At 43.1% G+C, this 144,179-nt stretch overlaps 3 protein-coding genes across 7 annotated transcripts in view; 1 reads left to right on the forward strand and 2 right to left on the reverse strand.

Moving 5' to 3' along the window:
- Window positions 1-3,913: 3,913 nt before the first annotated feature.
- On the reverse strand, window positions 3,914-12,313 carry INHBB (inhibin subunit beta B). The gene is made up of 2 exons (XM_032795830.2): window positions 11,914-12,313; window positions 3,914-5,921 (listed from the first exon to the last, which is right to left on the reverse strand). The coding sequence occupies exons 1-2, from the start codon at window positions 12,311-12,313 to the stop codon at window positions 5,146-5,148; spliced, it is 1,176 nt and encodes a 391-aa protein (XP_032651721.1). The 3' UTR covers window positions 3,914-5,145.
- Window positions 12,314-38,538: 26,225 nt separating this feature from the next.
- Window positions 38,539-118,755, reverse strand: RALB (RAS like proto-oncogene B). Of its 3 annotated transcripts, XM_075070315.1 has the most exons (6): window positions 88,156-88,230; window positions 53,446-53,606; window positions 51,675-51,883; window positions 42,523-42,700; window positions 39,724-39,747; window positions 39,417-39,500 (listed from the first exon to the last, which is right to left on the reverse strand). In XM_075070315.1, the coding sequence occupies exons 2-5, from the start codon at window positions 53,557-53,559 to the stop codon at window positions 39,736-39,738; spliced, it is 513 nt and encodes a 170-aa protein (XP_074926416.1). In that variant the 5' UTR covers window positions 53,560-53,606; window positions 88,156-88,230; the 3' UTR covers window positions 39,417-39,500; window positions 39,724-39,735. The 3 variants fall into 3 exon arrangements, with proteins under 3 accessions (XP_032651732.1, XP_074926415.1, XP_074926416.1); XM_032795841.2 differs by lacking the exons at window positions 39,724-39,747; window positions 88,156-88,230 and adding an exon at window positions 118,598-118,755 and having other exon boundaries at window positions 38,539-39,500; XM_075070314.1 differs by lacking the exon at window positions 39,724-39,747 and having other exon boundaries at window positions 38,539-39,500; window positions 88,156-88,315.
- Window positions 118,756-141,564: 22,809 nt separating this feature from the next.
- Window positions 141,565-144,179, forward strand: part of LOC116834025 (kelch domain-containing protein 3-like) — a 29,190-nt gene continuing 26,575 nt past the window's right edge. Inside the window, exon 1 of one of the 3 annotated variants that reach the window (XM_075070313.1) lies at window positions 141,565-141,763. The gene's annotated coding sequence lies outside the window, so the exon portion shown is untranslated. The remainder of the gene's footprint in view (window positions 141,764-144,179) is intronic. The other 2 variants (XM_032795837.2, XM_032795838.2) reach the window with 2 other exon arrangements.

Consider the following 144,179-nt stretch of genomic DNA (forward strand, 5'->3'; position numbering starts at 1 on the left):
CGTTTCCCTTTCTACCTGTTGTCTGTGTTTATGTATTTAGACTGTAAAGATTTCAGGGCAGTGATGGTCTCTTACCATGTGTATGTGCAGTGCCTAGCACAATGGGGCCCTGATCTCCGTTGGACCTTGTTGGCACTACCATGATACAAATACTTCATAAAAACAGCAGTGCCCTAATCCTGCATGGATAGACCCCTGTACCCCTACTGAGCTCATTCCAGGAGTCAACCCTACAACGACAAAGCACACACGCCTACCACCAGTCATTAGGGCCCAGACCATGAAAAGTATTTAGTTGCCTAACTCCCATTGTACAGCCCACACTGGGGCCCGTGGCACTGCATCTTTACTGTTATATTTAGCTGTGCCAGCTAGATTAAAGCTAGCACAGCTATGCTTACTAGAGCTGCTATTGCAACTCCAATTCCAGTGGAGATTTAGCTATGGTCTATGAATTGGATCAATGTTTTGCCTTTAGATTTTGGGTGGTGGAGGAAATGTAGACAACAAAACACAGGATTTTGATGGCACCACAGAGTTCTCAGCCACTGCTGCTTGTGTTTGCCATAACACCGTAGAACTTGAGCTCATCACTTTGCAAAGGAAAGCTCAGTGACAACTGGGTACATTCAAAGAGGGTCCTTGCTGGATAGAAGTGGCGAAACCAGAATAAAATAAGAAATATGTAAGACTGCATCTGACGAAGTGGGTATTCACCCATGAAAGCTCATGCTCCAAAACGTCTGTTAGTCTATAAGGTGCCACAGGATTCTCTGCTGCTTTTATGTAAGACTGAGCCTGCAAGCCCTCTGCGCACACACCTTCTACTGAAGACAACAGGAGTTCTGTGCATGTGATCAGGCTTTAGATTTGATACTGAAAAAAAACCAGGCTACAGCTCATGTTTCACAAAGATTTTAAAATATGGCATGTTACACAGAGTGGTTATGTGAGTCCAAGTAATCACACCAATAATGTAAATTGATATAATCGTGGTAATTATTGACATACACAACAGTTTACTAAAAGTTATTCCAAAAGCTACACCAGAAGACCATGATAGAGCCTAATTCGGTTTTCACCTATGCTGGCACAACTCAGGAATAACTCCACTGAAATCAATGGAGTTACACTGATGTAAAAGTGGTTGCTACAATTGTGAGAGACCAGGGAAATCCATCATTTGAATAGAGATCTTGACCACTCAAGATAATTAAAGATCCTGTGGTACTTTGCACAAGAGGCGGGTGCTATTTCCTCGCCAAACACCATGGCATGTAAGTAAATTGCTCCTGTATAATCAACCTTCACTTCTTAGTTCTAAACTGATGTGTAATGTTGTTGTACTCTGTTAAGAAGTTACTGATTCCAATCCGAAAGGTGGATGCATTTTAATGATGGACAGAGTATATATAGAGAGAGAGAATGAGAATCTGTGCTTACTTGCACTAGAGTGGAGTTCTAGATGTTCAACTTGAGAGTGGATTTACTCCAAGCTGACATCAACATTATTGAGACCAGTAACAGGTCTCAGAGAAAAATCTTTTGCTCTGTGAAAGAATCTTGAAATGTTTTGTAAAGTGCTTCACAATCTTTTGAGCAGAAAGTCATTGTCCAAATGTAAGTTATTGTTAAGAATAATAAATTCATCAAGCATAAAGGCTAGGAGTTTCAAAGGACCATAGGGGAGTTGGGCACCTTACTCGCTTTGGCATTTTTGCAAAATCCAAGCCTAAATTCTCAGTACTTAGGCACAACTACGCATTTTTTTTACTAATATTATAGATCTGTAGCCAGTTGTGGCAAAATATATGAAGTTTAACTCTTGCTTTTCATGATCTGTCTGTACTGATTTTCATCTTCATGTTATTGCTGTGTGAACAGACCATGCAGCAAATACATTGTTAATTTCCATTGCTGACTTCTCCTGTCTCACAAGCGACAAAGGGAAGAGCCTTGGATGATTTCTGAGCAGTTATCTATTACCAGTGGACATACACAGTGTGCAAAGTCGATGCACTGTGTGTACTGATGCACCATACAGTGACGTGCCTTTCACAGAATGTTCATTAACACCCGTGGGACTTCCATGTAGGGAACTTAGTTTATACTTCTGTTAGAATATTTTCAATGATGACGAAGCATGGCTTTCCAGCTCCAGAACCTCACTGCAACAGTAGGACTGAATACTACTACTTAGCATTTACTGGGCCTAAGCCAAAGCCCACTGAAGTCAATGTGAAAGGCTCCCATGGATTTCAGTGGGCTTTGGATCTGGCCCACTGTGCACTTTTGCAAACATTAACTAATTTTCACAACCCCTGCTGTGACCTGCGACCTTTGCAACACCTGCAGGTAAGTGCTATTCCCATGTTATAGCGAGGGCAATCTGAAGCAAAAAGGTGAAGACCAACATTTCCAAAAGTGGCCTCTCATTTTGGGTACCTCTTTTTCTGGGTGGTCAACTTGAGACACCTGGGGCCTGCTGTTGAGCGGCACTGAGCCCCTACAACTCCAGCACCTCTGAAAATTAAGCCCATAGTGCCTCCAATTGGCACTCGAAATCAGAGCCCACTTTTGAAAATGTGGATCTAAGTGATCCTTGTGCTGGGTCATTGTCAGAGACAGGATTAGATCTCTGATTTATTAGGCCCCAGCTTTGTGCTAAGACCAATAACTCATTCCACACCTAAGAGCAAAAGAAAGACATTGAGTAAAATGTTAAAAAGTGCTTACTTACATGACTTGGGAACCCAAATCTTATTTTCAAAAGTGACCTAGGCCGAGATCCTTTAAGGTACAGAGGTGCTTAACTCCCACTGATTTCAATTTAGATGCCTAAATAGCTTTGAGGATCTGGGCCCAAGTCATTTTTGTATGCCTTAATTTGTAGAACCTGCTTGCTTAACAACTGACTTTTGAGCCTCCCTTAAATGGTGCTTGAAGACAGATTTCATGGCATTCAATTAAACACATGAACTGAAAATACTTCTCTGACAACTGGTCAGGTGCCTGTAAAGCTGGAAAAGCATAATATATGATTTTCAGGCCAGGATTGGGGCCTGACACCATACTTTGCTGCGGTGAGCAATGTTAATACAGTCTAGGGTTGCCAAACCTCCAGGATTGTCCTGGAGTCTCCAGGAATTAAAGGTTAACCTTTAATTCAAGATTATGTCATATGAGGAAACCTCCAGGAATACGTCCAACCAAAATTGGCAGCCCTTATACTAGTCTCATGCTCCATTTTACCCACCCTCCTCACCCTTAATCCTGAGTTGTAAACTATATGTAACCAAGCTCCCCAGGAGGTGACATGCATAAAACCTCATCCAGTTTTCAATCTTTTTATTTACTTAATCTGTACACAAATGCAAAATACTTCAACAGCAAACCTAAGTGAAACTTGTTTGGTTTTAAATTACTATGGAACAGAACCTAAAAGGAACTTTATTAAATAAACATAAAAAATGGATTTGAAGGATGTACATATTGTAATGTATTCTACAACAGTTGTTTTTCACTATACGTTCCATGTGCGTATGGTATAGAAAAGACATTGACTAGAACAAACAGAATCCATTTTGTACCCTGAAAGAATCGGTAGGCCGTGTGAGGGATTGCTCAGTACAACTACATGATATATGATGGCTTTGCCATCTCATAAAAATTATAACTAATATGTTGGCCTCTTTGGTTCCAAAATTTATGTATAATACATTTAAATGTATTCATTTTTGCTGCTATAAAAATAACTTTGTTTTTCAAATGGCAGGTTTGTTTGTTTTTTTTTAACTAATCATGCAACTAAATCAGTGCAAACATTCAAAGCAATCATTCGCTTTAAAAAAGAAGCAAAAGATTTAATTTCAAGTATAAAAAATATAAAAAAAGTCATATCATAAGTCCAGTTTTGTCTAGTATGGGTCAACACTTTAAATTGCATAGCTCATGCGGCACCTGTTTACCTAGATAGTGAGCAAAGATAAGTGCACTATCAAGTACCACTTTTCAAGGCATTGAAATCTGCAAGTGCTATAATATGTGCATTCAAGCAGTTTGCAAGTGCTATGCTGTATCTTTATTTCTGGTCTTTATGGCCATCCTTGACACTTCCTGGTAAAGAAATTGAAGAACATTTTAACAAGTCTTAGAAAGGAGGAGAGTGCTTCCACCTGTTATTAAATGCACAGCATTTTTCAGAATGTCTCCACCACGTTACTGTAATTCCTTTTAGGGTTCATTGGTTTCGTTGTGGTAGCATTTGTTTTTGTTTGTTTTTCTCCCACATTACATGTCCTGGCTGAGTCTTCTGCTGAAACAGATTGCAACTTTGATTTTTTGTTCTTAGAACAGTGAGATGCTAATGGTCAGCACAATCCAGATATGACAGAAAAGCCCCTTTTCAATGGCACAACAGATATAGCCGTCCATGGATTTCTAGCAGTCAGTTAAAGCATCAAATAATGCCAACCAAACATGTGATTTAGAAGAACACAGAAACAGTCTCAGAATTACAGTAGCTGCTTATGTGTCTCTCTCTCATGTTATCATATGATATTCCTTACTGGAAGTGCTGTTGGAAGATAAGGATATGTGTGGTGCTTATATTAGGAGATTTTTAAATTAAGAGGAAGTGATCACCTGCACAGACAGGTAGACTGCGGCTTCCCTTTGGACCTAAGAGGTGATGGTAATTTTTAAGTTTGGTGATTTTGACACCTGCGTGCAAGAATATATTATGTTCTCTCTTTTTTGTGTTCTTTTGTATGAGCACATAGAGCTCATTTCAGTCTGACTTCCCAGGCAGGTGGGGAAACAGCTGCTTAGCCATTCACTTGTACTGGCAGGCATTTTAGTTATGTTGTCACTGGTGACTGACTTCCTGTTACTTGTATCGTGTGTGTGTGTGTGTGTTTGTGTGTGTGTGTGTAAAGTATTTCATAGCATTAGTTTATAAGTGGTAGAATATTTAAATGTCCAAGATCCACAAATTGTCACTGTCCTGACACCGATGTGAAACTTTTTTTTGGCCAGACTTTTCCACAGTGACTTAACACCGATGCCTGGATACACAGTGAAACTTCCTCCAATACCATCTAGTACGGGAATGTTCTCTTTCTCCCCCCGGAAACACACCTTAAATCAAGCACAACCACATTCTTCCACAATCATATTGGGAACGTCCCTTTTCACAATGTTGTATTCATCATCAAAGTACAGCATTGACATTGTGCTAAGTTTGGTTGGAATGCAACAGGAGTTCACGGTGCCTGGGTTCAGCCCTCGCATGCGGTACTGATTCACTACCGCAGTGTGAAAAGAGGAAGCTGATCCTGGGACTCCAGCCAAGTAGGCTGGGCAGCTCCCTTCACAGTAATTCCCATAGTAACCTGATGGCGCTATGATCCAGTCATTCCACCCAATGAGTCTAAAGTCAATGTAAAACTGTTGCCTGCAACATAGGTTGGTCCTGCCATCACACTCCAGGCCTCTTTTCCGGATCCTGTGTTTGTTATCAGCTAATCGGGCTTGCACCACTAAAAAAGGCCGGTGCGATTCCTCCCCAGGGTCTACATAAATTGGCAGCACTGAATACTCTTCACAGCCCTCACATTGAACATCCAGGTTCAGTCTCCTTTCTCCTTTCTCAAACAGAGCCTGGATCGCCTCTGTCATGGGAAAAGTGTGCCAACCACTTCTTTTGAGATCAACTTTCTTTTCAACCACATTCCACTTGTTGCTAGTGTCCAAGTCTTGGAAATAGACTTTGACTCTTACTTTTCGCCTGCTGCCTTTCTCTAAGACATACGGAAGCAGCTTCAAATAAAGCCACAGGCTGGCTTGAACGACAAACAAGTTCTGGTTCCCTTCATTTGAGATGAAGAAATAGAGGCGGACTCTAGATGAGGCCAGATCATCTGCAAGAGAAGGATAGATCAGCAACATTAAGTCAAGAAGAAAATGCACTAGCTGAACAATTCTAGATTCAGAAACAACGCTAGAACATAACTGATCAAAACTGCTGGGAGAATTTATTAGCCAGGAATAATGCACTGAATTAAAGGTCCAGAATTTGTACGAGAAATACATTAAAAAGTGACTTCCCAGAGCAAACCTGGCTATAGCTGAATATGTCAGATCCGCAGAAAGTAGAACAAATTCTTTAGAGCCAGAGAGATTCAAGCAGGGTATCAGAGTACCCTGAAAAGTACAGCATTTGTACCTTAATATTTACTAAATTAGTTTAGGGAAAGGTTCAGCTTTCAGATACCTTTTGGTTTTTACAGGAAAGGCTTTCTAGCAACCAGTGAAGCTTCAGTGACTAATGAAAAATTTTGTTACAATTTTCCCATATGCTAATCTTACTTAACAGATAGCATCCAAAACACCAGGGAAAGTGTTCTCAAAAGCATGTCCACTTGTACAAAGGGTTAAACTAATCTGTATCTACTCTTCTTAAGTAGAAGGGTATCGCCCATCAGATTTTGATCTCTGCCTTCCCCCCACATAAATTCTAAAAAGAGGTCAAAACGAAGCCGCCGTGGTCACTGCAATATCCTTCTGGTCTTCATGTATTTCTTAATGTCAGAATTAAATGAGTGAAACTAACACTGATATTCCACCCAATGTCTAGCTGTAATACATTATTTGCAACCATAAGAATTAACTGCATGAAAGGTACCAGAACTACTTGTATCTGCTGGAATTATGTGTTACAAGCATCACACAGCTCTGCTTTAGGTGATAAATGTCCAGCCTAGACTTTTTAGCATGCCTTTAACTCACATGTTCTAATTACATTCTTCTGATTGCTATTTAAAATTATAGGATTAACAGGTATTTCTAATCTGTTACAATCTGATTTCTTTCTGCATATTGCCAAACACAGATTTTTATCTCTTTCGGTTGCCCAGGAACCTTTGTTCCTTTTGTCCACTCATATATCTTTCGAGGGTTTTGTATAGTCAGAGTCTTAGTGTGTCACCCCAGATCCCTTCAAAATACGTCTGGTAGGCCCAGGCAGCGCATATAATGTTTCTGGTACTTTATCATGTTTGCTGTGTCTATATATGTTTTATATAAAACAGATTTGGAAGATGTTGCAAAAATAAGTGATTGTCAATTGAGTACTGAATAGAACTGCAACCCCAGTAGTGATGTCATAGCATTAGACTTTTAAGAAAACGGTAAAAAGAACAAAAGGCAATAAAAATCAATGCTAAAAAAATCCTATTACATGTCAACACACAACTTTTCTATAAACTGTGATCACAGTGAAAGGAAAATCAACAGCATAGTGTATTACATCAGTACACATGGCATAAGAGCACCTAAGAGATACATATTCATAAGTAATATATAGACCTATAAATATTTATGTGAATATAAACAGACAAGCACATATCTATCTCATTTATACACAACAGATACTGTAAATGTATATGCTTTTGATAGTTAGTTGGGTAGATGAAGTAAATGGATGGGCAGTATACATACGAATAGATTTTGTAGATGGGTGGGTAGTCAGATACCCCAGACAGATAGAAATAAATTTAGTGATACAGCAGATTGTTGGAGGGATTGAGGGATACAGCAGGAAGACAGGCTTGTACCTATGGTAGATTGACAGTATAGATGGATATGCAAAGGACATAGATCTAGTGGATGAATGGAAGGATGGATGGATGGATACTGCAGGTTAGATAGACAGATACAGCGAATGGATCAGATGGATGAACAGGTGCAATGGCTGGATATGGTTGATGGACAGGTACTGTGGGTGGGTGGTTGGATGGATACAGTGCACATGTGGATGGATGGATGAACAGACGGACAGCCAGAGCAGATGGACAAAACGTACATAAAAAGATGGACAGATTAAGTGGAAAGATCAGTAAAGTGTGTGGATGGATGAATACACTAGGTGGCTGGCTGAATAGGGAACATGGGTGCAGGTGAAGTATGGATAGATGGAGTGGGTAGGCAGATGGATGGGTGCAGTAAATGTGTACAGTGGATCAATGGGTACACTGAAAGGATGCAATACAGGAGGCTGAAGGACATACAGAGACGGGATGGTGGAACAGACAGGGCTGTAAGGCATGTGAATGGTGGATGGATGGAGCAGAGGACATATGGATTTTGCAGTGGGGCTGGAGAATGTGAGTGAATGAATAAGTATAGCAAAGGGGAATGGAGGATATGATGGTTAGATGGGTAAAGTGGATGTGGTGACTGGATGGGTTGGTGTAGCAGAGGAATTAGAGGGTATATAGAGACGGATAGAGTGGATAAGTGAGGGTGGCAGAAATTGTTGAAGGACAAGTGGAAACGGATGGGTGGATGGCTGAATCTGTGCATCAGGCAGAGGTGATGGATGGGTGACTGGGTATAGCAGAGGGGGTTGGATGGCATGAGTAGAAGAATGGCTGTAAAAGAGGAGGTGGGGAAATGGAGGTAGCAGAGGGGATTGAATGGCATGTAAGTAGAGGAAAAGAGAATAGATAGATAGATAGATGTATAGATGGATGGAATTATTTGGCAGGGGGTGGATGCAATGGTGTGGCAGAGGGGTGGATAGCATAGGGCAGACAAATGTGATGACGTAGCAGAGAGGTGGATAGCATAGGGTGGGCAGATGGAATATTGTAACAGATGGGTGGATGGCAAGGGATGGGCAGATGGTGTGGTGTAGCAGAAGGTGGATGGCAGGGGGCAGGTGGATGGCATAGGGTGGGTGAGTAGAATGATGTAGCAGAGGAATGGATGGCATGGGGTGGGCAGATAGATGGATGAAGAGGGATGGGTGGACAGATGGATGTATGGATGGACCAATGGTTGAAACAGAGGGGTGGCTGTCATGGGATGAATGAATCGGTGAAGAAGAACAGTGGCAGGCATGGGATGGATGGAAGGATAGGTGAAGCAAAGGTGTGGATGGATGCATGCATGCATGCATGGATGGACAGGCGTGGGGTGGGAGTGAAGCAGATGAGTGGCTGCCTTGGGGTGGATAAATGGATGGATCTGGGAAGCAGAGAGGTGGATGGACAAACGGATGGATGTGGGAAGCAGAGAGGTGTCTGCCATGGGATGGATGGATGGATGAAGCAGAGGAGTGTCTGGCATGAGGGAAATGGATGGATGAACAGATGAGTGAAACAGAGGGGTGGCTGGGATGGGATGGACAAATGGATGGGTGAAGCAGACAAGAGGATGCATGGATGGCCAAAGCTTAGGGTGGCTGGCCTTGGATGGGTGGATAGACGGACAGATGGGTGAAGCACAGGAGTGGCTGTCATGGGATGGAGAGATGAAGCAGAGAGGTGGATGGACAGATGGGTGAAATAAAGGACTGGCTGGCCTGTGGTGGATGGACGGATGAAGCGGAGGGGTGACTAGAATGGATGGAGAGATGGATGGGTGAGGCAGAAGGCTGGCTGGCATGGTGTGGATGGACAGATCAGTGAGGAAGAGGAGTGACTGGGTGTGGGTGGACAGATGGGTGGGTGAAGCAGGGGTGGGTGACCTGGGGTGGATGGACGGATGGTTGGGTGAAGTGGCGGGGTGACTGGCATGGAGTGGATGGATCGTTGGACAAGTGTTGGAAGCAGAGGCATGTCTGGAATGGACAGATGGACAAACAGAAGGGTGGGCAGCTAGGTGAAGCAGAAGGGTGGTTGAGTAGCTGACATAGAGGGGTGGCTGGCATGGAGTGGACAGATGGATGGGTGAAGCAGAAGGGTGGCTGAGATAGGGTGACTGGCATGGGGTGGATGGATGATTGGATGGGTGAGTGAAGTGAATGGCGGGGCTGGCATGGGATGGATAGATGAGTAAGGCAGAGGGGTGCCTGGGTGGAATGGATGATAGGTGACACTGAATGGTGACTGGCATGTGGTGAATGGACAGATTGGTGGGTGACGCAGAGGGGTGGCTGGTGTGAGATGGTTGTTGGAGGGCCAGATCGGTGGGTGGGATGGACAAACAGGTGGATAACACAGAGGGGTGGCTGGGATGTATAGACAGGTGGGTGGGTGAAGCAGAGGGGTGGCAGGCATGGGGTGGATGGATAGGTAGATGAACTGGAGGGGTGGCTGGGACAAATGGATGGATGAACAGATGGGTGAAGCAGAGGGGTGGCTGGGAGGGATGGGTGAAGCAGGGGGTGACTGGGAGGGATGTATAGATGGACAGATGGTTGACGCAGAGTGGTGGCTGGCATGGGGTGGATGGACAGAAGGGGGTGATACTGAGAGATGGCTGAGATGGATGCCGAGGGGTATGGTGTGGCTGGGTGGACTGACGGATGGATGGTTGATGCAAAGGGGTGGTTGGCATTCTGAGGACAAATGGAAGGGGGATGACATGGTGGTAGGGCTGAGACAGATGGCTGGGGGATGGACTGACAGACAAGTGGGTGACACAGCATGAATGGATGGAAGGGGTGACACAGAGGGGTGGCTGAGATGGAGAATATGGATGGAAGGGAGTGAAGCAGAGGGGTGACTGGCATGGGGAAGATGGATGGAAGAGGAGAGGGAGGGGGTGACTGGGACAAGATGGACAGATGGAAGGGGGTTGATGCAGAGGGGTGGCTGGGATGGATGGCCTGAGGGCAGGGAGAGATGGGATGTCTGGGATGGACTGACAGACACCTGGGTGACACAGAGAGGTGGGTGGGACAGATGATCAGGTGATTGGATAGGGTGGCTGAGATGGCCCGTGGACAAATGGAAGGGGGTTGACATGGAGGGGTGGTTGGCACAGGGAGGTTGGATGGAAGAGGGTAACGTGGAGGGGTAGCTGGGACGGATGGTCAGCGGGGTGGGATGGAGTGGTTGACATGGGGTGGAGAGGTGGCTGGGACAGATGGCCAGGGGTCGGATGAGGAGGCTCGCATGGAGAGAACAGGTGGAAGGGGGTAATGTGGAGGGGTGGCTAGGACGAATGGCCAGCAGGGTGGGATGGGGTGGTTGACACGAGGCGGATGGCTGGAAGGGGGTAACGCAGACGGGTGGCTGAAACAGATGGCCAGGGGGACGGGGTGGCTGGCACAGGGTGGACAGTGGGAAGACGGTGATGCAGAGGGGCTAGCACGGATGGCTGGGATAGGGCAGATGGGTGGCAGGGGGTAATGCGGAAGGGTGGCTGGGACGGATGGCCTGGGGGGACGGGGTGACTGGGCATAAGGGGGTAACGCAGGGGGTGGCTGAGATGCATGGCCAGGGGCATGGGGTGGCTGGGACGATGGCCGGGGGACGGAGTGGCTGGCACAGGGCAGATGGGTGGAAGTGGGTAACTCAGGGCCACAGGGTGCCAAGGACGGACCAGCGGCTGAGTGGGTGAGGCAGAGGGGTCAGGGGAATGTGGCAGGGTGGCTGGGACGGATGGCCAGGGGCATGGAGTGGCTGGCACAGGGCAGACAGGTGGAAGTGGGTAACTCAGGGCCACGGGGTGCCTGGGACGGACCGACAGCCAGTGGGTGAGGCGGAGGGGTCGGGGGAACGCAGCGGGGTGGCTGGGACGGATGGCCGGGGGCATGGGGTGGCTGGCACAGGGCAGACAGGTGGAAGTGGGTAACTCAGGGCCACGGGGTGCCTGGGACGGACTGACAGCCAGTGGGTGAGGCGGAGGGGTCAGGGGGACGCGGCGGGGTGGCTGGCACAGGGCAGACAGGTGGAAGTGGGTAACTCGGAGCCACGGGGTGCCTGGGACGGACCAACAGCCAGTGGGTGAGGCGGAGGGGTCGGGGGAACGCGGCAGGGTGGCTGGGATGGATGGCCAGGGGCATGGGGTGGCTGGCACAGGGCAGACAGGTGGAAGTGGGTAACTCAGGGCCACGGGGTGCCTGGAACGGACCGACAGCCAGTGAGTGAGGCAGAGGGATCGGGGGAACGCGGTGCCCACCTGTCTCCGCGAAGCTGATGATCTCGGACACTTGCTCGTGTAGCGGGGGCCCGCCGCTCGCCTGCCCGTCCAAGCTGGGGATCTCCACCCGGCCGTCCTCCCGCACCCTGCCGGCGTGCAGCTTGCGCAGCGCCGTGACCATGGCCGCCTTGGGCACGGCGTGGGTGATGTTGGGCCGGTCCCGCAGCTGAAGCCGGCTCAGGATGTGCCGCTTCACCGCCTCCAGGAAATCCCCGTCCACCTTGCCCGGCTCCTCTGGCCGCCGGAAGCCGCAGGACGTGCAGGTATCCGGGGGGGCGCCCCCCGTGGGGGATGGCGGCGTCGGGGAGCCCCCGGCGCCCACCGCCAACCAGCAAACCACCAACGCGGCCAGGACCCTGCTCCAAGCCGCCCCGTCCATGGCGAGCAGCGGGGGCAGAGCTGGGGGCCGTCCCGATCCGCTGCAGGGAGCCCGGCTCAGTCCCGGCCGCTGGCAGCTCCGCTCAGGTCGCTCCCCGGCAGCAGCGCCCGGGGCAGGGGGGCGGGGGCAGCGCAAGCTGGAGGGGGTGGGGGAAATAGCAGGCGCCGGGTGGGTGGGGGGGGCGGGAGCCAAAGTGGGGGGCAGCGGAGCTAGAGGCGGGGCGCCAAGGTCTAAATAGGGGCAGCAGGCTGGGGAGAGGAGGAGCAGGGAGACCCCGGTCTGGGGGGAGGAGGAGCCAGGGGAGCCCAGCTGGGGACAGGAGGTGCCAGAGGAGCCCGGTTAGGGGGCAGCAGGCTGGGGGGGAGGCGGTGCCGGGGAGCCCAGTTAGAGGGCAGCAGGCTGGGGTGGGGGAAGAGATGTCGGGGGAGGTCGGTTAGGGGGCAGCAGGCTGGGGAGGAGGAGGTGTCAGGGGAAGTCGGTTAGGGGGCAGCAGGCTGGGGAGGAGGAGGTGCCGGGGAGCCCGGTTAGGGGGAGTAGGCTGGGGGGGAGAAGGTGCCGGGGGAGGTCGGTTAGGGGGCAGCAGGCTGGGAGGGAGGAGGAGTCGTGGGAGATCGGTTAGGGGGCAGCAGGCAGGTTGCAGGGGGCACCGGGCGAGGAGGGAGGGAGGCAGGCTGTAGGGGACAGCAGCCGCACCCGTGGGGCGGGGAAGCAGACGGAGCTCCACGCACAGGGCAGGCGGAGCGAGTCCCCCGGCCGGATCACTCCGTAGGGGACATCCCCAGGGCGAGCTGAGCCGTGCGGCGGTCTGTCCTGTCCCTTCGCGCAGGCTCTCAGTTCTTCAGGTCCCGCCGAGCCGGGGACAAGCTCTCAGTCTGGCGTCAGCGGGGCTGAGCTGGGAGAGGGGCCCGGCCGGGTTACGTGCAATCCGGCTGATACCCGGTGGGAAGGAAACCAGGCTGGTGCCCAACACCCCGCCCGGCAAAGCCACGCCAGGGGTGCTGGGTGCAGGGCGGCTCCGCTCGGTCCTCTCGCTGGGCAGCTCCCCTGCAGCCAGCTCACGGGAGCGGGGCACCAGATCCGCACATGCAACCCCTTCCCCCCTGCTGTCGGCCCGGCTGGGTTCTAGCGTCCTGCCAGGCTGCGCTTCCCTCGGGGAACAAAACCAGAGCGGAGCAAACCCCGGGCTCAGAGCAGCGCCTCTGCTCGCTTGTCCGGCCGCCTCTCCCGCGTCCTCATGGTCAGCGCGGCTCCCCGCAGCGGGTCACGCTCTGGCTCCGGCTGGCGCTCTGCCTGGGCTGGAGGGCTTTTAACGCGCCTGTCGGTCCGGCTCCGAGCCGCAGCCTGCGGGGGGTGGGGGAAAGGCTTGCTGGGGGGAAGCGGTTAGCGCCTTACTTATCCGCCGCGGGTCTCCGCCTGCTCACCACCACCCCCCCCCTCAAAATCACGACATTGGGCCACTTTCTACTGAAACTTTTATACGGGAGTGAAAACCACGTGGGGACTTCAGCGTACACCAGGGACGCCATAGGCTCTTCGCTCGTGAGCAGATTAAGGCTCCGGCCCCCTAGGCTAGTGCAGCCACTTCCTGATGCGGAAATATTCGCTATGCCGGTTCTTTACTCCCCCCCCCCCACTTTCATATGCCTTTAAACCAATGCCCCCCCGGCCAGTTTGCTGCAATTCACCCCCCCACACACACACACACACACCCAGGAGCTAGGTGGGTCTGAGCCTGAGGCTCTTCTCCCTTTAAAACACGGACGGAGTTGCGGGAAGTTTGCGGGCGGGGGTAAAGGCGAAGCTCTGCGCTCTTGGCCCACGAACGGGCGGAGAAGAGCCGGACGCGCTGTGACCCCGCAGCACTGCGGGTGGTGTCACACAGGCAGCGCTCCAGGGGCCGGCGGCCGGCGATAAGGGGGACCCCGGGCGGGCAGGTGTCAGGCAGGTAGCGCTGCTGAGGCTCCAGCGGGAGCTCGGGGGAATAACGGCAGTCTGGCCCCCTAACCCTGCTCAGCTCTGCGCCGCTAGCTCCAGCCGCCCGCTTCCCCTCGCCCTCCCCCTGCTAGGGCTGCGCTCTAGGGACGCGCTCGGGGAACCCTCTGGCTTAGGTCTCCGCCCGGTCCCCTGGGGAGCAGGACCGGACCGCTCTCGCTGCAATGAACAGAGACTCCCCGCTAACTCTCAGCACCTGACACAAACCCAGGTCCCACTAGCTGGGGGTGACGGGGGTACACAGAGCGGCTGGGAGGAGACTAGAAGCAGAGGGTCTCTCCTCTGGCTCAGCAAAGGGGACCCACCAAGCAGCATATCACACAACAACAGGCGCTCCACGGGACCGGCACCAAGCCGAGCGCACGCACACGACTATTAACCACCTGCCGCGTCCACACAGCGAAACAAACCCAGCCCTCGCTCGCCAGCCCAAAGCCCGTGCGAATAACACACCGCACACGCTGCCCACCACCCTCACCTACATAAGCTCCCCCGGCATGTACAGAGGCCGACACACACACACACACGGTACACAACCCCACAGGAAAAACACAACATACACCCTGAGTACACACCGCCAGCAGGGACACCAGAGCTACTCTCCCACCCAGCTCCACTCCTGGGTAATACACCACCCAGCAGTCACACCCCGCACCCGCGCGCGCCACGCCACCCCGCTGACCTTGGGCAGTGCGATCCTAGCGCATCCGCCAAGGGCTCACCTGTGGTGGATAAGGCAGGTGCTTCCACCCCGCTGGCTGCTGCCCGGAGGGTTTCACGCCGTGCCAGGGCGGGGTGAAGGTTGGTGGAGCAGGTAAAAGCAGCGCTGCTGGGCACAGGCACCTCCAGAGTGTAGGGTAGGCTGCAGCCTCCGGCGTGGGAAGGCTGGGGAAAGGGCGCCGCCTGTCGCTCGCGGCTGGAAACGGGCCAGCTGGCCCAAGGCAGCTTTCTGCTTAGCAGCTTTGTGACGGTGTCTCAGGTTGCATCAAGGGGACAGAGGGTGATGACGATGATGATGATAAATAATAGCACCCAGTAAGTGTTACATTTCAATTAATTAGGGTCTTGCTTGTAGCTCATCCTTCATTCGGCCAATTAGCGCTGTTGATCTAAAGGGCTCCAAACAATTATTTTTCTAGATGAAGAAACTGAAATACAGAGGAGGGGAGGCAAGGCTCCCCCGCCCCCCATGTCCAGACGTGCTCTCTCAATGTGGGTGATCAATTTGAGACACGTGGGGCCTATACAGGGGGGAGCCTCTTGCAAGCCTGCCCCATGGTGGGAAAGAATCCATCTAACACTCAAAGGCTGGGGAGTAGCAGCACACCCCAGAGCAGAATTTTTTCTTCACCAAAGGAGCTTTGTTGTCATTTTGCCAGCGATACAAGAAATGCCAGGTATGTGTCATGAGGTAATTGGGTCAAGTGTAGTTGCCCTCCCTGTTACAATCTGGGCTAATCTCTGCCCAGCACTGAGTTTACTCAGTTGACACAAACATATTAGATCACATCTGAACACCATATTCATTGCCAGGGGATGGATGTTGGGGATCTCAGAGTGCTGTTACATATTACTGCATGGACAGCTAACTCCTGCAGCAAGTTCTAATCTAGTTAATGACCGCAAACCATTTGTTTTAATTCTATAGTCTGTTTCTGGGGGATTTGAGAATATTTTGCTCAACATGTTCTTAAATAGTAACAAAATTAATAACTTGATAATCTCCTTTGCCATTCATATTACAAATACAAATGTTAATGGTTTAGTCCACATTTTTTTTAATGCTTGGACTGGCACAATACTGACCTATTAGAGACTATTAATGCTTTAAACTATAAGGAGGAAGGGTAGTCTTGTCATTAAAGAAAGAGCTCATCAGGAATTTTTCAAGTCAACTTTTTTTCACAATGCCATTTAATCAAAACTGACATTTTTCAGGGAAATGTATCCATTCTGACAACATTTTTAGTCAGCATGTCTTTCATGTCTACAGTGGAATTTCTGGTCAGAGAGACTCATCCCATCTGTGGTTTTGGCACTCACCTGAATTGTGGGAGATCTAGATTCAAGTCCCTGCTCCCTGATTGATTCAGAGCACTTAGGTCTCCCACATTCCAGGCAAATGCCCTAACCATTCGGTCTGAGTCTCTCTCGATCTCTCCTGTTGGAATTGTTCAGCTTTGAATAAATAATTATATATCAAGTAGGCCAGAGAGAGTCCCAGATTTGGAGCAGGGATTTGAACCCAGGTCTCTCACATGAATGCCTTAACCATGGGGCTACTGCCTAGTCTAGATTCTTGCTTTGTTTGAAAAACATTTGGAAATGTCTGTAGTTCCAATACAGAACAAAAACAAATGTCAAAACTGCAACATTTTTCACAAAGTGGAATTCTTGTTTGTCTGTCAGCCAGCCCTAGATTCAAGCACAGCACTCGGACACAGGAGAGCTGAGTTCATGACTCTGCCATAGGTTTCTTGTGTGACCTTGGGCAAGTCACTTAAACTCTTTTTGCCTCAGTTTCCTATTTGTAAAAGGAGAATAACAAAACTTCCTGTGTATATCTTGAGTATTCTGGGCAGGAACTACTTACTATGTACAATACACAATAGTGCCATAACTGGGACTGGTTGGTGGGGTCATATGCTACTGTACTACAATAACAATTTTTTAGAATTTAGGGGATATTTTTGTTGTAACACATGCTTTCTGCTTGTTGTTCTATACCATAAATTAAGAGAGACTTGATTCTATAATTCAGATTCATATTGCAACTCTGACCAATTTGTTCATCGTGTATTTAATGTTAATATAGTCTGATTTCACTCAGAGGATTGAAAACTAGGAGTAAATTCATCAACAGAACTGGAATTACACCAGTGTAAAACTGGTGCGAGATCCAAATCAGGTGTCTCCTCCCCACCCCATCAGTTTTTAATGGAAAACCTAGAATATAAAAAAAGAAATAATGTTAAAAATCCAATCACTTTAACGTCCTGTAAGCTAATAAGAGAACATGAATGCAATAAGCTTAATCCTTCTCCTGTCAAATTAATTACAGTGGAGCTAAGAAGAAAACAACAGACCCAGCAGTAATGGCTGGTTCACAGAAATCATTTTCAAATATAAAATGTGTAAACATTTTTAGAAAGCTCCATTTCATATTTGCAATAGTTGAAGGTTGCAATCACAATCCCTCACAGTTTGAAAACTTACTATTGTCATTGGCCTAAGTGGAAATGAAATGCAAAAAAGGAAAACTGTATCTTCAGTGGAAATAATAACATTCAAAGGTATGATTTTTACCCCAGTAATCTCTGTCACCTTGGTGGTGTGTGATGGTGTTTGTTGTTTGCTTGTATTATCAGTTGAGAATATTTTGCTTATTTTAATATTGAAAAGGTCCATGTTATATGGGAATTACATTATATGTTAATAATATAATTTAAAATATGAATAATCTTGAATACAGGGCCTTGAACAAGCAACATCCTCTGGGTTTCCTTCTAGATAAGAATGTAATGAATCATGGATGCAGTCAGTCACATGATTGAAGAAAACCCTGCAGGGGAAGCAATTGGGGTTATAGAAAGAAAAGTGTCATTAGACTCCTAATCCCGCTCAGAGAGCAATGCCTGCTGATTGATTTATAAAGCTCTGTTAATTTCAAGTCTGCTCAATTTTCAGCACTTTCCCTTGGGCATAAACTTGTTGCATATGCACAGAAGCTGAACTATCAGCAGGATGGTTTCTTCACACTGCTGAGTTTTCTCTCTCTCTCTCTTTATATGCTGTTTGTTCTGAGCTAATCTGAACAAGGATGAATTTTCACACACACCTTCCCTAACTGGCTAGTATCCAGCTCATTCAGAGTCATGCTTTCCCATACATTAAATGCAAATTGAAATGCAAGAAAACATTAACTGAAAAGGAAGAAGATTAGATTTGTGTCTGATGGGGAAATTTGTATCTAATGAGGGAAAACTATCTTGAGAGGGCAAAATGCATTATCCTATGAAAGGACACTTAGTGGGGCTTTCACAGCTGGATCTTAGTTCCTATATATTGCTGATTATTACGGACTGGCTCCTCAGTGGGTATAAATCAATACTGATGTCAATGGAGCCATGTTGATTTACATCCGCTGAAGATCTGTCTCCATGACACTAAGCTGCTATTGATGTATTTTGATAGCCTGCATATGAATCAGTTTATGGACATTTTCCTCAGGTGGTGGCAAACATTTAAATCACATTTATAAAGGTTGATTAAGTGCCCAGGTATCAATAATTTCTGGTATGAGATGGGTCAAAGGACCAATTTGATACTGCATGCAAATCTGGAGCCCTCTCCCGTAAATTTCATTTCTAGTTATATTCTTGATAACTGGAAGTTACTTGGTGGTAAGGCAGCATGGTTCCAATGTGCAACTTTAGTCACTAAAAAATGAATCCTATAAAAATGGAAAAGTCAATGCCCACCAAATGCTGATGCCTGGCTCAGAGCTATGGTTGACCTTGCAGCTAGTGAACACCTGGCATCCCACAGAAGGGGAATGCCTAAACAACTGAAAGCAATTTGGGCTGACTTTTTAGAGGGTCCATGATTAATGTAGCTCCTGAAGAGAGAGATGTTGCTTCACCTTCCCACACTTTATCCTAGCCTTTACTTACTTTGTGTATTATTATGAATCTGGTATTTTGGTCTATTCATTGTATTTGGAAAAAATAAAAAAGATATAAAAGCCAGACTGAGGGCAATTTTTCACCTTTCTGAATCAGTAGGAGTTTCAGAGGACAGATACCATCACAGGGGAGATCCTCAGGCTGTGTGAAATTGTCATAGCTAAAATTGTGGAGCTGTAACAATTTACAGCAAGTGAGAATCTGCTCCATGTAGTCTTAGCGTACCTTTCATGCAAAGGCTCTCAAAGCACTAATATTCATGAATTGACTCTCCTAACTCCCTTTTGAAGTAGGTGTTTAACTCATTGTACAAATGGGTAAACTGAGGCACAGAGGTTAAGACTGGATAATGCTTCATACTATTGCAGGCCTTGTTTACTCTGGGAAAGATTTTACATAGATATACCCTGGCAAAAAAAAAAAGCGTTCTTGCAGGGTTTTTTTTTTCCTGAATGAAATAAACTATGTTGACAAAAGCACCTTTTTGCTGGTATAACTGCATCTATGTTAGGGATTTTAGAAGTATAGAAATGTCACAAAAAAAAAGTTATGGTCTTAACTGACATTATTATACTAGCAAAAACTTCTAGTGTAGAGTGGTGCTTAAAGCATATAACCAAAATGCTTATGATGATCTTGCTGTACAGTTTGAGAAACTTGAGATGGCAGAGGGGTTGGTGGTGTTACCTGGTAGCTAGGACAGGAGGGCAACTTGATTCCTGCCTTCCTCTCTCCTCATATTAAATTGTATACTTAACCATCAGCCTTCTGATCCCCAATTACACACAGCCCTTCTAAAAAGCAACAGTGGTGGGATTTTCTAAGGTAAAGCATCTGAATGATTTAGGAGCATGAGCCACATTGAAAATCTTTGAAGCACTTCAGAAAATTCCATCCTCAGTGACCTGGGCAGTTTCTGATCTCTCAGAGAGAGAGAGAACGAACTGAATGTCAAACAGATAATAAAAGCTCTTGTGCCTAAACAGGCACCTCCTCAGTGTGAGAGTGCAGCTCTCAGGGGACTCCTGACAGAACACCGGACAGCATTCATACAGACATTCCTTCCTTCCAAAAGGAGGCATCAAATCCCGAACATCTTACTTCAAAGATGAGCAACAGAAAGTGTAACAGAAACCCAAGAGATAAAAAGGAGAATGTCCTTCCTGCAGCTAAGAACAAGCAGGTGTAATGAGACTGGCTGATGTGGAAGAAAGGCCACGTGGAAACACTTAATTCTGGGCATTACTGAGTTTTGAGAGGGTAAAAATACCATCACTTTACTTTGGCAAGTGCTCCCAATTAGGCTTGAATCACAGCTCCCTGGGTTTGCTATAGACAGCTTGATCCTGCTGTTCTTGCTCAGAAAAAAACCTTTCAGTGAAGTCAATAGGGGTCTGGACTAAATAAGCAGGGCAGCAGTGAGCCCTACGTTCTGGCTTGACAGGGAGATTGGACTCATTGATCTGCTGGACCCCTAAATGACTGGGATTGTTACCCTTGTGGATGCCTCTGGACAGCTGCCATTTATGACACTCAAAAAAGCAGCCATTCCCACACCCTTGCCTGGTTTTGTGGATGGGCCACATATCAAATTTGGAATATGGGCCAAAGACACAACCAGTTTTCAATCTGATTTTCTTTTTTTTTTTTTTTCCCCTCCCGAAACTGCAGCACCAGGCCTCAAGTAGGCCAAGGAGGGGAAATGACTCAGATGGCGTGAGAAGCTGTGCATGCTGTGTGTTAGAAGAACAGCTTGCTTGTGCTGGACTTTCTAAATACACTGTCAAAGAACATGGCGGTTGTATTAATTCAGGTTCAGGGGAAATGCTTCCAGGGGAAATGAAGAGGGATAATCCTGCATTTAAGAGCTAAGCATACAAGTTAAACTTGCCCTTGTGTAATTTAAACACTATTTGCTGAGGGGGGTTATTAAAAATGCAACCCCACAATATTTTAGCCATACTGAGGCTATGACACAGCTAACATGTCAGGAAATTTAACAGTAGGGCTGATGGTTCATTGTTAACACTAATTGTCCTGAACAGAATGGATGATTCTGGGAAGTGGGAGCAGGATATGGCACTTCTGTCCTTTAATTTTGAAGCCAGCCGACCTCAGAAGAAACTAACAATTGCTACCATCTCTGCAAAGGTTTATGAAATGGGTTAAGTCCTGATGGACAACTGTCAAAACCTGGCACCTAGTCTTGGCAGATACTAGAGTTTTGTGGGACTAGTTGATTTGCCAGTTCATTGGCTGTTCTACAAAATTGGGGTGTGGGGAGGAATGTCATTTTAGGTCAACCCACAACAAAAGTTTTTTTCCAAATTTTTCATTGCACCAAAAAAAAATTTCTTTTGGTTCAGACAACATATGTAGCTGAATCTGAAACAAGATGTTTTGTTTCAGTTTTGAATTTTTTACAATACATTTTAAATTTTATTTTTTAAATAAAAATGAAGTACATTTTGAAGTACAAAGTCTTTTTGAAGAGAGAAATCAAAATGTTTCATTTCAAAAGCATTTAATTTGTTTTCCAGGTTTTTCTTGACTGAAACAATTGGTCAAATTTGTGAAATTTTTGATCAACCCACATTTTTATTTTTTGATGAAAAAAGTTTCCACTAAAAAATTTCACCGAGCTTTAAATAATGTTGACAGCCTTGGTAAAGCATTTTGAAATCTACAGATGAAATGCACTACGTAAGAGCTAAATAGTCTTAATTATTCTTCACACACACATTTTACTCTCTTCTTCCCCAACTAACTAATGTAATGTCATGCATCCCTAATGTAGTCCATGCTCTCTTTCACCTTTAAATTTCCCTATTTTGTTTATTTGTTTTACATCAGGTCAAAACTATTCTACGCATCAGGTACTTGAACACCATTTTTTGGCAAAGGCTTTTCAGTACCATAAGGCAACATATGTAACACAATATATTTTAGTAATGTGTTCATTATTGGAGACAGGAGTATATGTAGAGAGAGCCTGCCAGATGGCCTTTGGTTAGTTTGGGTTATTTGAATACAGTAGTGCCCAAATCAGTCACTTTAAATGGGTACAATTTACAGAGCTACAGGAGCCATATCCTCTGCTAGTGCAAAGCAACATAGCTCTATTGCAATTAATGCAGTTATGCCAATTTATACTAGCTAAAGATCTGGTAACATATGATTTAATAGACATTTGTCTGACCTTGTTTTGTCATCTTAAATTTCTAGCAAGTATGTTTAACCTGCCTCACCCTTCCTATTTTCTACATCCAGATTAGCTACAAGCAAATTTTTCTACTGCCACCCATCACTAACCTTCCCATACCACTAAATCATGTCAAATGGTTTATTAATAGTGTTTTGAAATGCCTTTTGCCCTGTACTACCTATATGATTTATACATAAGAACTATTTGCCCCCCTTTGCTCCAGCTTTATGAGGGATTAACTAGAATACACAGTGGGATTAAAGACCAAGTTGCAGACTGTATATGATGAGTGCTGAAATCTGCCATGTGTTCCTTAGTACCAAAAAGTTAGTACCTAAGTTATCGTACACGCTCCACCCTTGGCTGTCCCTTTAACTGAAAAGGTCCTCAAAGACATATTATAAAAATTGTATGAATTTTGCAGTCTCCAAGTGACAGCTGGTTCTTCTTGTTCTGTTATTTACCTGGCTCTTATCTACTCAGTACTGGATTGGTTAATTAATCTAGGAAGAACCCCAAAACTCCTTGCAATATTTCAGAGTAATAGTCAATCTTAAAATAGCGTTCTTGCAATGGTTTAGATCATTATATAGTATTTTAAAGGGTAAACTGTAGTATTTAGGACCATTAGTATGAAATGCTATAGCACTATACTGTTGTATATGAAAACAAACCAACCCTGATTGGCCAACACTTACATACATGGCTAACGTTATGCTCGTGCACAGTCTTGTTAGGGAGTCATGTACTTAAGTACTGGCAGGATCAGGGCCACAAAAACATGCATTGCAGTAGTTTGGTTGTCTCTAGGATGAAGATGAGTGTGATTTGCCTTTGTGGGGGGGCGACATGAGAACTATAAAGGCAAGTTTGACATTTTGGGGTTACTTCAGATGGGTTTTGCTCACTTCAAAGGGCTGGAAGACTTTAAATGATTAAAGTAGCCAAGCCATGAGAAAATCATGCTTAAACATACTAGACCTCAGTGTTTGGTTAGGAGGCGACTGGGCAGCTGGCTGGCTTCCAAGTAAGTTACATTTACTACTGTCAGTTATATTGTTTGCCCAAAAAGAAAATCAACACAACACCCTTTTTTGTTATGTTTCTTTTCTTTTCCACAGAAAAGAACATTCTGCAACAATGGTCAAAAACATTAATGTATATTCTTAAAAAAGCTACAGTGCATCTACTCACATGAGTGAAAAAGTGACCGGGGCAGATCCTATGTTTACATCAGGCAGTGGAGGATGGGACTGTTTTTAGTTTACAAGCTAGCAATTTTTTTTTTTAAATATCCTTATTATTCCTCTGGCTTTCTCAGTTGGATAGGTATGTTTTTCTTTTCTTAAATCATAGCAATTCTTTTTCAATAACCATCAGGGAGGGAAGGGTGTGTGGACAAGCAGATAAAGATGATTAAAACATACAAGGACTGTGGAGTGGGTCCATGAAGTGATACAATCCTTGACTCCTCTCTGCCTCAATGTGTTAATGCATCAACTTTAGTACAGTGATACTTTCAGCCCTAGGTGGAAATTCACACGTGAGAAAGAAGTGGTGGAGGATTTCCAGCTGGTCAGAGCTCAGGAGGGAGGAAGGGGGGGGCGGGGCGGGAATTGCTGGAGGGAAAGTGGACCTGGTCATGTCAGTAATTTCCAGCTGAAAATGAAAATGGCATATAAAAAATGATCCCATACTGTAACCAGGTGCATTCAAGCTTTTGGACATTATGTATGACAAATCCTCACCATTTCTGGTTAAGAGATCCCAGGGATATAATGATTTGTTTATTTGTAGCAATAAAGGTGTGAGCTTTGTTTTCTTGGCCAGATTCCGACATGGGTATCCCACCTCAGATCCAATTAGTTACATGATTCCTCACTTCCCCTCTTTCCAATAAACTAGTGCAAGTACCCATTCTGCAGCGAGTGCTACACATATTGCACCCCAGCAGAGGCTGGATTTGGGTGCTATGTGAAATAATGCATTCTGCAAAATGCACTGTCCCTCTGGCAGCAGCAAAAGCATTGAGGTGGAGTAAATGCAGGATTGTGGCCACTGGTTCCCCATAATACCATTAGCCAGGCTCGTATTTCCCCTGTAGGGGAACACAAGGCCAGCAGCTGTTATTACACAGCTGGGCTTCTCCAAATAGGCCTCATTTATGGCAGCCTTGTGCAGCGAACTGGGATAGAGTCCATGGTCTAGAGTTCATGGAGGTCTGGTCCTTCAGGATGAGAGGTGCTATGGCTGTGTAAAGAATTATTCTTAGATGGCACTTTGCACAGCTATAGCACATTCCAGCTGTGACTGTCAGAGGAGCTTTAAAATCATCAATGATGACTTCAGCATCCCAGCACTGTTTCCCAGCGAGGCATAGGTGTATTATCCTCCCCGCATTACACATGAAGAAACTAAGGCAACCAGACGTGCCCACTCTCAGAGCACAAAGCTGTAGCAGAGTCCAAGAGCAGACCAAGTCCTGGGCTTTAACCATGAGACCATGCTGCTTCTCCCTGCTAACTCAGGAGTGATGAGATGCTCTGACAAAACCTTCACCAATGCAGACCCTAATCCTAATCATATGGACTCACCCATTGACATCAACAGTGTGACTAAGGCAAGCACAAGTTGGTTCATGCTGTATTTCTAAAGGGTTCCTCTGCATTTAAATTACTTCTCAGCATAGCGCATTTCCCATGGTACTACTGATGTCACCCTGATATGGACACTGAAGAGTGCAAGTGGTGAGGCAGACATAGGAGAATATATTGTTCAATAGCTTCTGAAGAAGTGGTGCAATACATGTATTACCTTCATCTTCAGGAAGGTGAGATGCTCCATAGCAGATGGGTGTGACTTGAAGTCTCACCTCTCTCCAGACTAGCCTGGTGGAAGTCTAGGTGATTATGTACTGTACTCACTGTCAAATGTGTGTCAGTGTGGATCCCCCTGTCTCTCTCACTTTCCAGGATAAACTCTCTTATGGGTACTGATCAGGAATGAACTTGGGGTAATGAGTCTCTTTCTTCCCCTTCAAAACTATTTGCACATCTTAAGTTCCAAATTGTGAGAATTACTGTTTCTAGTTGATGCTGAATGCCCACATGCCAAGAATTAAATATGCTTTTAAACAAATCTCTAGTGCTGAAGACTAAGGCTCTTTTTCTGGTTTCAAAACAAGTTACCTAACAAACTACAGCCACAGTTATTTTGCATAACAGCAGACAGAACTCCTCTGATGTCTAAATAGCTCTGCATTAAATGTAATCATACCACCATCAGCATTAATTTGTACCTGCCTCTGGCTGCTCAGGTGGCAAGTATGTGCCAGGGCTGAATAGGTCAAAACTCCCACTAAGAAGTGATAGGGAGCTGGAGACACTTGGCACCTTGCAGGATTGAACCTTGGGGTAAAACTCAGCCGATGTAACTCCCCTATCTACAGTGTATGCACCAGGGCTGAATTTGTTCCTCACATTCAGTGGCTGTTAAAGGGCAAAAGAAGGGCAAACATGATTAAATGTATGGTGTATTTACACATGGCCTGCAATCACAAATTAGAGTTACTGAGCCTGGAAAGGAAACCAGAGTTAGAGGGGCTCTGATGGAGCATTTCCCACAATGGAGGAAGAAAAATATTAGAGGGGGGGGGGAAAAAGCAGGATAATTTCAACCGCTAACAATGACTGTAGCTATATATAATGTAGAATAATGATAAGGAGTAATCCAATTGCATGCTTCAGAGCATTAATTAATTGCCGGCACTGGTGAGGCTGGATTTCTGCCCTTTGCATCAAGAAAAGACCATTCCTGTACCTAATCCAGCAGCGCAGATGATTCTGTTCTCACTATGAACTTTTAACTTCCAGAAACTATAAGTAAAAGGGATCCTGGCTCAACCTATTCTGCCCTACATTGTCTATAGCTGGGGATATTAATGGCACCAGGGCAACCCCCACTTTGGGATTGCCTTGCCTAGGTAAGTTATGGTCAAGATTTTCAAGAGTGACTACTGATTTTCAGTGCCTAACTTGAGACAGTTAGAAAGGTCTTTAATTCCGAGAAGGGCAAGGGGTCTCAAACTGGGCACCCAAAATCTCCTCCTCCTCCCCCCCCCAAAAGTGATATCACCAATAGTGCAGTAGGCCCTTTACAGGCAAGCATAAACATCAAGATCTCTGCCAAAGAGAGCTTGTGATCTAAATAGAAAACAAAGAGTCTAGAGATGAAATAAGTGAGTGAGTGTCCAGCATGCCTCTTATTAGTTCTACTTTTACTTTGGTTATCAGCACTTTGTGCAACGGGGAAGGGCTATAGGAAGGTATGTGGTTGGAAGTGGGCCTACACAGGTGAGAGCCTTCCCTCATTAGTTTTACAAGGGTGAGGAGAGGGCTCCAAGCCCACTCTGATTTTGATATCAAGGCAGGTGGACTGGTTCCACAGAGATTCTTGCTATAAAGTCATGCTACGTGTTCAAAGAAAGTATTTCCCCCAGTACTGCTTATTTACTGGCAGTTGGAACACTTCAAACCTAATTTAATACACTTGGCTTTACTATATTTCGGCCTGATAAAAGCTATTTCCTCTCTCTGCCCCAAAAAAGTCACCATGACAAAGTTTTAACTGGTGTTGCATCAACATTCACTCCACCCAGCACAGTGTAACCAACCAGACTTTGAAAGCTCATGTAAAAACACATGAAAGTAATTTTTACTCAGCTCTTGTTCTGCATAACCCAGAGACAAAGAACAACAAGGCAAGACACCTCTCGGCTACAAGTGTGAACTTGATCTCGAAGACACAGCCTTTTCTGTTCCTGCTCAGAGGCGGGTTGGCAGCATGATGAGTACCAAGGTAGGTTACAGGTGACAAGATGAACATAAAAAAACCTATTAAACCAGATGCAAAGTCTTTTGAAAGCTCATCACAACAGCGGAATTCAGCTCTGGACATTAAACCCACTTCCAGCGATCACTTGGAAGTTAACATATATTAATTTTAGAACAGGGGTTGGCAACCTTTCAGAAGTGGTGTGCTGAGTCTTCATGTGTTCACTCTAATTAAAGGTTTCATGTACCAGTACAATATTTTAATATTTTTAGAAGGTCTCTTTCTATAATATAATTAAACTAGTGTTGTATGTAAAATAAATAAGGTTTTTAAAATGTTTAAAAAGCTTCATTTAAAATTAAATAAAAATACAGAGCTCCCCGGATGGTGGCCAGGACCCGGGCAGTGTGAGTGCCATTGAAAATCAGCTCACGTGCTGCCTTTGGCATGGCATAGGCCTACCCCTGCTTTAGACTATCCATTTAACTAAAAGGTAGAGAAGAGTCAACAGCATCTATCCCCACCTTCACCTCCCAGACAACAGCCAGAATTAGGCCCTATATCATTGACTTGTTACAGGTTTTCACTTTGTAAGGAGAAGCCAAGACTGATTTAATCAGAGGCCAACACAAGGTGCAGCTGAAGGGCTAAACACAATCCCCTGCTACCCTCTTGCTGTAACCACTGGGGGAGAGGAGCACTGATGAACTGCAGCATGCAAAAGCTGGTGCACTCAAGCACTGAGCTACTTCTATTTGCTGCTCATGGGAACGATGGGTGCAAATATCAGTGAGGTGCATTTGATTAAAAATGTGCAAATCTGTTGAGAAATAAAGTGCACTTCTTGGGTTCCTGGCAAATGCTAAGGCAGCCCTCAGGACTGCCACTGCAGGACCCCAGTTCCATGGTTTTAACCCTCAGGACTCCAAGGGCACCTACCCAGAGAAAAGGGGGCCAGAGCATTCTGAGTACCCTGGATTTCCTCCCCCTTCCCCTCCCCCATCTCTCCAAATGCAATATTACCAACTCCTGTGATAGTTGGTGGCTTTATTTATAAATAAATGTGATGCTGGAATAAAGGGACTGCATGAGAATCTTCACTTTAAAAAGTTTCTAGTCCTCATGGTTGCAGACAGAAGTTTAGAAACATGAAGCAGATGTATCCCAAAAGCTTAGAAATCAGAAGGAAAAGCACAAGAACTCCAACATGTTCATGTTTTTAAGCCAATCGCTCTTAGGAAGTTGACTCATGCTTTTGAAGTCTTGATGTTGGCAATAGTGCAAATGTGACCTGTATTTCTCACCAGTAGTCCCATCCATGAGTCCTCTCATGCTTTCTTGATCTTTCCTGCTTGAAGAAGTCACACCACAACTTCAGTAGGCAGCCTACCTCACCACCTGCTCGCTGAAGACATCCTCCTCTGTATGATCCAGCCATGGGGAAGATAGAGCCTAGTAGAAAGATGCAGCTCTCCCCAAGTCACTAGTAAGACATGGATGCATAACTTCCTTCCAGCAGTCTGATCAAGTATTCAGCTTTCACTCTCATGCAGCCCAGATGGCTAGAGTTGAGGGTACCAGCTACATCTTGACAAGTGAATGGTATCCTCTTTGTCTTTCTAAGTGATTTTGTCCCTACTGTCCTACAGTCTGATTAGACATTGGCTGTCCAAGTCACAAATCTGGCAGACGTGCCAAAGTTACAAAGGACAGAAGAGCTAAGTCCTAACAAAGCTATTTGAAACTAAGCAGAATGTGAGAGTATAGCTAGAGTTGCAGAACTAAGGCAACATATTACACTATGGCTTAAATGAAATCTGGGATGCAATGGATTTAGAGGGTTCTGAACCCCTGTAGTTATCCTTCACACATCACCTGCGAGGGCCTTCAAGCAGTTCACTACCACTCCACAAAAATGCTTGCAACAAACAACTAATATTTTAAATACAAATGTAAGCTGTCCTTCTTGTTCCTTAAGATGCAAATATTATCCCTCCACAAGGATCAGCCAGAAGTCCCTTTCAAGTGTGGAAACTGTTTACAGTATAAGCCTGTCCCTCCATTTCTAGTCTCGGGACCAAACATGCCTTCCTTACTCACTAGAGTAGTCCCACTGATTCCAGTGGCATGCAACTCATGTGGAGTAAGGAAAGCAGGAATCTTCATCCTCAGCTGCTTCTTTGGGACAAAGCACCAAATTCCCAAAGTGCTTTTGCAACTGCTGACACCAAAGACGCCCAGAGCGGAAAGAATGAGTTGCTTCAGCCGAAGCGGCAGGCTTTGTAGGAAGGGCCATACCCTAATATCCTCTATGGATGGAGCACTAATGGAAACAACAGTGAGCAGTGACGTACACACTTCCCCTGGACAGAGGAAGCTCATCCCAAATGTTTGAGGTCCACAGCAGTTTGGATCGTTTCTCTAGACAGCTGCTCTTACCAGAAAGAGAAGTCAAATTGAGATTTAATATTTTACACCCCATCCCCACCTCTTTGGCCTCAGCATTCTACAAGGTGGCATGTTGTATTGATTAATGAATAGAGCCTCACCGCTTGAGGACCTTCCATGCATTGAAGTGAGGGAAACTTCCCCTTCAATCTGTGTAAGAAATAAAAATAAGGAAAAGTCTAACTTTTGGTTTGGATACCAAAAAGCTCTGAACCACATTCCAGGAACTGAACTAGCATCACCTTTAATTATCCATGAGTTGTGTTACTAAGGCAAAGACCATCAGGGTCATTTTGTGTGTGGGTAAATAAATCTGGGTCCTATCCAAAGAGATCTAGCCTATCTCACCATCTTCCACTGTGTTGAGGGTACATGCAAATACATGCAAGTTTCTGTGCATCCAGAATTTATAGGCCAACAGCCACCAGTATTTATGCTGATTTGTTAAATAAACAGCCTTCAGTAGTGAGTGCTTTTATGAGCTATTAAAGCAACCCATGAAAGAAAATTGCCTATACAAAAACTGAACCCTCAACCCCCAAAGAACAGTCCATTCACCGAAGGAGCTATATAGTGGATTCTTGAAGCCAAACTGCCTTTAGCAGAACAAAAGCAAATCACAAAGCAGATGGCCCCAATTTCACCCCAACATTCTGCCTCCAGTCCTCTAGAGTTAAAAGTCTCAGGGTCATTAGCTGCCATTTCCTTGCTGTTCTTCGGTACAAGAATGGTACATGATAGTTTTTAAATGGAAGATATCATTATCCCCACCATTTAGGTTTTTATATGGTGAATTAAAATCAGCACCTTGAATTACCCCTAAAGAAACGAATGTTTGTGAAATATTGCAGAGTCCTGTTGAACAGACTTCCCTTTTCACTGACCTGCAAATCCAACGGTGCTCGGTAAGCAGCAGCAGTCTCCACTTTGCCCCACAAACTAGTTTAGTGTCATAGAAATCTTAGCCTCATGAGAATCTGGAGATTCTGTTGCACACTGAAATACTTCAGCAGGAATTCAGTTGAGTGTTTGTATGAAAAAGGAAACTTTTAAATTAGAACAAGGACTTTTACTGCATGAGTCACCATAAAGCAGAACAACCAGAATAAAAAGAATCCCATGTGTATGGCTCTTTATGGATGATTCAGGTAACAGATTATATACACCCCTCTTATGCTCACAAGAGCAATTTCAAATAGTCTCTCTCTCCATGGTATTTTCACATCCAAGTTCACCTTTGAGGCCACAAGGTGGAGCCAGCTCTTTTCAGGAACTGTAGACTAGAGCAGGAGTTGGCAACCTTTCAGAAGTGGTGTGCTGAATCTTCATTCATTCACTATAATTTAAGGTTTCGTGTGCCAGTAATATATTTTAACGTGTTGAGAAGGTCTCTTTCTATAAGTCTATAATATATAACTAAACTATTATGTATGTAAAGTAAATAAGGTTTTAAAAATGTTTAAGATGCTTCATTTAAAATTAAATTAAAATGCAGAGCCGCAGCATGAGTGCCACTGAAAATCAGCTCGCGTGCCGAAGGAGGCACACATGCTATAGGTTGCCTACTCCTGGACTAGAGTTTTTCCTACAGTACCACAGAAATAGACAGCACTTTGCATGCAGGAAAAATAATCACACAACAGAATATGATATTAAAGCTGGGAGAGAATACAGTACTAATAGGAAGGCTGGGGCTAGGATAAAACATGCACAATCTGCTGTACAGTATAGTAGAGATTTCTGCTATCTACTTTGTGTAGATTAGAACTTTAAATGACTCAAACCCACATATCATATACACAGCTGGTCTAAGTAGCTGGGTGTTCCGGTTTCTACTGTCCATCCTCCTTCATTCCCTCGAATTGTTTGACACTCACTTAATCAGAGCTGGAAGGGACCTTGAGAAGTCATCAAGTTCATCCCCCTGTGCTGTGGCAGGACCAAGAAAACCTAGAGCATCCCTCAGGTGTTTGTCTGACTTATTCTTAAAAACTTTCAATGACAGGGATTCCACAACCTCCATTAGAAGCCTATTCCAGAGCTCAACTGTCCTTACAGTTACAAAGTTTGTCTTAACATCTAACACAAGTCTTCCTTGCTGCAGATTCTGCATATTACTTCTTGTTCTACCTTCAGTGGACATAGAGAACAATTGATCACCATCCCCTTTATAATAGCCCTTAGCATATCTGAAGACTCAGTCTTTTTATCAAGACTAAACATACCCAGTTTCTTTTAATCTTTTATCATCTGTCAGGTTTTCTAAACCTTTTGTCATTTTTGCTGTTGTCCTCTGGACTGTTCAATTTGTCCATATCTTTCCTAACATGTGCATCTAAAATTGGACACAGTCATGTCTTGTCTTAGCTTGTAAACTCTTGAATTACACCACATGTCTGGACAGTACCTAGGGCAACAGGGCCTTGACCCTGACTGAGGCTCTGGAAACCACTGCAATACTAATAGCAGGTTCCCCTCTCACTCGCTCCTGAAGGCCTCTCATATTCTGATTGTCACATCTATATTGCTAGGTCAATAAATATTTTTCTTCGATTAAAGAAGGGGTTTGTTTAATCCACTAGGAAAAAAGCCACTTTGCAGACCAGACGGGACTCTGAGAAAAGCTCAATTAAATAGGCTGTGCGCTAGTGAAATCCACAGGGGCTAGAATCCAGCTGCAGCGGGGCAGTTACCTCACTCCTGAGAGAAAAGGCTAGGCTGATTGGGGAAGCAGCCGCCACAGCTTGGGCCATGCCCCAACCAGGCCACTGCTGGCCCTATGAAAGGGCTGTGAGCCAGGAGCTAAGCCAGTTTCTCTCTAGCAGTGGAGAGAGAAGGACCTAGCTGCCTGGGAACAAGGTACAGAGGTAGAGAAGTGCTGGGGAAAGGACAGAGGAGCTCCAGCTTGGCAACTCCCCAAGCTGCAGGCCCTGTTCAAGGCCTAGAGAGGTACTCGGCTGCAGGGAAAGCAGCAGGTCCACACCCCACCCCTTGCCAATGATGAGTGGTTTACAGACTGCAATCTTCCCTAATGAGCAGGGACTGGAGGAGGACAGGCAGTAGCCACTGAGGCAAGGTAGGATTAGAGGGTTGGGGTTCCCCTGGGAGAATAGACCCAGAGTGTGGGGACTGCCAGGGGGCAGAACCCCAGAGTAGGAGACACCGGGGTCCAGGAGGGACACGGGGCAAGCAGCAGGCGAGACACTGGCCTGCAGAGGGTGCTCTGAAGAGCTAATTCCTAGGATGACCAGCAGGAGGCGCTGTGCCAGTAAGTCTCACCTCAGTACACCAACCCCTGAAGAAAGCAGAGCTGCTCTATGGCCACTACTGCAGTGTCACAACTATGGTAGCCTCTGTGGTTAGTGTGCCGCCCTGCCTCTCCCCAGGGACTCTGCAATTCAACCCTACCTTCAGGGACCCCTCCAGCACCCTGCTCTAGTATCTAGGAAGTTCTCATCCCCAGCATTAAAAAGAGCCCAAAACAGGAGACTAACTTAAATTTCTCTGTAATGGGAGGAGTTCGGAATGAATCCTGATCACGTCCTGACTCTCCCACCCATGCCCTTTGTCGTCTTCATGTGACAGAAAAATCAACTGCTTTTTAAACTGTTCAGATTGTCTTTGCAGTACTTTGGCCCAAGACCCCCATTACAGCCCTTCTATCAACAAATGGCACCCAGTTTTTGAGGCCCTGTGCTTTAGGATAGGCTCAAGAGGATTCTTGCACGTCTGGAAGACCAGAAAGGAATGTCTCCATAAATTCCTATTGTGCCACTAGTTTACTTAATCAACAGTTGCTTTTAGCCAAGTTACTACTGGGGTGGCGGGGGGGAGGGAAATGGTCTTGAAAGACTCTTGCCTAGGGCAAGCAACCAGATTGGTAACTGGGGGAGAAGTGTTTGCCAAGATAACAGTAAACACAGTTACATAGTTCTGTGACCTTATGGGCCAATAAGGATGAGTGAAGGTGCTACTCCAGGGGTCAGCAACCTTTCAGAAGTGGTGTGCCAAGTCTTCATTTATTCACTCTGATTTAAGCATTCGTGCACCAGTAATACATTTTAACATTTTTAGATCTCTTTCTATACGTTTATAATATATAACTAAACTATTGTTGTATGCAAAGCAAATAAGGTTTTTAAAATGTTTAAGAAGCTTCATTTAAAATTAAATTAAAATGCAGAGCCCCCCGGACCAGTGGCCAGGACCTGGGCAGTGTGAGTGCCACTGAAAAATCAGCTTGCGTGTCGCCTTTGGCATGCGTGCCATAGGTTGCCTACCTCTGCGCTACACTAATACAAATAACTATCAAAACAAGCACAAGATACAGAGTATTGTACCTATTTCTTTTTTTTATTAACAATAGTAATACAAATCATTTGGATTAGCATGATAATGAATACAAAATGACAAATATATTTTTATGAACATTTAAAGAAATGTTTGTAAAACATCTGAGAGCAAAGCTTTTCTTGATCTACAGAAGAAAAGTAGAACTTACACTGTAGCACAACATACATAATTTAAAAAGGCAATTTCTTTTTAATCCTTCCTGTTGTTAGTATCACTTCATTATGGTAAAAATATCTCTTGGGGCTCCAATAAAAAGGATAAGCTTTCCTTTTTCACCCCAAAATTAACTCCCACTATTTCTGTGCAGTCTGAAGTTTGCAGTGGAAGTGCTATTAGAATGGACCATAGGGCTGAACCTTGATTTAAAAGCCCAACAAACTATGTAACAGAATCAAGTCCCATAAATCAATTGCTGTTATAAAAAAAAAACAAACTCACTCACTCACTTTCCTCACTGCTTTAATGTGTGGGATAATTTTGTAATTTTAATACCCAAGGTTATTTTAATTTGATTCTATTCTAAAATGCATAGCAAACAGCTTTACAAGCTAGAATTGGAACTTTAATTGGCTACCATTGAAGTCATTCCAACGTATAATGCCCAGTAAATATGTAGGTGTGCTTCTTCCCACAGACTCAAACAAACCCCATGTGAATTTATCCAGGGCTCTCTCATATGTTGGATTAACATATCTGATATGCATCCAACCACAGAACATGTAATGGATAACAACAGTGAAAGCTTCTCTCCATACTGTCTTATCAATGTATCTCAACCTGACCTGGAGAGATTCCTTCCAAGGATGAGAAGTCAGGTCAGTTTCCATACACATTTAATTCTTGGCACCTTTCAGAGACAGGATCCAAGGGTGCTGGTGGGTTGCCTCGTGGATAATCATCTACACGGGCTAGAAATGAAACTTCTGACATGTAGACAGCCTTCAGAGTGTAACCACGTTCTCTAATGAAGTGGACTGTATTGGGACCAGCAGCAAAGGAAAGAGATTGTGTATCCCCATTCCCATGCCATCCAGATACCCCCCAATTTCAATATTTAAATCACATTTTCCAATAGCAATATACTCAAGGTCTTCTGCCATTCTAGTCCTGCATGACTACCAGGCTCCCATCGATTTCAGAAATACTTGTTCTATGCATCCATATTTTAAGGAGAGCAGATAATCAGTGGAAAGCTCTGTCATTCTAATCTGATGGGAAAGTTTTTTCTGTGATCCCAATCCTGCTAAAACCTAACCTTCAAAACCTGCAGGTGTACAGCCTTCAATTGCTTTAATTTACATAGATAGGAGGATACACTTGTTTGCTTCCCTACCAAGTTCTCCTCACTTTCCACACTTGAATTATGAATGCCCATCTAGACTAGGAAGAGTTCAGAAATTGAAGTTTCCTTCAGCTCCACGCCATGACAAGAAGCCATATTTCTTTCCTCCATTACTACTGCAGTCTCAACAATCCTCTGTTGAGCCAATGTACCTCCAGCCAAGCAGAAAAGGAAAATCACTGGAGGCCACTCTCGTACTCCCTCTGCTTGCAGAGAACAGTTGCAGTGTAAGGCACTTCCCAAGACAAGAGGTTGAATGCATCACCTCCATGCAACTTCCAGGCCAGGGGTACAGTTTGCCTGGCTGGTATATTAAAATCAGACTAGTAATTCTTCACACAAGTATTTCTGAAGAGAAATGTTGCTCACTTACAAAATTTTGTTGAGTCAAGGTAGCTACCTTGTTCACAGCCACTGAACTGAGAAGAGACTTCAACGGAAGTTCTCTTTTCTGCATTTATCATAACAAAGGTAAAACTGAAAAGCTGCCATATCAAGTTCAAGTTACTTTTTGATTTTGGAAAAGAGAGAACACATTGAAAGCTCTAACAGAATGTGTTCTCAAGCCTTCTGCCCCAATGATGCAAATGCTGTGATGTTTAGAAAAAAGTGTTAATGAGTAGTGAGTAAAGAACATAAAACTGCTAAGCATCTTCCTCACAAGCAAGTCTAACTCAAAAAGGACAAAATCATTTCTTACTACTGTTTAAAGTCACCTGGAGTGCCCTGTCCTCATTCTACATTAAGAATAAGTGCTACTTTCCCCGAGTGAGTCTGATAGGGGATTACAACACACACAAGTATCCCTTGTGCAACAACAATTCATCTGTTTTGTTTTTAAAAGTCTCTCCTATCCAATCCTGCAAAATTTCTAAAAAAAGATTAATGGGATCTTTGGGTATTAGCTCAACATACATACTCATTTCTACATCAGTTCTAAGTGAGCTGCCTGTTTGAGACCCTTGCCGAGTGCACTCTGATTTGTGAACAACTTAAATCACGTTTTAGTTAAATTTTACACTCCAGTAAACCTTGATTAGGCATATTTTATGCACTTGTTTTCCTCTCAATGCTATTCAAGAAAACCAGAGGTCAGCATGATACATTCTTACAAGTTTAAGTGCAGCTAAGATTTTAAAGTGAGGTTAGGAAGAGAGATTTGGACCAAAAATACATAGGTTAGTGAAACAGCTTACCAATACCAGTGTTTGCATCAATCTTTCTAAAACTCCAGTGAGAACAGTTTATTCCAAGAATGAAGATTTACCTGCTATATTTTCAGTACAAACACAGAAACACTGTGCTTACCCATGAGAATTTCAAAGGGACTTGTATAGAGAGACTATAAACAGAAGTAAAACTGACTTTCCTATATCTATTTTTTCAGATCAAGAAATGCAAAGAGTGGACAGTCAATGAAAAAGTCAGACTATTAAAAATATGAGAAGTTTAAGCATTAACACACTGAGTGACACTATAAAGAAATGTGTTATAAACATCTCACCCAACTGCATCCCTTTAGTTATGTAACATCTAACTGCACCCAGTGCTCTTGCACAGGGTTTAGATAAACACACCACCTTGTTTACAGATATTTTAAGAGCCAAATGGCTCCTACATTTTCATGTTTCTATGCTCTATAATCAAGCTAGCTTTGTAATGCCATTCTGACCCTTACTGTCCAGTTCTAAAGGCTAACATTTTCAAACTTTTATGGCTAGAAAAAATGGTCAGCCTAAAAATATATATGAATTTAACCTGACAATAAAATGGATTACAACAACCTTGATTTAATACATGATTCTCCCACTCCGATATGTCGCTTGACAAGAAGTAAAATCAAGATGTGGAAGACAATGAATTAATGGGATAGGAAACTCAGAAGTCCATGCAGGACCTCAGCCTCCTAAGATCCACTGCATATTGAACTTTATTTTCCTTTTCAAATCTCTAAGTGAAATGCACTAGAGCAGCAATCTAGCACATTTGATAAGAATATGTTTTGGTAATCCTAGATATTAGTTATGTTCAGGCTTGGAAGAATTAGATTTTTATTGGTAAATGTCGATGTCACGACACATGCACAAACAAATGAAAAAATATTTCCACTGATGAACATCAAAATTTACAGAGAAGCAGCCAAAGAAAAATGCTACTTGAGAACTTATTAGAATGTGACATAAGGATATTTAATTTGTAAATTTTAACATGTGATGTTGATAATTTGTATCGTCTGGTTAAAAAACTAACTTTTTAAAATCTTGGTGTCACTAAACTAGTGCCTGACCCCATCCCCATAAATTCCAGCAACTGTGAAAATTTAAAATCAATAAAAATAAAAAACAATGCTTATGAATAATTGATGTGTCAAAATTTAAAAAAAGTTCTTCCAAGCCTAGATACTTGTTTAAATTTTGAATTAAGCCCTTCCTACCTCTGCACTGCTCCCACCCATTTAATGATTGAGCTAACAATACTAGTTTGTTTAAACACCCTTCACTATACTGCTCCTTTCTACATCTTATTCCTTTCTCATAGTAACTGTATTTGAAGGCACAAAACAGATGACAAGTTGAAAAATGATTAGTTTTCAGATAATATATTAGTCTACTTTTTAAAAATTCAAAAATGAGTTTTTCTAGGATTCATTGGGAAACTGTACAAAATGTATTCCAGAAGCAGGGTAATTATAAAGGTTGACAATTTCTGCTACAGCAACAAGATGGAAATACATATTTTTGGCAACGATACTTGATTGACACCATTAAGTTGAAAAAGGTATTTAAGTGAAATATATCTGACACAGAGACAAGAACTGCTAAATACTGATGTTTCTCATATATTTCCCCCATTTCTATTCGACTGTAGCTGATCGTTCAGGACTAACTTCAACTGCAGCTTTGACAGCAAAACTCAGCACAAATGTCTCCATATTTTAGATAAATGTGCAGAAGAATAGTACAGTAAAAATTAACAAGAAATAACCATGACAGTTGCCCAACTTCATTTCAGCTTTGTTTCCGACATTTAGCAACTTACTTACTAGCCAAGTAGCTGTGTCAAGTTGCAAGGTAGCACAAAAGCCTCTCACTGGTTCCACTTGAATAGTTTTGTGATCAGTGGCCTATGTCCTTTCTCAAAAAGAAAAAAAGTTTATCTTAAACAAAATGGAAAGCAGAGATGCAGTGGTTTTCACATTTCCATGACATGAATACATGTATTACAATATAACAAAATAGACAATCTGCACTTTAAACAGTTAATGATTTTGAGGAAGGGGAGTAAAGAGCAGATGAAACAGAAGCAACTGTATTAGTCGAGCCTCAATACAGAATACTACAAATTTTTTGGGGGGGGGGGGGGAGGGTTAAATCAGTGCTAATTTGTTTCCTTTTTTAAAAAAATAAACGGTATAGTTTTAGGTCACTTCCCCACCCAAAAAATAATTGTATTGTTTTGTTTTTAAAATACATGAGAGGAAACAAGCCAATTGGGAATACAACTAACCAGTATTTAAATACTAAATACTGCATTACCAAACAAAGTCTGATTTCAGTCGGTAGGCTTGATTCACGAATGCTAAGTTGACTAATAATCAGACACAGTTAATTTGCTTTTGAGTGACAACTCCCAAATCTTCAAAATGTTGGCATTCAAGTAGACTTCTAACAGTGAGAAAATATCAACTGTCACTTAAAGACTGTGAGAACTTCAAAAAGTCTTGCCAGATATTGGTTTGTCTATAATTATTATTAATACAAAAATGACAAAGTCAGTGAGTACACAGAGACTGAAAAATGTGGTTGACCTTAAAAGACAACCAGAAATGTTTGGTGAGGCCAAAACAGGTGTTTTTTGGGGGATGGAGGGGGAGATCAGATTTGAAAAAGACATCAAGAAGCTACTACTTTGAAACTGACATGGGATTATTTCCTGCAATCAGACAGAAATAAAATGCTCAAAGAACCGTATTTGCTGGTAAAATTCTAGCTTTGAAAGTTGCTGGCAAGGTGAGTCCATTTCAGTGTACATGGGCTCACATTTCTGTTGACTAATGGTTCACAAATTAGATTTTTTCATTTTGAAAAGGCAAAGTGAATACAAATATCATAAGGGAGTCAATACAAACTTCCTTTCATGACTCCAGCCCTATATCCTTAGTAGTAAGTCTTACTCATTCCATCTGTAGATATTTACAGGTCCTAAGGATCACAGTAAACAACATCTTTCTTTAAAACTTTTCTTGTTCTTGCCACTTTTCTTCCCATTCTTGTCTTTGTTTTCTGACATTTTCTTTGCTCTGATTTCCCTCATTAGATCAAAGAATACCTGGAAAGTTAAACATATGGGAGATTAAAACAACAGTTCTGCCAGCAGAAAATAAACTGGTATATTGATGCATAAACTAGAGTATTTGGCAAACATAAATGTAACACAAGAACAAAGCACCTAATAAAATAAAAATGAGTCATCTAAACATAGATCCCAATGCTACAAATTCAACACCTGTGCTTATGCAGTACACGAATCAGGGGAAGGGAGAAGGACTTACCTAGCTACTAAGTCATTCGGCAGCCTGTTTCAAAATGATAAAAGCCTTTTTTAATGAGTATCACTATTAATTGTAGCAAAGCAATATGCAGTGGCATGCAGGGTTTTTATAGGGATCTATGAGATTTATACTAATCATAGGAGAACGTTTACAATTAACTCATGAAAAATGAAACCAGGAGACAATAAAAGCCTTGGTGTAGCACCTTCAACACATTAATGAATTAATACAACTTCACCAGGAAATATTAACCTTATTTTATGGAAGGAAGAACTTAAGTGCAGAGAATTTAAGTGAATTAACAAAGGTCACATGTCAAGTAGAATCCACTTCTCCCAACTCCTAAGCCTAAGCCCATACGGGATCTGGAAAAAAACATCCTTCCTCAACTAAAATCAGAGCACAGAAGGGGAAAAAAACCCAACATTTTAAAGGATTGCCAGGATCAAACTTGGTTTTTTTTCCTCCACTGTGTACTAAAAATTCTAGATACACAAGAATATGCTTTTTAACAAAGTGTAATTTTACTCAATTTCAATGTTTACATGGACAATAAAAATACCAGCTGAACTGTTAGACTAGTCATAGGCCAGCTTTTATCGCTTATAGCTAGGAAAATGGAATTCTCAGGATTATAGAAGTCTATTGAAATAATCGTTAAGAGTTAAGATGTTTGTGACATGTAGCTCTTGTACTTCCAAGAAGTAGATATTTTATTGGATTTAATAGACAAGGAAGAAAGTAATTGAGACATAGCAAAAACAAGGCCTTCAGATACTGCATCTGGAAAGCACAAGTATAAGATCTTCTCTAAAAGAAGAAGAAAATGCTTCACACTGCTCCGGACGAGGAGAGGTAAATAAGCCCTAGCGATTCCTAACCTGCACATGTTGCCACTGACACATTTCAAAGATGTTCTTTACGTGGCAAATATAAAACTTTAGATTTAAGCCACTGCTGGTGCAGGAGTGCCCCTAAATTGAATGGATCTGGGAGAGAAAAGATTTGGGTTGTCTGCACAGAGGTCATTTTCCATCTAGATAGAGTGTAGTAACAAGTAACATGGCCAACACATGCCTATTTTCAGATGATACAGATGCCAAAAGATACCAATAGCGTGTGTGGAGAAAGTTAAGACTTAAAAATTAAGATCCAGGGTGAATTTACAGGGCAAGTACAGTGTGCTAGGCACTTTCCAAACACAGACGAGTCTCTGACACAAACCGCTTAAAATCTGCAATATTAACTCTCTCATTTGACAGATTAGACAACTGGAACACACCAGGTCATGCTGCAAGTCAGAGCTGGTCTTAGAATCCAGATTTCTTGGCTTGCCTTCCCATGCTCTAACTGTGTTGCCGCCTTGATAACTAGACCATTGTTAAACCAAACTAGGAAGATATGGATTATTTTAGCTTGCGCATCAAGAAATCTGAAAACATTACCTAGTGAATGCAGGCCGCCGGGGGTGGGGAGAGAATGGGGCAATTTGCCCCAGGTCCTGCAGGGGCCCTCATGAGTATATAATATTCTATAGTTTTGGAATTTTATGGAAGGGGCCCCCCGAAATTGCTTTGCCCCAGGCCCCCTGAATTCTCTGGGCAGCCCTGAGCAAGTGTATATGTATTTGGATGGGAATGTTCATTTAGTCTAAAAAGCTATAGTACAGATGCTGCTAAAGTGAATATGCCTCATGATTTATATGGACTTTCTAACAGACTGAACAGGAAGCAGCTTACTGAACATAAACGTCAAAACCAGCCCTCAGATACAATTAAGCTTCAAAACGTTCACCTCTAGAAGAAGAGCCGTAGAAGATTTGTTTTCAGACTGTATTGTAAGCAATTCAACTAAAATTCAAACACTATGGATCCACTAACTGTCCTTTATTATATTTGTTCGAACTTCTCCCAACATCGCAAGTCATCTTCTGTGGATGCGTAAGGGGGTGCACATTTTCATATTCTCCCCAGAAAAAGGAGGAGAAGCCCAATATCCAAGAAACTTCAGGAAGCACATATGTATGTTAACTTGCTACAAGGGTTATCAGAATCCATCTGTTCAGAAATTGAAAAGCAATTTCAATCCAAAAACACTACAAGTGACATCAAGCTGGAGAATACTGAGTCTTCGGAAAGGCAGGTATAGAGGTTGGGGGGAATCACATTACAGGATAGGTATGCAGTAAAAAATGCATATCCGTTTTTCAGAAACAGAAGATAATCTCAATGATCGGAAAGCAAAGAACTGAGAGTTTGTCAGAGTTTGGGCAGATATTTAACAAAAAATATCAGCTGCACCACATGTGAACCGAGGAGACAAAAGAGGGAAGAACCAAAATTCAGAAGTGCTGAAATTATCCTCATTTTAATTGTTTTATGATGGGTTGAACTACAGTTAGTATATATATATCACTACTAAGCATTTCAAAGTATAATTTAAATCAAACCCTGCACTTCAGTGAATTCTCAGAGCTAATACATCTACTATACTTCAAACCATCACCTGAAAACTTGCCATTGTACAAGGACTCACACTTGTATCTACAATAACGTAAATTAATGGGATTTTCTTGACATGTTACATAGACGGCAACAAAAACCAATTGTTTGCTTTAATTTGCAAGATATTCATTAACTGAAACATTCAAACCTTACAAGTGTGGACTATTGTAAGAGGAACAAAAACCCAACCATGAATTGTGCCTGTTCCAGAAAGTAGTAACTATTAGTCAGTCAGTCATTCTCAGTACTGAATGACAGATTCTACTGCAGTAAAAATTTAAGCTAGTTGCCTTACCTTATCTACATTTGCTCTAGTTTTGGCAGAAGTTTCTACATACTGCACACCCCATTCCTCTGCTTTACTTCTGGCTTCCTCTACAGGCACCTGCCTCCGCTCTTCCAGGTCAGATTTATTTCCCACCACAAGCAAAGGGATTTTGTCCTCTTCAGCCTTCACACGCAGAATCTGTTCCCTAATTCATCAGATATTAAAAACAGAACAGCTGAGTTAGCTTCCTGAGAGCATCAAAAATAAAACACTTGACACCAGGAATAAGCAAGCAGCCTTCACACTGTGCCAAGGAGTATCGTATTGTACTTCTAAAAAGCCATTTCAGGATGGCCTCATGCCCTCAGTAATGGGTAAAGGATTCCAAATTTAGAGCGGTAACATTGCAAGCTCAGAGCCAATACGGCCCAATGAATATAGGAATGCAAATTGTAAGTTACAGGAAATGGAGGTTACTTACTTGTAATTGGAATTTCTTTCAGATGTGTGATCCCAATGTGTATTCCATATGCAAGATATGCATGTGCACTACATGACTGAGACTGGAAATTCTTGCAAGTATTGTCTGTTTGCCTGGGCCTGTGCCCTGGATCTCCTTGTGCTCAGTACCAAGGATGTAAGGGGAGATGCAGACTGACTGCATCTCTACTTCCTTCTCCGCCGCAAATCCAGTCATGAGGCAAACCAGAGGGGAAGGTGGTCGGGTAGTAGAATTCAGATACAGACCACACATCTCAAAGAATCTCCAGTTACAGCTAAGCAGCCTCCATTAGTACTTTGAGTTCTACTCCCGGTGTGCATTCCGCATATGGGTGAATGTCAAGTAGTGATCAGATGGGGGTTGCGGATGGATGCAGGTGGTATAGATCTCTAACACTGGAATTCCAAAGACTGTGCTGACAGAAGAGACTTGGACTAATGCATAGTGCTTCATGAAAGTACAGATAGTGCTCCAGGTTGCCATCTTACAAGTGTCCAGCATAGGCACTTCCTGAAGAGATGCTAATGATGTTGCCAGTGCTCTAGCAGAATGGGCCCTCACCCCATCTTGGGGAGGGAAATACACTAACGGATAGCAAAGGAGGATTAAGCCAGAGAGCCCGAGCACATATCGTTTGTCCTCATGTTTGCTTTAGTATAGTGACAAATAGTCTTTGCAGGTAGAATGGCAATGCTCATCTGACACTGACAGAGTGAAGTTTCCTCTTCTTGCTGGAGACAGGAGGCTCTGGAAGAAACCTGGAGTGAATAAGTGCACAGTAAGTGAATTGGTCGGCTTATGTGGAACTTGGAAGATACCTTTGCGACGAATTTTGGGTGGAGTGAAGGGATACCTTCTCTTTATGAAACGTAGTGTATGATGAGTCTGCCACAAAGGCTTTTCCTTCACTCACCTTCCTGGCCAATGTAACAACCACCAGGAAGATGGCCTTCATGGACAAATGAAACATTGAGCACATGAAGAATGGTTCAAAAGGTGGCCCTGTAATGTTGAAAGTATGAGGATTAAGGTCTCACTGTGGCATTGGCTTTGCTACTAGTGGGAAGGTCCTAGTCAGACCACTTACAAAACTGGTTGTTACTGGGTGAACAGCAACAGAATAGCCATCCCTGAAAAGGTGAACACACTGATTGCTGCTAGGTGGACCTGTAAAGAACTACTAGAAAGACCCGATGTTTTGAGAGTGAGGAGGTAAATCTAAGGCAGCAGGAATACTTGCTGGTCCTGATAACTGAGGTGCCCTGGTAGAGAAATGCTTCAGTTTGACTAGATAACATTTTCTGGTAGAATCTTTCCTGTTGTGATTAAAAATAGTTTGAATGGTCTCTGAACATGAACGCTCTAGGTCTGACACCCATCCTAATACCAAGGCATGAGGTGAAGTGAGTCCAGGCTGAGATGTTACATCCTGCCAGTCTCCTGAATTAGCAGTTCTGGGAAGGACTGAATGCTGACAGGTGGGTGGGCTGAAATTTGTAGGAGAATCCTGAAACCAGAATTGTCTGGGCTAACTGGGTCAGATGAGAATGATTTGTGTTTTCTTGTGACAAATCTTCTATAAAATCTAGGGTAATAATGATATTGGAAGGAAGGCATATCTCATGTGGCCTGTCCAGAACAGGAGAACGGCATCGTGTCTGGAGTCCAGACCTTGAACTGCTCTGGTACAACATACATTGAGCTTCTTGTTTTTCTGTGAGGCGAATAGCTCCCAAGATGGTGTTCCCCACAGAGGGGAAAATGCTGCCTGGCACTGAATTATGTAAATCCCATTCACGATTGGTGGTAGGTACGTTACAGTTATTTTGGATACAGCAATTCCATAAGTTGACCATCTCTAAGCACAGTGGGAGGAGACTTGCCCCACCTTGATTATTTATATAGAAGACAGTCATGTTATCTACATTATATGAACATTAGAGAGAGAAGGTGGGTGAGATATCCTCCTCCATCCAGTAGTATCCTCTTCTGGGGTTAGAACGTTCCTCAGAAGAACTGGGTCTGAAAGTAAAGGAGATTGTGGGTCTGGGAAGATGATATCATCCCCTTGGATGTCTCAGCCTGTCCCAGATTATTAGAGGTCCTGGTTACGCCAGATTCTGTGCCACAATAACTTAGTTGTTGGCAGATCCTTGCAGATCCTTATGGGGCCGGGCCAGTAGCATTAGAGAGAGTCTTTCCTGGAGCTTTAGGCTGTCAATGGTGGATGCTAATCCTTTGCCTTGGTAGAAATCCCGGTTGGCACTGGTGTCAGTATGGGGGCCGGAACTGTTGGAGCTTTGCTCCCACATGCTCTCTGCTTTCTTTTTGTGGTTGAGAGGCTTAGGTAGACCTAAGTCCTTGGGGCTTGTATATGAAGACTCATCCAACTTGGACGGTGTCAGAGAGGGAAACCTTTTCTTGGAAGCAGACTTAAAAGGGAATCAGTTTGTGTGTCTGAGAGCGTTCCTTACTCTCAAGAGAAGCCAGAGGTAACGGGTCTTTGTCTCCTCTGGCCTCTGCTCCAGAGCTTGTGCTCACAGACACACTGCTAGAGGTTTGCGGCCAGTATACAGAAGGGACTCCCAGCTTTCTCCATGAGGTATTTTCTCAGTCAGAACTTTCATCCCTCTTGGGTCTGGGGTGAGAAGGAGTGACAAATACTGCACTTGGCAGGGATATGCACCTCCCCAAGGCAGTAAATGCAGCACTGGTGTCACTGCTGACTGAGAAGGAGTGAGGACAGGAGATGCAGTGTTTAAATCCTGGGTTTCTAGGAAAAGTCCTTCTCCTGAAAGCGGGGACAGAGATGATCCCTGGGGAGGAGAAACTAAGCTAACTCTGTAGATGCTATAAAAACACTATGAAAAACAAAAACTATAAAATTATATTTACAGAGATGAAGACAATGCAGGGATAACTCCAGACACAGAGGATTCCAACTCAGCACATGCGGTGGCAAGAAGGAATTGAAGAGGCAGTCAGCCCGCACCTCATTATATACGCTTGGTAGAGAGCCCAAGCAGATCAGGAGCGGACCAATGGACACTATCTGCAAGAATTTCCAGGCTCAGTTGCATGGTGCACGTGTGCACTCCAACATGTGGAATATGCATAGGAAGCAGCACTTGGAAAAGGTTACATTTTGCTGTGTGTAACTGAACACCATATCTATCACTTCATCTGACTCCAATAAATGAGAGCTTTTATAGTGGAGTACAAATGGCTTTTGAAACAAAAAAGTCTTGTACAATATACTTATACTCATTTCATTGATAAATCGAAGGGCTCGTCCACACAGCAACTCAGCGCACAGCAGACTAGAGCGCTGTAGATTTACACCCCAGCTTACTGTGGACTGTCTCTGTATAGACAAGTGCTAAACAGAAAAGTTGTGATAGTTATTTATCCATACTACACAAATAGAATAAATTAAACTTTTTTTTAAAAAAAAACATTGTACATTTCTATAGCACCTTCCACTGCAGGATCTCAGAAGGCTTTATAAATAGGTAAGTCTCCCTCTAAATTGGGTAGTATCCCCATTTTACAGAAGGGAACACAGATTGGGGGAAGTTCAAGGATTTGTGGAAGTTACATTGTGACAAAGCAAAACCCAGCTCCCTGGCTCCAGGACCTGTGACCTAACCACAGAGCTATCCCTTCCTTCGCAAGAAAGTATCTTTGCTTCTACTAAAAGACTGACTAGAGCACTTTAAGGCCCAATGAAATATGTTTGGAAGGTTACAGTTTGATATCTGAAGGCATCTTTTACCACCACTTCAAGGTGATTTACTTTAAGAAAAACATAACCTTTTTTAATTAATAAAAAGAAGAGAGTTTAAGACAATAGCAAGCAGCATAATTTTCAAAAGTATGTGTAAACATCCAGGAAACTAGTTAGTTACTCAACTTGCAGTCTCTTTATTCTTCTAAGAAATGAAGTATATACTTTTTTAGCTCATTTTTCATATCATTTCCTTATGTGATGAAACAATATATAAACACCCGCAAACGTGTTTTTTCATGCAATCAAATTAATACAATATCCAATCTATCAAGATTAGGCAGAGAAACTAGTACAAGTAGCTGCTTGCAGTTTATTTCCCATTAATAGCCGATTGTATTTAACAGATGCTCCAATTAGGGTCACTTCAAGTGCACAATGTTATACAAAACTGAAAAATTATGCACTTGAACACAACCAGCTATTAGAATCACAAGATACTAATGGTTCGCTTTTGTGAGTCACACAGGCAGGTAAAATGACAAAACAGCAAATATACATATTAACTATCAAAATCTGAATATCAGCAGGATTTCTAGCCTGACTTAAAATAGGTATGATAAACAATCGGATTACAGAAAATCTAATAATTGTTTACATGAATTTTGTCATGTCAGTGTTTTTCTATACAATTTGCAAAAACTCAAAAGATTAAAGAAGTCAAGCGGTTGTCAGCCTAAGATTTAAATTAGTGTTTTGTCCAATGAGGTGGGTAGGTAACCCTTCTTTCCAATGGTGAAAGGGGAAAACGCCCATATTTTCAGATTGAGGGAGTTACTAGAATCTTTCAATTACCAGCCCAATTAAAAACTACCATTAGCTAAGTTCATAATTTGCCTGATCCAACTCCTATTGAAGTCAATGGATCTCCTGATAACATCTGATAGAACATGTCTCTGGGTCTTGGGTCATCTCCAGCCCTGTTTTTTACCCTTAATCCTATCCCCAAGCCTCCACAATAAAAACAGCCGTTTCTCTGGCTAAGGGGAAGACTGGATACACCTCCTCCAAAAGTGCAGTCTTCAGTCAGATGGGGAAGTCTCTCTCTGTTGCACCTAAGCAGCTTGTCAAAATTTTACCTTTTCCCTAAGACAAGAAATGCACTGCCTGAATAATGTTCCCAAATAATGTTCCCAGTGTTGGGTCATGGAGCAAGTACGAGAAACAATTGGAAAGAAATGCAACAGAAAAAACGGACCAATAGTCCTTCCTGACTCAGAGCTCATTAAAGAAAGGACCATAAGCAAATCTGAATGACAGCAACTCCGCTTGGAGACTTCCCTGTAGCGGAATTCCAACAATGCTGAATGCTGTCTGGATAGATGAACCCTGTAAGTTCCTTCAAGGTATCCATCTCATTGCTGGGCACCTTCCTTCTAACTTGAAAAGCAGAAGGGTACAGGGGTTGTAGGTTCTCTTGATTATGGATTAATTCCAAGTTTAAAATCCATTTCTCTTTCCCCAGGAAGCACAGGGAGAAGAACAGATTAAACAATAAACAAACAAACAAATAAACCCAAGAGCCCCACTTTTATCATAGGTTGATGAGGCAGTCAAATTTCCTTATTTGTCATCAGAATGCACTAGAGTTTTACTATTAGCTAGATTCAGGGCTAGTGTTTTGGTTTATTTCTTTGTACTGGAATGTTCATGTAACAAGTGCACACACAAAAAAAATTACAGTAGGGTGGCAAGGTTTGTGAGGGGCTATGTTTGAGTTTTTATTCAGATAAGCTCTCCTGTTGACATAGTGCTTTCTACACCAGGGGTTAGGTCAGAGTACTTATGTCACTCAGGGGTGTGGATTTTTGTTTACCCCTTGAGCAATGCAGTTACACCAGTATAAGTTTGTAGTATAGACCTGACCTCAGAAAGCAGAACCAGTATTTTTGTAGTTCTCAAGTATTTTTGTTAAGAATCAAAGGGTCCTGTATCTTATTCCAAGTTATTGGTACTTTGCTTATTGCATATATGTACACAATTCCCATTATAGATTGTTAACATTGTTATACACAAGGCTTTTTCATTGTACACAATATAAGTATTGGGTTTCAGCTGTCTTATTTGCTGCAGAAATACCACTTTGACCTGTAAGCAGTTAGTTTTAAGCAACTATTTGAGAGAACCAAAAAATAAGATTCTATTCTCTTTCCTGACTCAGCAATCAGAGATATTGACATTTCAAAATATCTGGTGTTAAGACTATAAATTGAAGATGTTCCATAAAAGTGAAAGAAGCTCTCGGGGTGATGTTCCAATAGAAGACAAAAGTCAGATCAATATCAAAATATACCACTGGCATTTTAAAAATGAGGTAAATACACGAACACCTGAAGCATTTAAAAATTAATTTTTACCAATAAGAAAAAAAATGAGTCGACCAACTCTCTAGCAAAAAGTTACTTAGGAGCACTCTCAAGGTTTCAGACCAAGACGCCTAAATTACTAGCTCCAAACTAGAAAACAGATTTTTTTGTTTTCCTTCTCAGTTGGGAATATCCAAGTGTCACTCCAACCTCTGCAATGCTCAGAAGAAATAATGGGTCCACACACCTTAAAGAAATGCTGACATCAGCGTTTCTTATGCACAGACTAAAAGGTTTTGCCATACGGTATGTTGCTATACAGGACAAAAGTATCTATGTTAAATAGGAATATTTTGGGATATGCAGTTACTCTCAGATGATCTACACCAGTGCAGATGCTTGTGTTTCAGATAGAGATTGCTCATCTTAGTCGTCCATCTGCTCATTGAGAGGAAGACTTGGTGGGCCACTTTTGTTCATGAACATTAGCCAGCAACTTAGACCCAAATATTCCATTCCTTCTTTCCACTCGAACCCAACCCACAATTAATCCACTTGGTCAAACATGCTTTACGTTTTTCTAGTGCTTCTTCGGCCTCAAATCAATTCTTTATCCTATTTGGAATCTGCTAGGGTTTTTCTTGGTCCTTAGCATATGAGGAACAGTCTCTAACAGCCAAGCTTTGCCATTCTTTTTAGGTGAGCTCCTAGTGCCATGTACGCACCCAAGCAACTAGGTATATGCTCCTTTGCAGTTTCTGGGGACTGGACAGAAAGTGGGCAGGGCAACTTTCCATTCTACAATGAAACACAGATATCATCCTTGGGGTGATTTCTGGAAAGGTTCTTAAGAACAAACTTCATCCTTATGAAAATCATATAAAGCTCTCTCTAAGACTACCTTTAGCTCTTCAAGCCTTCAGATCAATCATTTTGTGATTAAACACAAATTCTATAATAAAAAAATGTAACAATCCTTTTCCTAGGCTCAGCTGAACTGGAAGGGTGCAGCTCCAGCAGCAGGAGCTCTCAGCCATGCAGCGAGAGAGGGAAACACTTGGAGGGTAGGGGGGACGTGCAAGGGGCAGAGGAAGAGCGAGGAGCAGCTGGGGAGAAGAATGGCTCTTCTCGCCAAAAAGCAGCAGCGGGGGGTGGGGGGGAAGGCACATTCCATTTTTTTCCCCCCTCCCCTTTGGCAGCGCTTCAGCCTTTTTCTCCCCCTCTCTTTTTTGCACTTCCACAGCGCTCCGGCCACTTTTTTATGATTATTATTATTTGCACGCTTGGGGCTACCGGAGCCACCTTATGATCGCGTTATATCCGAATTCGTGTTACTGCAGGGCACGTTATATCGGGGTTTCCCTGTACTTAATAAACTTCACACACAATTCAACAGGAATTAATGTTCAACAGATCAAGACTTTTTAAATACTACCTCTCAAGGCATACATTGTTCAAAACATATCATAATCATATTACAGTGGTGAATATATTTTGAGGTACAGAGTATCAATGTGTACGTACATTTTACAGGTCCATGGATAAGAGGAACTTGCTTGAATTCACTGTTTGTTAATGGACTTGCAAGCAAGCAAAGGCAAGATGCAAATAGACTAAGAGGGATGCATAGGATGTCAGTGACTTGAACACTGAAGGGTAAGAGTAGCTGATTGTTCAAAAAGGGAGAGCCAGGTACCAAAAACCAGCGACGGAGGATAGGAAGGAGTTAGGAGGGCTATCATGGGTGCATGGGGGTGAGAGAGTTAGAATTTGAAGGAGTGTTGTTCAAAGGAGGAATGGAAAGAAATGCTTGAAAGTGGCATGAGGAGTCCTTCCTGGGAATGATACTATGGCTGATCTCTTGCCTTGAATGGACAACTCAAGAGAAGCCCCTTCTTCAGAGTCTACAGCACTACAGTTTGTGGAAAAAAAGTGTCAGGCCCCAGTGCATCTGAATGAGTCTACCCCAGCATGAGACCCAGCTCTGAATCTCTTGACAAGGCCACTGGCACTTCATGCATCCACAGATATGTGCAAAGACTACTAGGCCTGTTTTGCTTTCTTTTGGGCAGCATGCCTTCGGGATACACCTGACATCAGAGATAGCTGTACCTCTTTTGTAGTGTATGTATGTGGGGAATGGGGAAAGAGAGTGGCAAACAGAGACGAAACAATAACTTATCTGCTGGCTGTGAAAAACTAGCCCAAGTAACTGAACTAGTACAGAAGACTAAAGAAAAACATTTTCAAGCTACTTGGCAGGGGAAAATAGAGAATTACACAAACCAAAATTAAAGAATTGTGAAGAATTGCTTACTGTCCTAATATATAAACTGAACTTAAATAGGGAAAATGGGTTGGCTCAGATACAAGATTTCTGATGTCTTCCACTCAATATTCTGTTTCTTTATGCAAATCAGGAGCAGCAAGTTTACCTTTTCATCCATTACCCATTACTGAGCTTCAAACAAACATTCCATATTCATGTTATCAAACCTACTCAGATCTATGTAAATACATGCAAAATATCAAAAAGCAGCTTGAGTAATCTTTCCCTCCCCCCCCATCCAACTACTGAGCTTACCTTAACTCTGCTGTTGCTGTAAAGGATTCGTATTCTGTTATTGAGAAGACAAGCAGAAACCCCTCCCCACTGCGGAAGTAGTTGTCTCGAATAGCTGCATAATCTTCCTGTCCCGCTGTATCCAAAATGTCTATCTGGAATTCATCCCCATCCAGAACTACTTTCTTCCTATAACTGTCAGCCTTCGTAGGTTCATAGTCTTCTACAAACTGAGGAACATAAGAAGAGGGAAGGGGGGAGAATAAAATCAACAGTACCCCTGACTTTTTCAGATGTGGCACTCCTCCCTTTGGATATTTGCTTCTGCGCATTCCTCTCCACTTTTAATGGCCGTTGTAAGCTGTATATATACTCCCGAAGGGCCTTTTTATTTTAATCATTGTCAACTATTTAATGCCACTTTTATGGCTTTAGTATTTTTAACTATGAAAGCGCATGAGAGGACTTGTAATTGTATATCATTGAGCCAATTCAAAGACTGCATGCCAACAGAATGTAGCCAACAGAAGAAGCCATTGCTACATGGTAGCTGGTAAACTATGAGTTTACTCCAGAATAAGCTCAAGGCTAGATGCTCAGCCAGTGTAAACTGATACAGCTCAAGAAGGTCTGACCTTCTCTCAGATGTAGACATTGGCATGGTTATAGTCTTTGTCATCTCACAGTTAGAATGCTGAAGTGCCCTCTGCATGGAGATACAACTTAAATCAATTCAGAAGCTGAAGCGGGTGCAGAACACAGCAGCTCAACTATTAAGTGATGCATATTGTTTTGAGTACGTACATCAGTGCTCTGTAATCTGCACTAAATGGCAAATGAATTCTAGGTGGGGTTTACGGTACTGGTTCCGACCTACACAAACATAAGCGACTCAGATACGCAGTGCCAGGCAACCATACTGTTCCAGGCACATCTTTGTACCAACTGTGGTCTGAGGTGCTCCAGCTGGGGTCCCTACATATAAAGAAAGAGTTGCCACCGGAATGTTTACTATGAGAGCAGCTTGATTGTGGAACTTACTCCCCTAATTTGGTACAAAATAGTCCACATCTGTTGATCTTTAGGACAGACTCCCAAGACCATCCATTGATACACCCCACTAAAAACCCCCAAGAGGTATATTTTAGTGTGCGTTTTTTTCTTGTAATGACTGTATTCACAAAGAGTTTCAGAGTGCCTAGAGTAGGGCATATGCTATTTAAAACAGAACTACAGATTGCATTTTTCACATATTCACTGGAGTTGTGATCCTGCCTTTTAACAGATGCACATGACTTCCCCAAGTACACCTTGCAAAATTAGCTACAGAACTTAAACTGATTTACAAGACACCCATCTGCAAACTGAAAGCAGGCTTGAGCTCAGTATATTAGTACTAAAGAACTAGCATAAAGGGAGCCTGCAATCTTTTGTATTGTTTCTTCATCAACATCTGCCTCAAAAACAGGTAAGAAGAAGAATGCTTACTTCTACTTGAATCCTAACTTGTCTCAAAAAACCTCATAGTTTAACTGCACCAACAACACTCGAGACAGTGTGGTGGACTGAAATGGCTGCTTAAATATCCTGCATTCCCTATTCAAAGCACTCTTTGCACTTTGTCTTTAAAACTTACGGAAACTGCATTTAATCCCTGGATAGACAGCGTCAGACTTTCCTCATGTGCCAAACATCTTTAGAAGAATTTTACTCATTGCACAAGGAAAATCCAGCAGAATGACTGTCAATTATTCATGGAGCTTAACAAGAAATTTGTGCTAACTCTTCTTACCTCATCATACATGAACTGAAGTGTAAGTGCTGATTTGCCCACACCTCCACTGCCAACCATGATTACTTTGTGCAGGGCCATAGAACTCTGGTTCTTGTTCTTGTTGGCAGCCATCGTCTTGGTTATCTACAGTTGTCAAGTGCCAACAGCTAATTTAAGAGCTGCAGGAAAAAAAGATAGAAGTAGTCACATAAATGAAGTATGCAATCTTTTGTAAGTCTGTACATAGAATATAACAGCATCTTTGGTGTTACAGAGACAAAAACACTGCTAAACACCTCTAGCAATCAAAAAAAAAAGAATTTATCACATTGGAAGCATCTGCACATGGTATGGCTGAACCAGTTTGCATATTTTCTTACTACACTACATTTAATTTAGGATAACCCATTGCCATTTATTATAAGCATACGTTTTAACTGTTTGTGTTGTCAGAAATAGGAACCAGTATTATAGGCCTGTTGATAATAAACAGACTCAAAGTCTGAAAAGAACAACTTTCAAGTGGTGATAAAGTCTCAATTCAAAAGAGTTTAATAAAAAAACACCTTATCTTCTGGACAGGGACTACACATGAGAAATTTTCTGTGAGAAGATGACTTCTGCCTCTCCCTTGTCACCTAAAAGGTAAGAAAGAATGGTCAAGATCAATGCTTATAAAAAAATCTAAAATAAAAAGATACTGTGCACACTATTTGAAGCACCTCCAAAGTATTTCTCTCAATGCGTGTTGCTCTTTAACAACCTATAATCTGACAGTAGTGCTATGCACTTAGAACTCCTTAAACAATAATGGATTAACTATTTGCTGTTATTATCTACAGACAAATTTAAAACGCAGCCGAAGATCAATAGCTGAAATCTTGGCAGACAGAGAACAGTAAAAAATACAATTGAACAGAAACCTCAGTATGTTATGACATGAACCATTAGTTTATGTAGTTCTGCTCCTTCGCTTTTTGAAATCTCTTTGCTGTTTGATGTGCAAAGTCAGTTCTTCATTCCCAGTCTCTCTGTAAATCACAACAAGGAGGAAGAAGCTAATCATCAAATTTTGTTCCTTTTCTCAAAGTGGCTGCAACCAATAAACCAGACAAACCTCCATACTTTGAACATGGAAAAATTACCCAGACACAAAACTACGAACAAAGCAGGTACATCGTTTGTAGTGGAAACTGGATGTTTAAGACCTATCCTTGCACAGAAATTTCATTCAATTAATCCTATTCTCACAGACTAGCCGAGGAAGGGAAGAATCAGCCCCACTATCTCCGGACCAGATGTTCCACCAGAAGGTTACCATGGGGCAAAGGTGGTGGTGGGTTGGGGGAGGGGGGAGGGAGTAAGGGAGGAAGAGAGATAAGGTTTAGTGGCTCCATTTTCTTAAACAGGATGTAACCAACATCATCAGCTTCATGAAAATGCAGGGATCTGATGGTAGGCCCAATGATAGTGTACAGATACAGCTCAGAGAAAATCCTAGATATTTCTGGCATTGGCTGTCGGCCTGTGGAAGTAAGCATCTCGTAAGTCTGCTGACAAAAGCACAGTTCTGATAGACTCCACTTTGAACCATTTGGGAGACAGGAACGTGCTGATTCAGAGTCCAGGATGTATAAGTTGCTCCCAAACTAGGAACCATCAGGTTAATGGAATAAATATTTATATGGTCCAAAAGACATACAATGCAATACAGATATACACGGACAACAGTGTCCTTAACATAAGGACTTTAAAATTAAGGGCTTGATCCTTGAAGTCAATGAAATCACTCGAGTAGTGCTGCAAGACCAAGCCCTAAGTGAAAAGGCATAAGCAATGGCATACGATGGAAGGAGGGAAGGAGAAAAAGAATATTAACAGAGAAGGGAGATTTCAATGGAAAATAGCTCCACCAAAATGAGGCTGGTGTAGCCAACTTCATTCCAAGAAGTTTGGAAACACCACTTTTGCAAGAAGTAGGACAAATCTCTAACCAGATAAAAGTCACTAACCAAACAATTTCAGACTGTATTATAATGAGTTCCAAGAAGACCAGCATGTAGCAAAATAGCATGTAAAGGGACAGACTATCAAACTTTATGTTTATGCAATAAGAAACTGGGATTAATTGTTATATTTCAAGGCATTTTCATTGTTATAAAACACTCAGGGATGTTCTGCTATGTGATCAAATTACTGGACAGACTGAAGAATTCTAACCTTAGAAGGAGTAAGTTATTCCACGCTATGAAGCCAACTGTCCTTATGTTGTTTAAGAAACTGAAGTCTTGTTTTTAAACAGACAATTAGTTTGTATATCAGTTCCCTTATAAAACTGTACAACAACATGTAGTGTCTTGAAGATACTTCTAGATTCACTTTTAGAATGGGACAGCTGGTAGTGACTCCATACAGTGTATTCCACTAACACCCTATTCATTGTACTGTTATGGTTTTGTTTGGTAGAAGAGATATGAAGTCACTGGAAGAGAAGCCTATTCCAGGAGAAACATCTCAGCTTCCATTCACCAGCACAAGACACCCTGCAACATCACCATTTTCCTTTCATAGTCTTTCACAGCAATATGTTCAAAACAAAACAGTATATCTTCACAAACAGCCAGTCCCCTGAACTTGTGGAAGGCCCAGGACTCAGCAAAGGCAGGACACAGGGGGAGAGAAAGTGTAGGCGAGCTAATGAAGGCACACTCACTGTCCCATCATGTTCTTATGGTCTCTCTCATACCCTATACCCAGGGCATTTTGGGACACTGTTAGTGAATTTACAGCTATTTGGAACCACCCACCACTGACTAACAGAAGAATCTGATGGAGGACACAGTATCTAACAGTGGCTCTGCATGACAATGTTGACGTTTCTTCAGGGTGCTGAGGACTTAGTCATGTTTTTACCCCCTTGCCTCCAATGAAAGGTAGATCTGCTTGTGTTCCACTTGACGTTAACTCTCTCACACCACCAGTCTGTTTGCTACCCAAACAATCTCCCTCTGTGCTCTGCCAGCTCTTACCTTGCCTTGCATGACAACAATAGGTGCACCCCAATCCCCGAGCTGCCTTGAAGCATTTCCCTGCAGTGTCAAGCCCTTAACCATCGATCACTCCCAGAAATTACAAGGTAAGCTGTCCCCAAAGAAACTGTGCATACACCAGCTTATTGGAGTCAACTGAAGCTTAGTGCCAATATAACATCACAGCACTGAGATAATCTACAGTGAATATAATCATAAAATTATAATCAAAAGCTAAGATTTGAGAGATCATGAATAAGGATAATGATAGGAACAAATTCTTACATATAAAACAAAGAAGTATAAAGTGCTAGAATCTCAACTTTAACATGCTAAAACCTTTGTGTAAAGTAGTTTCTCACCTAAAGCAGTCACCCAGAGTCTCCAACAAACAAAGCTGGGATTCCTCTTACTGCATTCATGAAAGTGCTGTCCTTTTTGCTTCCTCGGTGAAGCACAGAGAAGTGTTCTTTTCCCTCACTGTATCCCCAGAGTTAGTTATTTTGTCCCTAGGGTCAAGGGGAAGGGATAGCTCAGTGGTTGAGCATTGGCCGGCTAAACCCAGGGTTGTGAGTTCAATCCTTGAGGGGGCCATTTAGGGATCTGGGGCAAAAATCTGCCTGGAGATGGGTCCTGCTTTGAGTAGGGGTTGGATCAGATGACCTCCTGAAGTTCCTTCCAAACCTGATATTCTATAAGATGACTCCTGTGGTTTATTCCCCGGGGGGCTGACCAGTGTTCTCTCAAATTTCCCCACCACACATGTAATGAATTTTGTGTGCACCAATATGGAGGTCATGTGTGAGGGCTGGGGTGCAGGGGGTGAGAGCTCTAGCTGGGGGTGCGGGCTCAGGGCTGGGGCAGAGGTTTGGGGTGGGGCTCAGAGCTGCAGCTGGGGATGCAGGCTCTGGGGTGAGGTCAGGGATGAAAGGTTTGGGGTGCCGGAGGGTGCTCCTGTGGGGAGAAAGGACTCCCCCCAGCTCTCTCTCCCTGCAGCAGCACCTGGGGGGCGAGGAGAGAAAGAGGAGCCTCTCCCCACTGCAGCAGCTCTGGGACTGGGGCCCCAGGAGAGGCACCCCTTCCCCTGGCCAGTCTAGGCTGGGGGACGGGCACCCTAGCTGCAGCAGGTCCAGGCTGTGGCTGGGTTCAGGCTGCTCCTTCCCTGGCAGGTTCTGGCCAGACAGGTTCCCTGCGTGTCTGCGTGGCGCTAAATAAGCTGCTGCATGGCCACACAGCTTACAGGGAACTTAGGTGCTGATTTCATGCTGCCTTCATATGCTCACACTGACATCATATGCAAATAGGCTTACAATCCTTATTTTACATGTGAACCAAGGCAGACGGGTGAATGTGCATCCTTTATCCGGTCAAACTTCCATGTCAACTCTGCTTTGATTCAGACTTTAAAACATACTTTCCTATATATATTACATACACACACACCCCTCCTTAAATGTTATCCATACATACATCTCACAATGATTATGAGGATCAGTATGACAAGTATCAGAGGGGTAGCCGTGTTAGTCTGGATCTGTAAAAGCAGCAGAGAATCCTGTGGCACCTTATAGACTAACAGACGTTTTGGAGCATGAGCTTTCGTGGATGAATACCCACTTCGTCAGATGCAAGACGACTTGGGTATTCACCCACGAAAGCTCATGCTCCAAAACGTCTGTTAGTCTATAAGGTGCCACAGGATTCTCTGAAGTTTTTATTAGAGCTCTCACTTGACCCTCTTTGGATAAATGCTATGAAAGAAATGTATTGGGTGTAGCAAGTTTGTCACCTGTCAGGAGTCACTGTTACCAAACAGTGAACCCTTTGTCAGCTGGCACTGAGGAATCTCTTGCACACCATATTTGTATGGCTTGTGTAGGGGAAAGAATTTATATTATGCAGTATACAGTGGTTTGTTTAGATGTTTTTACATATGCCTACATTAGATATGAGGAAGAAAGAAGCTAGCTGTACAATATGTGTGAGAAAACAGGAAAGAATGGGCAGTAAACAATGGCCCTTATTTGAAAGTGTTCCAACAGAAGAAGTCTTAAAGAATTTCCTTTTGCCTAATTACAGGAGTTAATTAGGCTTTCCATAAATACTGGATACTAGAAAGGAAGACGGCTTTTATAAAAAATCCTTATTTTTAATCAGAGTTTAACATATAGTCATGAATGAGAGAGACTGCTAAATGCCAGTGCACCTGTGCTATTTCTGCAGTAAAGTACCACACATTACATCCTTATAGGAGATACAAATTTTTTAAAGTTGCTCAGCACTACAGAAGAGTCCTCCTCTGCACAAAACTAAAAATACAACCATGCGTAAGCATTAAATGACATTTTAATACTTAATGACTAAGAGAAGGGTTCATTAAAATGTTTGCTCAATTAACATGGCAATTTATGCTAAGAAAAGTGTCAAATAAGGTTTTGGATTTCATATATTCTCTCAACATACCTGAGGCACGGTCCAAAATCCAGTACATGCAGCTCTAAGTCAGGGCAGCGTGAGCCAAGACGACGCATCATATTAAAGCTTCACAGAGATGTACAACTAAATCCCTCCTATTCCTGCCTGCCCATCTCAAGCAAGTCACGCAGGCTTTTAAGAACTGTATTCCTATGCTGTGCATGTAAACTGGGTGATTACAAGTGGCCAGTAAGATGAGTAACTGGTTATTTACAATCAATCAACATATTTATTGCCACAGATATTTGCACACTGCATACATCTGCCCACACAATTATGTGCATGTTACTTACGAAAGCCAATTATTAGGAACCAGTGTATGTATGGCTCTTTATACCCAAACATGAATACTGGGTCCTTGCCCACAGGGCTTAGATCACCAAAAAGATATACAAAAGTGGGAATAATGCTCTTTCTGCAGAAAACTGTACTCCCAAAGGCGGCAGCAAATGTCATTTGCTTTGTAGTTTCCTCTTTTTTAATGTGATACATCATTTTGTTCCACCCTCAATAACTCTCCATCCCAAACAGCTGAAAGGCTTAGCAGAATTCAAAATGCACATGTGTAGAGTCAGTTAAGACAAGACTGCATAACACTGCAAGTTGTGCAACAGGGAGCTATCCTTTAGTGGACAGGAGACGGAATGGTTTTCTCCTTACCCCTCTTTAATTTGTCTGGGGCAATTTGTTTTGTTTCAAAATCCCTACCCACTTTATCATTTGGTTGAAGTGTTGGGGAACGTCAGCAGACTCCCTCATGAGAAACATTTGTACTTACAGACAAGATCTTTGGATTGTTGTCTTAAAAACTTGTTTGACTCTAGGTTAAGGCCATAAGAATTAGAAAAAGCAGATTTTGAACTCCTTTCCAAAAGAAAATTAGAATTCCAATTCTCTGTTTTAATAAAACATTTGCTATGGAATTAGGTTCAATAATCTTGTTTGTGTAGCACCTAGAGTAGACAGCTTAAGAGACCTTTGCCTGAAGCAGTTTAATACATCGTCCACCCTGCATGGTTATCAAAGTCTAGCATTAACGTCTTGTGCTATTAGTGTAATTTCTCCCCAATATTGTTAAGTTTCTAATCTAAGAACACAAACAGGTTTTGCTTTGTTAAAGAGTAAAAACAAACATACTAAGAGCATTTATTACAGTAACAGGGTTTCTGAGTTGCTTACACTCCAAGATGACAACACTTTAGAAAAAAAGATAAATGAAGTCATAGGAACCAAATCAGATACAGGGTACAAATGCAAGAGCCATTTCACGAAACAATATACACATGAGTGAAAAGCAGTGTTCTCTAAAGCACATTCTGAAAAGCAATTAAATCAACCTCCCCTGGAAGAGAGGGAAATCAACAGCATCCTCAGGAAGCATTTGCTTTGGCCCAGAACCTTGCAGTTCAGGTCATCTGCCAAGAAATCTGTCTTGCTAAGAGGGTGAAGAATGGTATTAAGGGCCCTGCTCTGAATGAATATTCCCACAAACCATCTCCAAGTGAGAACAAATCCTGTCACCCCTTGCTGGGCTGGATATTACCTACCAGCCATGTTTTCCCATAAGCAAATGATGGTTTTCTCAGTGTAGGGTTTCTCAAACAGGGGTCGCAGCTTGTGTAGGGAAAGCCCCTGGTGGGCCGAGCCGATGTGTTTACCTGCCCCGTTCGCAGGTCTGGCTGATCGCGGCTCTCACTGGCTGTGGATCGCTGCTCTGGGCCAATGGGAGCTGCTGGAAGCAGTGCCTGTTTGAGAAACCCTGCTTTAGCGACAGGTGAGTAGAGGACTACTCTTATGGGTGTATCTGTCCTTTGATTTGGGGACAGCTAACTAAGTATATTGTGAAGTATGAACCACTAAATTAGCGAGTCTCTGATAGACCCAAAAGGTACTTAAGAGAAACTTAAGTTCACTGCAAATACATTTCAGGTTGATCTCAGTTTACCTTTAACCCAATGCTCTGAAACACAGCAAATGACATGTAGAGCTTAAATTGCACACAAAGAGGAAACCTCTTTGAATAACCAATTGTTAGGTAGAGAAAGACTAACCATCTATGAGCAGAAGTAAATAGGTAAAAAAAAATTGCGATGATTTGAAGCTTTTCATTTGAAAACTCTGATTAAATTACAGTAGGTGGCACACAAGATTTTGCCCAGGAAAAGGACCCTAAGGGACCTCTCCCACTTGCTTCCCTGCTCTGAAAATAAAAGAGCTGTTCAAACAAAAGACCATCAAAGGGAGTGCTGGTCCATAAGGGACATTATAGTCTCACATGAAACTTCTGGCTTGTCTATACATCTGGCTAAACTGGCACTGCTGCGATGAATACAGCGGTGTCGATTTAGCGAGTCTGGTGAAGACAAGCTAAGTCGATGGCAGAACACTCTCCTGTCAAAATCTGTAGTCCACCTCCCTGAGAGGTGGAAGGTAAATTGGCAGGAAAGCATCTTCTGTTGACATAGCTCAGTGTAGACACCACTGTAAATCGACCTAAGTTATGTTGACCTCAGATATGTAATTTTCGCAACTGAACTGACATAACTTAGGTCAACTTACAGCTTTAGGCCTGGTCTACACTGGGGGAGTGTCGATGTAAGATACGCAACTTCAGCTACGGGAATAGCGTAGCTGAAGTTGACGTATCTTATTTTGACTTATCTCCTGTCCTAGCACAGGATCGATGGCCGTGGCTTCCCCATCGACTCCACGGCTTCCCCGTCGACTCCGCTTCCGCTGCTCGCCTTGGTGGAGTTCCGGAGTCGATGAGAGCGCGTTCGGGAATTGATATATCACATCTAGATGAGACGCGATATATTGATCCTCAATAGATCGATCACTATCCGCCAATCCGGCGGATAGTCTGGACGTACCTTTAGTGTAGAGCAGCCCATAGTGCTTGCTGCACAAGACCTACTGGATTTCATTACTGGTCTTCTGAAAACTCTTGCCAGATCACTTTATTCAATGTAAGTTAACCTCCCAATGATTGCCTAGTTGGTTTAATATTCCAAGACTGCTCACAGGGTTTCCTAACTAAACCCAACCCTAAGGAGTAAAACAAACAAAACAAAAAACCTACAAATCACAGACCTACCGTGACACTTGCAAACCATCCCTCTGCTCATAAAATTACACCCCTTTCTGCTACCCTTTGTCTTGTCTATTTGGATTGTAAACTCTTCGGGGTAAGGCCTGTCTATTACTCATCTTTGTACAGAGCCTAGCACAACAGGGCTCCACTCTAGGATGCCTCCTAAGAACTACTGTAATATAAACAAAAGCAGAAAGAAAAAATGAGGGCAGTTACGGGAGTAAGACCTTTTACAACAGTTGTTAGAACACCAGATCCGCAGACTAGAGAACAAGTCTCGCCACCCTTTCTCCAAAATGATTAAACGACTTCAGAGTGGCTCTTGGATTGTGAGGCACAGCATTCAGTTCAGCTCCTACTGTATAGATCTGCAAAGACCATTTTGTGAGAGCCTACATTTTGAGCCAGATTTTAACATGCAGCATCCCTTTTAGTTCATCTTTACTAAAAGACTCACATACTGTTCCATAAACATTAAAAAACCTTCCAGAACTACAAATGCTTCTCTTTTCACCAGAAGTGTTCACAATACAACTGCAAAATATTTTCTTCCCAAATACTTAGCAGAAAATAAGATGAGTACAAAAAAAGGATACTGCAAGCATTAACAACTGTTACAGTACCTGCCCTACGTTTTACTGGATAAGAAATTTACACCACAGACCATTTAATACTTTTATAACCTCAATAAAATAAATCTTAGTTTTTGTTCATTTTAACTTTTCTTTCGTGACTTATAAGTCCATATATTCATATAAAATACACCAAAGTAGTTTGAACAGACAAGAAAAAAATTAGAATTTTGCAAGTAGAACAAAAACTTAGATAACACTCTAAAATTCTACTTTTAGCCTCTGAATGCAGTGGAAGAAACTGTCAAGGTTAATCTTGTTCTTGTTTTCTTGCTGTGCAACTGATACCCTTGAATGTTTCTTTTTGTTGTTACCCTGCCACTGAAAGCAGCTATTCTACGGTTTTTCATTTTTTTAAAATGGGAATCTGGAATTGCATGGCCATTGACTGAACAGAAGTGCTTTGTTAAATCCTTCCAATACCTGCATCTCCTATTTGAAGATACGATGTTTAACCCATTAGCTCCAAGAATAAAGATTTCATGACATCAAAAGCAAGTACAGCAAGAAATCCTCACTTTCCACTACTGGAATGTTTCAGTGATCAGACCTCTGTAGCAATTATAATACTTAGGCCCTGTCTACACAGGCAAGTTTCTGTGCAGTAAAGCAACTGTCTGTGCTGTAACTCCCGAGGTGTACACACTGCCAAGCCACTTAATACGCAGAAACTGTGCAGTTGTGCTTTTAAAAAAAATAAACTCATCCCAATGAGAGGTGTACAGCTTTCTGCGCTGGGGCTACAGCACTGCGGTGCCAGTGTAATCAACCATGGTGTCTACACCTCCGGGAGGTGTCCCACAATACCTGTTCTCACCTCTCTGGTCATTGGTGTGAATTCTGCTGCACTGCCCTCAGGTGAACAACCGCCATCCCCACCCGATAAATTCCTTTAGAATTTTGTAAGTCCCCAAACTCTTTGGTGATGCGCGCAGTGGTCTCAGGGCATCTTTCCAGGTGGCCAGGCCTGCTCCACACACCAGGCAATCTCCCGCTTGGAGCAGTGTCGAGTTGCTAGACCTCATCAGCACTTGGGGAGAGGAGACTGTCCAGTCCCAGCTGCGCTCCAGCCGTAGGAATTATGATACCTATGGATAGATTCCACAATGCATGCCAGAAAGGGGCCATGACCTGGACACATTGCAGTGCAGCGTCAGAATGAAGGAGCTGCCGAAAACCTACCACAAGGCATAGGAGGCAAACAGCTTCTCTGGTGCCGCGCCCATGAGCTGTCAGTTCTATAAAGGGCTGGACATGATACTCGGCAGTGACTCCACCTCCACTACGAAAACCACCTGTGGATACTTTGGTGGCTCGCGTGCCAGTCGAAAGTGGACGATGCCAGGAGAAGGAAATCTTGGATGAGGATGTGGAGGGGAGGGGGACCCAGAGGCTGAGAATGACTCAGAGGTCAGAGATGCATGCAGCCAGGAGCTTTTTTCTACCGGAGGAGGCTAGCCAGTCACAGCTGTCGAATGTTGGCGAAGTGCAAACAGGAGAGGCGGCCTCTGGTAAGTGGATTTGATTTTGGGAATCACTGAAGCGAGTTGTTGGGGGAAGGAGGGTTGCAGAAAGTAGGCTTGTCTCCCACTGCCTGCCTAATCTGAGCGGTGGAACAGGCTGTTGATTGACTCCCTCACTTCATGGGAATCTCCCACAGAGATCTCCAGGAAACTCTCATATAGATACTGGGTAGTCTGCTGCCGCAGGTTCTTCGGCAGAGCTGCTTTGTTCCTTGCCCCATTAATGGTAACTTTCTCATCCCACTGTGCTGTCACGGGGTGTGTGTGAAACCACTGCTGCACACAGGCGAGCCGCATGGGGGAAGGGCGGAAGCCGCAGTCTTGGAGAAGACTCCCCCTTGATTCCCTGCTCACCCTCAGCAGCAAGATATCTTCCAAAATGATCACATCTTGTGGAAAGTGTGGGGACAGCAATGATTATCAGGCCCCCCCACAGTGCTGGCTCTCCCCAAGAGACACATGCCCAGTGTACAGCAGGGTCCAGGAAGAGTGCTTTACCCTGCCCCTGCAGCTGCTCACCATTTTGGGGGTCTTGTGGCTCATGTATGCTTGCCTGGGGTCAGCCAGTTAGTGACAGGTGTGAGAGTACTGGCTGTGTTTTAAATCACTGAATCAGTGTTCTCTGTGTTGCAAACAATACTGCTTCTGTAAAATGTGTTTAAACTTCACAGAGATGACCTTGGGATCCAGACTCCCTCTTTGTTATCAATGGCTGAATGGTAGCGCATAATTAGAAAACGGCCAAGAATAACTAAGGAGGACTTTCTGTGTGATGTTATGATGCACTCTGCCACCAAGAAACAGGAATTGAAGGAGTGGCGGGACAGTGAGAAGAGGGACCGAAAGGAGAATGTGGCATGCCACAATGAAGCCATGGAGAGGCTCCTAAAGGTTATGGAGTACCAAGTAGACGTGCTCCAGGCGATACTAGCTCTTCAAACCAAGCAGCTCTGTACCCGCCCTCCCCTGCAGTCGCTCTCACAAAGCTCTTTCCCATGCTCCCTCCAGACACCACCTGGCTCTAGTCCCCCCTCAAAGTCCAGCGCTGCCGACTCCCACTACCCACTGCAATTAACACTCGTTCCTCTCCAGTTTGGCCCTGCTGAAGTATAGTACCAGCTGCGTTGTACTCCAAATGAGAAGGTTGTTTATGATTCCTGGACACACACAAATCTTTAGCCACCTTGAGACCCCACCTCCTCCTGGGACCTTCCCTTCCACCATCCCACTCAGTGCTTATGGGGTTGACTCTCTCCTCTGTGGTTTGTTTTTTTTTTTTTTAAAAGAAAAAAATAATAATAAAAGAATTGTGTTGCTTTGAAAGCAATCTTTATTCTATTAATTGAAAGCAAACAGAACCCCGCAAAGCAACAGACAATTCTGTTAAACCTTCACATTGCATCATCTGCACCAATCACAATCACCTCCTAGCATTACAAGCACTGCACTCCCGAGCATAGTAACAAATATTAGTGGCTTTCAGCTTCAAATTGCTGCCTCAAAGCATCCCTGACCTTTATGTCCTCGCGCTGCGCCCCTCTAATAGCCCTGGTCTCTGGCTGTTCAAACTCAGCCTCCAGGCGCTCAGTCTCTGCAGTCCAGCCCTGAGTGAAGCTTTCACCTTTTCCTTCACAAATGTTATGGAGCATACAGCACGTGACTATAAGCATAGGAATATTGTCATCGCCCAGGTCCAACTTCCCACAGAGGCAGCGCCAGCGGGCTTTTAAATGGCCAAATGGACACTCCACAGTCATTCTGCACTTGCTCAGCCTGTTGTTAAACCGCTTCTTGCTGCTGTCAAGTTGCTCCGTGTATGGCTTCATAAGCCATGTCATTAAGGGGTACGCAGGGTCTCCCAGGATCATAATGGGCATTTCAGCTTCCCCTATGGTGATCTTCTGGTCCGGGAAGAAAGTCCCTGCTTGCAGCTTCGTGAACAGACCAGTGTTCCGAAAGATGTATGCATCATGTACCTTTCTGGACCAGCCTGCATTAATGTCTGTGAAATGCCCACAGTGATCCACAAGCACCCAGAGAACCTGAGAAATACTCCTTGCGATTAATGTACTCGGTGGCTAGGTGGTCTGGTGTCAGAATTGGAATATGCGTGCCATCTATCACCCCTCTGCAGTTAGGGAAGCCCATTTGTGCAAAGCCATCTACAATGTCTCGCACGTTGTCCAGAGCCCTGGTCTTTCGGAGCAGGATGCAATTAATGGCCCTGATGACTTCCATCAACATGAGTCCAACAGTAGACTCTCTCACTCCGAACTGGTTAGTGACCAATTGATAGCCATTTGGAGTAACCAGCTTCCACAGTGCAATCACTACACACTTCTCCAGTGGCAGGGCAGCTCTCATCCTCTTATCCTTGCGCCACAGGGCTGGGGTGAGCTCATCACACAGTCCTATGAACGTGGCTTTCCTCATCTAAAAGTTTTGCAGCCACTGCTTGTCATCTCAGACGTGCATCATGGTGTGATCCCACCACTCAGTGCTTATTTCCCAACCACAAAAGTGGCTGCTCCAAGCAATCTCGTGTCGTAGCTACTACGCTTGGCAACATCAATGTCACGCTCCTCTTGCCTTTGTAGTTTAAGGAATAACTCCACTGCCACTTGTGACGTGTTGGTCAGGGCAAGCAGCATACTGGTCAACAGTTCAGGATCCATTCCTGCAGCCCAAAAAGGCAGGGCGTGCAGTACACAAACGATTGAAAGATCACACCAAATGTGGACAGAAGCACAGGGATTGCTGGGATGTGAAGCAATGCACCATGGGGCACTGGGACAGGACTCAGGATGCCCCACGACCCCCTCTGCCTTTCCACAACTCTTAGTGGCAGAAGAGAAAGAGGTGCTCTGTGGGATAGCTGCTAAGAGTGCACCGCCCCGAATACTGCTGCAAGTGCCCCAAGTGTGAACACGCTATTGTGCAGGCAGCTGACAGTGTGAACACACAACAGTCATTTCCCTTCAATACTCTACGAGCGGCGCTATAACTCCCAGTGCTGTAACTCTGTCAGTGTAGACATGCCCTTAGTTACATTAGAGTAATCAGACTGTGTAGTACCTCCAGTTGGTAGGTCATTCATAGGTTAAGTATGCCAAAAGCTGTAACTCAATACACACTCTTAATGAGAGACACACAAGTCTTGACTTTGCATGAAGCACAAGGCCAAAGCTGAAATGCCTCTACCATACAAGAATTATCTATATGCCCTGCAATCACAATGCACAGTGCATTCTAAAGCAGTTTTAGAACATGCTTGAAGTTAACTTTACATGTTAAGCAGATATCTTTTGTACCATGAGACATCGTTTATAGCAGAAGGATAGAACATACAAACTGTCAGAAAGCTATAGTTTAGGATTTATGCTTTAATCAACTTAGTTCAGGAGGAAGAATGATTTTAAAAATGCCATTAAAGGAAAGTCTCTCTCTTTTCTTTTTTTAAGAAAAAAAAACAAAAGCTAGAGTACATTAATACTTTTAAAATATTTTACATAAGTTCATGGTCTTATCACTATAGTGGTCTCACTATGATCAAATGGGATTATCTCTGTTCTATCTTGCTGTCCTGCAGACTCCATTTTATAGGTATCTATTTTTTTAATCTATCCACATATATTCCATCAGTGATTTGGAATCTTAAGCAGATATACAGAAATTCAGTACTCCTTTAAGAGTGAACTCAATCTCCTGTGTCAGACCCTAGAACTAACATCTTTGTAAGACAGTCCATGAATTTTGTTATCCGACAGTTGGATGGCATCCAGTTTCTCTTTCCATAATATTGTTGATACTAAATCAGCTAGGAATCCTTCAGAGACAGCCTCTATCAAAAGACTCCCCGCTAATACCAATATATGTCCTGCTCAATGGCAAATATGCAAGCTAAGACAATTATCCTCAGGGCCCTTGTCCCCACACCTATATTTTAACAGTATATAGTAGGAGATAATAAGTTCCACTGCTTTTTATAGCCATATAACAACTGTGACAGTCCCACATGGATTCCAAGAAGCTGCTTTCCTTATATCTTATTCTACATCAGATTGTTATATTGGCAGCTCTCTCTTTGATAATTACGATACTTGAAAAACTTATGAAGGTGTAATCATCTAGTCTTTCCAGAAAGAGCTTCATTACATGGATACAACAGATAATCTTAATTAGCCAACATGGATCCACAAATTTGGGTCATGAAAGAAAACCTCCTTTAAGTACAGGCATTAAAATGCTGGGATATGTAGGTAACATCTACCCTGGACACAGGGCCAGCTCCAGCTTTTTTGCCACCCCAAGCAGTGAAGCCAAAAAAAGAGAGAGAAAGCCGCGATTGGCGGCACTTCGGCGGCAGCTCAACTGTGCCGCTTCATTCTTCAGCAGCAAGTACTTTGCTCCGACAGGGACTGAGGGACCCACTGCCGAACTGACACCGAAGACCCAGACCTGCTGCCACTTTCCATTGGCCACCCCAAGCACCTGCTTCGTTCGCTGGTGCCTGGAGCCGGCCCTGCCTTGACAGACTGAAAGTAAATTTTCTTCATCTAGTTAAGAAATTTACAACACAGTTAATGAATTGACTACACTGTTTTACTTTTTACCTAGCTCTTGAATTTTACTGGAACTATTCCATGATTGCACCCAAAAATAGATCAGTTAGTTATTTTACACTTTGTGCATTAAACTGGAGCATTAAAAAGCAAGCAATATATATTCAGTCAGTGCATTTCCCAACCCTGAATGCAAGCCAGATTTCTTTAGAAATCATGTGCTGAAATACAGATGACTGAATCTTTCTCTAAGCGGGGTGCCATTAAAATTCAACAAAATATAGAACTGATAACAGCAGGCATTTACTTACGGAAACAGATTCATAAGAAATCAAAACACTAGAAAATCTTCCATTCCCTCTGTTATAATAGTTAATCATCCAAGACATCAAATAGATGTGACTAAGTTATGAGCAACAGTTTCAGAGTATAATCTTGAAAGGAAATTACAACAACAGCCTGTGAAAACTACAGTCATACAAAGTATCCAGAACAGATTTGATACAGGTCTGAAGGAGGGTTACATATTTAAGCATCAATTCAGACTTTATTAGCATAGTCACCAGAGGTATTTTTTGGATCTGTTTGTCATTTACACGGTCTTTAATATGAGCAATTCTAAGTCGCTGTTCTTTGATCTGCTTTCTTGGATCTGGAAGTGAATCTTTATGTTGTATGAATTATATAACAGATGTATATACATCCTTCTGTAATCTTCAAGAGTCACATCTGAGGAATGTCCAAATTCAATACTACTAAACTTTCATTTATCTTCTCACCCACAGACGTCAAAGTAATTTACAAAAGGAGGGCAAGTACAATTGGCCCTATTTTACAGATGGAGAAACTCGGTCTCCTGACCACCTCCCATAAGTTCTCCTTGCTGAAGTACTCCCTCTCCAGACTCATCCTTTAGTGGCAGTGATAGAATTGATGTTGTACGCATCCCTTTCGGAACAGCAATGAAGCCAGACTTCCAGCACCAAGTATTCCAGGTGATCTGCATAGGACCACGTGCTTGGAGGCTCTGTGCGTTGACATCAATTCCTTAATCCCCTTCCTCCTTAGAGCTCTCTAGCAACATAGCCATAATAGCGCCTTGTTACCACCAACTCCCCAAATTACAGATGTACATAGACTGGTGCTATGAGAAATTAATGTGTATTTCAAAGATGTGGTTTTAATCAAACGAGATTTTATAAACTCTCTTGGAATTTCATTTTAATAACCCTACACCTATATGTGCACATCATTAGAGTAATTTGTTTTAATTAGCTTAAAAAGCCCTAAGAGTTGTGTGTTGGTGAGTTCTAGATTTTCTATATGTATTCATATTATAACATAAATTGAGTTGAGAATATAGTTGCAGATATTCAGTGGATTGTATACGTCTGTAAGAAGTACTAGGACATTGTCATTAACATGTTGACTAACCACAATTTACCAGGTTACTCCAAATTCAGTTACATTTTCCCTCACCCACACAGAAGTTACAAAATAAATTTTAATGACTGATACACTGCAATTACTCTTCCAAGTACAGTTAATTTATCACGGTCTCAGTAAACAGAGCTGCCATTAATTTACAAGTCAAGAATTGGTGATTAGTAGCCTTATCAACACTTGATAATGACCTGTTCTGTTCATTCCCTCCAGGGCACCTGGCACTGGCCACTATCGGAAGACAGGATACTGGGCTAGATGGACCTTTGGTCTGACCCAGCATGGTTGCTCTTATCACTTAAATAGAAATGAGACACACCCTGGTTCTTGAAGTGTAACATTTCTGGTTTGATATGTTGTACTGTGATTATTCAACATATATACATATAGTGAAAGCCACTAAAATTCAATGGGGGTCTTGATGCCCACATTGTTTCAGCATGCGAGGGTGCCTGGTATTGATCCTGATTTATTTAAATCTTATTTTAGTGAATGGATATTCAGAGAAGTTCAATGGCTATTAGCCAAGATGGTTAGGGACACAACCCCATGCTCTGGGAACCCCTAAACCTCTAATTGCCAGATGCTTCTACTGGACAACAGGGGATGGATCATTCCATAATTGTCCTGCTCTGTTCATTCCCTCTGAAGCATTTGGCTGCCAGAAGACATGATACTGAGCTAGACTGACAATCAGTCTGACCCAATATCACCATTTTTATGTTCTTAGATATATTCAGACAGACAAAAAATACTTAGACAAGTTAGAGGTCTTCAAGTCACCAGGGCCTAATGAAATACATCCTAGACTGATTGACTGATGAGGTATCTGAGCCATTAGCGATTATCTTTGAAAAGTCATGTACGGTGGGAGAGATTCCAGAGGCCTGGGAAAGGGCAAATACAGTGCCCATCTATAAAAAGGGAAATAAGGACAACCTGGGAAACTACACACCAGTCAGCTTAACTTCATTACCAGGGAAGATAATGGAGCAAATATGTAAGCAATCAATTTGCAAACACCTAAAAGATAAAGTGATAAGTAACAGTCAGCATAGATTTGTCAAGAACAAATCATGTCAAACCAACTTAATAGCTCTCCTTGACAAGGTAACAAGACTTGTGAATAAGGGGGGGAAGCAGTAGATGTGGTATATCTTGATTTTAGTAAGGCTTTTGATGCTGTCTTGCATAACCCTCTCAAACAAACTAGGGAAATACAAACTAGATGGATGTATACCTGATTGGAAAACCATTCCCAGAAAATAGTTTCAGTCACTCACAGTCAAGTTGGAAAGGCATATTGAGTGCAGTCCCATAGCGATCGGTTCTGGGTCCAGTTCTGTTCAATGTATTTCTCAATTATTTAAATAATAGGATAGAGAATACACTTGTAAAGTTTGCAGACAATACCAAATTATGCTTGGAGGATAGGATAAAATTCAAAATGATCTGGACAAAGTGGAGAAATGGTCTGAAAAAAAAAAAACAGGATGAAATTCAATAAGGACAAATGCAAAGTACTCCACTTAGGAATGAACAATTAATTCCACACATACAAAATGGGAAATGACAACCTAGGAAGGAGTACTACAGGAAGGGATCTGGGAGTCATAGTGTATCACCAGCTAAATATGAGGCAACAGCATAACACTGTCAAAAAAAACCCCCATCATTCTGGGATTTATTAGCAGGAGTGTTGTAACCAAGACACAACAAGTAATTCTTCCTCTCTACCCCACGCTGAATCGGACTCAACTAGAGTACTGTCTCCATTTCTGGGCGCCACATTTCAGGAAAGATGTAGACAAATTGCAGAAAGTTTAGAGAAGAGGAACAAACATGATTCAAGGTAAAAAAAAAAAAAACCATGACCTAAGAGGGAAGATTGAAAAAATTGGCTTTGTTTAGTCTGGAGAAGAAAAGACGGAGGGAGGGAGGGGGCAGGATAACACTTTTCAAATACATAAAAAGTTGTTACAAGGAGGAGGGAGAAAAATTATTCTCCTTAACCTCTGAGCATAGGATAAGAAGCAATGGGCTTAAATTGCAGCCAGGGCAGTTTAGGTTGGACATCAGGAAAAAAACCTTCCTGTCAGGGTGGATAAGCAATGGAATACAGGGAGGTTGTGGAATCTCTATCATCGGACATTTTTAAGAGCAGGTTAGACAAACACCTCTCAGAGGTGTTCTAGATAATACTTAGTCCTGCCACGAGTGCAGGGGACTGGACTAGATGACCTCTTGAGGTCCCTTCCAGTCTTACAATTCTATGATTCTAATGATAGTTTTGCAATTTGACTTATTCTACAGGTATTAGGTTCATTCATATAACTTCTCTCTCAATTCTATGATATTTATCAACATTAAATGACTTGAGCATGATTCACTCACTTTACTACTGATTGCGGGACTTGAGACAAATCACCGTCTCCACCTCAGTCACTCTGTGAAACGGGGATAACAGAGGGGATAACAGAGGTGATGCAAGAATAGTTAATGGCACTGGTATTATGTGGTAAGATTCTCTAGTTCATTCTAGAAGTGAAACGGGGCCAGAAAGCAGACATATGTAGTCTGCAAAGGATTCCTTTGGCATGGGGGAGAATTCTGCTGATGGTCCCAGCACACCAAGTTTCTATATCACCCTCTGCTTCACAGATACAGACCTGGGTGCAACACAAGGGACATTTTGGAGTGGCAGAAGCAAGCTATTGTCTAGGTATCCTCAACTGGCACAGTCCCCTGGGGACCACTGCCAGCTGCCACAGCTTACATCCACAAGTCTGCCCTAAGAGTCACAGAGTGGAACCAAGCTCCCTGATGGGCCTACCTCATGCTCCACTGTGTCAAGCAGAAACTCAGTGCAGCATCAAATGCTGGCTATCATCTTACTCTGCAAACATACTTGGATTTATTTTTCTTCCAAACAATGCAAAGGAAACACTTTCATGTAAATGTTCTAAACTAAAAAAACCTGAAACATTAATGTTCAATATTAACCAATATCTATGTTTACTCTGTCACTTTATTTGGCTGCAATGTTTTTTAAGTTCTCCGTGCAGAAGCATATTAAATGGAACACTGGGAACTGCTTTTAAACAGTTCAGGAACACTGTTAAACACCTACTCAGACTTACCTATTGCATGGAGCTTTCGTTATTTAAGTCCCACCATTCAGTGGTAATATGTATTCATGCTGTGTATTTCCAAGCTATTGCTTCCATATTACTTTCCAGAACATGATCATGGAAAACTGAATGTTTCCACTTTTTAAAATGCAGATGTTTGGAGCTAGGGTCCTATTACATCGGTCACTTGTGATATGCATCTTCAGATAATCAAGAAGGGTAAATTTACTAAACTACTTAAAGCTAAATTGAACAAATGCATTTGAAATCTCATTTTTCTACCTTGGAAGTTGCCCAACTTAACTGACTCCTGTTTGTTTTATGGGAACTAAAGTACACCGCTACCTCGATATAACACCACCCGATATAATATGCATTTGGATATAGTGCTCCAGGGGAGGACGGCAGGGTTGCACACTCTGGTGGATCAAAGCAAGTTCAATATAACACAGTTTCACCTATAATGTGGTAAGACTTTTTAGCTCCCAAGGACAGTGTTATATCGAGGTAGAGGTGTATTAAGATTTCTAGTTTGAATATTGCTACAAAAGTATCAAGTTTACTTAAGAGATAGTATCAGTGAAATATAAAATCACCAAATAATAATCTCCTGCTGCTAAATAAAACCAAGAGTGATTTATTTGGAGTCATTACACAGTAAATGCAAATCATGTATTTAGGTGAGCACTCATTACATTGCATTAGTTAAACACATATTTTGGGGTATGCACTCTTTTGGAAATGCTGCTGTTTTAAACCTTAAAGGCTCTGATACGTTCCATATGAAAAAAAATTCAATTTTTAACAGAGCTAAAGATCACTGGATTAATGTTTACGCACTAAAATTAATAAATTCATACATGCTTTATTTGTATTAAATGCATTTTTGGAAGTGGGCTGGTAGTGTACTTGGAGTGCATGGAAAGTGGGAGGGAGGGGTTCTTTCAAAAAAAATAGCTGTAGGTAGTCTTCAAAGCTTTTATCTAAGTTTCTACGCAGAGCAATATTTTACATCAGTGCTACTTTTTTGAAATCTAACATGCATGGTTATAATATTAAAACTTCCAAACTAATGCATCATGACCAACATTATTCTAATAAAGACACTTAGAACATAGGTGGCACTTTGGAGGTAAAAAAGTTTGGAACTGATGTTCCTACAAAGTTTCACAGATTGTTACTCCCTGAATACTTCTACCTGCACAGTACAATGGCTTTGTGACAGTAATCCAATGAGATACAATATTAAACATCAAGGAAGACTAGATACCTCAAGTAGAGATTTCACAATAAAAGCAACCAGCGCATGACAACAATATCTTAATAGAAGTTACTTCATAATTTCTCTATCCTTCCAAGTTAAATTATAAGGGCATATACCACTGTGGTTTCCTTACACTAGATTTCTAAGGTAATTAAGGTCAAAAAGTGGGACAACCAACTGAAGCAGTTTTTAATGACCAGTATTTTTTCTACTAGATATCAGAGTTGATTAAGCATTTGATCTCTACCTAAAAAGCCACAAGAGGAAAGGTTCCCAAGATGCTCTGAGAAGGGCACAAAGATGAAGGGCAAAACTGCTCACTTTACTCACATGATTATCCAAAGGTGATCAATGAGACTACTCGTGCAAGTAAAGTGAACAGTATTAGGCCTAAATTGTGCTCCCATAAGCACAAGCCTTCTAGCTCCATGCTACTTAGCCCCCTAAAGCTTCCCACCTATCTGTACAGGCTAAAAAGTTGTATATTTTGTTCGAAAATCTAGTTTGGTCAAAAGGCAGTCTGAAACAAATAGGAGAGATCAGATAGACCATAGTGCCTTAGAGTGGAAGAGAAAAAAACAAAGCAATGTCTCATCAATATTATGCTTTTGGAAGACACATTTCTGGTAATCCCATAAGGATACATACTCAGCAAAAGTATTTGACTATGTAATAAACAAGAGAGTGAAGTTGCTGGGAGAGTCAACCGACCATCAAAAAGTCCTGTTGTCGGGGTAACTGGATAAGTGAGGAATTCTCATTAACTTAGAGTGGGCTCTCGCAGTAAGCTAAAAGCTTAACAGCAGCAAAATAGGACAGTGGGGAAGAGTCTCTTGGTCTAGCAGAAATACTCATAGGAAGCCAGTTTTAAAACAGATGGGGGGGATGAACATATTTCCAAAGGGTTTCATTACAAAAATATTTGTTAAGAGATAACCTGAAACCATCTTACCTATCTCCATCATCACAATGAAGTAACATTACTGAAATCTTGATTTCTTGTTAGTGTAAATGGTCACATCAGACCACACTGTACACTGACATCCCAAGTAATGCCACTGCAGCCTGCACTTTACAGAGTTTTCCCTGAGGGTGGCAAATTCCACCTGCTTATACTTTCTAATCCCATCCCTGAAAATTTGGCCCACTTTTCAATTTGGTCTGAAATAGCAGCAGATAAATAAAAAAAACAAAAAAACAAAAAGGTAATGTTTATGATTCTTCACCAAATCCTCTTATTTGGGGAGCATTGAAATCAATTCCTGCTTTGTCTCTATCCTTCCTTAAAATCTTGGGGATGAAGCTCCTTCTTCAGATCACTGGAAGTGAGAGTTTAAAGTCACAGAAGTACACTGAATTACACTGTATTTTGATGAATAATCTGTTTTCAGACTGATGGGCTTACTCTGATTTACATCAGAGAGGCATTTGGCCCCATGTTTTTCCACTTACCACCACCTTAGTGTCAATCATGTAGTAATGTCATTAGTGGAGACTGATATAATACTATGTACTATACATATGTGCATTTTAGAAGGTTACAGAAAGCCCAGCCTGGGACCTAAAATCTGCAATAAATCAATCCATTTTTTCCCCTCCCCAACCACCAAAGTATCTCATAACCCACTAACCTGAATCCTGAAAACTGTACTGGGACTGTGACCTCTATCATACAAGATAAAATCCTGGTTTACTGCAACACACACACGAGTGTGGAGTTTAAAGCAAGATTAAGATTAAATTGGTGTGGTCATATTGGATTGCTGCTATTCTCTAGTTATGTTTGGAAATCAGCTGTATTTTTAGTTAATATCAAAGGCACTTAAAGATTCCCTATCCATGTGCTCTTGACAATTAAATCCAAATAAAAAATACTCAACTCATTTAATACCAGAATTATTTCTGTCACTTATGTACTGTACTTCTATATAGTTTTGATTTCTGAGTTACTAGCTTTTATGGATCCAGGTTCAGATACAATGTTCTCAGCCACACACTAGAGGGGATTTTTGGGGTTTGTTTTGGTAATATTCCCTAGCATAGACATTTCCCTTAGAGAGGGAGGAACTTTCCTGTGTTTAACATCAGTAGTTTTCAATTTAGTGCTGTTTACAAGCATTTCATTCACTGCCACTCCATCCCCCAAAAGCCCTTGTATTCCATTTCTTTAACCCTGCAAAATCCAAAGGCCTATAAGAGAACAGATATTTGAGGAGGATCACAAGTTTGACACAGAAACTGGTTTGATGAAAACTAGTTATTAGGCAGTCATTTATTAGTTTCAAAAGCACCTCTCTATCTGGCCTTTGTTAGTACAAGTCTAGCTCTGCCTTAGGCAGGCAGGACACAGAACCAGGGAAATCACAATGTGTTTCGTCAAAACAAACAAACTGAGAATTACTGAGTAACTCAGTAACGCTGTTATATTTAAGGATCCAAAAAAGTTTTTATTGAAACCCTAATATTTAGGAGATTACTGTTCTGCAACACTTGGTCCAAAATTCAGTAGAGTCAGCACAAGAACTGTCTGAAATGCTTTGATTCTTATGTTTTAAGCTACCATCCCAAATTTCCTTTAATTCAGAGATGAAGTGGACTGGTTTTAGCACATTTAACAGTGGACAGGTGTTCCCATTCAAAAGCCATCTCAACTGCCCCCCTTGTTCGCAGATTCATATATGCCAAGATCTGAATCAACGTGGAACCTGAACTATGCTCTCACCCCTGGAAGCTGTTCTTACTGGTCAAGACTGAGGCACAATAACATTACAGTATTTAATGTTTACTGCTCAAAAATGTTTACAGCCTTCTCTCTTTCAGCTCACAACACCCATATGAAATAGATGTTGTTATTCTCATTTAATGGTAGCGTAAGATCATATGCTTCACCAAATGCCACAGAGCACATTAGAACCAGGATTAGAATTCTATTCCCAGTCTGTTTTTTTTCCAGTTATTAGACCACTCTGTGTCCTGTTTGCACAGCATCTCCTCTGCACTGTCTGGCTAGAGTGTAAGTCTCACAAAGAAGGGACAATTTTTATGCAGCATTTCACATAGCAGTGAGACCACAGACTCTCAAATGATTGCAGGATATTGCTTTCATTTGAAAGACTGGTCTCTTCACAAAGCCAAAGTACAATGCAGACAGCAGAATTAACATGTCAGCCATGAAATGCCACTTAGATGTACATGTAAGTAGTCATCCATTGAGATATACCAGTTCATTAGTGCCTTGCACAGAACTGAAGTGCCTGTAGCTAACTGTTCTTTTAAGCACCCAGTACAGTAACTCCACACTTAACGTTGTAGTTATGGTCCTGAAAAATGCAACTAAGCGAAACGATGTTAAGCGAATCCAACTTCCCTACACGAATTAATATAAATTAGTGGGTTAGGTTCCAGGGAAAAATATATATATATATATATATACACACACACACACACACACAGTTTTAAACAAACAAATTAATATTGGTACACAGTGATGATGATTGTGAAGCTTCACTGAAGTGGAGGAGTCAGAGGATGGGCTATTTCCCTTACTGCTAAATGATGAACTAGCAATTGGCTGAGCTCTCAAGGGTTAACTCTCTCACTCTGCAAGGCAGCAGGAAGGGAGGGAGATATGCACATTTCCCTCAAGTACACTGCCTTGTTAATTAGATCAGCTTGCCAAGACTCTATCCTTGCAACTCTGAGCATTTCATAGACTGTCAGGGTTGGAAGGGACCTCAGGAAGTCATCTAGTCCAACCCCCTGCTCAACACAGGACTGATCCCCAACTAAATCTCCAGATGGCCCCCTCAAGGGTTGAACTAACAACCCTGGGTTTAGCAGGCCAATGCTCAAACCACTGAGCTATCATGAGCCCTGCTCTATGGAATATGGGGTAAGTGGGGTACAAGAGCAGAGGGGACACCTTGACATTAGCCCCCCTCTTCCTTCCCTTCCCCCTGGCACACCAAGCAGGAGTGTCGGGGAGCAGCTCCAAAGCAGTGGGGGGAGGGACACTGCTGAACTGCAGGCAGCTGCTGCACAGGGAACTTAGGGGAGCAGGGAGCTAATAGGGGGAGCTGACAGGGGGCTGCTGGTCCACCCTGGTTCCAAGCCCCCACCAGCTAGCTGCAAGGGGCTGCTCTTCCTGCAAGCAGTAGACAAAGCAGGTGGCTGCCAAACGACATTAGAAGGGAGCATTACACAACTTTAAACAAGCATGTTCCCTAATTGATCAGCAATGTAACAACGAAACAAGGTTAACCAGGACAACTTTAAGTGAGGAGTTACTGTACACCTGAACTGATGTTTAAAGTCTGACATATCCATTAGCAAATGAAATACACAAAAAAAGGTACTGTCAGGTCAAATTATGCTCCAAACTGGGATTTTGTAAAAATAATCTTTTACAAAAACCAAGATTAGTAGAAATGCAAATTTTTTATTCCCATAGAAAATATTTTAAAAAATTCCCCTGCTGTATGCAGGAAACAAACATGCTATTGTATGAGAAATTTAAGTTGATAAGATAATACTTAGAGGGAAAAGCATGAAACTGACCTATTTTCATTGTAAAAGAAGAGAAATGTAGAAAGTATTAAAAACTAATAACAAAGGGTAAATTAGATTTAATTACTTTAAATAGTCCAAGGTATTATTTGTAATACAGGTAAGTAAATATTCAGTCAACTCTCATTAAATATTTAAAACAATAAGAAGAGGCAAGCAACTGTCTTTACAGGAATTTATGTCATAAATGCCTTGTTTGTGCCAATGATTCCCTTTATGATTGTGATAGATGATCATGATTCAGGATTACAAATTGTTTACATCAATCCTGTCTTGACCAATCCAGCACAAATGAATAAAGTGGAAAGTAAATATTGTCTTCCATATGGTATTATCATAAGGAAAACAGATTTGGAATTGTTGCATTTCAGTCTTCTAACACCATCATTCAGGGCCGGTCCACACTAATACTGTAAATCGAGCTAAGTTACGCTAGTTCCAGGGTGGATAAAAATCAATGATTTAAAGAAAGAAAAATAATTTAAAAAAAAAAAAACCGCATTTTTTTCTTTAAATTGGATTTTTTTGATAAAAGGTTTTTCCCTCAAAAAGCATATTTAAATATAGTTTTAATTAAGATACATTATGGCTCAAAGATATCTCATCATCGAATAAGGATTGTAAATTCTAATTCTATAGTATGAGACAATATAATCATGTAATGTTTAAGAAAAGGTTTGTAAATGAGTTCCAATATAGTTCATGGATTAGGAACCCAATCTTATCTGGTTCCAGGGGCTTCTGTATAGATTATTTAGGTTAATCTTTCTATCTACCCAATGGGACTCAGTGCTCAGCCAAGAAGATACCATCAGAGATGCTTAGTTTTGCAGTTCTCAAACTGTGGAATGTGTGTCTCCAGAGATAACATGCTTGTTATTTAAAAACATTTTTGCTGTTAAAGAAATAAATAATATATAGAGGTGAGAAATAACAGACCTCAACCCTACTGTCCCTCTGCAAAGTCAAGCCCTTACCCCTCTCTAAAAGTGCAAAGTTTCAAAAAGCTCAATGAATAGAAGATTGTTGGGGACGGAATAGATCTCGACAAGGAGAAGAAGTCTGGACATAAATGTGAGAAGGGAGGGACAGGCAGTAGAAACAAACGTTGAACTGTTTGAGCAGCATATTCCACAAGTCTTGAGGTCTTTCTGAGCGTAGCCTTCATTGATTTGAGATCTATCATACCATTCTCTCACTAGAAGAGAAACCTTATAATGGCAGCAAGCCGTAAGAGAGAGCCAGTTTGGGAATAAAAATTATTCAAGAAATATATGTTTCCTAATGATGTTTTAAAGAAAGTCACATCAGTGAACTGGTGGAAGTCACTTAAGCACTTCAGACTGTTGAAGTAATACTCTCACTTTAACAGCAGTAGCTTCTTCTGTCAGCGTACAAAGAATATTTTCTTCTTTTGGACAAATTCATTCCAAACTGAGAAATTGTTTGGGACCTGAAAAAGCAGAAAAGCTTGTTTTTCTCTTCCAGATTATGAACAAACAGGAAAATGAATGTGAAGACAACTGAGTCAGCTGCAGAATCCAGTATTTTAAGTTTTAAGCTGTTGAGGCTGACAGTCAATTTTTTAAAAAAAATTTAATTAACTATTTTAGTTAAAAACAATTTAATAAAAACAAACCTGATTTTAAAAAACTAGAATGTTTAACTAAATTCAAATATTAATATGATTGTTTTGTTAAAATATTATAGGTTTGCTGTTGAAGAAAAAATCCAGAATACCTAACGTTGTTGTTTTAGTTAAATAAAACAATTTAAATGTCTGTCTGGTGATGCTCTCCTCCTGATACAGCATGGGAAGAAAATCCTCCAAATGTTAATGATTAACCTGTTGAATTGGAGATATTTATGAAGTTACTGGGAGGTGAACTATCTGCTTCAATTACTAAACAATCATTCATTTTCTGATATAGCTGTAAAAGTAATCTGAAAAGTTTTCAAAATAAATCACTTAAATATATAGTGTGTACCTTCTAAAAATGAAACCTTCATTTCTGAGTTGTGAAGAATACGTATTAAGGTTATAACAACCAACAAAAATGCACTTTTATGTAGAACTCCATGATTAAATCGAGTCTTCCTGACTAATGATTTAAATAATAATTTAAATCATTAATCTGATTTAAATCAAATCCACCCTGGCTAGTTCAGTTACATAAATTACATAACTGAAGTCCATGTAACTTAGTGCAGTGTAGACACTGCTGTAAGGGCTTGGCTACACTCACATTTTACAGCGCAGCAACCCTCGTGCTCAGGGGTGTGAAAAAACACCTCCCTGAGCGCTGCAAGATGCAGCACTGTAAAGTGTCAGTGTAATCAGGGTGGCAGCGCTGGGAGCACAGCTCCCAGCGCTGCATGCTACACCCGTAAAGGATGTGGTTTACATGCAGCGCTGGGAGAGCTGCCAGTGTCTACACTACAGCAGTGTCTACACTGCAGCGCTGCCGCTCTGACCACACTCACACTTCAAAGCGCTGCCGCAGCAGCACTTTGAAATTCCAAGTGTAGCCATACCCCCAGTCAACTTATATTGACGGAAGACACTCTCCTGTCAACATAGCTTCTGCCACTCAAGGAAGTAGAGTATAGACATCAACAGGAGAGCACTCCCCCATCAATTTAGCATGTCTTCAGCAGACCCACTAACGGTATGGCTACATTTGGAGATGTGCAGCGCTGGGAGTTACAGCTGTGTTCGTACAACTGTGTAGGAACAGCGCTGCAGTGTGGCCAGATTTGCAGCACTGTTGAGAGTGGTGCATTGTGGGCAGCTATCCCACAGAGCACCTCGTCCCATTTTGGCCCTGTGGGTTGTGGGAAGGGGACGGAAGGGTGCAGGTCATTCCGCTTCCTGTCCCAATGCCCTGTGGTGCATAGCTTCACATCCCAGCAGTTTGGCGCCATTGTGAGTCTCTGTGCAGCGCGATTTATGTGGGAAATGGAGCCCGAGCTGCTGAGGACTTTGCTGATGAATGTCGCCAGCACATCACGTTTGGGCAGTTGAGCTATTCCTTCAGCTCCAAAGTGACAGAGAGGATTCCGACGATGATATTGAGTCGCCTGATGCGTGACACTAAATTGCTTCTGGCAGTAACGGACATGCTCAGCACCATGGAACACCACCTTTGGGCTCGGGAAACAAGCACTGAGTGGTGGGATCACATCATCCTGCAAGTCTGGGATGACAAGCAGTGGCTGCAGAACTTTTGGATGAGAAAAGCCACTTTCATGGGACTGTGTCAGAAGCTCACCCCCACCCTGCGGGGAAAGGACAAGAGATTGAGAGCTGCCCTGTTGGTGGAGAAGCGGGTGGCTATTGCAATCTGGAAGCTGGCAACTCCAGACAGCTACCGATCAGTCGCGAACCAGTTTGGAGTGGGATAGTCGACCGTTGGAATAGTGTTGATGCAAGTTTGCAGGGCCATTAATTGCTCCTGCTAAGAAGACCGTGACTCTGGGAACGTGCAGGACATTCTGGATGGCTTTGCACAAATGGGTTTCCCTAACTGTGGAGGGGCGATAGATGGGACGCATATTCCTATTCTGGCACCACCGCACCTGGCACCCGAGCACATTAATCGGAAGGGGGTATTTATGGTTCTCCAGGCACTTATGGTCACCGTGAGCGTTTCATTGACATTTACACAGACTGGGCCTGGAAAGATGCATGATGCACGCATCTTTCGGAACATGGCCTGTTCAAGAAGCTGCAGCCGGGACTTTTTCCAGACCTGAAGACACAGTAGGGGACGTCGAAATCCCCATTGTGATCCCCCATTGTGATCCCTGAGACCCCGCTTACCCGTTTATGCTTGGCTCATGAAACCGTACACAGGGAAGCTTGACAGGAGCAAGGACCGGTTCAACTATAGCTGAGCCGGTACAGAATGACTGTGGAGTGTGCTTTCGCCGTTTAAAGGGATGCTGGAGATGTCTTTATGGGAAGCTAGACTGGGGGAAAGCAGCATCCCTGCGGTTATACCGTGTGCTGTATCCTCCATAATATTTGTGAAGGGAAGGGTGAAACATTCAGTGAGAATGGACCTCTTGAGGTTCAACGCCTGGATGCTGAATTTGCACAGCCAGAGGCAGGGCTACTAGAGAGGCCCAGCACAGGACTACAAGGATTAGGATGCCTTAAGGGAGCAATTTGAAGCTGAAAGCCAACAGTAATGTTTGGTGTCTTGCAAGAGAGTGAAGTGCAGTGGTTACAATGATTTTGCAGTGCCTGTTTTTCCTTGGGGTACAGTATCTTTCACTTTCTGCAATAATAAAATGTTAAAAGCCAAGAAATCATTTTATTGAAAAGACAGTAAGTAAAAGACAGGGGAGTAGGGTGGTGAACTGTACAGTCAGAGGTTTGAATATGTCTGCCTGGAGTGCTGTGCAATGCCTGCTGCACTTCAGAATGAAAATGCTGCATGGTGATGGTTGAGTGCAGAGGGTAAGGTTGTAGTTCTCAGGGCTGTAGGTGAACGTACAGGTGTTGGGGGCAGCTGGTGGTGGTAAGAACCTGATACTGGAAAAGGGGTTTTGAGCTGACTTTGGGGCACAAGGGAGAGAGCTTTGGGATGGTGGGGGGCAGCACGGGTAGTGCTCTGCCTGCATGGCTATGAGTGACTGCATACACTCGTTTGGCACCCCAGGAGGCTTATCCAGCTGGTGTGTGCTTTTCTTCTTAGCCAATTCCTTTCTCCTGCTTTCTGTTTCCTCCACTGCTGAATTTTTTCTCTCCAGTCCTGCAGCCTCTTACTCTCTCTGGCAGACTGATTCATAACTGCTTTCACCAAATCTTCTTTGCTTTTTCTTGGTTTCCTCCTCAGGTTCTGTAGCTTTTCAGCTAGTCTGTGATAGGATGGTGGATTACTGTTACTATTCAGGACACTTAGAAAAAAACAGAAATAGAAACATTTATTACAGAGGCTGCATTGTTTATAATCACAGTTAAAGAGTTTTAGTCTCATTTGTAGCATCCTTTACACATAGCAAACATAGCAGAGAGGCCACAGCAGCGAAGACGTGTGTGAGTAATGGGAATGAGTGATTAATGAAGCATCTCACTGCCACAGCTCACGTGGGAAGGGCAACTGCTTGAGTCAGGGCTGCACTGGGTTTCTGTGCATTGGGAAGCAGAGAGCAGCTGGGGGTGGGGGGGACCTGCACTGAACACTACCCTACCTTTTCCACAGGATTTTATCCTGCCGATCTCTCGCTGCGCGGGTTACCTGGGAAAGCGGGAGGGTCTTCTACAGCAAGCGGATTCCACCCTGGTCCCTATGCAGCTTGCCTGTTGCAGCAATGGTCCCCCACCCTTACGGCACAGTGGTGCGGATGCGTTAGCCTGACTGGGGAACAAGGGACCACAGTGCTCTCCCTATAAACTTGCAAAAGCGCATTGCCCACACTTTGGCTGAAACTTTTGAAGAGATTAACAGAGGCCGATTACTGAGACGTGATAGACCATATCAATGGCTATTCCACATCTAGGCACGTGCATGCAGCCATAACCACCTCCCTCTCCCAAACATTCCATCCTTAAAATAAAAGCTGCTTACCGGGAACCCGCTCCTCTGCTGCTTCTTCACCAACAAGTTTCAGCTGCTGTGACTGGCTAGCTTCCTCCTGGCTTGAGAAGAGCTCCTGGCTGCATGCCTCTGGATCCGGGTGTCTCACCACCCCAGTACCCTCACTCCAGTTTTCTCTACCCCCTCCCTCTCCTCTCCCTGCTCTGAAACTGTCCATCGGAGTCCTCGGATTGGCAGTGGGGTCACTCCCAAGTATCGCATCAGCTCCTGTAAAAACGGCAGTCATGGGGCAGCCCCTGAGCAACGCTTCCCTCATGGGCTTTGCAATAGCACTCCGCAGCTCCTTTACTTAACCCTGCACTGCACCGCGTCCCGTTCATGCCCCTTTCCAGCATGGACTTTGATATCTGCCCATAGGTATTCAAATTCCTACGGCTGGAGCACAGCTGTGACTGCACAGCTTCCTCACCAAAACACTGATGAGGTCCAGTAGCTTGCCAGTGCTCCATGCTGCGGCTCATTTGGCGGGTGGAGGCATGTCACTGATTGATTACACTCCACACCTGGCTGAGCAAACAGGAAGGGGATTTTTAAAATTCCCGGGCATTTAAAGGGCAGGTCACCTGAGCCCAGGGCAGTGGAGTGCGAAACGATGAGCAGAGTGGCTAAAAAGGTTTCTGGATACCTCCTAATATCCTGGAGGCCAATAACAGTGCTTTAGCTGGCCACACTTGATAAGCAGTGCTGCATCACCAGCGCTGGAATCGTTACACCAAGCAGACCAGGTATACAGCCAGCGCTGCAGCCAGGGAGTTGCAGCGCTGGCTGTGCCTTGCAAGTGTGGACACAGAGTAAGTTGCAGCGCTGTAAACCCACCACCAGGCTGCAACTCTCCAGTGTAGCCAAGCCCTAAATCGACACCGCTGCATTGATCCACAAATGCAAATTATAGCCGGTATGTAACAGCCTCATTTATTAGCTAAGAAAGGTAGTCAATCCATCTACAGAAATATACACAATTACAATCCAGTCTGCCCTCCTAGTCCCTCCTACGCTTTAACTACCAATATATTGAAAATTTAAGAGAACATCAACAATGTGCTTTCTGAACACAGTCAATCTCCAAAGTTTCAGAATACTAGTCACACAACTTCTCAAACTTCTGGTGGAAGGGGAAAAAATTAGGCCTCTCACAATAGCAATGCTTAAGGAGCAGAAATATTAAATTATTCCAAGGTTTATTAAACAAAAACCCCACGTGACCTTTTGCATATTTGCAGTAAGAATTTAAAATCTGGCTTTAAATTAGAAAGATCAGGATGGTCCTAAAACACTTGTTGAATCTGTATGCCCCCTTTCCGCCACCCAAACATACATGACCCAAAAAGGAAGCAGGCCAGATGCCGACTTCCAAGTTCCAGGGGTGTTGACCTGGTTCTGCACCCAGACCCTGCCCCTCCCCCACCCCTTCCTCCAAGGCCCCACCCCCACCCCACCTTTTACTGCCCCTGGTCCACCCAGTCCTGCCACTTCCCACTCAGTTCTGCCCCCTCCACCAAGTGCACTGCATCCTCACTCCTCCCCCAGCCTCCCGCATGCTGCCAAACAGCTAAATGCAGTGGGTGGGAGGCAGGGGGAAGGAGGAGGAGGTGCTGATCTGTGGGGTCTGCTGGTAGGTGGGAAGCAGGGTGACCGGTCCCGCTATTCGGGGCTTTTTCTTATATGGGCACCTATTACCCCCAACCCCTTGTCCCGATTTTTCATACTTGCTGTCTGGTCACTCTAGTGGCAAGCGCTGTGGGGGTGGGTGGGAGGTGATAAGAGGGCTGCTGGTAGTTGCTCAGCACCAACCATTTTTTCCCCATGTGGGTGGCTCCAGCCCCAGAGCATCCACAGAATTGGTGCCTATTAAGCAGGGCTTGACTATATCTATTTTAATTCTTGCAAGTGGCCCCATCTCTTGGAAAAAAGGTAAAATCTAGCCTAACCTCCCCTTTAAATTGCATAATTTGGCTGGTTAGTTTGCCCCATATCTCACTCTCCCCTTTATAGTAACACTACATTTGGGCACTGTCTTTTCCTCTTTCAACATCTATACTCAAAGGTTTCACAGAGAAAGAAAGCATATTTACAAATTTGCAACAGGTAAAGAGAACCCAGCCACGTAAGACAAGGTACTTCAGGGATGTCCAACTCAGGCAAGGACGATACCATCTGAAACTCCCAATCTTGCCCAGTTGCCCACCAAGTGTTTTCTCTTGCCTACCCACAGTAATTTGTGAAAAATAAAGATCTCTGCACACATCAGGGTGGGAGTGGCAGCCTAAAACACAACGCACAATTCCCAGGGGACTTAAATGAAGCAGCATCAGTCATTAAAGCGCCAAGCCGTACTCATAAACATATGGCAGAAAGACAACCTCACACCAAATTCTGAATTTCATACAGGCCCAAGAGAGACAGGTTTTCTGAATTAAACTGAGGATGCAACCTCCTATACATGCACAAAGGTCATCCCCACCTGAATTCCAGACAGGGTATGGCAGTGGTTCTCAAACTTTTGTACTGGTGACCCTTTTCACATAGCAAGCCTCTGAATGTGACCTCCCCCCTTATAAATTAAAAACACTTTTTTAATATATATTTAACACCATCATAAATGCTGAAGGCAAAGTAGAGTTTGAGGTGGAGGCTGACTGCTCACGTACCCCCATGTAATAACCTCACGACCCCCTCGGGGGTCCCACCCCCCCAGTTTGAGAAGCCTGGGGTATGGTATCAAAGGGCCCCATTCCAAAGCACAGGGACAGCCCCACACACACTTGGGGGCGGGGGGTTTCCCAGCCAGTGAGTTCTCCAAAGGTGCCTGTGTTATACAGGAGAGCAGAGCAGATATCACACTGGTCCTGTCTGGCGCTGGACTCTAGGAAACTCTGAATCTTCGGAAGCACACCCTTCCTTACACCCCCTTCAACTCCAGCCGGCTGGGCAGACTGCCCCGACACTCCTTCCAGCCCCCCACGGTGAGGAGAGTCCGCCACGGGCCCGCACCCCAGAGCACAGCTGGGGCCCCTTCCCCCGGGGCACTCCGCAGGCAGGGACACCCAGCCTCCCCTGAGGGGAAGGGGGGACCCCCACTTGCGGGCAGCCGATGAGAGGCGGTGGCGGGCTCAGGAACTCTGTACGAGAGGGAGCGGGAGCGGGAGCGGGAGCAAGAGACCCCCCCCACCACACACACACACACACACACACACACACACACACACACACTGCAGAGCTTTGACTGTGCTGCCGAGATGGGCCTGGGCCAGACCCAGCAAGGGGGGTCCCCTAACCCCCGGGGAGAAGCCGCTGTGGTCCGAAGCTCCAACCCCTGGGGAGTGACAGAGTCCCGGACGCCAGGGAAGCCCCGGCTCCCATGGGCGGCGGCGCGGGGGGGGGGGGCAGTCCTGACCCGCCCTACCTGGGGCTGACACCCGGCTCCTTCCCCGCTCCGCCGCGGCTCGAGCGCCTCCCTCCCCGCTGAGCTCCCTTGCCTGGGGTTCCGCTGCGCGCTCCCGCCCGCCGGGCACTTCCGGCCGCGCGCAGCCCCCTCCCTTCTTCAGCCGCTCCGCCCAGTGCGTGAGGCGGGCCCGCTTCCGGGTCACGTTGCGCCATCTGCTCACTCGCAATGCAGGCAGCTGGAAAGGGCGGGCCTGGCAGGGGTTCGGGGGACCGCGGGAGGAGACGGGGGTAGTGTGGACGGGTGGGATGGCAGGGGAGGGGTGGCTGGTGTTGGGAGGGTGGGATGGGAGGGGGAGGGGCCGGGGACGCTGGTGTTGGATGGCAGGGGAGGAGCAAGGAGGGCTGGTATTGGGATGAAGGGGAGGGGTGATGTGGGAGGGGTGAGATGGCAGTGGGAGGGGCGGGGGAGGGCTGTATTGGGATACGTCTCTCTTCGTGTTGGGATGACGGGGAGGGGGAAGTTTGTTGCTGGGATAGGTGGGGGAGGGGGAGACATGGTGCTGGGATAGGTGAGGGGGTGGTGGTGTTGAGATGACAGAGGCAGGGGTGGGGGAAGCTGGGGTTGGGATGAAGGGGAGGAGTGGTGTTGGGATGACAGGAAGGCGAGGGCTAGTGTTGGGATGGCAGGGGGAAGGGAAAGGTTGTTGCTGGGATAGGTGGGGGAGGGGTGGCATTGGGATGATGGGTGGGGTGGTGTTGGGAGGGTTGGGGTGGTGAGGAAGGGGTGAGGGAGACTGGTATTGGAATGGCAGGGGGAGGGGGAAGGTTGTTGCTGGGCTAGGTGGGGGTGGGATGGTGCAGGGGGAGAGGCTGACAGCAGGGGTGATGTGATGTTGGGATGGTGGGGAAGGCGTGAGGGAGACTCGTGTTGGGATGGCAGGGGAAAGGGTGGTGCTGGGATAGGTGAGAGAGGGAGGGCTGGTGTTGAGAAGGGAAGGAGTTGGCAAGAAGAAGGAGGGGAAGGGAATTTTTGGATCCAGCATGCTGAAGATTAAAACCCAGAGATACTTTTTACTTCACCATCTGAGATATCAAAGAGTGGACATGAACTCTCCCTCAGACTGTCCCAGTTAAAAGACACTCTACAACTAAGGAAGAAAAATGTGTGGGGTGGGGGAGCCGAGAAAGGTGGCAGCAATACCACTGCTTAGCATAGCAGCCAGCTGTCCATCAGGAATGGAGAGGGGGATCAAACACTCAATAAGCTGTGAAGCCTTGTTTTGAGCCAATGCTGGATGCTGCTGATACGCACACTGAGTTTTTCTCTCTCTCTCTCACTCATATTTATCATAAGATGCCAATAAAATATATAAAATATATTTTATTTGAATTAGGGTAGTAAGAGGATAGGGATGGATAGATGATGAGATGGGAGGAGATGGTTTTGTTGTGAGGGGACACAGTTGCTAAAGGTCCAAAGTTATCTCTCTTTTTAGGAGTCCCATCCTCACCTAATAAATCAGATAAGCAGCCAAAGAGCAGCTTGCAAAGTTTTCCAATACACTCTGCAGCTGCCTGCATATTTAATCTCAAGTAGCCGCCTATGGAAATAATTTGCAGCATGTCACACTGGCTTAACCTGAGCATCACCTGCCTTGTGGAGACTTCAAGTGTGTCTGCACTCCAGCTGGGATCAAGTCTTCCAGCCTGGGTAGACTGAGGCTAGCTGCTAAAAATAGTAGTGTGGACACTGCAGCTTAGGCTCTCAAACTCACCGGACCCCTGATGTTAGAGTGCTGGTGACTAGCCCCACTCTCCATCAGAGTTACAACATCCACACTGCTATTTTTACATGTTAGTGTGACCTTTAACCACATCTATCCTCTATTTATTGGACATGGGTGAAGGGGAAATCTAGACTTGTAAAGTAATCCAGGCATGTCAAAGCATATTATTTGATATAATGATTTGAATCAGTATGCCCTGTGACCAGTATTATGTGCATGGTTACCATAGACATTATAAGGTGTGTTTTTGCCTCAGTACTTCGGGAAGGAATTTTACAGATCAATTTAGAGGAGATTAAGTTTCTTTGTATTGTATCAGTGGGTAGCCATGTTAGTCTGGATCTGTAAAAGCAGCAAAGAGTCCTGTTCCACCTTAAAGACTACCCGACATATTGGAGCATGAGCTTTCGTGGGTGAATACATGCATCCAACGAAGTGGGTATTCACCCACGAAAGCTCATGCTCCAATACGTCTGTTAGTCTATAAGGTGCCACAGGACTCTCTGCTTCCTTTGTATTATTATTTGCATTGCACCAACTGTATCCCAGATGCTTTACAGACATTAAGAGGACAAATTCCCTGCCTCAGAGGGGTTAAAATCATAGATAAATAAACCTCCATCTGTTTGAATGTTATCTCCAACTGTTCCCTCTCATCATATGTTTAGATTGTGAGTTCCTTGTGGCAGGGACTGTATTTCTTATAGGTGCATACACTATCTAGCATAATGGGAACCTGACTGGGTGCTTTTTGTGCTACAGCAATAATTATTAACAACAATATCCTGTGTGTGAGCGAGCAGTAAAAAAGTTTTGTTTTTTTTTAAAGGAAGAGTAAGATATATAGACAACTTGGAACAACAGCTACATTTTATAAGTGTAAATAAACTAAAATCTGGGGAGAATGTCAACTGGCATGAAGGAACTTAGAAATCATGGTGATGAACATGATAGGTAAGTTAGATTTGCTACTAGTGAAATGAGTTGACCAAAAGAAGTGGGTTTTAAGTAGGGATTTGAAGGAGAGATTGGGTGACACATGGGTTCAGGGAGGATGTTTTAGGTAGAGGAGGCAGAATGAGAAAGGACGTTATATTGAGCCTGATTCTCCACTGCCTTACTCTCTCCACCCAGTGTTGTCATTTACACTTGCGGAAAAAGGGCATGAAATTTCAGCATCCGTGTGACTGGAGAATTCTGATTTGGCAATGTTTTACAGCACTTTGGCCAAGTGCAAATGACTGCACAAGGAGACCGTAAGTGGAGAATCAAGTCCATTGGCTTCAATGGGCGTGCCACCCGCTCATACCAGTTCTCAATTTGGGCCATTGTGTTTAATACAGAACTCCTTACATGCAGAGTTTAATGATAGCATTATATAGTGTTGAGAATGAATGCCCTTCTGTCTCATTCCAGTTTCTCTTTGCTAGCTGGGATCATCTGGAATTATCCCTTATACTAGAATACCGGCAATACTAAATACTGGTTAGGTGGATCAATGCTGCAAGATCCCTCAGAAAACTTCCTTCCATATTTCCATTTATTGCTGTTGCTGACATATCTTAAAAGCCATTATTAGTTTTTGGTTTGTGGAACCTGGGATTTTGTACAAATATATCCGTTGTGATATGAACAGCTCATATGACATTTTGAAGAGAGCATATGCATACCAAAGGCTTCCACCTAGAAAGTTTAGAAACAACTGTCCTTCCAGCAGTTAAATTCTTGAGTGCCACAGAGAGGTATTGGAGTTTTCCTCACGTTCTTGGCTTGGATCTAAACTTCATTCTGAAGCTCCAGCTCAGATAAAAATCCCATTAATATCTGTAGGAGTTTGCCAACATAAGGGCTTCAGGATTCATCCCCTCTGTGACTTTGAATCATAGATACTTGTTTTACTGCTATGAACAAATTTCTGCCACTGTTTCCACTGAAGATTATACAGGTTAGGAAAAATGAGTTTGTAATCGTCCTTGCCTTGAGTGTCATCAGTGTAGTTGTCAGCTAAGCAGGAACTGCAAAACCTTTATAATTGAGGAAGTTTGATTTGCAGAGCCTAGTTGTAGTTTGTGGCACCGGAAGTTAGAAAACCAGAGCAAGATTCTTTCCTCTGCTGAGATCTGTTCCGTGCAAGGGACAGCAGGCTGTGGGAGTCCGTTACAACTCCCTGATTCTCTGCCTTGCACAACTCCACCCCTAACCCTAGCGTAGGGTAGAATGACCTAGGCGCTGCTCTGACCTTTGTTAGCTGGCAACAATTCCTAAGGGACTACAGGACATCTGAGAAGTGAAGGAACCCAGCTAGCTGTGATCCGTCTACATTCCCAGGATGTCCTCTACACTGGAGTTGAGGTGGGGGTGTGGCTGTAGGGGTGTTGGCTATACCTGCAGAGAGTTTCCTTCCACTCACTGAGAGTATTCACAATTGGCCATGTGTGGTCAATGTTCTGCAGTACCTGAGTGGCACCAAGGGGTGGATCAGGGGAGAGAATCAGGCCCATAACTTTTTATTTATTTATTAGCAAAATTCGTAGTCTGATTCTGATCCCACATCAGAACGCGGCTGTAAGTCAAGGAAGTTAAACTAGTATAGAACTGGTGAGACCAGAATGAGGTGGATTGATAAAGAATACATTTGGGATCCCATTTATTTTTTAGCAGAATCACTTTTCAGAATAGAACTGTGCTGCATGTGGCTATGAAACTTTGATGCCCTTTGTTTTCAGAGTATTAGACCTTACATTTAAAAGCAAGCCTCCCATGTGCAGAGTTTGTCAGCCAGTTTATTCTCAGATACTCTGACGGAAGAGAGAGACATACAGTGTGTTCACTCACACAAACTTTTGTTCTTTCTAACTTTGTTGTTGTTCTCAATGTAAAACAAACACAAAGATCTGTTTGGTCTTTGTACACGGAGAAGCATAACAACAACCCCACTGTAAAGATGATTTTGGACCTTTAAAAGGTTGGGACTGGCTCTGTCATGCTCTACGAACTTCAGGATTCAAAAAACCCAGGTGGAGTAAACTGAAATAGTGGCTACATGTGGGAAACAACTCATAGTATGTGAAATATAACTGTTTTTGACCTCGCAGGAGTTAATGGCAGTTTGATTTCCTCAGCCATTTCCTCTTTGCCACAGACAGCAGAAGTCATCATGGTGAAACAGACTTTCAATGGAAAATCATCCTGCAGCTTCGGCTAAAGCAGAGATTTGTGACAGGATAAAACCCCAAGGTAATTTTTAAGAGGAAGATTCTTAATGACCTCTCCCAGCTTGTGAGGCAAAGGATTTCACATTCCAAGTGGTTTATGAGTCTTGCACCTGCAGGTCAGCATAGTAATCAGTAGCATGACAAATGTAGGGCTGGATCTTGCAACCTCACATGAGTTCTCTTTACTCATACTTGCAGTTCCACTGAGCCTGATCCTAATCCCCTTAATCAGGGCCTGATTCTGATCCCATTGAAGCCAAATAGCGTTTAGCTATCGATTTCCATGAAAATAGGGCTTGCTTAGGAAAAACTTCTATAGAAGGCAGGGAGAATTTTTCCTCAGTAACGGTACAGCAGACAATATTGAGAATATGGCTTACTGAGTTAATTGGTACAACTCAGTTGAGTAAGGGATGTAGGATAGGGATTTGAACCAGTATGGAAAATGCTGCATGCTGGGAGAGGATCAAATCTCAATTGTCACTTATTCATAAGTCTCCACAATAAGGAACTAAAATTAAATTGTCCAGATCACATTATTGATGTATGTATCAGTTAATAACATGAGTAACTGGATGTGATAGCAACCAGACATCTAATATGAGGTGATCAATATTTCAAAATGAAGCCTTGTCAATGCAAAATGCATTAAGAGATCTCAAAGTATCTGTTTCTGTATATATAGTATTTAATTAAACTGATTTATTCTCTTACAAAGAGACCAGGTCAATATCCTCATCTAGAAATAAAAACCATAGCTTGTTATGCATTAAAAAGAGACCTGCATATTTGGCTCTAATGTCATTTCTCTTTTTAATTTTATAAACAGGTATTGCAAATATTGTGAGGCATGGAGGCCTTTTATCCAATTAAACCGAGTAATTAAACCCTTTTCTCCAAGAACTATATTTTACACAAGATAGATTTTTGGATCTAAATTTAGTTACTCTCTCTCATTGTATTATTCACGTCTCATTATAATACTTCATAGAGTTACTCTGACAGTGCCTGAAAGCATATGTGATGTACACAACTCTTTTTAAAAGTCAAAAGAAAGGAGGGGGATGAGGTGGACGAGGCTGTCTTCAGGCAACTAACAAAAGTTACTAGATCACAGGCCCTGGTTCTCATGGAGGACTTCAATCACTCTGATATCTGCTTGGAGAGCAATACAGCAGTGCACAGACAATCCAGGAAGTTTTTGGAAAGTGTAGAGGACAATTTCCTGGTGCAAGTGCTGGAGGAACCAACTAGGGGCAGAGCTCTTCTTGACCTGCTGCTCACAAACAGGGAAGAATAGTAAGGAGCACAGTGGTGGGAACCTTGGGGCAGTCACCATGAGCTGGGTCGATTCAGGATCCTGACAGAAGCGAGAAAGAGGCCAGACAAAATATGGGACCTGACTTCAGAAAGTCTAAGACTTGACTATCCTCAGGGAACTGATGGGCGGATGCCCTGGGAGAATTAACATTGAGGGGAAAGAAGTCTCAGAGAGCGTCGCTGTATTTAAAGGACTCCTTATGAGTGCAGGAACAACCATCCCAGTTGTGTAGAAAGAGCAGTAAATATGGCAGGGCGACCAGCTGTGCTTAAACAGTGAAATCCTTGCTGATCATATAACACAAAAAAGAGCTTACAAGAAGTGGGAAATTCGATCAAATGACCAGGGAGGTACAAAAATGATTGCTAGACATGCAGGACTGAAATTCAGGAGGCCAATCACTGTTGGAGTTGCAGCTTGACAGGAGTGTTAAGAGTAACAAGGAAGGGATTTATAGGCATGTATGCAACAAGATGATAATCAAGGAAAGTGTGGGCCCTTACTGAATGGGAGCACCTAATGACCGAGGATGTGGAAAAAGCTAATGTACTCAATGCTTTTTTTTTGCCTTGTTTTCGTGAACATGGTCAGTCCCAGACTATTGCACTGGGCACTACAGTTAGGGAGGAGGTCACCAGCCTCTGTGGATGAAGAAGTTGTTCAGGACTATTCAGAAAAGTTGAGATGAGCACAGTCCATGAGGCCAGATGCACTGCATCCGAGGGTGCTAAGGAGTTGGCGGATGTGATTGCAGAGCCATTGGCCGTTATTTTTGAAAAGTCAAGGTGATCGGGAGGTCCTGGATGACTGGAAAAAGGCTAATGTAGTCGCCATCTTTTAAAAAGGGAAGGAGGGGATCCAGGGACTACAGGCCAGTCAGCCTCACCTCAGTCCTGGAAAAATCATGAGAGCAAGTCCTCAGGAATCAATTTGAAGCACTTAGAGGGAGGAACAGTCAGCATGAATTCACCAAGGGAAGTATGGCCTGACTAACCTAATTGCTCTCTATGATGAGATAACTGGCTCTGTGGGTGGAAAGCAGTGGATGACTTAAGCAAAGCTTTTGATATGGTCTCCCACAGTATTCTGCCAACAAGTTAAAAAAGTATCCGGCTGGATGAATGGACTTTAATGTGATAGTAAGTTGGCTAGATCATCGGGTCAGCAGGTAGTGATCAATGGCTACATATCTAGTTGCAGCCAGTATCAAGAGATGGGTCCCAGGTGGTCCTGGGGCTGGTTTGTTTAAATTCTTCATGTAGTCTGGAGGATGGTGTGGATTGCATCCTCAGCAGTTTGCAGATGACACTAACTGATTGGAGGGTAGATACGTGGCAGGTAGGGATAGGATACAGAGGGGACCTAGCAAATTAGAGGATTGGGCCAAAGAAATCTGATGAGGTTCACAAGAACAAGTGCAGAGTCTCTGAGGACAGAAAATCCCATGCACTTGCTACAGACTAGGCCAAGTGGCTAGGCAGCAGTTCTGCAGAAAGGACCTAAGATTCAGTGCGAGAAGCTAGATATGAGTCAACAGTGTGCCTTCTTGCCAAGTGGGCTAATGGCTTTAAGTGTATAAGTAGGGCATTGCCAGCAGATCGAGGGACGTGATGATTCCCCTTATTCGCTTGGTGACGCCTCATCTGGAGTACATGTCCAGTTTTTGGCCCCACACTACAAGAGGATGTGGAAAAATTGGAAAGAGTCCAGCAGAGGGCAACAAAATGATTAGGGCTGTAGCACATGTGTGATGGTATTCTAGCCCCTTTGACCTAGAGTCCCAAAAGATGGGGTACCAGCATGAATCCCCTAAGCTTAATTACCAGCTTGATCTGTTAGTGCTCCCCAACCAGGACTTGCAGTGCTGGTACACTCTAGTGCCCCAAAACCTTTCCAGGGTCCAAAGACCCAGAACCCTGGATCTTACACAAGGAAAGTAAACCCTTTCCCCACCTTGCCTCTCCCGGCTTTCCTTCCTGGGTTACCCTGGAAAATCACTGTGATTACAACTCCTTGAATCTTAAACAGAGAGGAATGTTACCTTCCCCCCTCCTCTTTCCCCTCACCAAGAGGCCACACAGATTCAAGCTCCGTGAATCAAACAAAGAGGAATTCACCTTTCCCCCCTCCCTCCTCTCTCCGGAGAGAGAGAGACAGAGATAACACACGAGAGCAGGTTTTTCCTCCCCCCTTCTTCTCCTTCTCCCACCAATTCCCTGGTGAGTGCAGACTCCCCTCCCCTGGTCTTACAGAAGATAACCAAAAAATCAAATTAGATTCTAAAAAAAAGAAAGTTTTTGAATGGAAGAAAGAAAAACCAAAGTTGGTCTCTGTAATCAGATGGTAAATTGTTTACAGGGTCTTTCAGCTCTAGACACTAGAGAGAATCCTCCCCAGCATACATACAAATTGCAACAGAGATACAATTCTTCCAGCCAATACAAATAAAATCTAACAGCGCAGATACACATTTGCAAATAAGAAAACAATCCAAAAAGACTAAAACTGCCTTTCTACTTGTCTTCTATAATTGAACACGAAAATAGGCGCCTGTAGGTACATCCGGTCACTCTCAAACCCAAGAGAACACCCAAGAAACACAGATACACCAAAAAGATTCCCTCCACCGAGATTTTTAAGTTATCTTGCTCTCCCCGCTTGGTTCTCTGGTCAGGTGTTCCAGGTTCACTGTTTGTTAACCCCTTACAGGTAAAAGAGACATTAATCCTTAACTATCTGTTTATGACAACATGATTTATGAGGAGAGGCTGAGGAAACTGGGATTATTTAGCCTGCAGAAGAGAAGATGAGGGGGGGATTTGTTAAGTGCTTTCAACTACCTGAAAGGGGGGTCCAAAGAGGATGCATCTAGAGTGTTCTCAGTAGCAGCAGATGACAGAACAAGGAGTAATGATCTCAAGTTGCAGTGGGACAGATTGGTTTAGGTTGGATATTAGGAAAAACTTTTTCACCAGGAGAGAGGTAACTGGAATGGGTTACCTGGGGGGCGGAGGGGTGTGGAATCTCCTTCCTTATAGGTTTTTAAGGTCAGGCTTGACAAAGCCCTGGCTGGAATGATTTAGTTGGGGACTGGTCCTGCTTTGAGCAGGAGTTTGGACTAGATGACCTCCTGAGGTCCCTTCCAACCCTGATATTCTATGATTCAGTAGCTTTCACTGCACCAGCAACAATATCACTCTGGACTATGATATTATTAAATCTCCTAGTCTAAGGGTTGGCCCCTGAAAATCCAAATGCTGCAGGAATTGATTGTGGTGATTAAGTAAATGATATGCTTTTCTCTTACTTCATTTCTGAATCATCGTCCCAACAAAATTTCAAGAAAGCACCATACTCCCAACTATGCAGCCTTTTGTATGAGCTGTGAATCCAAGTACCAGTAAGATGTAGTCCTTAAATATCCCATGGCACTTTTACCAAGGGTAAAAGTGTTAGGCCATGTGTACTGAGCAAATTCCAGTTTATATAGTTATATTTTTCATACTTAAATTCCTCCTGTAAATTCACTTTGGTATAGATTCTTCCCTTCTTAAGCTCATGTAATGTGTTGTGCACTGTTAATCAGCTGTTGCATTTCACCCCAGAGATGACAGCCCTTCAGCAATGGGTAACTGGTTCCTTTCTGTAGTTTGTCCAATTAGTAAAGTTGATAAAGAGATCCAAGTAGCTGAAAAGGTGCTACACAAATGTAGTATCATTATGACATGATTTCTGTTCATCTTAAATCATTCAGTTGTTCATAGTAATACTGGAGAAACAACATGCATGATAATCTTCTGGGCTTCTGAACATCTTTACTACAGAGGGGACATTTACCAGTAATGCTGTTCAGCGTTCATATGTTCATTTACACAGTATTCTTCTATAGAAACAACATGTTTCTTGTGGTAGGGAAGCCAATATACCTACAAACGGCTTCTCATTTCCCTTTGACTAAAATGATTAAAAAGAATGATATACTTTAGGTTTGATAGTTAAGGAAAGTGATTTAAAAATGAATGTACTGTGTACCACAACAGTATTGTACAACAGCTCCTCTAGTGTCCCTATCTTCTCAATCAACTATAGCCTACAGTTACGGGCCTGTCAAAAGGAGTTGAAATTAACTTTTCATTACAACCCTAACTGCTAGAAGCTAATTATGTTAGTATAAATTACTAGTGCTCCTCCTGCTTATACAGACGTTACTCGTCCTATTAATTAGCTCAGATAACAAATGAATACTTAAGTGCCTGTGGTTACAAAATAGATATCTAAGTGACATCCCTTATTTCTGCTTTATTCCTCTGACGTATGTCCTGCAGCTATATTGAGATACCATTAAAACTCAGGGATGATATTCCTTTAAAAAAGCATGGAATGGATTATTGAACTTTTGTGTCACAGTCCTCAGCCCCCATGTGGCATGGAAATAAAAAATAATTTAAGTACAGCAGGACACTCACTCTCTCCAGTCCTGAAATGTAATGCTTTCCGGATTTCCATGATGGATTTTTTTGCATAAACATAAAAATGTAAAGCACAAAAGCATAAAATTCTGCATTAAAATACTATTGAAGGAAGAACAATTAACAAGAGCCAGGGAATTCTCAGTAAGAACTTATTAAACCATAAATGATTCTTAGCCGAGGGCTAGCGCATAATGTTACACACAACGTACAATGTGATTCTTAAGCACCAAAGAAGTAGTAAAGAACCTTCATGCTAGGTAATATGTCTGTATTTTGCATTGAATAGGGTTCTGTATTTGATTTAGTGAGGGTGGTAAGTTTTATTAGGAGACATTAATACCCAAGTTAACTAGAACAGAAATATGCTGACAAGTTGTTTCAAATGACACTTTAAATTGAAGTAGAGGTGCCCAAATTTTGCAAACCTGAGGACTGCCGATGGGGTTCACCTAACTTGTATACAGTGTACTGTGTAGGGCCAGTTCTTTAGCTGGTGTAATTCAGCATAGCACCGTTGACGTCAGTGGAGCTACATTGATTTATAACAGCTGAGGATCTGGCTTTATATGTTAACAATTTTTTTCAAAAATAAATGCCAGTAATCCTAAATTTGTCTGATTTGTAGTATAACACATCTGGGCTTGCAGATCTTGTCCTTTCCCAGCATCCCTTGGGCTCTGGCCATTCTTTGATCAAACCAAGTTTAAAGTCTTGATGGTAACCCTGGGCCAGAATCCAATCTCCATTTTAGCCCATTGACATTACTCCAAATTTACACTAGTATAACTGAGGCCAGAATCTGGCCCCATGTATCTGTACTGAAGACTGCCAACAAATTCCTTTAGGAGCTGCTGTCTGTTCACCTAAATGGAAAAAAATGTGCCCAAGACATGTCTGTACCTGTTAAGAGGCTTGAGAACTATGATTTTACTTTACTCATGCAATCACCGTTGTACAACTTTGGGATCATGTTTATTGGGTAGCTTTACACAAGCTTTTAGGGGACAATTAATCAAAATTTGACATTTCTGATTGTAAATTGCTCAAATCTATTCAGACCTGAAATTCATCCTCAAGCCAGATTTTGTGAAGGACAACTCTAGAAACTTTGGCTTCATTTGTCTGATCAGACTATTAATACCAGAACACTAATGCATCTGAACTGTCACATATAGCTACATTCCTTTCATAACCCAAACCAGGGCTTTACCTTTTATATATGCCTCTCTAATAGTCTTAGTAGGATTAAAGCCAAGCATCTGAACACACACGACCTGTCTTTCTGCTGCTTTGCGTCCTTTGTAGTCTTTTATATCTGTAGAAAGTGGATGTGTAATGCTACCAGATCAAAATGACACCTTGTGCTGGTGAAAATGACATAGAACGTGCAAGACAGTGGGGAATTGGGGCCATAATGTATGCATGAAGCTCTACAGACTGGTCCAAAGTTCATGAAAGTCAAGCCAGAAAATTCAAATGTAGTCCAGAAGTGGTTAATTAATGTGCAGCATCCAAACACTTCCGTATTAGTGAGAGTGCTAGATTTTCAGTCAGTTTTACTTGCAGTAATCTATATTTACACTTCATTCTAATGTGCTGGTATCTTCTGACAATCAAATCGGCATTACTTTTCTGATAAAAAATGAGTGAAAGGGTACCTCTCTTCAAAAGTGAAATGATGGCTCAGGAAGGAGAATCTAGAGGTCTTCAACACTAGCTGATAATGCTGAACCCCGCACAGTAGTGACCAAAAATCATTACCAATAGATGTTTGGTGGCACATAGCAAATGTTGGTCTCGGGCTGCTTCCCATTGGAAGCTTAGTGGGGATATGAATAGGGGCAGATATTCCAGGCATACTGGATGGCTCAGAAGCATGTACATAGTTGGGAATGGGCAAGAGAGGCAGATAGGTAGACCCATATTTTAAAAGATGGATGGATTTTTTCTTACATAAGTGTACTAACTCATCAGGTTACTCCCTTGTAAGTTCAGAAAGGGTCTTTAAATAAAACAAGCCTGAGAGCTTATTGTTGAGTGGAGGCAGCTGTCACTTCCTTCCCCACAAGGTGTGTCCTCACATGCACTTTGGAAACCAAATTTTTGCCAATGTGGTATGACATATGCAGGCAGATGCCAAATGGAGTAACCATGTCACAACCCTGGAAACCCATCTTTTTCACTTTTCTTTGCAGAGCTTAACCATGTACATCACCCCAGCTTGATGCAATCCCACCTTTTTAACTTTCTCTTTGCAAAGCGTAAGCAATGTGACCACCTGCTGCTGCAGCTCTCTTTTGATTAGCTTGTGAAGAATTCTTTGCTTGAATCAGCTGGGGATCCTCAGAGTCTTCCAGACAAAAGACTCAAGCAGTGATTGGGATGGTGGTGTTCTTAAAACTTCTCAGGGGATTTTCTGGGGAAGTTTCAATTCAGCAGGCAATGGATAAAAATTCAGCTGAATTTTTAAAAAACGAGTTTGTATTTTATTCATCTTTGGCTGATATTAGCAGAGATGGGCCTGATGTCCCAGTATGATCTTTGCTGTATTGTGGCGGGAAGCAGTGAAGACCCAGTGTTTTGGTTCTGCCCATTATAAAAATAGGGGACCATTTGCAAAATTCAAACTTACTTAAAGTTCAGGGCTGTTCAGATTTGGGAGTATGCCTCACATTCATCTTTGATATTTAGTTGACATTGAGTTGATATCTACAGTTCTTTCCAGAATGCTTTGTTCAGCAAGACGCCTAGTTCTTACTAAATTCTTCACTATATGGATAAATCACATTCAAGTTTTCCCACTCCGTGCTTTCAAGCATCATCTTGCTGCAACCTTTGTTTAAAAAAAAAAAATTAAAAAAAAGGCCAATACGCTACTTTGCATGAAAGTTAAAAATAAAAGCAAGTAAATATAACATTTTGGAAGAAACAGAAAAACCTTAGGATTTGAAAACTGAAACTTGGGGAAAATTTTGGCAATAGAAATAAAAAGTTTGAGCCTCTTGTCTATAGCTGGGACTCTTTTCTGCATCCTCAAAAATCATCTGTATAAATTAAAATATAAACATCATTTTATAAATTCTTGAATCTGTGTTGCTCATGCATTCTTATTACAATTCCAGCATGTATGTCCTGACACAACCTCAGTTACGCTACCGTGTTCTGGTTAAATGAGAATGAGATTTATTTCCTAGCTGTGGGAAACAAACTCTCCTCTACCTCCAGAGCTTTCCAAGTTGATTTAAAGCTGTCTGCATCCTCATGCGATTATTACACATGCACAAGTTTACTGTACCTCATGATTGAACTGTTGATCCTTGACACAGCTATCACATGGCACAGGTGAACTTTCTTATAATTACTAAGTCTTGTTTCTCTGTAACAGGTATAAATTAAAAGGAATGTGTCCTGTCAGTTCACAGAAGCTCCAAGTGTAAAAACAAGAAGATGTGATTGATGTGTTTTTGCCCTTAATTGCTGTACCTACAACCTACCACATCAGTTTCACCAATTTCTTTCTTCTCCCTCCAGTAGAGAAATCCCCAAGCTGTAGAATAACCTCTTTCCTTCACCTCCTCACCTCACCTCCTCTTGCAAGAGCTGATAGCAAGAATGCCAAGCCAAGGCAGTTGTAATAAATCTTTGGCTGTAAAGACTTCAGTCATAAGCAGGCACCACATGGCCTCATGGGCATCAAGGTCACAAGCTGCGGATAGGGGTGGGCAGGGCAATAGACAGTGCAAGTTTTCTCTCAAAGAGACAGGCCCCTGACCACCTGAGCTAAAAATATGCCTCTATTGGCTGCAGGGGTAATAGTAAGGTTTATTATTTACAGACCAGCCACTAGAGGGTGACACACATTTCATGCAGTACAGGGCCATGCAGTGCTTAAAGTGTGGGGTGGGCAGGAGAGAGAGAAGAGAAAGTGCTGCAAGGAGTCACAGACCCAGCAAAAAAACATTTACTGGGAGCCAGGTTGCCAAGGGGCACACTTTGAGCACTGTCTTACTGAAGCTGCTGCTGCTGCTCAGATTATGACAGACCCTCACTTTTTTTCAGACTGCTTTAAGCACTGGGGCCATGCTGCACAGATACACCCACCTGAACATTACAGACAAATTTATATCTGTCCCATCTTTTCTATCTACATAATCCCACCTCGCCTAGCAAAATTCCAGCAGCCACACTTGCTACTCTTCCCCTGCAGATTTGGAGGGGTAGCTTCCCAGATCACTGTCATGCTCTGCAATAGCTGCTTCAGTTGATGTGAAAATGCATTCTCCCAGACCCATGAGGTGCTCCCAGCTTGACAGCAAGACATATGAGGTGGCACCAAATCTCTGGCTACTAGTATGCAATACAGACCAGTCCATCAGGGAAGTGGTTATGGGCTCGGTTCTGGTTCAAACCTAGCCCAGGACAGTAGTGACTGGAAGTTGTTACCATAACAAAAACTACAAATGCAACTGACACCTTGGCAGTCTCAGCAGAAGCAAAGGATTAAATGGGCTCTGGAAACTGAACAACGCTCTCTGCTCTCAGGTCAGAATTAAAGCATATTGGCATGGCATAGTGGGGGAAGTTTACACTGCTAGTTCCTGTGCTGTGAATAAATATAGGCTTTCGATTTCCAAGCACTGCCAAAACTCAATATACTTCAAATTAACAAACAAAATGCAGCAGCTATTTAACAGCGGCAAAAACACTCTACTGTACCTTTCTGGAAAAGGAAGTAAGGACTAACTTCTTCAGTTGAGGCATTTTGTGGAGGCAGGACAATAATTATGCAAGTTGGAATTTGCCCAGGACACCCTGGCTAACAACCCTGTACCTGCAAAAAGTACTGTGGGATCTCTGATGAACGTAAGTGGTCAAAACCTCAGTTTTGCATCTCCTCTGAATAGATGAGCCATTCCCAGGAAAATTAGAATGAAGCATTGCACATCTTTTTGTAACAGCACTGCTTCCATTTTCTAGCAGGTGCTGCCTGTCATAAACAGATAGCTAAGGGTTAATGTTTCTTTCACCTGTAAAGGGTTAACAAAGGGAACCAAACACCTGACCAGAGGACCAATCAGGAAACAAGAAAAGCCAACGAGGGAAGTTGAGTGTGTGTCCCTTTGTCTGTGTCTCCGTCTGTCTCTCGGCTATGAAGGATCTTCTATCTCAAGCTTCTAATCTTCCAATTTCCAAGTGTGAGTACAAAGGTAGAAAAAAACATACTTTTATTGTTTTTTTTGTATTTCATGTGTGTAGTTGCTGATGTTTAAATTGTATTCTTTTTGAAAGCTGTTATCATATTTTTCTTTTAAGCATTGACGCCTTATATTGTTATTGATACAGAGACCATTTTATGTCTTCTTCTTTTAATATTCTTTTTAAGACTGTTGGATTTCTTTTTCTAAGTGGAGGCCCTAGGGGATAGAAATCCTGTGCCAGGATTACGGTCTGTCTCAGGAAAGACTGGAGGGGAAAAAGAAAGGAGGGGGGAAAGGTAAATGCCACCTCTGTTTTGTAATTCAAGGAGTTTAAGTACAGTAATCTTCCAGGATAACCCACAGAGGGGAAGCCTGGGGAGGAAGTAAAGAGAAGACAAGGGGAGGGGGGTTATTTCCCTTTGTGGTAAGACTCAGGGCATCTGAGTCTTGGGGTCCCCCAGGGAAGGTTTTGAGGAGACCAGAGTGAGCCAAACACTGGAAATTTTTGGCTGGTGGCAGCGCTATCAGATCCAAGCTGGTAATTAAGCTTGGAGGTTTCATACAGGTACCCACATTTTGGACTCTAAGGTTCAGAATTAGGAATTATGCTTATGACACTGCCCATGCGCCTACCTCAGTGAGGAAGGTACGTGCACTTTTTCCACAACTAATGCTAGCCTCGCCTTGCCGACTGATTAGCATGAGTGGGCAGGATGCCCACTCTTTCCTCTGGGGTAGCTATGAAGCAACAGGATGCACTCTCTTCCTTCCATGGTCTCAGTTTGCTGCCTCCACAACAACCCCTGCCTTTGCTGGCAAGCTATCCCAACCAAATTCCAGTGCAAGTAATTATACTCTGCCTGCCTGAAAATTTCCCTGCAGTTTCAGATGGATACAGTAGTCTTACTATTTCCCTCTCATAAGCTATTGTGGAGTGCTATTAAACAACTGCCATGTTTCATCCCAGCAGTGGATGCATTTCAATTGTAGGAGAAGTGATCACCTTATAATTTTATTATGTTGATGATTATGGCACCTAAGCATGCTGGGCACCTATAATAGTTTGTAAAGTGCTTTGGCACCTTTTGGCTTGGAAGGAGCTATGTTAATGTAAGATATTTTCTTAATTTTCATTACTAACACAGTGTGTGCTTACAAATTTTTTTTTTTTACCCCAATTGTGATATTGGTACATATCTGGCCTCTATAGCTATGAACATTTTCTCCTACTGATTAAAAGAAAATGGAGTCTTCACCCATCCTTTTACAAACTCTAAACATTGCTATTAGGTAAGAAACATGCATGTTCCTTACGCATGACAATTCTTAGCACCATACTGCAGGAGGCAGTATAGGGGCAGCGTAGCCTAATAGATTGAACACCAGACTAGAAACCTGCAGTACTCATCTTGGTTCTGACAGTAACTCACTCTTTGGCCTGACTCGGCATTCAATAACTCAGCTTCCCAATCTGTAAAATGAGGAAAGCGTTTACCTTTCTATTTCACAGGGTGTTGTCCTGATTATTTAATATTTGTACAGCACTTCTAAGATATAAAATGCTAAGTATTATTACAATAGGCACATACATGTGGCAGAGAGGGCATTACTGTACTCGCCATTAACATCTTTTCTGTATTGAGACTCACGGTCATGTTCTGCTCTGGATTTACACCTGTATAACCAAGAGTGGAATTTGCCAGCTGTTCCTGTAAGGCTCATTTGCATTAAGATAAGACAGGCCCTACTGGGTCAGACCAAAGATCTATCTAGCCCAGTATCCTGTCTTCCAACAGTGGCCAGTGCCAGGTGTCCCAGAAGGAATGAACAGAACAGGTAATCATCAAGTGATCCATTCGCTCATTTCCAGCTTCTGGCAAACAGAGGCTAGGGAAACCATTCCTGCCTATCCTGGCTAATAGCTATTGATGAAGCTATCCTCAACTGTAAGGGAGCCTTTTTGTTTCCTGCTTCATTTTTATTGATTTACATCAAATCATTGCATCAAATCTAGGCACCAAGACATGCATGGTGCCTAGAGGTGCAGAAAAATACACGGCCCTTCCCTGTGACAATTACAATAAAAAAATGAGTAAATGCACAGTAAAAAGAACAGTGGATGCCAATGAGCAAGGGAATCCAGCCCAGGGAGTGTGCTTTTCTAAAGACCTGACGGAACATGCATTAGTAACTCATCATCTGTAACTGAACAGAGTTACATTTTTTAAGTAGATAGTAATGCCTGATGGAGGCATTTGAAGGAGGGATTTGAATGAAGACAGAAAGGTGTATTTGTTCAGAAAGACTTCTCCGTAAAGATTTACACCAGATAAAATAACTTACACTCTTTTACACCAAAAGTTACTTCCTGAGGAATGAGGGTATAAGAAATAAAGCAGCTTTTAGGAATGAGGGTATAGAAATAAAGCTATAGTATATTTTTATTATCATCAAAGAGTGCTCTTAGACACAGCACCTGGAGTGACATTAGCAAACTCTGGCTGCAGTTTCATGACAGGATTACCTTCAGAAAATGCCCTGCCATTATCAGACACGCTGTCAAAACAGAAACGTGTTCTTCGTCCAAAGAGGAAAAATGTAATTAGCTCCCATCCATCTAAGTAAGGAGATGAACTTCATAATTGAGAGCTTTTGTAGCTTTCCACTGTGTGTTAACTGGCTGCCTGCATGGAAACTGAGCCAGTGATGAATCCAGTAATTGTGCTTAAGCAGGAGTTTCAGGTGAAACTCCATCCATCTCAATCAATTAACAAAAGAGTTTCCCTGAAGATAAAGTAATTGTTTCAACTTGTATTTCTGTGACTATGTTCAGTTTGGTAATTTATACCTAAATCGTAATAAGATTTACACTGCTAGTTCAATTAATATTCTTCTCAACAACTCTTAATTTTTGGACTAGCTCAGGATGTGCAGTAATTTATACCTGATCCTGGTCCAAGTGGCATCAATTAGAGCTTTGCCATAAATTTCAATGGGAACAAGCTCTAGCCTTGCTCACCTCTCCCCACTGCTCTGCCTCTATTATCAACAATACAAATGGCCCAAACCCATTGAAACTGATGAGATTATTCATACAAGTAAACAGTTTGCAGAATCAATCCATAGTCTGATCCTGCAGACCATGCATATGCAAGATTTCCATTTATTTTCATGGGAGTTATGTATTCATAATTATTGCAGGCATGTGTGGAAAGCAGGTACATGCAAATGGCTAAAGAAAAGGAAGGAACATCTGTTGTCCTGAAAGTATGCTGCAGATTTTGTTTTCTCACTGAGTGATACTAAATGGAACAGTAATTTTATTAACTAAAAGTCTAGGGTGGGATTTTCAAAAGCAGTCAGCATTGGCCTAATTACTGCAGATTCAGGGATCAGATTTAGGCCAATATTTGAAAATCCCATCCTAAATCACTACATAAAGGTTTTATTCGAACCTCAAACTTTATGCAATCCTCCCATCATCAGTGGGAAATCCACTGTTGGTAGAGGGGCCTACGTGAGCCTAGCTTTGTAATGTCGACAATGGGCAGTAATAAAAACGTTATTGACTCTTGCCCAGAATGGGTTAACACCCCTGGTCTACGTGATGCTGGTGCAATTGGCCTCCAGTAAAACCCAACGGAGATCAGTCAGAACCATCTGAAGATTTGTAATGCAAACTTTCAATCCGGCAATTAAGTTTAATCAGTTATCAGAAGAAATCAAATTTGTTATTATGACTCTTTATATGCTAAAACATAGGCCAAGCAGCCAGAGTACAGAACTAGAAGCCAAGAACTGAATTCCAATCTTAGCACTGCTGATTATTTACACTGCGGGCATGTCTGTAATTAAAATGCTACAGCTGCAGTATAGACACTCGCTATGCTGATGGGAGGGGTTCAAGTAGGTAAACCACCTCCCTGAGAAGTTCTTCCGTTGACTTCGCACTGTCTACACCAGGGGTTAGCGCGGTTTAACTGCGTCATTCAGGAGTAGATTTTTCATGTCCCTGAGTGATGTAGATAGGTTGACCTAACTTTTTAGCGCATCAGAGGGGTAGCCGTGTTAGTCTGGATCTGTAAAAGCAGCAAGGAGTCCTGTGGCACCTTATAGACTAACAGACGTATTGGAGCATGAGCTTTCGTGAGTGAATACCCACTTCGTTGCATGCATCCAATCTTGCATCTGATGAAGTGGGTATTCATCCACGAAAGCTCATGCTCCAATACGTCTGTTAGTCTATAAGGTGCCACAGGACTCTAACTTTTTAGAGTATACGAGGCCTGTCACTTAACCTCTCAATTTATCCATCTATAGAAAGAGGATAATATTTTTTTACCTAATTCTCAGGGATCTCGTGAGGATTCACAAATTAATGGTTGTAGAGCACTATGGAGAAATAACTACTTAGTATTATTACTAACAGTAGCCTTGCCACCTTTCTAATTGCTGGTAACCGGACCCCTGAGGCCTGCCGTCATCTCACCTCTTTCCCCAAGGCTCTGCCCCTGCTCCACCTCTTTCTTCGAGAGCCCACCCCCATTGCACACACGCCTCCCCTCATCCATTGCTGGATCATCTCAAGGAGCCTGCCTGCAGATAAGAGGTGGTCTCGGCTGAGCAGGAGCTGGCACAGCTTAATAAACTGGCACCTCATATTACCCTGCAGTAACCTGACTTTTGTTTCGAGTGCCATTTAGGGTTGCCAGGTCCCCTTTTTGACCAGCCTTTCCAGTTGAAAATCGGGCACCTGGCAACCCTAAAGGGCACCCACACACAGAAGCCAAAACCGAGACTGTCTCAGTAAAACCCAGACGGGTGGCAACCCTCACTAATAGGCATATCTCCAGGGAACTGCCATGGTTAAACACAAATACATTAACATTATTAATAGTGTTATTGGATGTATAGAATGTGTCTAGGTTCATTGCTATGACAACTGTCTTCCCTTAAACATTCCTTGATACTGCCAGAATGTCTGCTGCTTCAGAGATAAAGGTTAATTAAACACATCCGCCCATTAAAGCAAGGTGCAAACACTGCTCTGTGGCCCAAAGCTAGTCTTCTAAACTGTCAGTGTTGAAACCCAGCCGTAGCTGGAAACAGAAGCTAGTCCTCAAGCAAAATAGTTTCCCTTGAAACTCATTTCTGCAACAAACACAAAAGGCTTTCCCCCAAGATTAATAGTTTCATCTTGTATTTGTCTAAGTGAATCCAGTTTCTGCAAGAAACATTCCTATTAGTATTTGTATGTTGAAAGCGTCGAGATATTTTAAAATCTTCCCTTGTGGTGCTATGATTAGCACATGATGATGGAATGGTGGGGAGAAATTGTACCTTGCCTTCCTTGCAAACACCACATTAGATAATTAATATAATTTAAGATAATGAGACAATTCATTTTTCAACATCTGTTTGTTTACTTTGTGCCTTTCACTCAACTTGCACAATGAAAACAGACCAGTCGATTCACTTTAATTTATTCTTTGTTTCTTCTCAATTTCACTTTCTGTTTCTGATGCACTAGTAACAGAGTGTTGTATTTACATTCTTAATTCTGCAGAGAGAGTTCAAGACCCTTTCTGCAAGCCTTGAATGATGAATACTTTGGCTTACCTTCTCTGAGCAAAGATGTGGCGGTACCTCAGTTTCTTGCTCACTCTCCAACAGGGGAAAAGGGATCTCTTTTCTATCCTTTTCCCAGCATGCACTGCTGCCATGTCTACAACTCTCATCGCTTCTAGGAACTACAGTCCCCTCAATGCTTCCCTTCTGTGCTGAAACACTATAACAAGACTGTTCAGGACCTATTTAAAAACATCAACTAGTAATGGGACAAGCTACATGAATACAGATTAAAAAATGTACAGTGAAAACTCGAGTAAATAAATTTGAGGATTAAAGTGAAGTGACATGATGTCTTAGTCATAGAAGCTTGTAGGTTATCTACTCCCTAACTCTGTTCCCCAAAAGATGAGAATATCCATTAGTTCCACTGCTTCCAGGACAAAAATATGAGCCCCATCGCTTTGCCAGAGCTTTCTCCACCTAATAATAACAACAACATTGCTCTACAGCCAAAATACTTCTGAAATAAATGTAGTCAAACTTTACTAATTCTGGGTCATTGAGAATGGAAATGATGCTTTAAATTGTTGATTGACTCTAGTCTAGCTGTTGGGCTCCAGACTACAGCAGTGGAATCTCCTGGCAGGTGATGTTAGGGTTTCCATGTTCTGTTACCGTCAAAAGGATCTTGTCCCATTCTTCTTCATGGAAGGTGATCTTGTAGCCTGCAGCAACATCGATGGTGTGATGGCAGCCCTCAACATTGTTCACGATCCAGATGAGTGGAGACTGTTCATTGATTCATCGAAGACGAGTCTTAAAGCTGTTTTGCTGCATAATGGCAATGTTTTGCCATCAATTCCAGTTGGTCATGCAGTCCATATGAAGGAAACCTATGACAACATGAAACAACTTTTGAGGTGCATAAACTATGACCAACATCAGTGGCAGCTTTGTGGCGATTTGAAGGTTGTTGCTCTCTTGCTTGGTCTGCAGACTGGATACACAAAGTACTGCTGTTTTCTCTGCGAATGGGATAGTCGTGCAAGAGATTCCCACTACATCAAGAAAGATTGGCCACTCTGACAGTCATTGGAGCCTGGGAGGAAAAGTGTTCAGCATCCACCACTTGTTGAATCAAGGAAGATTTTGTTACCACCCTTACACATCAAGCTGGGTCTGATGAAGAACTTTGTCAAGGCCATTGACAAAACACAAGCAGCTTTCAAGTACCTCCGTGGAAAATTTCCAAGGTTAAGTGAAGCTAAGATAAAGGAAGGTGTCTTTGTTGGTCCTCAGATTCGTGAACTTCTTCGAGATGATGCATTTGACCATGCACTGCGTGGCAAGGAAAAGACGGCATGGAAAGCCTTCCAGTTAGTGGCAATAAATTTTCTCGGAAACAACAAGGCAGACAACTACAGGTTGTTGGTGGAAAACCTCCTCAAGGCATACAAAAGCCTTGGTTGCAACATGTCACTAAAGATACATTTTTTTCACTCTCACTAGATTCTTTTCCACCGAACTGAGAAGCGGTGAGCGACGAGCAATTTCACCAGGACATTGCAACAATGGAGAAACGCTATCAGGGCAAATGGAGCCCATCAATGCTTGCAGACTATTGCTGGACAGTGACAAGAGATGCTCCATTTAATGAATACAAGAGACAAGCCAAGAAGCGCCGAGTAGACACTGAATAGGACTAAACTATGTACATAATAGTTTTTTGCCTTTTGTTTCATAATAAATTTTATTTATATAACCCTTTTGCTGATTTTTAAAGTGTTACATAAACAGGACAGGTGAAATATTATCATGTAAAGCAACCATAAACACATGAAAAGACCTAGGTTTACAATTTATGATTAAAACTCTACTATCTACACAATATACATAGACATAAAATGTAAAAACTTAAATATCTTAGAAACAGTAGCCAATCAGTTGTTTTAATTGTCATATTTGAATTCAGCACATCAAAATACATAATAAATACCACATTTTATCTCTGAAACAGACGACTTCTCAAAAATTGTAGACCAGTGTAATAAACACCCTTGCTTCTCATTCAGACTGTCCATGGGCAATTTTCTCAAATTCATTATTCAAAGATATTTGCTGAATAGTTTCTGTGAATATATTTCTTAGTCTATAGACTTTTCATGCATAGCTTTGTGAATATTCAGTTGTCAACATTCTAGCTGTTCTCATTAGTTTTTATCAGACATATCGGCCACATATTATTTCCATTTCTAGATTAGATGAGTAACTCAGACCTGGGTTTCTGTCAGAATGCTCATATTTATGATTCCCAAGTTTGCTTTACACAAATATTCTTAAGTGATTAAAATGTGCAGTTTCCACAAACATTCCTGCTGGTAAACTTGTTTGCTAGATTGCTGATAGCAACTGTACACACAAAGAGCATAGTGAATATTAATAGAATTTTTTTAAATTATTTACTCAGCTTTATTTGCATCTGATCCAAAATCCACTAAAGTCAAAAAGAGTCTTTCCATTGAGTTCAATGGGCTTTGGATCAGGCCAATAAATACCATCTGCCCAGTAATGAGCATTGGACAATAGAGCCCATCATCTCCAAAAGACAGAACCTCTAACCACTGTTAGATGCATATCTCTGTAGTACTGCCTTGCATACTGTCATAATTTGGCATCAGACCTTTTTCTAGATTCTGATTCAACACTGAAGTCTGTGAAAAGACTCCCCTGGACTTTAATGGTAGCTCGATCAGACCCCTGGAGCAGTACATGAACCAATGATTTTCTCACCCAAAGGTGAGTGCTGTTGACTAAGCCATAATGATGCATGCAGAATATGCTCATTGTTAAAATTTGAAAGGCCAGGTAAAACCATTCAGGAAAAAAGACGGGTTAGATATGTTAACTCAAAGGAGGAGACAAATGGCATTAGCTTTCTGATGTAACTTCCCCTCACCAGAACTGAATGAACCACTTGAATGCTGCTTGGCTTTACCTAACCTCCTATACGTGGGATAAAATACACCTCCGCTTCTGCATTATATTCATAATATGGTGAGTTCCTTTTGAATTGCCTACATACCATGGAATGCAAAATCTTAAAAGAACATCTCTGAATGCCTCCACCACACAGGATCTGAATTGCATTCAGTGGTGAAACAGCTAAACTTTTAGTTTATTTTTCTGATTTACTTACAGTTAATTTAGCAGGTTGTTTGCAAAGCCTTGCTCTCCATGTGTGATGTTATATACACCTTTTTGAGGGGAAGTCAAGAGGTATTTTGGCTTGTATTGGTATCCTGTAGGTCAACACAGCTGTTGTTGATAACAGCCTTGGTGCCATCTGCCTTGCACTGAATTCCACATCACAGGCACACCTCATGATACTCAGTGCTATGCAGGGCCATTGATTTACACCAGTGTAACTGAAAGCAGAGTCCTATACCTAGTAAGACATGTGCTTGGCACTTAATATTAATTGAGCAACCAATGTATTCAAATTAGTTCTGATTTAGGCAAGCATGTTCAGTCTAACAGCTTCCACAGTCTCCAGGGCTTGTGAGCATGCCAAGGTGACACTATTCCCTCCCTGCACCCCAACCTAAACATGTTTTTGGCCCATTTATTCTTCCCGCTATTAGACAACAAAGTGAAGTATGCAATCTCTTGTTAGCAGTGTGATAGGAAAGTCTATGGATCACATGAACCCAGACAAATATGCAGAATATGCTCAGCTTGTTGTGACTTGCTATAAGCGTGTACCCAGGCAGTATTAATTTAAACCTGTTTTCAAAGATTGTATCTCTTTGTGCACTGTTTTTATTCAGAGATGACAACACATAATACAGAATTGCACATCCAAGCAGGTACTTCTTAAAGATGCAATTATTCTCACGTGCCTAAGGCTACATTTTCATTTAGAGAGGAGAACATAGCCAGCAGCAAGATCTTTTAGGCACCAGGGGGCAATAACATTGTTATGATCTGTTTGTTAAAGTTATGTGCATTATTATGTGTAACTGCTGCAGAGCATGAAAAAGGGCATTGCCATGTTGTCAGTAAATAGACCAAAATGTGTTTTAAGTGTGTCCCTTGTTTTTCAGCAGAGATTTCTTTGAGAATAGTTATCTGGGGACAGTCAGTGCTACTATGAGCAAAATATGGCAAACTGATAAATAGAAATGACTTAACTGAACAAACAAAAACAAAACATCAACCAACCATGTTGCTAAAATTTCTCCGTACTTAGGAGAAATTGAAATATAATAATCAAGCATGCAATTTCAAAACAATTGTTTTCGTCTTAGAGATCTATCTTGAGCTGTTTAGGGGATAAGTGTGGTCTGTTGAGTAGAGCACAGGACAGGGAGATGAGACTGGATTCCAATTGCAGTTCTGGCACTGACTCACTGTGATGTTGGACAAATCTTAATTGTGCCTCAGTTTCCCCATGCCACTCTGTAAAATGGGGGATGGGGAAATGATACCTACCTACCTCACAGGTTCTTTGTGAGACTTAATTAATTAATGTTTGTGACACACATACAGGTTCTTGGATGGAAGGCACTGCAGAAATTATTAAACACAGAAATGAACATGATATTATAGTGTCACACCAGCACGGCATCTGTAAAGGAAAGTCAGCTCTCTCCAATCTATTAGACAATAGAATAGTGCACAACAGGAGAACTAGTCAACAAAGGCTCTCAGAAAAGACTATTTAAAAGAAACTTGGCAGTCATGGCTAGGCTATAGCAAATAGAGTAAGGATGAATGGTATAAGAAGGTAAAATGAGTTGTCCTTTCTAGTTATTCAGAAACAAGGTGATATCCAATGCAACTGAAAGGCATCAAGTTTAAATCTGGTAATATGAAATTGTTTTTATCAAAATCATAATCTTTGGAACTCAGTCACAAGATTACTGGCCTAGTGGACAGGGGAGAAGCAGTAGATACCGAACACATCACCAGACACTGCCAATACCAAACCGAGTAACCGAGACAGCCGACCAGGGAAATAACCCACATCCTTCCCTGACGGACCAAGGGACGCACCCCACCCATGTACCTATCTGCTCCACCAATACTGACTTGGACTCTTTATTCATTCCATGGGTGGCGTATGCGAGCCCACTTATCCACTGACGCTTTAAAAACCCTTGCACCCCAATCTGGGTCTATGCTGGTTATGTGATATGTATGTATCTTTTCATCCTTGCAAATGATATCTGTAACCCCCCATAACCGAAGCCTGACCCCAGAAGTACAGTACCTTCCCCCTCAACCTGTGTATATTTCATTTCAAACATTCACTTTAGTAACATTTTTAAATCTGTTCTTATCTCAATTTAGTGAGGCTTTTGACAGTCTCCACATGACTTTCATAAACTACAGAAATGCATTCTACATGAATTTACTATAAGGTGGATCCACAGCCGGTTCAAAGACCATACTTAGACAGTTGTTATCAATGGTTTGGATCTAGAGGTGTCCCACAAGTGTCAGTCCTGGGTCCGATACCAGTCAACATTTTCATTAATGCCTTGGATAATGGACTGGAGAGTATGCTTATAAAGTTTACAGATAACACCAAACTGGGAGGGGTTGCAAGCACTTTGAAGGACAAGATTAGACTTCACAAGGTCATGATAAATTAGACAATAGATCTGAATTCAGTAAGATGAAATTCAATAGAGATAAGAGCCACCAAGTACTTAACTTAGGAAGGAAAAATCAAATCTACAGCTAACAAATGGGGAATAACTGGCTAGGTAGCAGTGCTGTTGAAAAGCATCTGGGGGTGAATCACAAAAATGTGATGTAGTTGCGAAAAAGGCTAAATATTCTGGGGTGTATTATCAGGAGTGTTGTATGTAAGACACGGGAGGAAACTGTCCTGCTCTGCTCAGCACTGGTGAGGCCTCAGCTGAGTAGCATGTCCAATTCTGGGTGCCACACTTTAGGAAAGATATGGACAAACTGGAGAGTGTCTAAAGAACAGCAACAAAAATGATAAAAGGTTTAGAAAACCTGACTTATGAGGAAACGCCAAAAAAAACCTAGGCATAGTTACTCTTGAGAAAGGAAGATTGAGGGGCGACTTAAATATGTTAAGGGCTGTTATAAAGACAAGTGTGATCAATTGTTCTCCATGTCCACTGAAGGTAGGACAGGAAGTAATGGGCTTAATCTGCAGCAAGGCAGATTTAGGTTAACTATTAGGAAAAGCTTTCTAACTATGAGGATAGTTAAATATCGGAATAGGTTACCAAGAAGGTTATGGAATCCTCATCATTGGAGGGTTTGAAGAACAGGTTGGACAAACACCTGTCAGGAATGGTCTAAGTTTACTTAGTCCTGCCTCAGTTTACGGGGCTGGAGATGACTTTTCAAGGTCCCTTCCACTCCTACATTTCTATGATAAAATATTACTGAGACTAAGAGCTTAGTAGGATTCAAAAAAGGGACTGAACATGTATATGGTAATGACAATATCCACAGTTACATCAGATGAGCTAAAAGGTGAGCTAAATCCTCACGTGCCCAGGACATAAGTCAGCCATTAACACATGGATATTAGAGAGAAGATTCCTCTATGAACAATTTATTCCAAACATTTTCCACTACAGGATTTCTTGCATTTTCCTCTGAAGCATCTGATACAGGATTCTGCACTAGGTGGACCACTGATTTGATCTGGTACAACTACTCCTATATTCCTAAGTCTAGATCCAGCAGCACATAGGAAGACATTAGACAGACAGACATGGAACTGGATGCACCTTGCTCCCACATCTTTACCAGCATGCTTTGTTTCATGCAGAGAAGTTTGTTTTTTTTTCCCTCTTGGGTTTCTTTCCACTGGTATCCTAGCTGCACTGGAGAAGCAGACCTTTCTGAGTGAAGAACAAGCATATAAGAGGTATCCCTCCCCTTCTAGATCTAAGTGGAACTATCAAAATGGAGGAGGAGCCAGAGAAATAATCATTTGCAATGCATGAGTGTCCAGCAGTCAGCTGCCTTTAACTTCCAAGACAATTCTAAATCCTTTACCTTCTAAGTCTTCACTGGAAAACTCACAAGACAGATGAGATGACAGTAGACAAAGATGATCTTTTCTATTGTTCTCCTGCACAGGCACCCCTATAAAACTGCTGATAAAACTGCAGTAAGCAGAGAAAAGGTGGATAAGCAGCACAACAGAAAGGTATTGGTGGCAGGAGTGGCTCCAGACACCAGCACGCCAAGCACGTGCCTGGGGTTGCAAGCCACGGGGGGGGTGTGCTCTGCCGGTCGCTGCGAGGGGGGCACGCAGGTTGCCTTTGGCAGCATGCCTGCGGAGGGTCCGCTGGTCCCACAGCTTCGGCGGACCTCCCACAGGCATGCCACCAAATCTGCACGACTGGGGACCTCCCGCAGGCAAGCTGCCAAAGGCAGCCTGCCTGCCGTGTTTGGGCCTCCCCTGATTGGCGGATGCACTCAGGCACCACATAATGAAAGATGTGCAGCTCCCGCTAAACTCTGATAGGCTAAACTATGCCTATATTGTTAGCAAGTCAAGCCACAATTATTGGTCCCTCTCTTTCATTCACAAAAATACCACCATGCTATCTGTAGGTCCGACTCATAATGAAGTGCATGCATGTAAACCACAGTCAGAGCATGTTACTGGCTTTGTGTATGTCTTATAGAAAGTGTAACAATTATTTTTTGTTTTGACAGGAACACTTTGGAAACAGACTGGCATTTGCTACTATAACAGCATGTCTTTTGCAAGCAGCTAGGCTGGGGGTTGCTTCATGAACTAGATATGGGGATTGATTAGAGTGTTTTATATGGCAGTTATGAATTTTATACTGAATGTTGATATTTTACATTTTGTGAAGTGTATGAGTGACAAAATCTAAGGGTCAGATTCTGCCACTCTTATCGAGTAGTACCTTATTCTGCTAGCAGTCCCATTAAAGTCAGAATAAGGTAATACTCAATGTGAGTAAAGAGTGGCAGAATCTGGGGCTATGTTTAAGAGGCTGTTAAAATAAGTGAAATGTGAAATGGGACAGTATCCTTTTAAAATAAATCAGCTTTCTGTGTTAATGAGTAACTTAGCTTGTATTTACAGAACCACATTTCAGAAAGCAAGTGGATGATTTCTCTTCACTATAAAACTCCTTATACTGGCATTGGCTGCACATTGTACTTCTAAGATATTCTAGCATTACACAGAGAAGGTCCAGTCCTTGCACCACGAAGAATAGTAAAACTCTTTACATTTAGATCTTCCTTTGCTCTAAATTACAGAGCTAGAAACAGATATAGATTAATGCAGAAGGAGCAATAACATTTGGTAGTTATGCTAAGGAGTGTCAATGACTCACTCTAGATAAGTTTGCTCAGTCTGTGAGCTTTAGGGATGAACCAAGATTAGCAAAGGAAAATGGCCGTTTGAGTCCCTTTATATTAAGTTTACTGCCATCTAGTACTGTGAAGCTCATTTAACTCAAAGGAGATGCAACAAAAGTAAGAGGTGCTTGTCGTACAACATTATTGCAATGTCAAGTTTCCATTCACAGTCACATGTAAACAGAGTAGTAGTTTTTCCCCCATATCTCCGAAGCGAGTGCTATATTGCCTCATACAATGAATATGCCTCGTTCCTCCCCTGCCACTGGCACCCACCAATGATCTAATTTCTGTACACTAGACAGCCCATCCGCCGCCCCTTTCACTCCAGCTATATCAGGAAATTCAGCTGTTCCTTGTTTGCTTCACTGATGGAAAGTGAAAGTGGGGTGTTGTCCTTTGGGTTTTATTAACTGTCCCAGGGTGCACACACAGGTTTCTTGATACTGCTTTTTGATTTAAAGAAATTGTTGGGTTAATTAGCTGATACTCACTGTGCTCAGAAGGGCTGTTAGTCTTCTAGCTGCTATTTCTTAGACAGCACGCGTGAAGCAGGCAGTCAGTGGCAAAAGCAGCCCCACACAATCAGCTACAGTGTTCCAGGCCAGTTCACACAGTGACTGCGGCTGGACTCCTCCTAGTGCTTCACAGGGCAAGGAGAAAGGGGAAGGGCTCAGGATGTGATGTGATATACACTCATTCTAAACACCAGGAAACAGAACTGAAATGTCAACTTTTCCGAGCCACGGGATGGACAATCTCTCTGGCCCTCCTCCCCCTCTCAATAAAAGTTACAATAAACAGACATGACTACTTGTAAGACAATATTTCAGATATCAACAGCCCAGCAACATCATGGACTTGTTGCTAAGGTCTTTGTCCTTTCCTGCTTCCTTTGTTTGTTGCCCTCATTCATCATTTTATGAGGAGTAGGCCCTGATCTTGCGATCAGATCCATGCAAGGAGATCCTTGTACTTGCACAGGGCTCCATTGACTCCGGTAGAGCTCATGCAGGCACGAGAGTCCACTTGCATAGATCCAATAGCAGGACCAGGATCTTATCTTTTAAATTCTTCAGTGAAGAAACCATGGGTACAATTTTCAAAAGTACCTCAGTAACTGGGGAGCCTAAACCCCATTTTCAGAAGTGACTTAGGTACTTGAGTTCCTAAATTTCATTGAAAGTCAATGTCCAAGTTCAGATCCACACTTTGTGCAGGTTTGGATCCAGCTCCAGACTTTGTGTCTCAAAATAATCTCTAATTGTAATCCCTTGTAAAAATAATCCAGGCCATGTCATTAAAGTCTGTTTCTCAGATTACCATTTATATTCTTTAAAATAGGAATGAGGACGTCTTTGGAGCAAAGCAGATGTTCTAAATGAGCTGTTTCATTTTTCTCCCTCACATTGTCAGGATACTCCTTGTTTATACAATTACATCAAACAGCAGTCAAGAAAAGGCAATATAATTTCATTTCACAATCTTCAAGCACATAAAAATGTTTTCCATGCTGTTTGCTGTGGCCAACTATTGTGTCACTGCATTGCACATGTCTTCCAAATCTCCTTCCCAAGTTTACAATTCCCCATTTGCTGGACTTCCTCTCTAGTTGATCTCCTGGCTTCAGCTCATTCAGGATTCACCATCGAGGCTGCTCACCGGGACTGGGCCTCCACAGCAAACAACACAGTAACTCCTATTTCCATACTCTTGTATCAGCCTTCGGTCGCAATCTGTGTTGATTTTTAGAACCCAGCTTATGACTTTCAAGGCATTTCAGTAGCTGGGTCCTTGAGATATTTCAGATTTGTTAGAAAAACCCTCCACTCTGATCTGCACAGCAGTGTTGCTTTTTCAGTTCCAGTGTTTAAACAAGTCTTTAGTTGCTAGTGTTCTTATTCTGCTTGTGCTCTTTGCCAGTGGATGTCTCAGCTTTCACTTTCAGGAACTAGTCTATGGCCATGTCTACACGAGGCCTTAAATTCGAATTAAACGGCTTTAATTCGAATTTATGGAGCACCCATCCACATGACGCAGCCCTCTAATTCGAATTAAAGGGCTATTTAAATCGATTTTAGTACTCCTACTAAACCACAGGAGTAACCCTAAAATCGAATTTACTAATTCAAATTTAGTGCAGTGTGGACGGAAATCGAAGTTAATGGCCTCCAGGAGCTATCCCACAGATCACCACTGACCACTCTGGACAGCACTCAAAACTCCTATGCACTGGCAGGTAAACAGGAAAAGACCCGTGGAGGTTTGAATCAGTTTCCTGTTTGTCCACCGTGGGGCTCTGAGCAGCAGTTAATCACGCTGCACCTTTAAAAATGCAGTCTCCTGAAAATAGAAAAAGAGCTCCAGCATGGACCACAGAAGAGCTTTTGGATCTCATTGCTATCTGGGGTGAGGATTCAGTGCTAACAGAACTCCGTTCGTCAAAACGGAATGAGAAAGTATTTGAAAGAATTTCAAAGTCTATGATTGCAAAAGGATACAGGAGGGACTCTTTCCAATGCAGGATTAAAGTGAAAGAACTGAGACAAGCATACCAGAAAACCAGAGAGGGAAACGGGAGATCTGGAGTTGCTCCTAAAACATGCAGGTTCTATGCAGAGCTACATGCAATTTTTGGGGGCTTGGCTACCAGTCGCCCATCCTTAATCGTGGATTCAGATGACCTGATTTCAGTTTCAACTGTGGCTGAGGATTCTGCAGAGGGGGAAGATCAGGAAGAGGTACATGAGGGAGACATTGCTGATACCACACAGCTCTCAATTACCAACAGCAGCCAGGAGTTGTTTCTGACCCAAGATTTAACCTTGCAGCAGGCTAATCAAGCCACTATCACAGAAAGTGAAGCCATGGAAGGGACCAGCAGTGAGTAAATGTTTAAATCAGTCATATTTAAAAAACTAGCGTTTTTTAATTATCAATTTTTAAGCATGCGTTGTCATTTCTTTTTAGCCATTACAGTTACATGAAAAGTTCCTTAACATGTCTGGGGATGCAATGAAAATCCTCCCAAGAAATCTCCATGAATTGATATTGCAGGAAATCAAAGTGCCTTTTCAGTAAATTTTGGGGCAATGCTGCCTTAGCCGGTCCTCCAATGAAAGATGCTTTGCCCCTCCAGGCATGCATGCCTGAATTTGGAATCATTGCTTCACAAAGCATAGATGCATAAGCGCCAGGACTCTGATCACAGGCATGAAACATTCACTCTGCCTCTTGTGCTGTAACTCTCACCAGAGTTCTGTCGTTCATTGTGACCTGGTTTAAATAAGTAATTGCTTTGTCATTAGGAGAGAAAACATGGCCATTATGCTCCTGTAATGCCACTCGATGTAGCTGGGGGGGGGACTTGTGCTGCGATGATGCTTTAGCAGGAAGGGGTGAGACAACATAAAGACTTACCATGGCTGCTTGGAAGCAAATTTATAATGGTAGTACCAGCAAGCTGCATCTGTACTGTGCTCTGAGCCCAGGGACAGAGTCTCCCAGTATTAAAAGATGAAAAATGTGACCTTGCAGTGAAATCACATGTCCTGCGTAAGGTGCATAGTTTTGTGCTGTGTGAGTGAGTGGAATCATTGTTCTAAGAAATGTATCTTTTTACATACTTCTCTCTCTTACCTCCACCATACAGCTGTGCAGTGTTCTTTACTCACTACCCCATCTGCCAGGCTACCCAAGAGACAGAGGAAAAAGAGAACGAGAGACGAAATGTTTTCCGAAGTCATGGAAGTCAGCCACAGTAACACAGCTCATCATAGTGATTTGAAGGAACTGATAGCAAAATACAAGAAAGATGCCAGTGACCGGAGGACAGGAGAGACGCTCGAGATGAGAGGTGGCGAGAGGAAGACCGGCAGGTAGAAGAGAGGTGGCGCAAGGAAGACAGGCAGGAAGATCAGAGGTGCAGGGAGGAATAGGCGCTGGCGTGATGGAACGCTGGAGCTGCTGCGTGATCACACTGATATCCTCAGACGCATGTTGATTGTTCAGGAACAGCAGCGGGGTTACAGAGTGCCACTGCAGTCCATGTTTAATCACCCTCCAAGCTCCCCAGTTCCATACCTCCCTCACGCAGACGTGTTAGAACGCGTGGGGGAAGGCTTCCTGCACCAGCACACTCCACCCCCATGGAGAGCCAAAACCAAAAGCTGTAATGAAGCTGAAATGTATTTCATGGGCTTTTCCTTACCTGTGATCCTCCTCCCAAAGCACAGCTTTCAGGGATACCTAGATAAATCTGTGCCTCTGAATATAGTTCCTTTTCTAATCAGACATACATCCAAAGGGGGAGGGTGCTTTTATTACAGGGAATGATCCTTTAAAAATGAACGCATGTTTTTTAAAGCAATAACAAATGAGTTTTAATAAAGATTAAATGATTTTTAAAAACATACTGGCTTTCTTTCCTTCAGCCACATGTAATGAAAGGTGGGGGTTGATTTTGAAAGTCTGCAGCAAGCTGTAAGTAAAGGGGGACGGTGGGTTGCTTACAGGGAGTCAATAGAGGCGGGAGTGTTCATCAAGGGCAAGAAGCACTGCAATCACACCATACCTGGCCCGCGACAAAACACATTTTCAGGGCTTCTCTGATGCGCACCGCCTCCTGGTGTGCTCTTCTAATCGCCCTGGTGTCTGGCTGCTCGTAGTCAGCGGCCAGGCGATTAGCCTCAGCCTCCCACCCCGCCATAAAGGTATCCCCCTTACTCTCACAGAGATTGTGGAGCACACAGCAAGCAGCAATAGCTACGGGGACATTCTTTGGGCTGAGGTCTGAGCGAGTGAGTAATGATCGAAAGCGCCCCTTTTAAACGCCCAAATGCACACTCTACCACCATCCTGCACTTGCTCAGCCTGTAGTTGAACAGCTCCTGAGCACTGTCCAGGCTGCCTGTGTATGGCTTCATGAGCCACGGCATCAAGGGGTAGGCTGGGTCACCCAGGATAACGACAGGCATCTCAACATCGCCCACTGTTATTTTCTGGTCTGGGAAGTAATTTCCTTGATGCAGTCGTTTAAAGAGAGTACTGTTTCTGAAGACGCGCGCGTCATGAACCCTTCCTGGCCATCCCACGTGGATGCTGGTGAAACGTCCCTTGTGATCCACCAGTGCTTGCAGCACCATGGAAAAGTACCCCTTGCGGTTCACGTACTCGGCGCCCTGGTGCTCTGGGCCAAGATAGGGATATGGGTTCCATCTATGGCCCCTCCACAGTTAGGGATCCCATTGCAGCAAAGCCATCCACTATCACCTGCACGTTTCCCAGAGTCACAAACTTTCGTAGCAGCAGCCTAACGATTGCTTTGGCTACTTGCATCACAGCAGCCCCCACGGTACTTTCCCACTCCAATTGATTCGCGACTGACCGGTAGCTGTCTGGAGTTGCAAGCTTCCAGAGGGCTATTGCCACTCGCTTCTCCACAGTGAGAGCTGCTCTCATGTCAGTATTATGGCGTTTCAGGGCAGGGAAAGCAAGTCACAAAGTTCAAAGAAAGTGCTCTTACGCATGCGAAAGTTATGCAGCCACTGGAATCGTCCCACACCTGCAAAACTATGCGGTCCCACCAAGTCTGTGCTTGTTTCCCGTGCCCAAAATCGGCGTTCAATGGGCAGAAGCTGACCCATTACCAGCAGTAGCTCCAAAATGCTGGGTCTGCGGTTAGGGAGAGATCACTCTCTATGTCGTCATCATCACCATCATTAACATCGCTCCTGTCGGTGCGCAGCTGCCTCCTCAAACTCCAAGTCCTCCTCCTGTCCCTCCTCCTCCACTCCTCCTCCCCCTCTCCTCCTGAATTTTCAGGTCATGGCTCAGCATAGACAGCACGAGAGTGCGCGAGCTGTTTAAAAACTTGCACGATTGCATTACTGGTCTCATCAGGGTCCATGGTCTCAGCAGGGTCCATGGTCTCAGCAGGGTCATGCTTGCTGTGCTATGGCGTTTGCTCTCTTCACCCAGGAAAAACGGCGCGGAAATGGTTGGCTGCTGCTTTCACAAAGGGGGGGGTGAAGGCTGTACCCAGCAGCACCCGGGACAATGTTTTTGGTCCCAGCAGGCACTGGGCTGAAAACCAGGAAGTGGGAACTATGGGATAGCTGTGTCACAGCTACCCACAGTGCACTGCTCCTGAAATCGAAGTAAGACATGGGCCATGGACGCACAACTTCGATTTGAGATTCGTGGTGTGGACGCTCTAATTCGAATTTATAAATTCGGTTTTATAAATTCGATTTAGATAACTTCGATTTACTTCTGCCGTGTAGACAAGGCCTATGTCATTTAAGAAGAGAATAAAGAATAATAGTTTACAGCCAAATAGCAGCAGCTGGTAAAATGCTTATTTATCAAATGTTAAGATTCCCAAAGAAACCTATCAAAAGAGCAAACAACCAACAGAATAAATTGAAACACACAAACATTTTGGTTGTAATGCTTTTATGGTCACATTTTGGGGCTTTTCTAATTGATTTCACTTCAGAATGGATGGTTAAACATCTCCAATTACTATGGGGGCTTTGAGCAGTGGAGGCTGGTGGCATCTGAAATTGGGCAGACAAATCTGATGAAGTCAGGCCCTCCGATACTAGGGTGGTGAGTATGGTGTAGAAACCTAGATCAATAGACACAGGCATCTCCTTTTGGAGACGATGAAGTTTCCCCCCACAAAAAACACGCACAAATTTTTGTTTCTCTTTCCTTCACCTTGATTTTTAATAGTACGGTGAAACCTCTACAAGAGATCACCCCTATTAAGCAACCTCCTATCTTAAGAAGCTGCCCCAGAGTAGCTCCAAACAAACTGGGCCCAATTCTGTTCTTAGTTACACACTGATTTGTCACCTCTGGGTGTTTGACCTGATTGACCCCAGTGTAAACATGATTATATTAAGACCTACAATGTAAAATTCTGCTCCACTTTTATTACGCTACCTTTGTTATGCTACCAATTTCTGCTTGTCCCTGGCATAGATTCCTTGGGGGCTCTCATGCTCTTTTCTCTGTCAGAAGGGCCTCCTTCTCCTAAATGTTTGCAATTTTCTTTGATTCTCAAAGGCTCAGTCCCTTGAGCTCTGCCTGTCCAGGGCCTTGATCTTAAGAGCTGGACCTTGCCTTAATTAGGAGCTGAGTTTCATTTAACCTTCTGACTCCTTCATTGTAAAGCACTGAGGTACCGCAAGGATTTGACGTATTGTGTTGTTATTTATATGGCACTAGAGGTACGTGAGAAGCTGCTTCCTATGTAGTGATTCAAGAGTGTTTGAGGCCAGTTCATACAAAAAGAGCCTCCCTTTTCTGGATTCAGGGTGTCTTCTCTCATTATCAGACAGTAAACATTGATCTTGATACTCTGGGAAGTGTTGGGTCTTAGGTGCTGGAGAAGGCCATGAGAGGGAACCACAGCTGCTGAGAATGGAAGAAAGGAGACTTTAGTGTTGTGGAGGGCAGCAGGAAAGAGCAATGGTGAGTAGGAGGTAGAGGGAAATGATCATGGGAGGGAGGAAGCCTCCATGGAGGCGAGAAGGAAGGAGATTCTCAGGAGCTGGGGACAGACAGTGAGTGGCATCAGGAAATCACCTCGAGGCAACAGGACTATAATTAAAACGGCCACCGTGCAAAAATTAGTTATTGCTTAGGTACCTGTCAGATTTATTTCCTAAATAAAATCTCTATAGTTTCTTGACAGTGGCTGGCATATAAATTGATTTACAAAAGTCTGAAGTTCATTCTACTTCCTTAGGTTTCTAGATAATTTCAAGTGCATACTGCATTCTTTGCTCTTAAATTACTGCAAAGAGTTGTGGTGAACTATTGAACAGCTTCTGTGTTCCATCCCAGACGTAGCTGCATTTCAGTACTGGGAGATGCGATTCCTATGTGTTTGTGCATGCACACACATACACACAGAGGATCTGATTCTCCTTTCATTCCTCTGCAAGTCAGGAGTAACTCTATTGAAGTCCTTGAAGTTGAAGCATGCTTTTCAAATGTATATTGAGATTGTTATTTTATGCCATCATGAGTTATGGCGGTAATTGAAAATTCTAAATATTTAGCCGTGAGCAATGGGAGGTGGTGTTAATTTCCCAACACTGAAACCAACAAACAAAAAAGCAAAAATTGGAAAAGGAATCCTCTGCCTTTACTTGCTATTTCTGCACTTAGGAGAATTCAGTGCTACTGTATTACAATTACTTTCAGGAACCCAGAGGCAACAGAGTCAGCAGAAAAACTTAAGTGTGATGCAGATGCCGGAAAATAGCATCGAGGACTTAGCCTTATGTCCTGACGCGAACATATGGTCTCTTGGAGCCAAATCCCATGAGGTTTAGAGCAGGAGGGGGAAATGCTATGGTTACAGATATTTGAATAATAAATCATACTTAGCGCTATAAACACATTAACTAATTAATCCACACAATACCCCTGTGAAGTAGGAAAGGACTGTGTCTATTTGACAGATGGAGAAACACAGCTAGAAAGGGCTACATTCATATCACACTCCATGCCAACTTTCGCAGAGTAGTTTCTGATGGAAGAAAGCCTGAAGCTGGAGAGAGCACCAAACCTTTCCCTCTACCACCATGGGGAGGGAGACAAGGTCAGATTTGTTGCAGAACTGGGCCACGCTGGCATTACCTCTGTGAAGCCCCCAGTGGATTTTAAAGATGCCTCTCACCCTATAGAAATCCCAGTGGAGGGCAGGCAGCAGCAACCCAACCTGTCCCGGTCTTTGGGATTAATCTCCTGCCCTACCCTCCAGAACAAGGTGGGAGGTTGGTCCAAGAGGTGTAACTTAACACCTTCCTGTGCCAGGTTCAGTGAGTCCATTGTAAAAGGTTAAGACCCCAATTCTCCACATTGTCCGAGCTGCAATTTATTGCAGGGTGAGTGGGAGCCTCAGGGAGTTGGTTATATCTACCTGATCCTTGCTGGCCCAGCCCCACTGGAAGTTACAGTGAAAATTAGACTAGCCCCTCTGCTCTAATGGAGCCTATGCCTGCAGAGAATCAGGTATAGTGGAGCTCTGCTCCTCCACTCCCCACTCCCACTCACGCCCATCTCAGACATGCCCTCAGTCTGCTTCCATCAAATCTCCTCTTTGCCTTTACCACAGGGGTGGGGGAAACAGTTGGTAAAAGAGTGTCAGGTATTCTTAGCTCCTAATTCTGTGGTCAGCTTGCCATCAATGGATATTCCCTTTACACAGGGGAAATTTCTCTGGTCCAAATCTGCAGTAGCTTTAAATTCACTTTGTGCTACCCTAAGTAATCAATCATCTGGCCCTAAGTAGTCAGGGCCATGCAGAGGCCAAGCCTGGTATAGATTTCAGGAGTTCCTTAGCTCCTAACCCCGTGGTCAGTTATAAGACCATGTTGCCTTTCCGACTGTTAACCATATGGCCAACATCAACTAACAAACATGGTCACTACTGCACTGGTTTTGCCAAAAGGCATTCCCCAAATCTCTTTAGTTAAAATAATTTGATTACTTCACAATTAAAACAAACCCAATCCGACTTCTTCCTGTACTGGTAACTGTGTAGTTTGACTGTTGTTCTGCCAGTCAGAAAGAGGATTTTGTAATTTCTGTGCACAGAGGGTAAAGAAACCGTAAGTGAGAAACCACAAAAGAAAAGCCCATCTGGAAACTCCCTTCACTGTAATTTCCTTTTAATTTATTTATTTTTGGCACGGTATTGTATCAAATCGATGGACACCTAAGATGTCACCGTACCACACACCGTGGCCCCTGAGAACTCATGATGACCACAATGACTACATAATTTACAGCCTCCTGCTCCAAAAGCACTTTTGCTAAAGGAGAATCTCCACTGACTTCTAACAGTATAGACTTCTAACAGTATAGTATACAGCTGTTCAGTTCTGAATTTATCCAATACCATTAAAATAGTCCTTTCTCTCAACATGCCTTGCTGAAACTCTAGACCACAACTCTTGTCATGCCCTCAGTGCTGAGAGGGAGGATAGTTTCAACCCACCATGTATTTTGGGGCACTAGTCTTGAGCCCCAGACAAAGTTAACAGCTGAGGTTCATTCTCAGACAACCAACTACCATCGGAGACCATCCTGATACTGTGCCAGTAGATAAGGTGCACAGAGACTATCTGGGCATTGAGAAGATATTAGCTAGCTCAGGAAAGAAGGAAGCAGAGAAAACGTAGGTGGCCTGCTGTAGTGTTTGGCACACTCAGGGCAATTTAGTGCAAGCGAAGACAGCATTCACCAAAAAACCCTCAGTATCTCAACTATCCCATTCCAAAGCACTCACTGATAATAATACTCTGTATGTATATAGTATCTTGACTTCAGAGGAGCTTAAAGTGCTGCACACCAGTCAGGAGCTAATGCTCACACTACCCTGTGAGAGGCAGAGCAGGTCTTATTTAATTAAAGCATATATTGTAACCATGATCTTGAATGGGGCAGTGTATTGGCCATACGAATACAAATCTGATCTGAAGTAGTTACATCTTGCGGGCCAAGAATGAAGGGCTCTGACCACTCTCACTGGTGGAGGATAGAAACAACACCATTGAAGTCAATGGAGTTACTCTGATATTACTGAGAAGAGAATCTGTCCCAAAGACATTAAATAACCAATAATCAAGCCAACTCCTTTATTCCCTCGGGAAAAGACTTTACAGGGATTTAATTCAAAAGGGATCAAACTCTCAGCACGTAAACAAGCAGGGTCAGGAAACTCCTTGCAGCTGCCAACAGGCAGCCTGACTCCCTTTTCCCTTCCAGCACTCTATCTGCATTCAGCAAGCTTCCTCTATGCATGCACACCTGACCTTCTTTAGGAAATTTACAGCCAAACCCATCAGCATTTTCCAGGGCCCTGCTATGTAAAATGCTGAGTCTCTGCTTCCATTTCGGAAATTCTTTCCCAGATTAGGAGCCACTTCCTCCCTGCTTTGACATGAATGGATCAGGAAGGAAAAGATCACAGCTTAAAACAAAACAAAACAAAAAAAAAAACCCAGACAAATGCTACCCCCCAATCACACTGGCTTTTCAGTAACACTGAACAAACTCAGGGCCTGATCCTGCAACTACATGTGTACAGAGGGATCCCTGTGCCTGTATGGAATCAATAGGATTCCACATGGGTGCAGGGGTCTGCTTGAGGGATTCCTGTTATAGAATCAGGACCTCAGTAGCCTGCTACTCTGACCAAAATACTCAGGAGAACATGATAAGCATTCTTTTGCCCCATTTTCCCCTGATTGTTCCTGGGAGATTGCGTTTGCCACATCTCATAGTACAAACAAGGGATTCTTCCCCTTCAACACTGCTGATCCCCTAGAGCTACAAAGATACCAGGGAACTGAGGACCAAAAAAACTAAGCGATTTGCACAAGGTCACACAGTCTGTGGGAGAGCTAAGAACTGAATTCAGATCGCCTGAGTCCCACTCCAGCACCTTAACCACACGACTATTTAATCTAATGTAGCCATGCTGTAGTATCTAGGCACCAGCACATGTACTTTTGGTGTATGAACTGCACTGGACAAATGAATCAGTTGTAGGTGTGGTAAAGCTGTAGAGGCTCCATATGAAAAAAACAACTACAAAAAAAAAAGGAGTGAAATGCATGGCACTGCTGAAGCCTTGAGCACTATAGCAAGAAATTTCCACTTTCCCATTCCTAGAATATTTTGGAAATGTATAAACTCCTGGGATCCACATTTTGTAATTTTCAGTGCAAACTGGAATAACATCTGTAAAATGTGACCAAGGACCATCTGTTTTTTCCATTCCCAAAACACTGAGCTAAACCAGCCTTTTTCCTGCCAGCTCTGGCACAGAGTTAAAGCAGTTCATCAACAGGTCATTCTGCTCTCTCTGTTTGTCAGCTTCCTATGAAAAAGATGGCAAACAATAATAGTAAGAAGAAGTGGAGTGAAGCTGCTAATGTAAATATATTTCCAATGGAAACAAAACAGTTAACTATAGGCCAAAGAGTCTGAAAACTCATCTGAGCTGGCTTATTGAGCACTAGGAAGAATACTGATGAGTGCAGGAAGACAGGAGATTTAGAGCCCAATGGTACTTCCTCTTACATCAGCAGGAATAAACAACCTGATCCAAAGCCCACTGAAGTCAATGGAAAGACTGCCATTGGCTTCAGTGGGTTTTGGATTTGGCCTTGGCCTTAAATGGTGAAATGGTGGGAGAACTAGCATAGGGTAGGTGCCAGGGTATATTAATCACTGTGTTTTCTAACCCTTCTCAGAGTAGGTCTAGAAGACACAATGATTGGAGAGCCAGGGGTTGCTGGCACATTGTGTACGCTATTGCTCCCAAAAGTGCTACCACCTGGAACTCAACTGATGATAGCAATAATGGGAAATTGTAGCAGTGGAAAAAGGCCTAGAGCAGAAAAGGCTACAGAGTAAGCATCAGTTCTGGCAATACAAAGCAGGAACCCTGACTCAAAGTCTTCTACTTTAACTTGTAATTCATTTGCCCTCAGTTCCCCATCTGTACAATGAGGATACCACCACCTCCTTTATCTGCCTTATCTATTTAGCTTGTAAACTCTTCAGGGCAGTGAATGTCTCTGACTGTGTGTATGACAGGGCCTAGCACAAAGAGGCCTTAGCCGAAATCAAGGCCCCAAGACGCTACTGTAAAGAAGCAATAAAAATGAGTTCACTACCAGTTATTCAGGTGGTGGTGGAAACAGTGTAAAGAGCTGTAAGAGCCCCTTGATGAGCTGGAGGAGAGGAGAACTCCCCTGGCAGAGTCACTGAGTAAGTCAGCTGCAGATTGCCCTATAAGCCTCCCAACCCTGTAAGCCCCAATGTAAGGGGTGGGACTGCAGGAATCTAAGGGAAGTGTTTGTAGCAGGGTCCTAGCTTCCAGTGCTTACGCCATTCGAAGTAAATCTAAGATGCAGAGCTATTCATACGCAGTCCACACAAATCTCCCAGAGCTGCTCTAAATTATGCAGGGGCCATTCTGATCCCCAAAGCAGCCCAGAATCAGGAGGGCACCGAAGCTGGCTTTAAGGGGCTACAAGTTCTGTTCTGTGCTTCTATACACATGCAGCACTTACAGACATTAAATAATCAAGCACCGTAGAACTCATGAGGTTTGCAAATATTATCAAACCTATACTCATTCTACAAATAGATAAGCAGAGGAACAGAAAAATGGCAGTAAATCAGAGATATCCAGGAACAGAACCCAAACTCTTGGATCAGCACAACAGACTTCTCCTGAGATTTACCATACTTTCTGCTACTGGTAGGCAGAAAGATCACAAAAACAACCTCTCTCACAGTGCTTGGGCTCTTCAACTCAGAAGTAAAGAAACAGCCGTAAAATGAAAAAAAAAAAATTTTTTTTGGGTGAGTATGGTGAAGGAGTTCCTGTACTGATTCAGCCATCCATGATCTTCAGGCTGCCATATGGACTGGTTAGCAGAGGAGGGCAGCCATGCTCATAAAACTGAAAGGAATTCCACCACCCTGTCCACCACAAGAAAAGGAAAAGAATCACAATATGGCGTAATGTTACTTCCCTGTTCTTCAAATATATCTACAGAACATCTCTGACACTTTTCCATATCCCATACTGATACAGTACACATGCAGGGTGTGTTGATCAGAATAGGTTCACATGAACAAAAAATTGTTATATACATGGTTCTATTTTTCACCCTACTAGAGATCAAAGCTGGTCAAAGATTTTTGAATTAAAAGTTTCATCAGAAATTCACCTCTCATTTGAAAATGAAATCTTTGTGGAAAAAAACCCCACACATTTTGGGTGAAAAACATCATGCCACTTTTCAATTTCTTAATCAAAAACATTATCAAAAATTTTCATTGGTAAATGTAAAACTTCATTAACGTTTTCCATAAAAATTCAAATAATGCTTTAAAAAAAGAAAGATGAGTCTGTTTTAAACACTTCTCATGAAAAACAACTTCAAAAATTGGATTTTTTTTGTTGTTGTGAAAATAGTTTCTTGGTTTTCAACCAGCCGTAGAAAAGATTTTTTATTTTTTTTTGGTAATAGAATGCTTATGTAATTGATTTCATAGCTCCAGTAGTCTAAAGGATAAACAATTGTAATTACCTAAAAAAATGTTTGCGAGTTCCAGCCCCATCTTGGTGAGATTATTAGATTCATTGTAAGGATTAGCATTTATCACCATGGATGGAGTTGGGACTGGATGTTCTCTGTGTTTTGCACCTATTTCTATGACTGCTGTATATATTTAAGGTGCACATATTTTGTTTCTATAAACATTATTGACAAAAAATCCAAAATATTGCTTTCCATCATCTGGTTCAAATTCTGCTCTTAGTACACTGGTGTAAATCTAAAATAACATCACTGCCTTCGATTAAATTACTTCAAATTTATGATGTATACAAAGATGAAGTTGGTCTTTTGTCTTTAAAGGAACTCTATATTTACAGCCAAATAAAATCACATGCACTTGTATACTCTATAGCACAACAGTGCCATCCAGCGGCTATTCCAAAATGTGGATTACAGAAATCGTCCCAAGGGAAGTTATCGGTAGCCAAAGATTGCTCTTTAAAGCTGGCAGTCAGAACTAATCTGGGCATCTACTACCTGGGTCAAGATGATCTCTTGGGCAAAGGTAACTGTTTTTAGTCATTTTTCCATAATGAAATGGCTTAGACACAAAATTTAAATTTTCCATTTGTTTAAAAATAACTATGAAGATTAGAAATGGGTGAAGCAAAAGGCTCAGAGTTTGGATTCAGTGGAATTGTTATCCTGATGTATAAATGCTGTTCTGAGAATAATCTGAATTTATTTGGTCTGCAAAACTGGGCTGGAAGTCCCACGAGAACAAGCCCGGGTATGAGATTCCTGATCTTTCTGCTTCTAGAGCTTGCCAGAAAACAAATGTGAAGAAACATTTATCTGAAAATGTGAGAACCTCAAAAAAGTCAGTGCAAATTCCCCTTTAAATAGCTGACATTTCAGAGGGCAAGAGAAAACGTAATGCTTCTCTTAACTACCCATTCTTCCCTGTTAAAGTTGTTGCCCTACAATAAAAATAAAGGGCCTCCGTTACTGCAGGTGCAAATTTTTCTTCTGCACTTGCGCATGAACGCTAAATTGTGACAAAGAATGGCACGCTGCACCCATTTACATGCCCAACTACTCGATCTGCAAACTTTTATTAAGTACCACCACAGGGTACAACAGAGGGCCATTGGTTCCAGTTCCTTCCTGTTGGAACTCCATTTGAGACAACAGAGTTCCTCCATCAATGTGAATTTGGTCTGTTAAAGTAAGTTTGCCCAGCTTCAAACAATTCTGGTAATAGCCACTCATTTGACGTGGAAGGTAATGAGCCACTTAAATTTTTCTCTCCAGTCTGTAATGCTTCCCTTTGTAGTTATCGGCATCTCATGCAGTACAACTGCATTAAAATGATTCATGGATTTGTTTGACCTGATTGCACACTGATTAAATCATTTTGTGCAGTGTTCCTATTAGTGTTCCACATTCATCTTAGTTTGAACTGGAATTCAATTACCTGCGGTTCTGAGGTCAGAGCTGCAGATAATCCTTGTAGGGCAGAGAAACCAAAAGCTTCTGCAGTGGACCCTCTCAGTAGCTAGAAAAAGCTGGTGAAGGGGGAATCTTACATCTCTGTAAAACCTATTTTATTTTCTGCACTGATAATAATTCAGTTTGAAACCCAGCAGACAAGGATCCCACCCTGCTGCCACCAGCTTCAAAATGATGGCATTTTTGCCAGAATTCAGTGGGAGCAGGATCACATTCTGAGAGAGGAATTTAGCTGGTTGTGTTTGAGCACTTGAATGTTTCTCATGACTGGCAGGGCCCCAGATTTCTCAGCATCACATTTTACTCTGTTCTAGAGGATGCCGAATTATGCACCAAATTACACTAAAAATTGTTTGATCGTATTTTAACTAGAGTTAGTTCCAAACTCAATTCTCATATCCAAACCTCTCTAAAATGCTGGGAGGGTGAAAAAAAATACATTCTCCATGGAAGAACAAGTACTTTCAACACTGAAAATTGCTTTAGTTTCTCTGGACTAAAATTAATACAATCTGACCTAAGCATGATAGCACAGTATAATCAATTTGATTTACTGCACAGTATGATCAATAGGTTAGCTCTTTGTACATTTCCTCGGACTGTGTGTGCCTATTACAGTAAAAAAAAATAAAACTTTTTTTAAATCAACGCAGACATTACTAATGGGGAGCTCAGACTCAAGCTATGCTCATGCAAACTACAGTGAAACCCATGATTTTTTCAAAACTTCAGAAAAATCACATTTAGTCTCAAGCTTAAAAAAATAAAATCTATTACACTAATTCCAAAGACAACTTAATGTTTGATCAGAAGAATTGTAACTAACTACATTACATCTGTCTAAGAAAGCCCCAGTCCTGCAAATCCTTACTTAGGTAAGTATCCCTTGTCTAGATGAGTTTATTAGACTAAGCCCTTAAATAGAGGACCAAACTGCTGCCCCATGTGACATCTCTTCTGAAATGCAGATGTTCTGTTGCAGCTGAGAGACTGCAGTGGCTAGCAGTGGAGACAGGGTTAATGTTTTTTTCAGGAGCAGCTTTGGAGCATAGATGGGTGATAGAGAAAACCAAGCTGCTCTGCCTGAAATTCTACTTGGTGATCACGATCTTTTAAACCTAGCTAATGCTTAATGTTTAGAAATAAAAATAAAATCTTGCTGCATAGAGGCCCAACTTTGAGGGTAAGAGAGACAGAATCTCTACAGAAGCAGGAAAGAGTCCTGGGGCACCTTGTAGACTAACAGACGTTTTGGAGCATGAGCTTTCATGGGTGAACACCCACTTCGTCGGATGCAACTGATGAAGTGGGTATTTACCTACGAAAGCTCATGCTCCAAAACGTCTGTTAGTCTACAAGGTTCCACAGGATTCTTTGCTGCTTTTACAGATCCAGACTAACAGGGCTACCCCTCTGATACTTGAATCTTTACAGAGTCCACAAAAAGGCCTGTCAGTCAGTAGTGCATCAGTTCAGGACACTTGGCTCAGCCCATACAGAATAGCAGAGGTGCTCAACTCCCACAGTGATGTGGTACATAGCTGGACCGATTTAACGGTCACCTTCTGTTTCTAATGAGGGCAATGTAGCATCCCATCAAGATGACTGTAACTATCATTTAGTCTTATTTAAATAAAGTGTTTAAGAAATGGTAAAAATAAATACTGATTAATCAATAGCAAGAAAAGCCTAGTTATCATACAGCAATTTTCATCATTAGATCTCAAAGCACTTACAAAAGACATCAGTATTATATCCTCATTTTTTGATGAAGAAACTGAGGCACAGAGCAAGGCAAATGGCTCACCCAAGGTCACTCAGCAGGCCAGTGGCAGAGCCTGGACATGTCTCTTGAGTCTCAGTCCAGTCTTCTATCCACTGGGGCCATGTAGTATCCCCTCACATGCATGGTCATATTGCTAATACCTTCTGAGGGGGCTTCTGCTTTAGCATCTTGCCTAAGGGACTGCTGCTGCCACTAAAGTCAGTGGGCGTTTGGCCAGAGTGAGGAGTCCTCTATGAATGATGAGTTGAGGGCTTCCCTCATGTTATCAAATGGCCTCAGAATTCCCTCTGTGTGAAGAATGATTTGTTGTTTTGAATCAATAGCAAGAAGCCAGGCAGAGGGTCAGGTGAAGGTTCTGGGGTGACGTTCTAGAGTGAAACAGAGAGAGAGAGAGACACACACACACACACAGATGGTAGGTTTAGCAGTAATATCGCTACACCCTCTTGGCCCGCTACCCTTCATGTTTTGATCTGCAACCCACAAGATGGCCATAAAAAGTCACCTCATATTCTACAGTTCCTTTCAGATATGTCAGTTCCTGTAGTGCATGGTGAGGAGTAGGAAGATTTTTCCAGCCCTTTTGTGTGCTGTAGACTAGAACATGTCAAGAACCACCAGTCTAGAGTGTGGGGCATGACAAAGGACATGCCAGTTTGTCTACATAGGTGAGGACCAACAGAACTGGACTTAGCTCATGTGTGTTTTACTGAACAATCTGAATGAACAGAAGGGAGGGTGCTAGGGTGCGTAGTTAGTTGCAAAGTGTGGCTAGATCTCAACCCAGGGTCATGACCAGCAGACTGAGACCACCCTCCTTTTCTTTATAGCTAAACAGGAAGGGGTTTCCTACACTTTTTAACATAAGGTCACAGTAAGGAAAAGTTTGACTATCTCAGGTGATTTTCATAGTCTTTGCTGGGATGGGGAAAGAAATAGCTGAAACAGGCAGGCAGGTTTGCAAACCCCATTTTCCTTATCTGTCAGACCAGTATCATAAAATGCTTTCCAAATTGCCTTGTGCGGGAGGGACGACAATGGAGACACACAATGAAGCAGAACTACTGTAACCTATTAGAAGGGAGGTAAGTCAATTTACTTACCAATTCTGTGCTACAGAGTTCTTCTCTCTGACTTAAAGTATTTGCACAGACCAAGAATTTCTATCCTTGCAAGAGATTACAAGGATTTTTTGTAGGATCCTTTCCAAATACTAGAAGTGCAAATTATAATAGGATTCATTTTCTCTCTTTTCCTAGGAATCCAGTATCAGTCTTTACCATAAGACAGTTACCTATTCACAAGTAGTAATTTCAAATTTCTTTTATGAATAACATGCCAAAGATCAACCGTTACACCACAGCAGTTAAATGTACCCTACTTAGACTAACATCACTAACTAAAGATTTGTTATTTTTCCTTTAAAATAAAGGATATAACACAGGCCCTAAACCATTAATATAACACCATACAAAATCAACATCGGGATTGGCATTTCTGACAATCAGAGAGATTCTGCTTTCACATAGTCCCACACTGGGTATTATACTGACAATTAAATAAAACATTTAGCTGTTCTGCATAATCAGTTGTTTCAGCAGCCACATAATTAAGGATGTATGCAACTTCAAAGAAGAAAAAAAAACCTTTATACTGACTGTAGCTATTATGCTCACACACAGTCTCTGGTTCAGTGATGTAGTACACCTCCCGAAGACATTTGGCCTCTAGTCTGTAATTGCTTCTTTATGGTGTTTTCTCTGTCTCAGTTCCACCGAATTCTGTAAAATTACAGGAAACTGCTGCGATCCAACCCACAGATCAGTCTGGATTACCCATGGCAGCTTTATCTTCTCCTGGCAAGAATGGGCTAGATCTGTCTGGTGCTTTATTAGTCATGGCACCAGGGACGGCGCTTCCATTTAGGCAACTGCCTGGGTGCCAGGATTTGGGGGGGTGGCATTTTGCCATCCTTGGCGGCAATTCAGTGGCAGGGGGTCCTTCCACGCTCTGGGTCTTCGGTGGCAATTCTGCGGAGGGTCCTTCACTCACTCCGGGACCCGCCACTGAAGTGCCCCGAAGACCGGGAGTGCGGAAGGACCCCCCAGCCACAGAATTGCCGCCAATGACCAGGAGCGCAGAAGGACCCCCACCTAGGGTGCCAAAAACCCTGGCGCCGCTCCTGCATGGCACAGGGCCATACCTAGCAGCTCAACCACAGATATAGTCACACAAAGGTAATTGCCCCACTTACTTAATTCTAAGCATACTACTTGGAATAATCAGAACAAGATAGCAGCCTTTTAGGCAAGTAGCAAACTTCCTTATTCCCTTAACTATAATCCACAGCTATATAAAAAAGTATTTATTTTCCTTCTTGGGACTAAGAATGGTACAGACACGTTAACATATAACTGCTGCAGACCAACAACGTCCAAGTAATTTGTAAAATTACAGATTGAGATTCACTTCTCAAATCAGTCTGGGTTACCCCTGGCAGCTCCTATCTTCTCCATGCAAGCTAGGATGGATCTGACCAGTGCTCAACCTGGCTCCCGGTTTTGTACCCCTGACAGAACTCACTACTGATTGCCCAGGAGCTTCCAGCTTCTGACTAGGTAGCAGGGAGTTACATGTATACATGCAGGAATATCTGCCCTTAATAAAGCCTTCTACATCAGCTTCAAAACTAGGGTTGCCAACTTTCTAATTGCAGAAAACCAAACATCCTTGCCCCACTCCTTGCCCCCAGCCCCCGCCCACTCACTCCATCCCCTCTTCATCCATCGCTTGCTCTCCCTCACCTTTGCTCATTTTCACCAGGTTAGGGTATGGGGTTGTGGTGCAGGATGGGGTGAGAGCTCCGGGATGGGGCTGGGGGACTCCAGGTTGGGGCCGAGGGGTTCAGAGTGTGGGAGGGGGCTCCAAGCTGAGGTGTGGGAGGGGGTATGGGCTCTGGGCTGGGGCCAGAAATAAGGGGTTTGGAGTGTGGGATTGGGCTCCAGGCTGAGGCTGTGTGTTGGGATGCGGGAGAAGGGGAGGGACATGAGAGATGCGGGAGGGTGGGGCTCTTATGTGGGGCTGGGGATGAGGCATTAAGGGTGCAGAAGGGGGTTCTGGAGTGTGGAAGGGGGTGCAGGCTCTGGGAGGGAGTTTGGGTGGAGGAAGGGATGCAGGCTTCAGGAGGGAGTTTGGGTGCAGGAGGGGGATCAGGGTTGGGATTGGGGGTTAGGATGCGTGGTGCGATGTCTAGGTGGCGCTTACCTCAAGTGGCTTCCAGAAGTGATGGCATATCCCTCTATGTGGCTGCTAAGCAGAGGTGCGGCCAAACGGCTTTACACCCCACCCCCGCAGCTCCCACTGGCTGCAGTTCCCAGCCAATGGGAGCTGCGGAGCCAGGGGCAGCACGTGGAGTCCCCTGGCTGCCCCTGTACCTAGGAGCTACAGAAAGCCTGCCTTGGCCTTGATGTGCCGCCAACTAGACTTTTAGAGGCCGGGTCCCGTTTTGACTAGACATTCTGGTCAAAAAACCAGTAGAATGACCAGACAGCAAATGTGAAAAATCGGGACAGGAGGTGGGGAGTAATAGGATACTATATAAGAAAAAGACCCGAATATCAGGACTGTCCCTATAAAATCGGGACATCTGGTCACCCTAAAAATCAGACACCTGGCATCCCTATTCCAAACAGCTATTGAGCATGGTTCCCCACTTTCTCTACTGTGCTGACATAGCAACTCCTTTTTTTTTGCAGTCACTCAATGCTCTATACCAGTGGTTCTCAGCCAGAGTTACACATACCCCAGGGGGTATGCAGAGGTCTCCTAGGGAGTACATTGACTCATCTAGATATTTGCTTGGTTTTACAATGGGCTACATAAAAAGTACTAGCAAAGACAGTACAAACAAAAAATTCATATGGACAATAACTTGTTTATACTGCTCTATATACCATACACTGAAATATAAGTCCAATATTTATATTCCAATGGATTTATTTTATAATTATATGATAAAAATGAAAAAGTAAGCAATTTTTCAAAAATAGTGTGCTGTGACAGGTCTGTATTTTTGTCTGATTTTGTAAGCAAGCAGTTTTTAAGTAAGGTGAAACTTGGGGGTACACAAGACAAATCACACTCCTGAAAGTGGTACAGTAGTCTGAAAAGGTTGAGAGCCACTGCTCTGTACAGCCACCTTTTCTGAGAGCAGGTAGAAACAGCAGCTGTAATTGCAGCAAGTAAGGTTCTTGGCTGACCACTAGGAAATAAAAAAAAGAAATTGGGGTTATACTGTCATAAGTCAAGGCAGCGAGCATAGGGAGGAGCCTAAGGTCTGAGGTGTGTGACTGGTAGAGCCCTGCAAATCTGCAGAGATCTGTTTTATATCTGCGGACCATATCTGTGGATCAGCTGTGGATACAAATTTTGAATCTGCGCAGGGCTCTAGTGATTGGAAATACTGTTCTAGCATTTTATTAATCAGACTGATTATTACATCGCTGCAGGCCCAATTACAGCTGCTCTATTGGGTTTATCATTCTAGCATTTAATTATTAATTTTGATTACAAGATCATGGAATGCAGCATTACAGCCCCTCTATTGGCTCCACTGTTTGATTATCAACGATGATAAATTTACTGCACACCTTACTGCCATACTACTGGGCTTATTGTTCCAGCGTTTGATTATGAATGATGATTTTCACATTATCATATGCACTATTACAGCTGCTCTGAGGTTTATCATTCTAGCAGCATTTGACTATTAATGATTATAACACGATTGCATGCACTCTTACAGCTGCTATTGGGTTCATTGTTCCAGTATTTGATTATTAATGATGAGTTTGACATTATTGCACACACTATTACAGAAGCTATCGGGGTTATCATTTTACCAGTTGATTATTAATGATTGTAACATTACTGCATGCACCATTAAAGCCACACCATTGGGCTTATCAGTTCAGGGTTGAATTATTATTGACAATGATAAGGTTAGTGCATTGCACTATTGCCGCCACACTATCAGGGCTGTATTTTCCAGCATTTGTTTGCTAGCGAGGATTAAAATGTTACCAGCTGTACTAGTATATCGCTGTAGATTTATTAATTCATCCCTACTTATTACACCCTGCACTGGTTACATTAATTATAGCATATGCCTTGCAAACCTCTCCGGCATGTGCTACCATGTTCACCTCCATCCCCAATAGGTAGGAGGGCCCCTGCCTCTCCCATGTGCCTAGTTGCTCACCTGAGGTGACCCGTGCTCCGGCCAGGTGTGCGCCTTCCATCTGCAGGCACACGCTGCCCGTCCTGCAGTTCTCACACTCACTGCTGCGTCGGGTTTACCCTTCCCCAGAGGGGAGCTGATGCCCAGAGTCTGATGGGAAGCGAGGGGGCCCCAGGGCTGGGGTGCACACTGTCCCATGGCGAGGGTTCCAGAGCTTTATACGGGGGTGGGGCCTGTCCCGTGTGTGAGAACTCGTGCGCGGGGCAGGGGCTGTTCCCGGCTGTTAGTTGCAGAGGCTGCTGTCTCCCCCCACTACTGGCTATTTTGGGGAGCTTTGGATCCCCCCCTTTCCCACAGCTGTGGGTGGGGGAGGGGCCTTTGTCCCTCCCTCTCCTTCTTCCCCCCACTGGGTGGGCTGGGGCGGGGGCTTTGCCTCCTTCCACTCCTGTTCTGTGGTGTGTGCTCTGCTCCTAACCTGGTCCCCCCAGATGTTTTTGTGAAGGGTGCTCTGTCCCTGGCCATCCCTGCCCCCTCCCCTCCAGTGTGTCTGTTCAGAGTGGGCTCTGTCCCAGCCTCTCAGTGGATGTGTAGATTTGAGGGGGCATTTTCTCTGTGTCTAGTCCCTCCAGTGTGTGTTTTTTTTATGGGCACCAAGGCCTTGTGTGAGGTGGGTAGAGATTGAGGATCCAGTTTGCGTGTAGTGGAGAGCTCCACCACCTGTGTGTAACCCCTTTGGGGTTTAGAGAGCATGGCCCTTTAAATCTTTGTCCTGGGGGGGTGGGGAGCACTGATTGTGCCTGAAGGAGGAAGTGCGACAGGGTGTGTGTCTGGAGCTCCAGACAGAAGGGCTGCAGCCAGCGGGCCCTGACAGAGTGAAGCAGCCCAGAGTCTGCGAGGGACAAAGCAGCGACGGGGGACAACCCAGGACAGGAGCAGCACTGGGCCAGGGAGGAAGCGCCTGAGGACAGACTGGAGCTGGACCCAGTATCACTGCTGCCCAGAGCTGCATGGGGCTGTGAGTACTGGAGCTTGTGGCCTTGCACTGGGGATAAGGAGGGAGGCTGTTAGCTAGTTAAGTGGGGAGGTGGTTGCTCTGTGTGGCTTTGCTGAGAGCAGCAGAAGAGGGCCCCCGAGGGGTTTGCTGAGGGAAAGTTCACTAGCACCGAAGACGACCAGGAACACTCAAGACTCACCACCGGACTGGAACTTTGCCCAGGACTCCTGAACTCTGAGTGCAGACACATTGCTCAGCGTCTGCCCTTCCAGACTGTGCTACCACTGGGCCTGTGGGGCCTTGTGTTGCATGCAACTCTGTTTTACCGCTCTCTCTGTCTTTCCCCTTGTTATTTTTCTCCATTCATCCCTCTGTGAATAAATATTTCCCTTTCCTATAGTCACTGTACTATTCCAGTATGTGTTCACTCTGTGGGGTTTGGAACAGATGTCCCTGGGGTGGAAGGGATTTTTCTTGCTGCATTCCTGCATGCGCCTTCTCTTGGCCAGAGCTGTCCGCAGAGCAGAGTCCATCTTGGCCAAAAGTTACACATGTCTGTGGGCACTGGAATCTTTGACTTTGGGGGATGGGGTTGGATCCCCTGCTTTGAGGATATGTTTTGGGAGAGAGCCAGTTTGTGCTATGGGGGGGACACCAGAGCCCTTTTGTTTTTGCAAAAGGGTCTGAACTGCTTGATTAGTGTGTTGGGTTGGCAGCTTAACGAGGGTCCAGTTGTCATGGTTGCAAAAATATGGTGTAATAAAAAGGGAAGGAATGATGTAGACTGCTTTAACTCATTCCTTATATTAATTCTCTCAGAACAACAATTCCCATGCCTTAATTTGCCAGATCACATGTGAACCGACTGGCTGCCTCCCAAGTGCCCCGTTCCTGTCATGGTCTGAGGCTGCTTTGCAGGCCCCTTACTCTGTTTCCCTTATCTTTAATTCAGGGCCCCTGAACTCAGATTAGCACAAATTTAGCTCTGATTCATCAACCCCCCAGCTCAGAGTTGAAATTATTAACATAAAACAGTTCCCAAAATTAAGTTCTCAGAATCCCCCTCAAGACCATACTCCTAGGCCTTCCTTGCTTGAAAACTTCCCCCTGAAGATTCAAGGTTTGCTACTGTGTTCTGTTCATTCCTAGCAGTTTCTATAGTACTTCACTCCCACTTCATAGTGGTGGTTAGTCTCCTTGAGCATTTATCACTCTGGAACTTGCCCTTGCTTTTCCTTGGGGAATCAGCTCCTAAATGCTCAGCTGGTAGTAATAATTAAATCCCACTCCTCATCTCAGGTGTGACAGGCAGGAGTAAGTGGCCACAGCTGTCTGATTCCAGACCTCCAGCCTTTAAAGGGGCAAGCCATCCTGTCCCACCCTGTGTAGAATCAGTGAGGCTACAGCATTTCCGTTCAAACTTATCTTCCTCTGTAATGTCCTTACTGCTGAATATTGTCCCAGGCTATGTCTTTGCTCTCATTTTTGTCCTCTACTCATTCCCTACACTCTTCCCCGTTGTGCCATGCAGCTCCTTTCCCCCATTCTCTTTCAGTACTTTTCCCATGCTAGCCCCAATGCCTATTTACATTTATACATCCATCTACATCCCATCTGAGCGCTTTAGTTTCTGTCATCTGCTTCTGTTTCTTGACTTTCTCTCCACTTTCAAATCCCTGCTTAAAACTCCCCTTCAAGTAACCCTATTTCTATTATAATAATTAATACTTTCATTGACGCTCTTTCAATTTAGATTGAAAGCTCTTTGGGGGCAAGGAATGCACATTATATTTTCTATAGAGTGCTGCATAAATTAGTGATTGTCGCTAAATGTATTATAAGATTCTATTCCACTGTGCACTCTGCAGAACTGAACTGTGTTCAGTTGCAAAGTACACACACATTCTATGAACTTTGGCCTAAGTTTTTGATGGCAGGGGAATAAACAGCCATTGATTTCTAGAATAAACTAATTTATCTCAACAGAGTCTTGAAGATTTTGAAAGCTGGAATAAGCAGAGTCTCCCTTAGGAGATAAAATGTTTGGAAGTTACTTCACAGCACCTTGTGCACTATTAAGAAGATATGTGCAATCACACCTGATTGCAGATTTATGGCACTCAATCTCTAGGGCATTTAAACTATTGTAGTTTGGAGGAATCAGACTAGTGGTTAAGTTGCTTGCAGTTATTGTGACATCCCTGAATGAAATCTAGGAACCAAAAATTGCCCAGCTCCCAAAAGGCCAATGATTCAGTTACTTTGGTAACCTGCCTCTAATAGTGGGAAATGCCGTATGCTTCAAAGGAAGGTGCAAAAACCTGAGAATGCACCTAACTGTGCAAGAGAGAGTCTCTTCTTGATTTCACAGAGGGATTCCTTTAATCTTGAAGCAGTAGGATTGCAAGTCTTTTTTTTCCCTCCCACCATATTTAGA

The sequence above is a fragment of the Chelonoidis abingdonii genome, chromosome 10 (assembly GCF_003597395.2).
Source record: "Chelonoidis abingdonii isolate Lonesome George chromosome 10, CheloAbing_2.0, whole genome shotgun sequence".
NCBI classification, from domain to species: Eukaryota; Metazoa; Chordata; order Testudines; family Testudinidae; genus Chelonoidis; species Chelonoidis abingdonii.

Excerpts from the sequence above, each read along its gene's own strand:
- INHBB (XM_032795830.2), bottom strand. The coding sequence starts at position 12,313 with ATGGACGGGGCGGCTTGGAGCAGGGTCCTGGCCGCGTTGGTGGTTTGC. Across the intron at positions 5,922-11,913 it reads CATCAGCTTCGCGGAGACAG|ATGATCTGGCCTCATCTAGA; the intron begins GTGGGCACCGCG and ends CTTCTCTTGCAG.
- RALB (XM_032795841.2), bottom strand. The coding sequence starts at position 53,559 with ATGGCTGCCAACAAGAACAAGAACCAGAGTTCTATGGCCCTGCACAAA. Across the intron at positions 42,701-51,674 it reads ACAGCAACAGCAGAGTTAAG|GGAACAGATTCTGCGTGTGA; the intron begins GTAAGCTCAGTA and ends CTGATGAATTAG. Across the intron at positions 39,501-42,522 it reads CTAGAGCAAATGTAGATAAG|GTATTCTTTGATCTAATGAG; the intron begins GTAAGGCAACTA and ends TTAACTTTCCAG.